The 135,558-nt window shown below is 33.2% G+C and overlaps 1 pseudogene; it reads right to left on the minus strand.

Moving 5' to 3' along the window:
* Window positions 1-58,225: 58,225 nt before the first annotated feature.
* LOC126004318 (inhibitor of nuclear factor kappa-B kinase subunit alpha-like) lies at window positions 58,226-119,513 on the minus strand (annotated as a pseudogene).
* Window positions 119,514-135,558: the final 16,045 nt, after the last annotated feature.

Here is a 135,558-nt window from a genome sequence, read left to right on the forward strand (position 1 = left end):
TAGTAATTTTGATAAAAATCAATGAGTAAAGTTAAAATTAAAATATACAATTGCTTAAAGTTGTGAGATTCAGAAGCAACACCTACAAGAAGGTGTAAGACTCCAAGAAATCTTCTAATGAAATGAAAGTTACTTTCCCAGAAGACATTTGTCAATTTTATGAACAGGAAGAAAAAAGAATTTGAGTGCTATTAAGTTACCTTCATGTAATCAATGTTTTCAATTAGTTTACTAAGATTTTGAATTGGTAAATAATTTCTATGGGTATTGTTCTGATTCATTTAGTTGCATCTCTATTATAAAATAAAAATAATGGATACTAAGTAAGGCTAAAAAGATATAAAAATGTTAAGTTGAAAATAAAGCACATTTTTAATTAATGGGCTTCAAGTCACAGCAATAATTTAGTGCTGTTGCACTTGCAGAAAATGAACAATTACATTTTCTCTGACTAGGAACAAAAACTAAAGATGTAGAGCATAATTAACTGGAATGAGCATTAAACATCATGTTTTTTACTCAAAAGAAGAAGCAAAATGATGATTATTTTTCTTGCTAGATGAGCAAGTAAGAGAGATTTGAATACCAATTAACTCCTGACCATTGGGTCAGAACAGTTTATTAAGAGTTTCCCTATCATGTAATTCACAGTACTTCAGGTTTGATGAGAGCCTTCCCTTAGAAAATTTGGGTCCTTAAGATATGGTTTAAATAAGTTATTAAAAAGGAGGACTAGTTTAACTTTGAATAATATTTAATACTATAAAATGTGTGTAATTTTAGGTGAATGGATTTCCAATACTGTTTACCCATTTATTGTTCAACAATATGAAACCATTGACCAAAAAGGACAGAATTATCTGCTATTGATATGTTGGTTTAGACAAAAAAAATTATAACTCTTTCACTCTGCTTTATAGGAATTGCCTTGCAGAAAATGTCAATGTTAAAAAAGCATAGAATATAATCATCCTGTTTATCCTGAGACCTTCTTATCATTCACATTGCTTCAATTCTCTGTGTTCTAAAATATACCTCTTGTTTATTTTTTTAATAGAGAGAGTGAGAGAGAAAAGTTAGCACTGCCAAAACCTTATTCTAAATGCATAAATACTCCCTAAAGCACAAGGGAAGGGAGATAGATTTTAGTATGACTGTGGCCTCTCTTGCTCACTTGTATACAATAAAGCCTTTCCTTTTGGGGAAAGCCAGTATGACTGCATCTAGCTTTTTAATGTAGTGGACCACAGGTGTTCATTTGATTTTATTTATATTTGTGTTTTAGTAATCCAAATAAATATTGTTTTTCTTTACAGTTAAGTATATAACTAAATATGCCAGGATAGTATATAATTTGCATATTCTCTAAGAAATTTTATAATTTATCTAAGAAATTAGTGAATGGATAAAATAACAGAAGTTTGTTCAGAGAATAAATCACTCACCAGTAATTTACTGCATTTCTTTAATGTCTGTAGCAGATGGTGGTCATTTTAAATGATGAAAAATTAACTTCTGTCAGTGTGTTTAAAATTCATTTTTCATATCAGAAAAATATAACATTAAAGCTATAAACTACCAAGGCTGCTTTCAAGTTTAAAAATATGTTTTATAACTTAAAAGAGCTAAGGAAAATAGGAAGATGGATGAATAAAAATGACACAATCAGGAAATGATTTATTTTACTTTTACCTTTTTTGGTTTCAGGGACACATCTGACATTGCTTAGTGATAACTCCTATAGGGTTCTCTCACCCTCTCTGGCTGTTTGAAAGGACAACTACCTCTCTACTGTAATATCTCTCAAGATTCCAATTAGGGAGTACTGTTTATAAAGTCCATTCAAAGAAATAGAAGTGCAGAGAAGGATAACATTTGAAGAGGAAAATAAGAAGTTGAGAATAGAGAAAAACATTGAAGGTAAATTTGAACACAATGACTTGTTGGGATAGTGAAAACATTGAGAGAACAAGAGACAAAGTTTTGGCAATGAAGTAAGTTGACCAGGGGAAAGAAAAGGAGCAATGAGATGTTTGATAGTACAGTTAATGAAGATGTTTGATGGTACAGTGAATGAAGTGAGGTGAATTGATATGAATATGAATGATTCATACAATGTGAATCATTTTACAAGTACATTGGACCAGTGTACATTGACCTGCAGTGTGCAGGTCAAATATGCTATGTTTACTAGAATCAGATTAAAGATTCAATTGTAAAGCCACAACTTTTAGTTACATAATCTTGTAATGCTGCTATATATCTAGCAATTAAACATATCAACAATGTTTTATTTGCCATATTTTTAATGTCAGAGATTCAAGTACAATGTGACTCAAGTGGTTTCTATTCTAGATTTTATTTTACTCACAATCCTATTTGGGCAGTTTATATGGAGCACTGAGGTTGGTAGTTCTTTTGTATCTATTTTTTTTCTCTGTTTCTAGAGGTTTATTCCTAGGTTAGAATCCCAATTTCTCAAACTTTATTTATAATCAAGTTAATGCTTCTAATCCCTTGATGTAATTCTGGTTTAACATATATCTTCTTTCCTCTTCAACTGAAACTCTATTTCAGTTTATCTGAAAAATTAGTCTTCCTTCTGATTTTAAAAGATCATGTGATTATCTTAGGCTCAACTGGAAAATCCTATGGAATTTCTACTTTAAGGATACATCTTTAAAGTTTCTGTAAATAAAATTCCCTTGATCCACACTTGATACAATCCAGAGACCGTTTTTTTCCTGGTGTTTATACTTAAAATGCTACCTACAATGTTGAACAAGAGGAAATAATCTAAAAGTTAGCACTAATATTTAATTTATTCATTAAATATGTAAATTCTGAGCTAAAATTACAATGCCTTGTAACTTAAATCTCATGAAATCAAAGAACTGTGTGAGTAGAAGTGATCTTTTTTTTTTGGGAGGGGTGGGGTCACACCCGGCAGTGCTCAGGGGTTACTCCTGATTCTATGCTCAGAAATCGCTCCTGGGAAGCTCGGGGATGCCGGGATTCGAATCACCGTCCTTATGCATGCAAGGCAAACGCCCCACCCACCTCCATGCCATCTCTCCGGCCCCATCTTTTAATTCTTTATTTATTTATTTATTTAATTCTTAATTCATGAGTTAAAACTTCATGTTCTAAGAATCAAGATAGGTCAATTTAAACTATTACCCAAATAAATGTTGCAACTTTAGTAGAAATCATTTTAGATTTAAAGCAGGAAGCTGGCTAAATGTGGGGAGAGGGTTCTGGCAATGAATTCCAGATGAATTTTATAAAGTAGAACCTGCTACGGACCACCAAAGATCCATCAAGGACTCTTTGAAAGAAGTTCAGTAGTGTTTCCTTAAAACCACTCTCGCAAACACCCTCCCAGGCTGGAAAGACCTTAACAGCTTTGATTAGAAAGGTGCACACTGCTCACTCACCTATGATGACCCACACCTCTCTCTCTCTGGGTGTGTACTGTTCTCCTTTATGAAAGGGGTCGCTGCTCCATCTTGCGAATGGTCCACAACCTACTTCTGGCTGTTTGTTTTTCTCTAACTTTGGCTACACTCCATTTCAAGAGTCAACTGCATCCTAAACAGGATGTATAATCCCTCTATCTGCTCGAATGCTCTTCAGGCTGAAAGTGCAGGATTTCAATGTCTACTGTCCCGCATGCTCCACCCTGCTTCCTGTGACTCAAGTCCCCACCAGCAACAGAACATGTATGTTCTTCTATATCTATAGTTGGAAAGGGGTCCTTAAAAATCTATTGAGATTTATCAGAATATTCATTTCATGGGCTATGGTAAATATTTTGAGAATAACTATCATGAAAGAAAAAAAACAATTTTAGGCGTGTGATTATATATTAACACAGTAATATATTCAACATAATAAATGGTATGTCTCTCCCATTGTCAAGTGTTCTATATAGATTAAAAAAGTGGATTCTGGGTCCTTGGGTAAAATCCATATATAAATCGTGTCCAGATGAATTACTGTGGACACTGACTATAAGTAGCATAGAAGCAAATTAAGTTCTCTTGAATTTCTGATGTAATCAAAATTAAAACAATACTAAAATGGAACATTTCTTTCTTATGTAAATAGAAACAAAAATTTTAATGCTGAAAATGCTAAAAGGTGGTGGGAATATATAAAAAAGTCCTATATGCTTTTATAAATTTTATAAAAATCTATTGAGTACTACATAGGCAAAAGTAAGTTTTCACATACTTAAAGTCTAAATTATTCTTTTAAGAGATATTAAATAAATATATTACAGAAGCTCCAGAGTAGGTCAAGTATGCACGTAATTTGAAAAAACTGTATAGTTTTTTTTGTGTCAGAATGCTTTAGAAAATGAAAATCATAAACATAAAGTAACAAGATTCAGACTTTATAACAAATCTAAAGTAAAAACTTTTGTTGCATAAAGAATTAAATGACAGGTCTTTAAAAATATTGCTTAGGTAAAGGATTATGTGATCTGAATAAAATCATTTGTATATCTAAAATAATGCATCTATGCAAAGGACATCAACCAGACACAGTATCTAATAAATTTTAAAGTCTACAATGAATTGGGCATGTTAAGGTTACTGTCATAATTTATGAGTAACATAATAATGTGTTAGAAAAAAAGAGAACAATAAATATAAGACAAGAAAGTACAGGTGTTAATTTGCTAGCCATGTATGTAACCAGCCTGAGGACAGTCCCAAATATCACATATAGTTCCTGGAATACTTCCAGGAGTGGTTCCTGGTCATAGAGGCAGTAGAAAGTCTTAAAATTGTTGAGTGTACCAAAACAAAATAAATAATCAAACAAAAAAATTAAACAAAAAAGCTTCCAGTGGTCCTCAAATTATGGCCCACAGGCCATATATTGTATTTGTTCCCATTTTGTTTCCTTAATTCAAAATAAGATATATGCAGTGTACATAGGAATTTGTTCAAAGTTTTTGTTTTTACTATAGTCCATCCCTCCAATTGTCTGAGAGAGAGTGAACTGGCCCCAGTTTAAAAAGATTGAGGACCACTGCAACTATTAAAATATCTAATAATCAAGATTAAGATTGATTCAAAATTTGTATCATATTATAAAAATATGAGTAACTAATTTAATTATACAGGGTTAGTAACTTTTTATATGCTATCATACAAATATAAATTTAATTAAATCATTCAGTAATAACTATATATGCACAGATAATTTTCTTATTTTAGCATTTATAATTGCCTTTAGATCATATTAGTTGCAGCATTATGCTTTACAGTTGTCTTTACAGTATTTTTATTGGAGTAAACTTGCTTGGTGCTGTTTTCAGCAAACTATTTGTCTTATTGCATACATATAGGATGTTAATTTATGAATTTTAAAATATTAAGTCTAACACTATTATTAAAATATAAAAATAAAACAAGGCATATGAATCACTTTTTTAATAGTTCCTGGGCATACTACATAGTATGAGAAGGGGGATCAACATAAATATTCCAACAGAAATGGGGATCAGGGAGACCACATGGCCTGCAATAAATTTAACTCAGGGCCTTTCACATAATGGCCTGTTTACCACTGAAGTTTTGTTGTCCGCTCCTTGATGACTGATATTGTAAACTGCCAGTATTGTAGTAAATTTGAGTTCTGAGTACTATACTAAGAATTTATTAATAATGATAAAAAATTACTGAAATGTGATCTGGTTAGTACTTAAGAATCATTAGAAGAATCCCCTGAATAATAAATGGGAGAGGCTTCCCTTAAAAAAACGACTAGCTTTTATGGTGTGGGATGCTTCACCTGGCTATTTCAGGGCTTACTCCTGACTCTGTGCTCAGGAATAAATTCTGTAAATTCAGGGAATAATATGGTTGACCACCTACAAAAAAAGTGTCCTTCCCCCCCAAACAATTGTTTATTTTCCAAAAAACCTCTAGTGGTTTTGCTGATAGAAAAAATACTATTTTCTACTACAAAATTACCCTGACAACTGCTAAAAATGGTTGAACATAGCTACATGCATTTATTCCTGAACTATGGCTTCACTCATTTACCCTCTTCTATTATACAAGTGCTTTATTACTGGAATTTTAAAATAAAGCTGTAGTCAAAAATAAAATCTAAGTTTTCATACTTAATCTTGATTAAAGTTGTTTTACATTTTTCCTCCCCCCTTTTTGTTTGTTTGTTTGTTTTTGGCCACACCTGGTGGTGCTCAGGGGTTACTCCTGGCTATGCCCTAGAAGTCACTCCTGGGTTTCCTGATTTCTGCAGGAGACTGCTGAGAAAGACCACAGAGAACTTAATCAATGTAATCCCATCAAGGTTTACCAACCAGCAAGAAGAGGAGCACTTCACGACATGGGCACACACATCTCCCAGCCCATGAACACCACCACAGCATGTAGTAAAAGTCACGCTACAAGCGTGTCAATGGGAAACAATACCAGACAACAGCATGCATAGAGAATGAAGATGATAGCTATGATATCCCAGAGAGTATCAACAACATAGTTAACCTCTCAGACAAGGAGACTAGATACTAATATGGAGAATGCTCATAGAACTCAAAGAAAGAATAGATCAAGCTGTAGAGAACACTAAGATAAAGTTAGAAAACTCGAGATTGAAATGACAGTACTGAAAACTCAATAGATAAAATTTAAAAATTCAATGGAAAGACTTTCCCACAGAGTAACAGCAGTCAAGGACAGAATTGCGAGCTGAAAGATGAGATGCAGAACAACTCCATACAGCAAAAGAGGCTGGAAAAGAATCTTAAAGCAAAGGATCAGACAATGGAAAAAATACTCGAAGAATGTGAACAGATGAAAATAAAAGTCCTTCCACAGAGAATAATTCAGGGGTTGTACAACTTAGCATGCCTGGAGCCCAGAGTTGGTCTTATGCCAGAAAATTTCAGGCTAAGGTCTCCTTGTATTTAGGCCAAGGCCTTTCCTTTCCATTTCCCCCATATTTTGCTGGGCCTATGCAAATAACAATTGCTAATCACATCATTTTTACAGTATTTTTAGAACTCTTATTCTTTTTTTTTTTTTGGTTTTTGGGCCACACCTGGTGTTGCTCAGGGGTTACTCCTGACTGTCTGCTCAGAAATAGCTCCTGGCAGGCACGGGGGACCATATGGGACACCGGGATTCGAACCAACCACCTTTGGTCCTGGATCGGCTGCTTGCAAGGCAAACGCCCTCTGTGCTATCTCACCGGGCCCAGAACTCTATTCTTTAAAAAAAAAAGAAGAGCTTACTAAACTTTCTGCTAGAGCTTTATTGAGTTCATTGGTGATTCCATAATTTTCAAAAATATACATCCTACTGAACTTTTTCTTTCCTTTCTCTTTCATCTCTTTAGCTTTTCTTTCAGCTTTTTTATTGTAATCAGTTGCTTTTGGTCTTCTGGAAACAAATGTATTATGATCAGTTATGTTAACTATGTGAGGCATTATCTTTAAATAAGTAAAATATATAATAAAATAAAAAAGAAATCCTTGACAAATACAACAGTAACAACTTAAAAATCATTGAAGTCTCAGAGACCCAGGAAGAAAATCCCAAGGAAAAAATCAATAGTCAAGGACATCATTACAGTAAAACTCAAAGAGATAAAAATAGCATGCAACCAAATTCAGTATACCCAAAGAGTACCAGCTAAAAGAGACCCCAAAAAAAGCACCCCAAGACACATCCTAGTCACAATGACAAATCCCACAGATAGGGATTGAATACTGAAAGTTGCAAGAACAAAAAGGGAAATTGTATTCAAAGGAGCATCCTTAAGATTTACAGCAGACCTGTCACAAGAAATCCTCAAGGTCAGAAGGCAGTGGTAGGATTTAGTGTCAAAACTCAATGAAATGAAAGCTTCACCTAGAATACTGCACCCAGGCAGGCTCACTTTCAGGTTTGAAAGGAGGATACATAGCTTCATAGATAAACAGAAGCTAAGAAACTTTACAGACTCAAACCCAGCCTTAAAAGAAAAACTGAAAGGCCTATTTTAAGACAAGACAAAACAACAGACACAACAAACTTATAAACAAAGATGACACTAGATTTCATGACAATTCTCTCTCTCAATATCAATAGGCTAAATGTACTAGTTAAGAGACACAGAATGGCAAAATGGATCAAAATGCTGAAGCCAACATCTGAATAGTTAGAACAAACATAGACTCAAAATAAAAGGCTGGAGGAAAATCATCCAAGCAAATAACTCTCTTAAAAAAGCTGAAGTGACCATATTAATATCAGATGACATAAACTTTAGACTCAGAAAAATTGTAAGGGACAAAGTTGGTCATTTCTTACTAATCAAAGGATATGTACAGAAAAAAAATCACTCTCCTAAACATATGCACACCCAATAAGGGACCAGCAAAATATTCAATACAATTGTTGACTAAAAACCTGAAAGAAGACATCAATAGCAACACAATAATAGTGGAAGACCCCAACGCTGCCTTGTCACCCCTTGATAGGTCAATCAGGCTGAAACTCAACAAGAATATACTAGGTCTGAAAAGAGAAATGGATGAAAGTGGACTAGTAGATATATAGGGAACTCCATCCCCATAAAACTGGATACACATTCTACTTCAATTCTCCTGGGTTATTTTCCAGAATAGACTACATGCTGGCCCATAAAAAATATCTCCATAAAATCAAGAGAATAGAAGTTGTACAGAATACCTTCACAGATCAAAAGGCACTAAAATTAGGAGTGAACTACAAAGGGTCACAGAAGAAAAACTTTGTTACTTGAAAATTAAACAGCACACTGCTGAACAACTTGTGGGTCAGAGATGAAATAAAAACATTTCTGAAAACATATGACAATGGAGACACAAACTATCAGAATTTATAGGACACAGTAAAAGCTGTAATAAGAGGAAAATTCATAGTTTTGCAAGCACACATCAGAAAGGAATAAGGGGACTACATAAATAGTTTAATAACACAGCTTTTTTATTATAATATAATTTTTATTTTGATCATAGTGGCTTACATATTGTTGACAATAATATTTTAGGTACATATTTACATAAAATCAGGGGGGATTCCCATCCATCACCGAATTGTCCTCCCTACCCGTCCGTTTTTGTCTTCCCTCCCATTTCTTCTTACCTCACCCCCAGGGTGGCTAGAATATGTGGTCCCCTCTGTATCTAACCTACTACTTAGTAGTCTTGCACCTGTTTGGTCTTGAGGCCTCCCTTATTTCCCCCTCTAACTGGAGGCAAGACCAGCTATTTCAAGTTACGTGGTTTTTCCTGAAAAAGAAAAAAGCAATAAATTGGGGTAAGAGTCTAATACCCCGAAAATGGGCAGAATCCTTCTAGTGGCTCTCATCATCGATTTGGGAGGTGAAGGAGAAAGAGAAGGTGAAACACTCCACTAGTACCTAAAGAAGTGTCAAATATCCAGTGAGGACTCCAGCTATATCGATAAGCACCACAAAAAACAAACAAAAAACAAAACAAAACAAACAAAAAACCAACAAAAACAAGCACACAAACAAAAAACACGCCATTGTCTTGAAATAAGAAACATGGCATAGCACATAACGAAAGAAAAGAGAGGAAGAGAAAAAATAAGTATAACTGGGGACAACAATTTCAATAATCACACCCAAAGAGAGAAATCGACCAAAATAGATAGGTAAATAAAAATAATAATAATAATAAATGAAGGTAAAAAAAATATATATATATATATAAATAACCAAGGTTTTGTGCTTTTTGTATTTTTGTTTTTTCCCTCCTGCCCTGGCACAGTAAATATTGGGGTCATTCGAAAAGGAATTCACTTGGCCTAAGAAATATGGGGTTTCTCTGTCCTTGGAGTATACTGTCATGGGATCAACTCTAGACTTTTCTCAGGATCATTTACTCTCCCAGTGGCGTTTTTGTGGTATTTGGTAGACTTCTGCTCTGCCCAGGAATACCACAGCTTTTAAAATTAGAAAATTATCAACAGAAGAAGCCAAAAATAGGTAGGCAGAAGGAAATAATAAAACTTAGAGCAGAAATCAAATGGAAATCAAAAAACAATTCAAAAGATAAATGAAAGCAAACAGAAACAGAGAAACAATAAACCAGATGAGATTTGAAAAGGGTTCAAATAAGAGATTATTACAGATACTGTAGAGATTCAAAAGGTAATCTAAGAGTACTTTGAGAAACTCTATGCCACAAAACATGAGAATCTGTAAGAAATGGATAAATTTCTGGACTCTTACAATCTTCCAAGGTTAAACCAGGATGATCTAGCATATCTAAATAGACCCATCATTACTGAGGAAATTAAAAGAGTAATCTTCCTAAAAACAAAAAGCCCAGGCCTAGATGGATTCAAGAATGAATTCTATCACACCTTTCCAGAGAAACTACTCCCAATTCTTTTCAAGCTCTTTCATGAAATTGAAAACTCAGAAAACTCCCAAATAGTTTTTATGAAGCTAATATCACCCTGATACCAAAACCAGAGAGATGTTGCAAGAAAAGAAAACTACAGACCAATATCCCTGATGAACACAGATTCAAAGATCCTCAACAAAATTCCGGCAAATAGGATGCAATGCCTCATCAAGAAGGTCATATAACACGACCAAGTAAGATTCATTCCAGGAATGCAAGGATGGTTTAACATATATAAATCAATCAAAATAATACACCATATTAACAAAAAGAAAAATAAAAAACATATGGTCATATCAATAGATGCAGAGAAAGCATTTGATAAGATTCAACACCCATTCTTGATAAAAGCTTTCATCAAGATGGGAATGGAAGGAACTTTTCTTAATATAGTCAAGGTCATTTACCACAAGCCAGTGACATATATTATTCTCAATGGTGATAGATTAAAGCCTTTTCTCTAAAATCTGGCACAAGATAAGAATGCGCTCTCTCACCACTCCTATTCAATATAATGCTGGAAGTCCTTGCCATAGCAATTTGGCAAGAATAAGATATCAAGGGCTTCCAGATAAGAAAGGAAGAAGTCAAGCTCTCACTGTTTGCAGATGACATGATATTATATTTAGAAAACCCTTAAGACTCTATCAAATAGTTTCTAGTAACAATAGATTCATCTAGCAAAGTGACAGGCGAAAATATTAACACGCAAAAATCAATGGCTTTTTTATACACTAATAAAGATAGAGAGAAGAAATGAAAATAAAAAACAATCACATTCACATTAGTGTCACAAAATATCAAATATCTCAGGGTCAATTTAACTAAAGAGGTGAAATATCTATACAAAGAAAATTACAAAACCATGCTTTAAGAAATAAGAAAGGACAAAAGGAAATGAAAACACATAACCTGCTCATGCATTGGCAGGATTAACATCATTAAAATGGCAATACTCACCAAAGCATTGTACAGATTTAATGCAATCTTTATGCAATCTTTAATGCAAGGATACCCATGACATTCTTCAAAGAAGTAGTTCAAACAATCCTGAATTTCATTAGGAATAATAGACACCTAATTATAGCTAGAGCAACCCTTGGGAAAAGGAGTATGGGAGGCATCACTTTCCCGAACTTTAAATTGTATTACAAAGCTATAGTCATTAAAAAAGCTTGGTTCTGGATAATGACAGATCCTCAGATCAGTTGAATAGACTTGAGTATTCAGAGAATGTGCCTAAGATATACAATCAATCAATCTTTGATTAAAAAAAAAACAATAAGTGCAAAATGCATTAAGGAAAGCCTCTTTAACAAGTGGTATTGGAGCAACTGGTCAGCCATTTGCTAAAAAGCTAACTCAGACCTCCATCTAACACCATGCACAAAGGTCAAATCCAAGTGGATTAAAGACCTGGCTATCAGACCCAAAACCATAAAGTATATTGAACAACACATAGGTAAAACACTCCATGACATTGAGACTAAATGCATCTTCAAGGCAGGAACAGCACTCTCCATACAAGTGGAAACAGAGATAAATAGATGGGACTATAATAAGCTATGAAGCTTTTGAATCTGAAAGGAAATAGTGTCTAGGATACAAAAGCCACCTACAGATTGGTAGAAACTATTTACCCAATACTCGTCAAACAAGAGGCTTATATCTAAGTTATACAAGTTACTGACAGAACTTACCAAGAAAAAAAATATCTAACACGATAAAAAAATATGGGAGAAGAAATGAACAATTTCTCAAAGAAGAAATACAAATGGCCAAAAGGCACATGAAAAAATGCTCCACACCACTAATTATCAAGGAGTTACAAACCAAAACAACTATGAGGTGCCATCTCATGCCACAGAGACCGGCACACATCACAAAGATCAAGAACAATAAGTGTTGGCGGGGAAGTAGAGAGAAAGGAACTCACATTTAACTGCTGCTGCGAATGTCATCTAGTTCAGTCCTTATGGAAAACAATATGGAGATTCCTCAAAAAAATTGGAAATTGAGCTCCCATATGATCTAGCTGTTTCACTCTTAGGGATATATCCTAGGAACACAAAATTTAATACAGAATTCCCTTCCTCACACCTATATTCATCACAGCACTATTTACAATAGCAGAATCTGGAAATAACTAAGATGCCCTTCAACAGATGAATGGCAAAAGAAATCGTGATACATATGTACAATGGAATATTATGCAGCCATCAGGAGAGATGAAGTCATGAAATTTTCCTATACAAGGATGGATATGGAAGCTATTATGCTGAGTGAAATAATTCAGAGGTAGAGAGAGACACATAATAGTTTCACTTATCTATGGGTTTTAAGAAAAATAAAAGACATTATTGTAATAATGCTCAGAAATGAGGACCGGAAGGACTGGCTCACAATATCAAGCTCACCTCAAAGAGGGCTGAGTGCATTTAGAACTCTAACAAGTATCATGACAATGTTAATGAGTGAGAGATGTAAAATACCTTTCTTAAATATAGGCAGGGGTTATGGGTGGAGGGATATGGGGTGCATTGATGGTGGGAATGTTGTACTGATGAAGGGCGCTGTTCTTGTGACTAAAACCCAACTAAAGTCATGTTTATAATCATGACGTTAAAATAAAGATAAAAATAGAAAAAGTTTAAAATAAAAATAAAAATGTCAAAAAAAAAAAAAAAAAGAAATCACTCCTGTCTTGGATTACTATATGGAACCCTGTGGCATCAAACCGTGATCCATCTTAGGTGCAAGGTCAAGGCAGATGCCTTATCACTTGCATCGTTGCTCCAGCCCTTATTTTACATTTAATATAAAATTTAACCACCTACTTCTCAAATCAGCTTAGTTTTTTATATTGATAATTTTTAAAACTGCAAGTGTGCTCCTGAAAATTCTATTTTCTTTAACTGAGTATCTTTAAAAGTTGTGTTCTTTAAAGTTATTTCACCTTTGAATTTAAATGTCAGTTTTCATTAGTGTAACTTAATTAGTGTACACGGATTAAATAGACATATATCACAATGAATGCTAAGTAAAATCTGGGACCAGAGCAATAGCCACAGCAAGAGGGTCTTTGCCTTGCACGTGGCTAACCCAGGATGGACCTGGATTTAATCTCTGACATCCCATATGGTCCCCCAAACCAAAAGCAATTTTTGAATGCATATCCAGGAGTAACCCCAGAACGTCACCAGGTGTGGCCCAACAACCCCACCAAAAAAGTAAAATTTTTATCTGTGCCATAATAAAACTTTGACAATTTTTAATTAACAAACTAAATATTGTAAAAATCACTTCAGAATTCATGAAGAAATTATTATTTAAATAATAATTTGTATGGGGCCGGAGCTGTGGTACAGTGGTAAGGCATTTGCCTTTCATGCTGAAGACCTAGGACAGATTGTGGTTAGATTCCCTGGCATCCCATAGGGGGCTCCAAACCAGGAGCGATTTCTGAGCCAGAGCTAGAAATAACCCCTGCACATCACCGGGTGTAGGTCCCCCATAAAAAAAAAAAAACATCGCAATTTATAAGCCAAGATGAACATAAACACTATATCTACTCTAAAAATCATAAATATAATAATATTTTGTAATGCAAATGGAATATCATCCATTTTATTTATTTCAAATTAAAATCTTCAAACTTATATAATATGCTTAAACATCAACAATAACGTAAGATTTATCGAATGATTATTCTGCATACTTAGCAGAGGTTAACATATTCATTCTTTCATTTTTAAAAATAATATCTTTATTTAAGCACTATGATTACAAATATGTTTGTACTTGGGTTTCAGTCATAAAATAACTCTCTCTTCACCAGTGCAATTTTCCCACTACCAATGCCTCCATCTCCATCTTTCCCTACCCCTGCCTGTATTCAAGACAGGCATTCTACTTCTCTCACTCATTTATTCTAACTCTCATTCTTGGGTCTGATACATTTAGTTATTTGAGATTATATAAATTATCAAATGTTATATTACTGTGGTCTGCATTTTTTTATTTTATGGTACTTTTCTGGACATTATGAAATGCAGATTACTTGATTATGTACATTTAGTAAATATAAAACAATACTTGAAATTAATAATCTTTGAAAATATTGCTAAATGATGACAGTTTTACATAATTCATATTTAGTTTTTCTCACTGAATATTATATTGACATATAACATTTAAATTATTAAAGTATCCATCATGAATTTTTACAATATATAGTTTCATCTAGGAGTCAAATATAAATTTCAATAGATTTAAAAATATAAAATTATTAAAATTGTAAATGAGATATAGTGAAGTAAATAAATGTCCTCTAATTCATTACCTAGAAATATGTAGGCTTGTATATTTATCTTCTGCATTCTCAAGAGTGCACTTATAATATACTTTGGCTGTATTTTTATAATTTATTAATCTTTTCCTTTTATAAAAGTCAGATATACCTTCAAAGTATTAGGAAATAACGTCTATTAAACATAGTTGTATATTAAGTACTGCTGTAGAATGTTATTCGTGATGATAAATGAAGTTAGGATTCTTGATCCCAAAATATCATCACATTTTATCAAATGATCTCAAAGCTAAAGAAGATCTTGAAAAGAACCAATGAAATACCAGATTTTGTTAGAAAGATTTTTAAAGCCAAAGCATATGAATGTAAATCATATATAGGTCACTTTGAAAATTGGACTCTTAGAAAGCTGCTTCATTTCTTGCTTAAATTTATTCTATCTAACACAGAATAAATGATTGATATAATATTACTTTCTTGAAACAACTTTTACCAAAAATAAATTTGTGAAATATGACTGAAACATACATTGCTTATTTTATTGAACCACTATGGCAGTTAAACTATTTAAAAATGTGTCTGATATGAACGTAGAAATCTAAAAGAAATATGCTGTGGTCAGAGAAAAGGGTTGATCAGCCTGGAACATCTATTTCGTAAACATCAGGTCACAAATTCAATCTCAGGGCTGCCAAAATAGCAGAGCATAATTCTGGGAGCTTTACAGTTTGAGCCTAGCTGCTCTGCTGTGATCCTCAGCACTGCAAGCAATTTCCAAATTGCAGCCCTTTTTGGGTGATTCAGAAAAGTAAAGTTTTGTTGTACTGATGAGAGAGTATAGAGGCTAAGAAACTTGCCGTGCACATATATAACACTGATTTGATTTTGCATCATGTAAGGCCCATTGAGTGATCTCAGAATGCATAGTCAGGAATATGTCCTGAGCAATGCTAGGATGACCCAAAACAACAGAGACAACAAATATCTAAAACTATGTAATACTTTTGGATAGTGTGTATCTCAATAAAGAATTGCAAGCCCAGCTAGGGACCTCTGTGGAAGATCATGGAATCCCATGGCTTATTTTGAAATACATATGAGCCCCCAAACTGAAAACTACACAACCAGGTAAGAAAGTGAAAGCATTTTTTTGTTTTTTGTTTTTCAGGCCACACCCGTTTGAAGCTCAGGGGTTACTCCTGGCTAAGTTCTCAGAAATTGCCCCTGGCTTGGGGGGACCATGTGGGACGCTGGGGGATTGAACCACTGTCCTTCCTTGACTAGCGCTTGCAAGGCAGACACCTTACCTCTAGCGCCACCTCGCTGGCCCCAGAAAGTGAAAGCATCTTAATTTAAAGAGCTGTGACCTCTAAGTCTCACAATAAAAACTTTTGAGCAAGGAGTGCCAAGTATGACCTTATCCCAGTAAAGAAATGATGATAAAGGAAGGGAAGAGAGAAAATAAAAGAAACCTGCTTATATTATTTAATTTTCCCCATCACAGCAAAAGGTTTTGACTCTAAGAATGAATCTTTCCATTAAACTTTTCTTTTTCACTTCAGCTGCAGACATGGAAAACCACAGCATCACACATGCAAGACAAGTGCTCTCCTACTCAGCTAACCTTTGGCCCTTCTTGATGAAGCATTGAAGTGAAATTCTAGTAAAGAGCAGAAGGCGTCTGTTCCTAGATTTTTTCAGAAACACCATAAGTATCACTATCAGATACAGTCAAGATGCAGCTTTGAGAAAACGCACACAAAATATTTGACACCCTGAAATTGACATCACAGTCCAAATGGCCCCAAACAATAAAAAGTACATATAAAGGTGATAACTAAAAAAATAATAAGAGGAGGGATGAGAAATAGATAAAATGTGATAAGTATCAGAAATTTGGCCTAATTATGATTTCCATGGGAGATGCTATATAGAGAGCCATTTCTAAGTATCCAACTTGTTAAAAATTACCAGCAAAGAGAAGGAAAAATTAATTTACTGAAGGAGGATCACATGTGAAGGAAGATATACTGTGACACCAGATGATATAATTGCATAGAAGAAAAAGTGTTCCATGGCTGTAGAAAACAGAATATGGGAACTCAATATGTTCTTTCCTTCATAAGCTAATTTTTGCTTTTTTTCATTTTGAGGGTCATACAGGGGTCCCTCCTGGTGCTCCTTGGAGGCCTTATTTGGTAGAGGGGATAGAATTGGAAGTTCCTGCATGCAAATCAGGCATCTAGGTCCATGGAGCTATCACTGCTTAACAGGAAAGTGAGCTTTAAAGGTGAAACTTTGAACTGTCCTGTTGATTCCTGTGCTATATCCAGGTGTATATTAGACCTTATTTATAATTGTTTTAGTTATGTTCTGAAACTACCATTAAAAACAAATTTAATGACCAGGATAAATAGTAGAGCACTTGCCTAGCATATGTCAGACTGGAGTCTAATCATCTCTGAGGCCAAGTGAGACAAAACAAAATGAAGATGATGATTTGATCTTCATGAATATCTGCAAGTTTAACTTTTCTTGGAAGGAGAAGCTTCTACTTGGTCAAAACGACCAATCTCTCTAGCAAGATTGGATGTGATATCTCTATGTGACATTTATTAGTCATATGACAGGCAATGTGTGAATGTTTCAGTGCCTCATTTGCTCTTCCATCAAAAGAGGGTAATCATGGTAGTGTTGTGATGCAATATAATCTTGTGCAACCTGATGCATTTGCATAATGTTAAGCCCATAATGAAGCATTCAGAAACTTTTAATGAAAATAATAATAAAAATTCTTTACTGTAAGAGAATACGTGTGATAGATGGACACCAATTGTCCATATAGAAAATTATATATGGTATCTATAAATAAAAGTTAAATAAATCACTAGATTTATTTAACTTTTATAGAGAACTTGTATCCTCTGTCCTTCTCTTAATTATAGAGAGGAATTTGGTAGATTTTATTTACTTCTGTAGTAAATCTTGCAGAAAGATGAAGGCTTGGAATATCATCTTTTCATTTGTGGTTGTTACTTGATTATAAAATGTCTCTATTTTTTCCCAGACTAAAAATGTGTAACTGATGAAAATCTCTCTCATTTTACTGTGCCTATTTTAACGCTGCTTTGTGAATTCTTGGTAGTTAAGTAGAGGCTTATTTTTATTCTAATTATCTTTATGGCTTATTCTTTATGTTCTTAATAATAAATACTCATGCATAAATAAAATTCTTAGAAACAAGGTGTTACATAAGTAAAATCAAAATAATATTAAAAGTATTTATGAGTGCTATATAGGTTTCATTAAAGGTATTAAAAAGATGTTAAAATATTAGCAGCTATTTTTAGAGGGAGAAAAACCCCAAAATCTTCTTGTCACTATTATGGCAAGAATTTTTACTATCAAATTTTAATGTGCTAATCACCTAATTTAACTAATACATATAAATGAGTTCTTGGTAAGTGCCCCATTATTTCATGAGAAATTAATAAAGCAATATTATGCATTATCATATCATTCCCTCAAAAACAGTATTTTTAAACTTCCTATGCCATTCAGTTTTAACATTATACATACACTGAGTTCACATATTTTTACCATGAAAAATGAGGTTTTCATTTCAAATGGGCTGGGTATAAATTTAAGATCAAGCTACTGCCAAATTGATTTGAAGGACACCAGATATTTGAAAGTGGTGCTTGATAGTCCCTATTTAAGTGATGAAAATGGCTTTATTTAGTAGCTGAGAAATATCTATCTAGTTACTATAATGCCTCTAATTCACTGATTTTGTTTCAGAGATGAATTAGGAATAAAATGCACATAATAGGATTTAAACGATTGAAACTATTTTTCCTTATCTGAGAAAATAACAATCATTAGCAAATAACATCTTTTCTTGAAACTTGTGGCCAAAAATTGAACAAAACATTAATGTTACTTTCAATTACTTAGAAAATGTTGATTATAAATGGCTTTAAAAATCTAACATTTACTTATATATCGATCTATACTATATATACTTATATATTTCCTTAGAATAGTTCATAAAATATTATATTATTTTTTTACAATATGTCACTGTATATAAACTAAACATTGAATATATTTTTACTGTCCCATTATTGAATACCATTATATCCAAGAGCTAAAATTTGGAATTTTGTTGAGGGAGGTGTGTGATAAAAACATTCAGCCTTAAAGTTAACACATTCAAGTTCCTGTTTTATAGATGTTGATAAAATAATTTGGAAGATAAAATTAATAAAGAGAATTAAGGTGCTCAAAAGACTTGTTTATAGTTATTTTTATTTGTGACTACAAGCAGAATTCTGGAACTCACATCAGGAAGGCAAGTTCTCTACCAGTGAGTAGCTTTCACTCCATAGCACTATTTTCTTGTTTGCTTTGAACCACAGCCAGGTATATTCAGAGATTACTCATGGCTCTGCATTCAGGGATCATTCCTGGCAGGACTCGTGGGATTATATGATGCCAGGAATTGAACTTAGGTTCAGCAATTTGCAAGGTAAGGCAACCTAGAGCATGATATCTCTGACCTCTCTATTGTACTATCTTAAAATAATTTGTTCCTGGTCACAGCTGACAGTGCTCAGGGTTTACTCCTGATAGTGCACTCAGGGATCACTCCTAGAGGTTCTTGGGGTATCATATGGGGTTTTGGGGGTCAAACCCATGTTGACCATATTTAAGGCTAATATCCTACTGACTGTACTATTGATCTAGTGCCCATATTATTATATTAAAATAAAAATAACTTATTGTAAAGCAGAAAGAATATTCCTGTAGGACATAATTATATTAAGAGAAAGTTTATTAAGATGAAAGTGTCTTTTTATTTCAATTCTTTATAATTCTGAATCAACTTGATATGATTGCTTAACAAAAACATGTATAAATTCTATTTGCATTTATCCTATGAGCATAACCAAATTTTAATCAAATATACATATACTGAGATGAAAGATTAGCAATATTTAAGATTTTGAGATAATAAATTGAGCATATGTTGAAATTCTCTTTCTGTTTACTAAACTCTCCTGTTTATACCAAAACTATCATCCATTTAAAAATACAAAAGAGCAATTGACAGGATCCAAAAGAGAGATCTTACTAAAACAACAAAGAAAAACAGTTCCGTGGCTGGTGTCATACTTCTATGGTCAGGACGTTTGCCTCGAAAATGGATAACTGGAATTCAATCCCCTGTTCCCTATATGGTCTCCCAGGCCTTCCAGAAGTGACACCTGAGCACTACTAGGCCTGGCAAAAACAAAACAAAACAACAACAACAAAGGAAATCCATTATTCAAAATTTAACCCCCAAACACCGAATGTTATAAATATACATAAATTAATAAAAATTTTATTTTCAGGGGCCGGAAAGGTAATGCAAACCATTAGGTGTCTGTTTTGCGAGCACTAGCCTAGGATAGACCATGATTCAATCACCGGCATGCTATATAGTTCCCCAAGCCAGGAGCAATTTCTGAGCGCACAGCCAGGAGTAATCCCTGAGCATCACTGGTGTAGCCGAAAAACAAAACAAAACAAATTTATTTTGAAAGCTATACATAGCTTTGCAAGTTTAGAGGACAAAACATATATGTAAAATCTGTAGGACATTGATTGGTATCTTTATTCATAATTATGAAACTGGCTACTTCAAAAAGTAGAATCTAGAGGCCAAGAGCGATAGCAAATAACAGGGTATTTGCCTTACAGGAGGTCAACCCAGGATGAACCCAAGTTTGATTCCCGGCATCCCATATGGTCCTCCAAGCCTCCAAGTCACGATTTCTGAGTGTAGAGCCAGAAGTATCTGCTGAGCGCCACTGAGTGTGGCCCAGAAAACAAAAACACAAAAGCAAAAACAAAACTAGAATCAATTGAAAGAGTAAATATATGAAATTCTATTAGAATAAATTAAATATAAAATAGGTTAAAATTTAAAAATAAATAAAATATATAAGAATATATGAAATAGAATAAAAATAAATAAATAGATAACAAATAGAATAAATTAAAATGTAGAATCTAGGGCCGGAGAGATAGCATGGAGGTAAGGCATTTACCTTTCATGCAGAAGGTCATCGGTTCGACTCCCGGCGTCCCATATGGTCCCCCGTGCATGCCAGGAGCAATTTCTGAGCACGGAGCCAGGAAAAACCCCTGAGCATTGCCGGGTGTGACCCAAAAACCACAAAAAAAAAATGTAGAATCTATTAAAATATACTAGAAAAGATTTTCTAGCTAAAGTTAAATTGTAAAGAATTAAAAAGTTAAGGTTAAATTATAAACAAGCAAACAAAAATAATAGAACTAAATGTAGACTTTGAAATATAATATAAAACTGAATTCTCAACACTAACATTTAATTCATATATCATAATTATAATAGATAACTAGATATACTGTGGGGATAAATGGGATTAGGTGTACACTGTTAAACTTACAATATTGAAAATATGAGATCTTCCTAGCTTTGTGCTTCAGGAGGATCACTCCTGATGGCGTTTAGGTGACCATATGCAGAGCAAATCCAGATCAGGTATGTGCAAGCCAAGTGCCATACATGATGTATTATCTATCCCATCCTAACAACTATTTTCTGGTAAATGTGCAATCCTATTGTACTACATACCATTTTAAGAATAAAGCATATTATCACAGAAAACTATATATATATATATATATATATATATATATATATATATATATATATATATATATATATATATATCAATGTTTCTCAGTAGCCCAGACTAGAAAAATATGTACCAAATGCTCAGAACTAGTAACTCAAATAGTAGATCAAATGGAAAAATTGCATTATTGTATTAAAAATGTATGTGTGACTCAGGGAAAACAAAAAAAGATAGTCATATTCATAAACATGGCAGAGTCAATTTTATAATATTGTTAGAGAAGAATACCAGAGAATATTTTATATTATATTTTTATCTCTATAAATTTTCAAAAAAGCCAAAGGAAAATTTTGTTTAGGGTTACTATATTTACTTACTGATTTACTATGTAAGTAAATATAGTAAAACACATATAGTCAAATCATAGAAGAAAAAGATGGAAATTAGTACAGATAGTACACTTTCTGATTAGTTCTTTGCTAAAGTTGTTCTGGGATTGTTAGTAATCTCAAAGACAACATTAAGGAATAAATAAGAGATATGGGGTTAACACTAAACAAAACTCTTAAATATAAATTTAAGATCCTACTACATACTTGTGAAATACATAAAATTGTAGTTAATGCTTTTAATAATTAATACATATTTTAAAGCATGCATCTATTATTATTAAGCTAAAACCTAATTGCTAGTTTATATTAACGTATTTCTAGAAAATGAATAATTTCTATTTGTTTGCTTTTAATAAGACAGTCTACTGGGGATCATTTGTAGAAATCTACTGGAAGAAGTCATTCTAAGCATTTGTAGAAACATTAAACCAATGTTTACAGCATATATAAATAGGCCCATGGGGATTTTTACATGCATATTAATATTGCTTGGATCTCTTAAGTCTGTAATTAAGAATGAACTATATAAAGGTTTGCTTCATGTTCTCTACATAAAATAGAGCTATATGAACTGTTGCTTAACAAGTATCAAATAGTACTTGTATTCATTAATCAGCATTGTGATGGATGAATAGACAGAAGAATTCAGAATATGATTCTTTTGTCTCTAATAAAAGAACAACTAATCTTAATTTCATTTCTATAAGATTAAATGAAAACATTTTATTTGACCTATGTTACTTTTAATTTTAAAATTATCACAATAAAATTCCTGCATCAATTTTTTTCATGAATCCTTCTAATTTACACAAACTCTAACCAAATTTTCATCATAACCTGATAATCTTCCAGTGCTACTCTAACACTGGTATATATATTAGATCATACAATGAGAGACTTCAGTGTGTAGATTTATGACATAGCCATCATATAGACTTATTAAGAAGTAAGGTATATAAAATAAATATAATTCTTCTTAGAAAACAATTTTAGTAAATTGTTAAGCCAAAATACTTTCACAACACTTTAAACACTGTAAATCATAATGTAGCTAATTCTTGATTAAAGGATATGCATAGATTTTTTCTAATAATTAAACTTATGTGTATTTAATTATTCCCCTATGTAACTAGGGCTATCTTTTTAATATTGAAGAAAAAATGAATATAAAAATGGTAAAGTATCTTTTCCTGAGTGAATGATCAAAATACAATTTCTAAACATGTAATAAAAAAATATCTGAACAAATTTCATGCTCTTTTAAAATGTCCACAAGCTTTATTTTGTTAATTACACAATGTGATGTCCAACTTTTTGTTTGTTTGTTTGTTTGTTTTTGGGTCACACCCAGAGTCGGTCATTGATTAATCCTGGCTCTGTGCTCAGAAATAGCCCTGGCAGGCTCGGTGGACCATATGGGATTCTGGGATTCAAACCGATGTCTGACCTGGGTTGGCTGTGTGCAAGGCAAACACTCTAACCTGTGCTATCTTTCATGCAATGACGTCTAACTTTTTATCAACATTTTTTAAGTGCACAACAGGATGTTCTTAATCATAGGTACAATCAATGTCAGGAGCTATTTCTTTTACAATATTAAATCGTTATACTAAACAATTGAAAATTCATATTTCCCTGCTATTTTTAGCACATGCTGTCTAACATTTTTATTCCCTATATAACTGAATTTCCTTTTTGTTTTATCTCATCACAGAAGTATAACCATTCAGCATCTCTCTACAGTTACTGCTTTATTTTATGCAGATCATGTCCTGAAGTCTTTTCAAGTTTTCACATGTGACAAGACTCCCTTCTTTTAGAAAGATTATGAACATTTTATTGCAGGGATGGTATTTGTTTTCAATACATATGTCTGTTAATAGTCTTTTAAGTAGCCAAAACTTATCACTTTGATAATTTATTTCATAGAAAATATTGCATGAAAATAATATTTTATAGAATCAATAAACTACACATTGAAAACCTAAACTTTTGTGATATAACTACAAAGCAATTATACTTTATTTTAAAAAGTATGAAATAAGGAAGGGAGAAGCTTAAAAACTTAGCAAATCTGGAGAATTGGTCCTGAAATTGAGATAAAGTCAGTGCAGTGAAAAGAGAATGCTTAAGGAGGAAGGTATAGATAGACAAAATGAATACAAATATAGCAAAGAAAGTTTGTACCTAATACATCTACATCTATTTAAAATATAAGAAACTAAATTTTAATTCTCTTTTTTTAATTTTTATTTTACCATAATGGCTTACATATCTTTCACAGTAGTATTTTAGGTACATATTAAAATTGAATCAGGGGAATACCCATCACCAAATTTGTCGTCCCCCCATCTCAGTTCCCAACATCACCCCCCGGGCTGCTAGAGTAAGTGGTCCCCTCTGTGTGTAGCTTACTATTAGTGATCATATATCTATTTGGTCCTGGTACCCTCTCTTGTTTCCCCCTCTATTTGAGAGGCAGAGCTAGATAGTTCAAGTTATGTGGTTTTGTTTGAAGGAAAGAAAAGCAATAGAATAGGGTAAAAAAAAATCAAATAAGCTGAAAATGGGTGGAGTCCTTCTAGAGGTTTTCAACCTCAGTTTGAGAGAGGACAGGATAAAGGTAATGGAAACGCCGCAACAATACAGAAAGAAATATCAAATAAAATATCCAGTAAGCACTACAGCAATAAAGACAAGCACCACACAATAGTCTTGGTCCTGAAATCAAACCATGCCGGAGTGCAAAAAGAAAGATAAAATAAAATAAAATAAAATAAAATAAAATAAAATAAAATAAAATAAAATTGGAGACATCAACTTCAATATCTACACCAAAATAAAGTAAAAAAAAATCAATCAATCAATGTAGATAAAAGAATATTTTGTGCTTTTTTATTTATTCCCCCCCCCCACCTGCATAGGCACAGTATCTGTCGGGGACATTATAGAAGGAATTCCTTTGGCCTAGGAGATACAGGGTTTCTCCACCCCTGAAGTATACTATAGACTCCTTGCATGATCATTTACTCTCTCCTTGGTGCTTTTGTGGTGTAAGGAAGACTTCTGCTTCGTCGTGGATGGTAAAAATCAGACCCCTGTATCTAGAGATCTTGGTGTCTGTACAGCTCAAGGAATGGAGCTTATGATGAAGTCTTTCTTTGTGGTTTTAATTCTCTTTAATTCTTAACTTTTAGGTAATTTTTCTTGATTACTTTTCCTTCTTTGTCTGTAATTGATCATGATAACTGCATGCATTCATAGAGATAAAAATCATATAATTTGTTCAGAAAGGAAGAAAAAAGATACATTGAGAACAAAAGCAAGAGTGTGTCAAATAATATATTAACAGGAACCTAAGAAAATCTAACTGGCCTGTTGTTTGAAGGATTAAATATATAAGTAATTTTTCATTTTCAAGTATGAATTTATATGATAATATAAAAATATCTATTTAAGTAAACTGAACCTTATTAATGAACCATAATTATGACTGGGAAAATTTGTGGATTTATCAAAGTCTATCAAGATTAAAACAAATTATTGTTCACTAAGGCAAGATATGAACAATTGATGTTCAAAATTTTTTACAATTGAGATCGGAGAGATGGCATAAGTGTTAAGAGACTTGCTTTATTCAATCCCCAGCAAAGTCTATGATGCCCTGAGCAAGGCCGAAGTGATCTCTGAACACAGAGCCTGGAGGAACCCCAGAGTACCAAAACTCATCTTTATTTAGGCCAAAACTAAGTAAGTTAATAAATAAATCACTTGTATGTATTAGAAGGAGGCCTTAATTTCCATGTGTGAAATTATTTTAACATAGTTTCTATTACCAGTATTTACAGTGTCTCTTTGCTATTAAAATGCCACTAAGACTTCCAAAAACAATGAAAACCTCCAAACCAGAAGATAAATTCTACCTGATACTCTCTTGCACCTTCTATTCAGTTTTCAAGAGAAGTTTTACAATAGTGTATCTAAATCCTGGAAAATTGTCACAATCTGTATTCTAATTTGTTTTTGTTTTGGGGTCTACAGCTGATGGTTCACGGGCCTTCCTCCTTATTCTTTTTTCATGGATCACTCCTGTCAGAACTCAAGGTCATATGAGGAACCAGAAATCAAACCAGGTTTGGTCTCATGCACAATAAGAACAATTACTGTTGTACTATTGCTTTGTCTCATTGCATTCCATTGTCAAAAGAGGAAGGAAAACAAATTTCTACTCTGCCCAAGAAAATCAGGATTTAATAATTTAAAATTTTCCTCAAGTAAGATTATCCCCAAGATCTACAGAAAATAAAGATATGTATGAATTATCACTATGATCTATATCTTGAAAATTTAAACACCACACTTTATTATATTGAAACTTCCCCCAAACTTCAAAAATAAAACCAACAGCAATGAATTTCTCTACCCTTCCAAAGAGAATGATTATGAAAAGTAGGTTTTCATAGTGCTAAACAGATTAGGTTTAGAGTCAGATTGCCTTTAAATCAATAAACGTATATTGAATAATTATTTTAAACACCCTATAACTTATCTTCATGTGTAAATAAATTTTAACAAAAATACTCCCTGTGGTACTCAGGAAAGTTAAATGACCCTGGTAGGTAACATTAGAAACCTTAACACTAAATGCTCAATATATGACAACTCTTATTATCACTTTCCATCTCAATTATAAGATACATCTTAAAATCATGGCTGGAGGGAGAAAAATTTTACAGGTATCATTTTAGATATACATATATAATGATTATGACTCCCAATTTTATTGCCCGAGATAATGGTAACTTGAAATCTAGAAATTACATGGACCCCAGAACAATATTCTTATAATAGGTGAAAAGGCATTTTTTATTTATAGGTTACAATACGTTACTCTTTCAGCCTTACCTCTTAAGTCATATGTTAACATTGTTTAATAAACCAGTTGATGATTCTCTAAGAATATTTTTGAATAACAAGTAATTGGTAAGATCAGCTTAGTTCATGTGTCTCTTAAAGGCATATTACATCTAGGTAAATAATGAATGCAATAATTAAAAACAAAATGCCATGATTGTGAAAATACATAAATTAATAACTTAAAATATATTGATAGCAGAAATGTGTCAGAAAAGAAAGTAAAACAAGAGTAAGTGAGCTGTGTTCATTTTTTGAAAAGGAAAAAATGATACCTTTTAATAAAGTAAACTGCAACCTAGAGTCTTAGCAAACCTATTGCTAGATTAGTCAATGCCTCACTGAGCATAGCTATCAGATTCTCTTCAAGCAATAAAAAGTATATTTGATGTAATTTCAATCCTGTCATTTTATAATAATGTCTTTATTTGTTTTTGTTTTGGAGCCATACCCATTGAAACTTAGGGGTGACTCCTTGTTCTTTACTCAGAGATCACTCAGGGGTGATCAGAAGACCATATTGGATGGTGGAACCAAGGTTGAATTCATGAAAGGTAAGTATGTACGTCTGTACTATCAGTCTGACTTCAATTCTGCCAGTCTGTTCAGCAGAACAGCATAAGGAAGAGCACAGCAGCACAAAGATGGGCTATTTCCACAACTTCATGGCAGATTCTATTATTTTTCTTTGCCTTTCTGCCTCTTCCCTAGTCCATTTGTTTGTACTGAAATAATCTGCTATAATAACTAGATTTCTCTATATTTATAATATAAAAAGTGATCAGAAATATATAGAGAGGTATCAAGACCATAGAACTATATTATTTGTCATCTTTGTTAAGGAAGAGTGACTGCTACTCACTAGTCTCTGTGTCTTAGAAGGAATTATCATTGTAATGGAACCCCAAGTTCTATGAACTTCTCACAACATAGAAATAGGGACATCAAGGGGCCGGAGAGATAGCATGGAGGTAAGGCGTTTGCCTTTCATGCAGAAGGTCGGTGGTTCAAATCCCGGCATCCCATATGGTCCCTCGAGTCTGCCAGAAGCGATTTCTGAGCATAGAGCCAGAAGTAACTCCTAAGAGCTGCCGGGTGTGACCCCCTCCCCCCGCCAAAAAAAGAAATAGGGACATCTAGTGAAAGGCATCAGATGGAGAAGCAACAGATAGAATTCTCCAAGACAAATGATTAAATGAAAAGGAATTATTTTGTTACTGGGCATTACCAAATTATTTCAAGGAAGTCATTTTTTTTCTGAGTATGTTAGAAAATGAGGTGTTAAAATATATCAATTGCTTCCTACCAGAATAAAATAACTTCTATAAATTAGAATAGACTTATGACTCATATAAGTTACTAGTAATTACATTCTTACTGTGGTTTCCAAAGTTATTTCATTCACCATGGATGCTATCTTGGATTCATTCATCGAGCTAATGGTATGTTATTGAATCTCATAATAAAAAATAAATAAATTTGGGCTGGAGCTGTTGTGTAAGCCTTAAAGCGCCCTAGCCTAGGACCAACTGCGCTTCGATTCCCTGGTTTCTCATATGGACATCCCAAGCCATGAGGAGTAACCTCTGAGCGTCACTGAATAAGGTCGAAAATAAATAAATAAATAAATAAATAAATAAGTAAATAAATAAATAAATTTAAGACAATGGTTATAGTCTATTTCTGTTGTTTAAATATGCTATATTTAAATTTATTGCCAAATAATTGAGTATTTTTAATTCATCTTTTTTTACTTTGAAAATTCTAGTATACTGATATGTTAGTAATTGCTTAAGGAAATCCTGAGAAAATAAAGCTTTCAACTGCCAGAACTGTAATTCTAATGCAGTACAAATGGAAACTCGCTTAGGCTATTAACAGCCATTAAATAATTCCTATTATCTTCTATGTAAAAAGTTATGAAAATAATTTTGAGAAGTTACTCTTAAATATAAGGGAAAATGACTATCAGTAAAACTGTGCAAATGCAATTTATATTTACAAAAAATATTACTTTTAGCATTACCTTTCATTCTAGTTATTTTTAAAGCTGAGAATAGAAATACCATTTTATTTAGATTTATAAAATTTTCTATTATATATTTTCTTCCCTTCAAGTAATATAATATGCCTAGCATATTAAAGTTAAATTAGTATTTATAACTTTATAACAGTGAATATTTAACACACTTTGATATTTCTTTCTTTGCCAAGTGTATTATTTTCTCCAGAGACCTATAATCTAAAATTTAATAAATTTTAAATATAGGGGCTTTGCCATATTTTTAATATTTTATATAGCAATATTCTGGAAAAATAGTACTGTTTTATTCTTTGTTACAATTTAACACTTGCACACTAGAAGAAATATAATATTGAAAAAGTCTTTAAATTCATCATATAGTAGTCATTTGTATATAATATAAATGATGAGTACAACATAATGTCTTATACACATACTTATATGTGCACATATGCATTTATGTTGGTAGGATGAACACATTGATGTTCAAATAATTTTTAAAAATATATTTATGTAACATAATACAATTTTGCATACATAAAAAACCCACAGGGGCCTGAGCAGTAACGCAAGTGGTAGGGTGTCTGTCTGGCATGCGCTAACCTAGGGCGGATGGCGGTTTGATATCCTGATTTCCCATATGATCCTCCAAGCCAGGAGCGATTTCTGAGCCCATAGCCAATAGTAACACCTAAGCATCACTGCGTGTGGTTCAAAAACCAAAATAAATAAATAATAAATAAACAATAAATAAAAATAAAACACACACACAAATATATAGAGTCTATTTATTGTATACTTTTATATAATTATGTTCTTGGTAATAGAAAACCCTAAGCTTTTTAAAAAATATATGTCATATTCCTCTGCTGTGATTACAAAACTGTTAAAGATACATTTTGTATCTTTTTTTAAAAATATAATTTAATCATAGGAATTTTGAACATATTGCTATAACACTCTTAAATAAGGGAGAAACTCGAAAGGGAAGCAGCAATTACTTACATTAAAAGGATTTTTTTTTTTTTGGTTTTTGGGCCACACCCATTTGATGCTCAGGGGTTACTCCTGGCTATGTGCTCAGAAGTCGCTCCTGGCTTGGGGGACCATATGGGACGCCGGGGGATCGAACCGCGGTCCGTCCTAGGCTAGCGCAGGCAAGGCAGGCACCTTACCTCTAGCGCCACCGCCGGGCCCCAACATTAAAAGGATTTAAATAGTAAAATTTTATATCAAAACATATACACCGTGCTGCATCAGAAAGCACACGGGTTAAAGACCAACTCTGGTTAAATCCCAGACACCACATATGGCCCTCTGAGTCCTGCCAGTAGTCATTCTTGAGAGCAGAAGCAGAAAGAAACCCTAATCACATCATGATGCAGCCCCCACAATCAAAAAACAAAACTTAAAAACAAAAAATAGAGCAATCAAATATATAAGGAAATTATTTTAATAAGCTATGACCCAAATGAACAATAAAAAAAAATCAGAGGCATAAGCAAAACTTTGAAGATTGGCATGTAGAAGATAGAATTAATGAGCATATCATAAAAGGAATAATAAAATGTATATTAAGAACAGTTTAATTTTGGGCAGCAAATATAGAAAATATAGTTAATTTCTATCAAAATACAGATGGGCAGAAATAAGATTAGTTTCAGAATGTAAACTAGTTACCGATAGCCAGATAAAATGGGTAAATATAAATGTAACTATAATTTTATTAGAATTGCAGTAAGTGGTTTTTCTTACATACAATAGACAATATGAATTAATTTTAACTTTGTTTTTAAGTTAATATAAAACTAAGATTTTTTTCAGTATTTCTAAGATTCTATTCTTGCTCTTGTACCATCAAAATATAATTAAATTATCTGTAAATTAAATAAATTAAAAAAACTGAATCCATTAGTGGCTATTTAATAAAAAGTATGAGTTCAGACTCCTTTCTACTGAGAAGATAAATCCACACATCATTTTGATAGCACTGAATTCAGGAATTGGTAAACTTCAAAAATGTAAGTGGATTGAAACCACCTATAGAAAAATGGTAACTCCAATAAGATGATCATTGATTAATTGTCATTTAGAAATATGTTTTCTGCAGTGGGTCTGTCTTTTTCCAAAGTGAGGGGCTGACATTAAAGGGTTGCTGCAAAATTTTGTTTACTCAAGCGAGTCTAGCAATTGAACAAGTTGAAATCTGGCCTGTGACTACTTGTTTCTCTGTCCACAGATCAATGAGCCTTAAAAAAAATCTCAGACCACTATTTTGTGTTCATAGGTCAAATAATATCAAACAAAAAGAAAAACTAGCCATTGAAAAGTATATCACATTAAATTAAAAGAAAAAAAAAAGACAAATGTGGGGCCATGAACCCAAGTCATTCAGTCACTCCGTCATTCCAATGAAACAAATTCCCATGGCTTCCTGAGTTCAATTTTCAAAGACTAATATTACATTTGCTGATTAAATGCTGCATTAACATGAATTGATAACAGTAGTAGTTATTTTTCCTAGCCTACTCAATGTAAAATCTAAGACTTTTCTGTTTTCTAAAATTTGAGGCAGTTGTGCAAATTTATCTATGAATTGAACCAAATTGTAACTACATCAAGTTGTACAATTTGAAAGGATCACTTCACTGAGAGCTTGATATAAAAAATTGTTTGTACACTTAGAAATCATGAAGAAAAAGATTTAATGAGTTTTCATTTGAGGGTAGATTCCTAGTGTAATTAAACAGGATTAAGTTAAAGTACCTAAACCCCACATAGAAAAAAATCCCCCAAATAGAGTACTGTTGATGAACTCTAGCAGTTATAGTTAAACTGTTAAAATCATATCACTTTCTATAAAAAGAACTCTGTGCAATAATCTTAAAATGTACATATGTAAAATTAATTTTGTTAACATGAAAACAAATGGGACAAAGCCTTGAAAATTCCCTCCAAAGACCAACCAGTTTGTCATACAAATAAAGCTTAATTTAGCTTGTAGTGTAAAACTAACTTGAGCTGGTCCAGTTTTCATTTATCCTCTTGGAAATTTAACAAAACTTAATCTATTTCCCAATGCTCATATGAGACAACCACCAACCCACAAACTACTTGTAATCTCAAAAATAATTACTGTAAAGAAAAATTGACTTTATTTCACCATTTCTGAATTTTCTTTGCATTTACATTTTTAAATAAACTAATGCCATGGGAGTATTTTAGAATGCAGATGTAAAATTTATACAATCTGGGAAAAGTGCATATAGTATGCCTACTATATTAATGTTTCTTTTAAAATATTGTGCATAGGATCAATAGGTGATTTTAGTTTTATATCACAGAAAAACAATAAAACCTCTTCATTGCTTAAATGGTTGCTAGTCAATGGTTCTTTATACATTTTATATTGTTCTTATTTGTAATTAAAGAATACAAATTTAAAACAAAAGCAATGATAGAAGAATCAATGGTGCATGCTACGTAAATACATGGAAGCTAAGGCAAGAAATAATACAGGGGTTAAGGAGTTTGTCCTGCTTGCAGTTGACCCAGTGTCGAACACCAACTTCTCTAGGAGTATCTCCTAATTACAGAGACAGGGGCAAGCCCTGAACACCAGAGTATGGATCCAAACCAAAATATATAATGCATAATTATGTATAGACATAATTATATATATAAATAAAAATATAATACAAAGCATATAATCCCAAGTGGAAGTAAATTGAAGCTTTACTTTTACCAACATATTCAGGAAAATTGTTTTCATTGCCTACACTATTTAACGAGCACTTTTCTACTTTTTTAAGTGGTATTTTTATTTATTTTTATATATTTTTTTAAATTTTTATTGTGACTGAAGTTCATTACACAGAATTATTTACAGTACATAGTAACAATGAATGAAGGGCATTCCCACCACCAATGTTATCCTCCCTCCACTCCTGTTCCCAGCATGTCTCCCATATCTTCCTCCGTTACCCCCTCCCCCCCCCAGAATACTAGTGTAACTGGTATCCACTTTACAGCTTGTTGTAGATTGGTTATCTATTCTGTTGTCATTGCCTTTGGGTTTGGTGTTCCAGTCTGGTCATTTTTTTATTTTCACTACATGTTCATATGACTGGTCCCAGTATCCTCATTTTCTCCCCTCAATTTATGAGGCTGAATGATTCAAGTTATGCGATTCTGTTGGAGATAAAAAGGTTAAGAAAAATTTGGTATCAACTACTAAAAATAAAAATCACCAAATAATATCCACAGAGTGAAAAAGAAAGAAAAAGTGGAAGAAAAAAGAGAAGAAAAATAATATAACAAAAAACAAACAAACAAACAAAAAAACAAAACCAGAAAAAAGTGCTGGAGTGGCAGGGTTTGGTTAAGTGGTATTTTTATTTTTTATTTTTTTTCCTTTGCTCTTTTCTCTTTTTTTTATTTAAACATCTTGATTACAAATATTATTGTGATTAGGTTTCAGTCATGTAAAGAACACCCCCCTTCACCAGTGCAACATTCCCACCACCAATGTCCCAAATCTCTCTCCATCCCACCCCACCCCCACCAGTACTCTAGACAGGCTTTCCAGTTCCCTCATTCATTCACATGATTATGGTAGTTCTCAGTGTAGTTATTTCTATACATGGATGTACATGGAATCTATCATGCTGAGTGAAATAAGTCAGAGGGAGAGAGAGAGATGCAGAATAGTCTCACTCATCTATGAGTTTTAAGAAAAATAAAAGTCATTTTTGCAACAATCCTCAGAGACACTTCACTTCATGAAGCTCACTACAAAGAGTGGTGAGTGCAGTTATAGAAATAACTGCATTTTTCTACTTTTGTATTTAAAATCAATTATGGTCTGATCTTAGGCACAGATACCCATGTCACCATGAGATTTTAAATGCAGAAAGTTACTCAATAACCATATAATTGCATATAATATATAAATTACTTTTAAAAATGGAGTTGGTACAGAATACAGAGCAGAAATAAAAAACTCTGATAGTTATAGTATATTTCAAAACAAAAAATCTGAAAAAAGTCAGCATGTTTAATTCACATAAAAAAGGTAAGAATCAGCAAGCAGTACAGATCAAGAGAAGACAGAGAAATTTGGAATTAGTAACGCCATTTTAAAGTCCAGATATCACACTAATGTATGTGCTACGTTTTTAGTTATGATGAAGGGTACAATAAATATTTCAACCTAATGTTCACAAAGTTCTTCAATAACTATATAAGTTTATACTACTAAAGAATATGTATAAATAAGTTATACTTATTCATAAAATATAACAAAATATTCTTGTGTAAAAAGTTAATCCTTAGTATAAACTATCACTCATAATTCTCTATAAATAATGGCTCAAAAACTCATATCTAGTTACATTTACTATGAATTTGTTGTTGCTAATGTGTGTTAATTAAATCACAATTTGACTTTCTAAAAACTAATCTTTTGATGAAAATGTCATTAGCAAAGGCTAATGATGAATTCATATATGAAGTGAACCATTGCATAGCTCATTAAAAGTAAATTCTATGGAGTTAAATATACCAGTGGAGAAAAAATAATGAGCCCAAAGTATGTTGAGTGTTAACTTCATCATTTTCAAATAATAACACTATTTAACATTTAGTAGGTTTTAAAATATTTGACAAATATGCCTTTCTTTGTCTTAAAAGTATATACCCTTTAGAAACAAATCATTCTAAGCATTTCTTAAAAACCAAAATTTCCTCTATTGTGTATTTTACTTTTTATGGTTACTTGGTGGTTTGCAATAGTACGTCAATGATAAAATGTCTTTCGAGACTTCTCTATAACTCCTTTTAATTAAGCTGAGTCATCTGCAGAAATTAAACTATGGTTAATATGGTTGAAGGATCAAGGTCCTTCAAATATATATATGGAAGGTCAAATATTTGAGCTGAAAACACCAGTTTTCTCCACAGAATTTTCATTAACTGTGCCATGTTACACTCAAAAGTATCACATGAAGTACATTTAAATGTCTCTATCAAAATTTAAGAAAACAGAAAGGATATGATCATTTTTAGTGCATGTTGCTCATGTCCTTCGGAGACTGTTATCAGAAATTACCATAGGTTGGATATCTGATTCATTAAAAGTATCATGAGCAGCTAATTAATTAGAGCAGCTAATCCCAAATATCCAAGGAAAACTATTTTTTATACTACAATATTTGAGATGAACCAAATTTAGATAGATTTTTATCAGTTAATAATTATTAATTTTAGGACAGTATAACTTTATAAATATAAGTATTTTATATAAATATTTTATTAAAAATTTATTTTGCTAATACATTTAATGACTGAACATTAATTTAATATATTTAATTATAATTCAATAAATTATTTAGTAAATTTATTTATTAAACCATTTATAATAATTATTTTATTAATATTTGTAATGTTCATATATTTGTATTTGAAATAATGCCTTGTCTGTTTTTGTTTTTGTTTTTTGTTTTTAGTTTGTTTGTTTTTGACCACACACGGTGACACTCAAGGTTTACTCCTGGCTATGCACTCAGAAATCGCTCCTGGCTGGGGGGACCATATGGGACGCCAAGGGATCAAACCAAGGTCTGTCCTAGGATAGTGCACACAAGGCTTATGCCTTACTCCACCGCTCCATGCCCTGCCCTGTCTGTTGTAAGGATATTATGTTTGTTTCCAGAACAAAAATACAATAAAGCAAATGCAGGATAAATATCAAAATGCAATTCTTTAAAAAAAATTATAAATTATGGATGAAATAATTCCAAAGTTTTTGTATCATTTAGATACAATAGAAAATGATTTTATCATATCTCTTATCGAAAAATGTTGAAGTTCTAAAGTTGCTAAAAAACAAACAAACAAACATAAAACTGAAGAGATAATATACTGAGTAGTGTTTTTGCCCTGCATATGGTGAACTGGGCTTCGATCCCGAAACCACATATGGTCCCCCGACCAGGAGTGAATGTTGCAGAGTCAGAAGTAAACCCTAAACACTGCTGGGTGTGGCCCCCAAACCAAAAATAATTCAGTATGGCATTTATGATAAACTATAGGAACTTTTATGTGTTCATTGCTTTACTTTTAAATTTTGTGAAATAAGATAATAATGTATCAATCAGAAGTCTTTTAAACTTTACTTTTTTACTTTTACTACTTGAAGTAAGAACTATTCGACATATCCTGAGAAACATGTTGCCATTTTCTTATTTAGGGGGGGAACAAACTTGGAGGTGCACAAAATTTTTCCCCCATTTCTTTGTTCTGGGATCACTGCTGAAAAAAAAAAACATATGGTGTGCTGCAGGTTTAATCCAGATTGTCAATGAATAGAAAGCTCTATCCACACTATTATGGTTCTGGACACTTTAGCACTTTCTTAAAATACTGGAAAGCCTCCTTCTATAAAATGTGGATATATATATATGTATATATATATATACATATATACATATATATATATATGTATATATAAACAAAAATTACCAGTAAATGATGTATCTTTGACTTAATTTATCAGTTCTTTTATTTTAAAATAGTATTATTATTTTTAGAGCTTAGATTTTTGTTCCCAAAAATCTATTCAGATATAAAACACAGTTAGTATGTATAAGGTATATATTTTTTTAATTTTTATTTTGATCATAATGGCTTGCATATCTTTCACAGTAGTATTTTAGGTACATATTAACATTGAATCAGGGGAATACCCATCACCAAATTTGTCCTCCCCCCATCCCAGTTCCCTTTCTGCAACCCATATACCCCACCATCACCCCCCGGACTACTAGAGTAGGTGGTCCCCTCTTTGTCTAGCTTACTATGAGTGATCATATATCTGTTTGGTCCTGGTACCCTCCCTTGTTTACTCCTCTATTTGAGAGGCAGAGCTAGATAAATTGAGTTATGTGGTTTTGTTTGAAGAAAAGAAAAGCAATAGGTTGGGGTACAAAATAAGAAAAAATAAAAAAGAATAATAAAAAAAGAAGTCAAATATGCTGAAAATGGGCGGAGTCCTTCTAGAGGCTTTCAACCTCAGTTTGAGAGAGGATGTGAAAAAGGTATCTGAAACACCACAACAATACAGAAAGAAATATCAAATTAAATATCCAGTGAGCACTACAGCAATAAAGACAAGCACAACACAAGTCTCGGTTCTGAGAGCAAGTCATGCTGGAGTGCAAAAAGAAAGAGAAAGAGAAAGAGAAGATAAAATAAAGTAAAATAAAATAATATTGGAGACATTAACTTCAATCTCTACAACAAAATAAAGATGTCAAAAAATCTATCAATCGATAAATAAAATGCGGAAAAATGATTGTTTTGTGCTTTTTTTTTCCTTTTCTTTTTCCCCCTGCATGGGCATAGTAACTATTGGAGATATTATAGAGGGAATTCCCTTGGACAAGGAGATACAGGGTTTCTCCACCCCTGAAGTATACTGTCATGGGATTAACTATAGACTCCTTGCATGATTGTTTACTCTCCCCTCGGTGCTTTCATGGTGTATGGAAGACTTCTGCTTCATCTTGGATGGTAAAGTCAGACCTCTGTATCTAGAGATCTTGGTGACTGTGCAGGTCAAGGAATGGAGCTTCTGGTGAAGTCTTTCTCTGTGCTTCTAGCAGTTTTGCTTCTTCAGGTATATTTTTAAATAATGTTTGCCATAGGGTCTTTAGTGACAGATTATACATGCTTATTACCTTTAAGTTAATGATTCCAAAATTTTAAGTGAGAAACATTCTTTAAATATGTTTCCTGACAATTTTTGCTTCCAGGGTATTTAAAAAACTATTCATTTATGAAACTTCATTGATAATAACAGTAAAATTACTCCTGGCCAAAAACAATTAAAAAGAGATAATATGCTCTAAAAATTTTAAATAAACTTCAAAAATAATAAATAAAATAGTCTATTGAAAAAAATAGTTACAAAACTAATGTAACAAAATAGAAATTCCAGAATAAACAACTACTTTAAGACAAGAAAACCCCAAACCTTTCATATGCATTATGATAAGCTAAGAAAATGTAAAAAATTAAAATTATTAAATATTTTAACATGATGTTAAGAATATCCATTTAACACTATCTAACACAACACACATTTAATAAAAAAGCAGCTTAAACACTTGGATGTAAGAGATGTAACTTCTAAAATCATAAAATACACAAAATAGCCATAAGTGATATGATCCTTCTCATTGGCATTACGAGATGTGTTTAAGATCTCAACTCTAATATCAAGGAAAGCAAAATCAAAATTATACAATTACTATATCAATTTGAAAGGTTTGTTCAAAATAAGATATTTTAACAAAGGTCAGAGTGATTGTACAGGAGTAATGGCACATAACTTGCTTGTCCCCAATTCTAATACTCTGATACAAATTGGTTTCCTAAACACTGTCAGATACAGCCTGATGATCCCTGAACACCACTATCATGGCTCAGATATTCCTGCACACAGCAAGACTGAGCAGCAAGTCCATGACTCTTCTTATTTAACTACCAGCCCAATTGGCAGAGACTTATTGGAAAGACCCCTCAAGTTCTCTGAGCACTTAAGAGGAGACGTAAACAGCTGTAAATAAAAAGAAAAGACTTCCTAAGGAATGGGAGACCAATTTTGGTGCCGTATAAATGGCATATGTCCCTACTCACAAAGGCAGCACAGTGAGTTGAGTCCTCACCGTTTTCTAAACTACAAATAGTTTATTCTTTTGCCACTTCTAATTGTAGATCTGTGATTTACCTTTCTATTAATTATAAAGTCATTATACAATATTTCAAACCATTAGTACATTTTTTCCTCCATTAGGGCTCGAAAGCTCCTCTCTCCTACCAACCCGTCTTCACCCTTATAAGTTCCTATGTGCATAAATTATTTCGTATTAGAAAATTATTGATATAATTCTCAGTCTTATATTCTGTAAGCTTTGAGACTTGGAATGATTAATATGGAATATCCCATTACTCCAAAATTTTATCATAATCCCATTTAGATATTTCTGCTTAGAATACTGGTAACTAAAGTCCTTATCATAAAAATAAAAACCAATTGTTTCACATAGTCCACATTCAAGTATCAGAGGAGTCACACTGAATTTTTTACAAGAATTATTTTGACATGTCCATTATGCTGCATAGATAAAATGAACTTGCAGAGTCTGCAGTTCAGAAAGCATTCAAGGAAATAATTAGTCTCCTGGGACCTAAGATATAGTATAGCAGGTAGGGTGCTTGCCTTGCATGAAGCTGACTAAAATGCAATCACAGTTATTACATTCTGTCCCTTGAGCCCTGCCAGGAGTGATCCCTGAATAGATTTGGAATTAATCCCTGGGCATCACCATATTTGGTCCACTAAAATAAAAAAAAATCACTCTATTCTACGAACACTCTCAAACTCTCTTTAATAGTTTAATATTTTAAATTACTAAATTATTAACTATTTTGAATCATTGTATTTTGCATTAAGATTATTAAGAGATAGTACACTGAATACTGAGTAAGGTGTTTGATTTACACTTTTACCCAGTTTGATACATGGAACCACATATGGTTACCTGTGCATTACCAATAATGATCTTTGATCAAAATAAAAAGTAAGATCATAATATGTCTGTGTTTAAATAAAAGTTGTATTAGCTTTATGAAGATGTTAGCATACATTTCGTACAATTTCCCATGTCCATGAAATATGTTAGCACAACACAATCACTACAAAAAGATAATATTTCAACACCAGCGTTCATGAAATCCCTTATATTCATATCACTCTCAAATCCTGTCACTATTCACAGTTTTTGAGTCACAAGGGCTTTCTTTTCTTTGATGTTGTTTTCTTATTTGGGCTATTATTTTTTTGTTTTGGATTCAACCCAGGATTTCAAACATGCAAAGTTTGCACTAAATCAATGAACTTCATATTGGCCCCTCATTAGATTTTCCTTTTTTTTTCCTCCCCCCCCCACCCGCATTAGATTTTCTATGTTACCTGCTTTGCTTCTATATCCTAAGCATAAATATGAGTCTTTGGGAATTACAAAAGGCAACATTTCATTTCCTTTAGAGACTAGAATTATTCCATTGTGCATATATACCAAAGTTTCTTAATCACATTGTGAGAAAAGATCATTTTAATCTTCAATGTTATGTTAAAAGTAAACATAACTTTCAAAATCAAAGTGTTTTAGATATATAACATATGTTATCGACATATAAACATGTTTGAATGCAATATATGAGTAATAGAGCATTTGAAAAAAGACAAAAATAATAAGTAATTTTGAAAGTAGTCCTTTTAAAACTATGAAGGTTACTCATAATTGACCATCATTAATAATGACAGTAAATGTTATTGAAACTTTAAATAATATTTTAATTATATTGTTTATAATAATTGGTAAAATTTAGTTTCAGTAATTTATTGAGATCTTAAAAACATGGAAACTATTATAAGTATTTCCACATTAAAAATAAAGAATTTATTAATCTGAAGTCCTTGAAACACGAATAATCAATATATATAATAAATAAATCATAAATCATAATCATAATTAAATCATAAATACATCATTAAAATCAATGATATATATAACATTAAAATAAATATATAATAAGCTTTATGAAAAGCAAAAGTTGGTAACATCCTTACAATATTTTTTCCTTAGATAAGATTACTATCTAAGTGCATTTTCGTGGGATAATATTTTTTTTGTTATTGGGCCACACACGGTGATTTTCAGGGATTACTCCTGGCTATATACACTTAGAAATTGCTCCTGGCTTGAAAGCTGGGAATTGAACCAAGATCTGTCCTGGGTCAGCAGCATGCAAGGCAAACGCCAGACTGCTGCATTATAGTTCTGGCCCCTACGTGTATTTTTATTTTTTACAATGTCAGTCTTTAAAATTTTAGTCCCTTTTTTAAAACTTCTATATTCCATCATAAATAATAAATAATAATATGCTTTTCATTTTATTTCAGCTATGAATAACACAAAAATGTAATGTCACAAGGATGCTACTAAATAAACAAAGCATATTATTTAGAACTATCATCTGTTATTTTTAAATATTGTAATAATTGTAATTGGAATACTTTTGAAAATTAAAATGTATTCAACAATTAATTTCTCTATTTGGTGGGGAATCATAATTCTTATTTTTGTGAAACACATTTATACAAATAGATGCATTTTTATTCAGGAAAGTGAAAGCATTGTCCTGGTGTTTAAAAATATGGAAGTTTTTTAAAGATTTAATATTTTATGTTAAATTATTATCAAAATATTATAGATTATATAAAATTATTATACTAAATATAAATGTAAGTTGAAATGTAGAAGATAGTTTCCCGTAATATAGGTTATTGTGGGGAAAGCATTAATGAAGCATCTTTACCCCTTCACTAAATATTTATTTATTTTGTTTGTTTATTTGTTTTTTGGGTCACACCCGGCAGCGCTCAGGGGTTACTCCTGGCTCTACACTCAAAAATAGCTCCTGGCTGGCACAGGGGACCATATGGGTTGCCAGGATTCGAACCACCATCCTTCAGCGTCTAAGGCTTCACTATCTCTCCGGCCCCCTTTCACTGAATATTTAACAGAGTAAATATGCCTAGTGTTCATAAAAATGAGAAAAAAGTGACCATCTCAAAGTAGAAAAACAATTTTAAATTGGGAAACAAAGTAGGAGGGAATTTAATATTTCCAATAACAGACAATAATTGATATATGTAACAAACTCTGGTTATTTATTCTTTACTGAATGGTTTTCAATTTTTTTTTTTGGTTTTTGGGCCACACCCGGCGTTGCTCAGGGGTTACTCCTGGCTGTCTGCTCAGAAATAGCTCCTGGCAGGCACGGGGGACCATATGGGACACCGGGATTCGAACCAACCACCTTTGGTTCTGCATTGGCTGCTTGCAAGGCAAACGCCGCTGTGCTATCTCTCCGGGCCCGAATGGTTTTCAATTTACATCATGCAAGCCATGTTTCTTTGAGAAGTAAAGGAGAAAGCAAATGGTGTGAAATCAGAACATATACTCCCCCCCCAATAATGGCTATCATGTTACAATGGTTCAATTGTAAAACATTATTCAGAATTAGTGAACACAAATCATACTCTATATAACCAATTGAAAACCATTGTCTATCTCATATACAGGCAGCATTCAGATCATTATACTGAAAAGATTACATGTGCATAGTTTCTAAAGAACAGAAATCATCAAAATGGAATATGATCACATTAAAATATATGTAGAGTTTTCAATCTTCCCTTTTTTAAATTCTTGAGAGGCCATAGTTTTCAAAATTCAAAGTCAAATATGCATTTTTTTTTTCAGAAAACATTAGGGCCTGTAAAGATAATATAGCAGGTAACTGCTTGCTTTGCACACAGCTGACCTAGTACTATCTCCAGCATTGTATGTGATTTCAGCATACATCCAGGCATGATTGTGAGCCCAGAGTCTTAAACCCTGAAAACCACTGGGAGTGGCCACAAGTAAATAACCAACTACTTAATTGTATACTGTCTATGAGTCTGTGTTTATTAGCATAACATAAGAAGTTTTCTATTTACCTCTTCTATACAATTTTTTCTCATATTTTAAACAGATAAGTTTATTTATCATCACCCCAAATTCCACAATTATGGATTTCTTCATTTTAAATGTTTTCCACAGAGCAGATTAAGATTTTGAGATTAAAGTTTATAAAACATAAGTTTTCTTTAAGGAAAATAATAAAATATTCAAAATCAAAATTAGGTAGGAAAGTAAATAATTATTTAGAATAAATAAAGAAGACCATAAATAATTACTGGAGCATTGAAATTCAAGGTCCAGTTCTTATGAAATTGCTTTGGGCAGTTTACCAGAATTGCTTACAAAGAAATGGTTCTTGTTTGCAATCTGTCTTCATTTCCTCTAAGAACAGTTTACAACCAACAGTAACTCCAAGCAATCCAGGGAGTCTGTTCAAGGGAGGGACTCTGAAGCTTGAGGCTCATTAGCTTCAAGACCATCTGCTTCAGCTTCCAGAACATCAAATGATAATTGAACATAGAGGGCAGCTAAGTTTCCCTTAACCAATTAAGTCACCATAAACCCAAGATAGACATGGTTCTTTTCTGACCTCCGTCATATTTCTGATGAAAGTAAATTTAGAGAAAGAAATATGCATTTAGTTCATGTTTTAAGTTAAATTATACCATATAGGACAGAGATGAAGAGAGCATTTTTTATTTAAATGGTATTTATGTTTTGGGAAATTCATCTCCATTAGAGGAATGAGTCCTCTAACTCTAAAAAAGTAGAAATCTGAAAGACAAATGAAATACTATTTCTGGAGAAAAAATGAAGCACAAGATTCTGATCATAAATACTTAAAAAAAATTAAATGTAATTTACTATAGAATTAGAGTAACATTAAAATCCAAAATACTACTCATTTAATAAAAAATATTTATAAATGACCTGACCAAAATATTATCCATTCAATCTAAATAAATAAAATTCAAAATAAAATAACTGAATAAAATTGGAAACTATAATGCAAAATTGTTTCTCAAAAGAAGATATATATATGGCTGAGAAGCAAATCAAAAGATAAAGAGCTCATTAATAGTTAAGGAAATGCAAATCAAGACCATACTCATTAGAATGGGTACTATCAAAGAAAAATAACTATGAATTAATTTTCAGAGATTGAAATCTCATGTAATGCTGGGATGTATACTGGTACTGCTGCTGTGAAAAATATGACAACAATCCCATGAAGTATATATGGTATTAGCATATGAAACAAAAACGTAAATTTTAATTAAAAATCAAAAAGAAGTAAAAGCAGAGGCAATTTGCATGTTTTACACAGGTTTTTATATAATTTTTTTTGTTTTTTCAGGCCACACCCATTTGATGCTCAGAGGTTACTCCTGCTAAGCACTCAGAAATTGTCCCTGGCTTGGGGGGACCAAATGGGACACCGGGGGATCAAAACACGGTCCTTCCTTGGCTAGTGCTTGCAAGGCAGACACCTTACTGCTAGCGCCACCTCACCGGCCCCATATAATTTCAACAATAAAGAAATAAATGTAAAAAATTTGTTGATAGATGAAAGAATAAAAATGCAGCTATCTGACAGAACATTATGTAGCCTTGAAAAAGGAACATATATTCAAAATGTAACATGAAAGAATCCGGTCACATTTTGATAACTGAAATCATACAGATAGAAAAATATTGAAATATTTTTTTCTTTATAGGTTGCAGTTACTAGGAACTGAAAAGAGGAGGAAATATGTCTATTCATAATCACAGGTTTCAGTTTGAGTTGATGGAAATAATTTGGAGTTAGCTGTGATAATAATTAAACAAGGATATAAAGAAATTTAAAAACACTACAGTGGAGACTGAAGAGATAGTGGTAGGGCATTGCCTTCCACATGGCATTCCTAATGCTCGACACTTCATATGGTTATTTTTATAATGTCAGGCGTTTGTTTTTGAGTGCAAAGCCAGAAGTGATTTTAGTGCTGCCAGATGTGGCCCCAGAACTCCCCAAATAAAATAACACTACTACATTTTATCATTGAAGATGGTTGAAATGTTAAATCGTGTTATATACGCTCCACCACAATGAAAAAAGCAAAAAAAAATCTGGGGAAATAAACTTTTAAAATAAGTAAACAAAGTATTTCCAAGACCTACTATAAATTCTCAAAAATAACCCCTGGGATAAATATATATTTCATAATGCATGCCCATTTATGAGAAGAATTAAATTAATACAACATATTTTGTATCTGAACTAATTTATAGATAATGCATTAGTAGTAAATTCCAAGTAGGTTATTTTACTTTGTTTCCTATAGCTTTTATAAAATGATAAATATTTATAGTTTACTATGATATGAGTGGAGGGACATGGCAAATCATTTCATATATCAATCCTATGAATTTTAACACCAGTATAACTACCTATATTTAAGAAAAAAATGGGCCTGGAAAGAATACAGGAATACTGCTGCATTCTGAGACCATAAATGACCTCAGTTCAATCCATGTTACTGCCTCCAGAATTGTCAGAATATCCCTGAGCAGACAGGAATATACTCTAAGATGGCAATGTGTGCCCTACCTTTCATTACTACAATTAACAGAAACTGGAACTAAAATTAATTAAAATAATGTAGATATAAATTAAAGGATTAGCTAGAATGAATTAAAAACTGTTCACAAAAATATATGCGACTTGACTATATAAAAATATAAAACCATAACAATATGGTCTGGTTTACCTAGTCTATGTGTCTGTGTAGTGAATCAATATTGACAAGATTTATCTATTTAAGAGAATCATCAATCACTGCCTTCTTATCCAGCATAGAGAGTTGGGGAGATTTACTCATGATTCAGATCCTCATGCATGAGTCAATCTCAATTAAGACATTCTTAGCTTGCTGAAGAATAGATTATAAGTATCTTGGTTTCTTCTTGTGCATGATTGTCAGGTGTTCTATATCTAACACTAGCTCTCATTTGACATTTAGGAATTAGACAACCATTTTAGATAAATCATTTTGACCTAAGACCATCTAACTCCTATCACATTAAGCATCTCTTAGAAATTGCCACACCCCCGATCTATTGTAGGTTGGTAGTTGTGCAATAAGTTTCTTGGTTCATTTCCATAAAGTTGAAATTGATCAGCCTCTGTTATTGTTATGATGAAAGCAATGTTCTTCTAGCTTTCAATATCTTATCTTTATAGTGTAAGTCTGTGCAATGCCAATGAAACATGTTATAAAAATCTAAATATTAAATAGTTCTTTAGATGTTATTTCTTTCACTACCCCACATGCTACGCCTGAGATGATAAATATCACAATTGTGAGATTATAAATAACACAATTGTGAGATTATAAATAACACAATTGTGGAGTGAGACTTTTGTTCTAACTGCAATTAAATTTACCTCATTTAAGTGAAATGAATACAACTTAGTTATAGTTAAATATTTTTAAATTGTTTCTTAAGAGATAACTTCTTTTCTTTTTTTTTTTGTTTGTTTGTTTGGTTTTGGTTTTGGTTTTGGGGCCACACCGGTGATGCTCAGGGGTTACTCCTGGCTATACTCTCAGAAATTGCTCCTGGCTTGGGGACCATATGAGACTCTGGGGAATCAAACTGCTCTCTGTCCTAAACTAGTGAGGGCAAGGCAGACACCTTACTGCTTGCACCACCGCTCCGGCCCCAAGAGATAACTTCTTATTATTAAAACTGAATGTAAAAAGTAATTATCGATTATAAAACTTAATCTTTATTTTGAAACAATATTTGATCTTGACATGTAATGAGAAAATATCGAATTTTAAAGTTAAAAACTAGAGTAAAACTTGATTTATTTCCAGATGATTTACAGTTGTCTCAATATAAATTCTCTAACTAATTAAAACTATAGCATCTATATTATTACTAATTTCTAATAAGCATTATTGAATAATTGTGTACTAATGTTACTTGTAGAGCATATTAAACTAGAATAATAAAATTGAATTTTTACAGAAAAATTTAAAATATAAAAAATATGTATGTTGCTTGCTCCAAGAAGTATGATAAAATATAAAATATTTAAATCATGCAAAAATATTTTATAAAGGTAAACTGCTATAACTTGAAATATAAAATATAAATTTAATAAAAAATTATATACTATAAAGTTTTGATGTTCAAAGAGCCAAAATGAGTGCTACACAGTTTCTTTGACTCTATTGAAAATGATGCCATAACTTTGTTTTAAAATGTCTAATATTTAATTATCTAAGGAATCATATACTTTGTGAATGGTTAATCTAACTTTACCAACTACAAATGCCAAATAAAATGTGCTAAAGGAACATAAATTACAAATTTATTGTAGAATAGATGACTAAAATATTAAAGTCTTTATAAGATAGTAAATCATGTCTACTATAAATTATTTTCCTACATCGGATAAGAAAATTAAGGTATTAATTTATAAGGTTGTATTGAAAGGCATGTTATTGGTTCTAGCCCAAAGCTGCCAATAAATAAAAATGAAAATAGAAGCAGTGCTTAAATTATAAACACATTTGCCTTTCCAGAAGACAGTATGAATTTCATATACTTTATTTCAATCAAGTACTATTGCCATTTGAATTTGCTTAATTAGTAAAATAATATTATAAGCCTTTGTTTCATTGATTCTCTTCCAAAGACTAGCTCCAGGCCTTGAGACCATGGAATTCATCTTTTTCATAGTTATAACTTAATGCATCCTCTGTATTACATTTTTTAGTAATTCATTGTCCAAATGTATCATGCTTTTTTTTCTGATAAGGTCAATGTACTATATTGAGCATGAAATAAAGAAGTTTTCAATAACTTTACAAGAACTAGTAAGTTACTTTTTATAAAGCATTAAGGCTTTAAATATTTAAATATTACATATTTAAGTACCAATATTTTGTAATCATGAAAGAAAAAAATTCTTAACATTTAGAAAATTTCAGAAGATATGTAGAATTGAATAATTTTTATCTACTAAGTGGATCTCTAATCAGAGTACTCTATTGAATTTCCAAAAAATATATTATCAAGCTCTCAGTATATGAATTCATGTGCTTTTCATATGCTATTCCACAAAAAAAAAAAGCTGAGTTGACTATGTCATTATTTTTACTTCTCACTAGGTAGCAATATGATTTGTTATTTTGTATCACTTCTGCTTGTGAACATTTTCTGTAAGCTTTCCTCATAACTTCCTTCCACAGAGAGGGAAAACAAAATTAAATCTCTCTCCATCAAAACACTTATTACCAGCATGCAAATAAGTGACCTAAAATTGTTCAAACTGTTGATCAAGCTAAGATATTATCACTTGAGCATATGATGCAAGAAGCACTAACTGTTGGTTATTAAAATAGAAAGATGGCCATGGTCTTTCTAATAGAATTGCATGGTCTAGGCTAGGCCTTTCCTGATACTCTAGTTAGCTCTTTGACATCAAGATGGTCCTAATAATGAGAACTTTGGAGCACCCCTGAGCTGTGATTTATACCCACTGTGTGTAAACCACTGTGATTTACAAAGTGCTTCATAATTAATTTTCATATATACAATGAATTAGGGCCAACTTCACCCTGGTGTTCACCTCCCTCCACCAATGCAATTGGTGAACATTACTCCTGGCTATGCGCTCAGAAATCACTCCTGGCTTGGGAGACCATCTGGGACTCCGGGATCCAACCGTGGTCTGTGTTTTGACCCTGAGTTTCTTGATTCCATTGTTGTTGCCTTTGACTTGGATATGTAGTTCTTTCCTTTTTTTAACACTACCAGTGTATCTGAGACCACTTGGTCCCTGGGCCCATCCTATCATATTTGTTTCAACTCTTCCACTCAGATTCTTTCCTTCTCCTCTATAAACTCTGGGACCAAGATTAATTTCTGTCTAAGAAGGATTGTGTAGTATATAATTGATCCAGAGACAGGACTGTAATAAGGAGCTTTTCTCACTTGCAGTCAACCTTCTTTTATACTGGAAACATATGTAGTCCATGGACCCTGTTCAGAAGTGACTCTTAGAGTATTTATTCTTGAACTACAGAAAATTAGCATTTCAATCAACCAAAAAAACCAAGAAATTATATTGAAATAATGTATTGAAACACCATATTTACACTTCAAAATTAAATACCTTTACTTAGTTTTGTGTATATTTACACATATATACATATATTTATACATTTTACATATATTTACATAGGTATAGATGTAGGTATATAACTAATATATATGGATTGATCAATATATATAAATATCTATATCTATTTAGTTTGTTTATTACTCACTATTTCAAAATTATCATTTGAATTTTTTCTTTATGTCAGAAATACATATGTCATAGATGAAAATAACTGTTTTCTGACCATCATTACAATACTGGTTCATTTTGTATTGAATAATTAATGTCTTGTAAACCTTCCTTTCATTCAATTTTTTATTTTTATATTGTAGTCCAAAATCTACAAGAAATTATTAATAGTTGAAGTTTACCTACTAATCATAGTCACCCTAGGTTGTATTTACTGCAAAATGTGTCTTCACATTTATTTTATGGATAGATTTATAGGATTCAAGTCTTAATTTTCACTTTTTGTTGGATCTTTGGCAAATTTACTAATCACTCTAGTTCTCCTTCTTTATTAAATTACATAACAATCAAAAATACCCCTGCTGTATTTATTTATTTACATTGAAGATTATGCAATTATTCCTTGCACACATAATACATGAGATCAAAGATATAGTACATAAGTAGGACACTTTTCTTGCACATGATCTACCTGAGTTCAATGCATCCCATGTGATCTGATCTTTGCCAGGAATATTCCTGAACACAAAGATAGAAGTAAGCCAGAAATACTACCAGGTGTGGCCCAATTACTAAAAAGAAAAAAGAAAAAAATAATACATTAATAACTGTTCCACTATTAGCTCTCACATAGTTTAATTAATATTTACTATTATATATGAGTGCATTATAATCTAATACAATGGCATTGTATTATAATCTATACAATTCATATCATTCTTGTGCAAAATTTTGTCATAAAATTTTCTAAACATATATGGCAGTACTCAGACATATACAATTTGGATTTATGTATTTGTATTATACAGATGCTATAAAAATTTACTGCAAACTTGCTAGTTTAAAATAGGAAAATAGTGTATTGTCTCATAGCTTTGGTAACCAAAATTTTAAAATGTTTCAGGTCATATTTCTCTTTCCTCCTTGATTCATCCTTTTTCTGAAGGCTGTCAGAATTCTCTAAATGTTAACATAAATACTATCACAGCTTCTATGACACTATAGTTTTCTCCTGTTTTGTTAAATATCTTTCTGTTTAGCTCGCATGAGGATACATTATTTTGATTTTTTGGAAACAAACAAACAAAAAAGTGAACAAAAATTTATTTCATAAAATAAAATTTGATCACATTTTTTATCATGCGATAGTACATTGACTCTTTAGCCATAAAAGGAAACAATATTTAGAAGATTAGAAATGGACATATCATTTGGAGGTTATTCAGTGGACTATGTACAATACTCTAATCAGTATTCAAATCACAGATGAGCAAGAATATTTACCAGTGAGGTCTAAGAAAGACTGCTGAAATTTACAATTTGGAAAATGTTGCCAATAGTCATATTGTTGTAGTACAAAGCAAATATCACTACTTGGTATCTGGAACATTGTTGAACTTGCTCAGGACTTTAATTAGCTTTGTGATGTTGGGTGGTGACCCCATGAATACTTCTGTTTTAGCTATAAAGTTCAAAATAGCTTTATTACTCTAAAAATCAAGTTGTAATAAACTAGATCTTAAGGCTTATTGAATAGTTTTTGATATATATGGTAATGCAATCATAACATATTTGGCAGAACAATTATTTGTTTTTTTATTAAATAATTTTCTCAAGAAATATAGTTTATATTTATGTGTATAAATTTAACATAGTAAACCAAGAATAGAAATATTAGTAAAATTACTTTCTTTTCTAAATCTGCATTGCTATATATCAGACATTATTAGACTATTTCTCAAGGTAATTGTTTTATTTATAGAGCTACAATAACAGATATTGTAGAAAATAAAAGTTCTTCCAGTTTATTTTTATATAGAGGACAATTTCTTTAATAATTTTGTTGTTGTTTTTTGGGTCACACCCAGCAGCGCTCAGGGGTTACTCTTTGCTCTACGCTCAGAAATCACTCCTGGCAGGCTCAGGGGACCATACAGAATGCCAGGATTTGAACCATCATCCTTCTGCATGAAAGGCAAACGCCTTACCTCCATGCTATCTCTCCGGCTCTTCTTTAATAATTTTTAACTAGAAAATACTTTAAAAATAACAGGACATATATTTTTTACAATTTTTAATCAGAGTATTGAAAATGGGTAAAAGATAAAATATTTCTATGTATATATGCACAAAAGAAAAAATTATGTTGAATAGGCTGAGTTCCATATAGATTTTTAGTTGCATGCAATAATTTTTTTTAATTTTGGGTTGGAGGCATTATTTATAGTTTTATGGGCTTGTCTCTGATTATACTCAGGAATTACTCCTAGCAAGGAGCAGGTGGACTACAAGCAAGGCAAAAACCTTAGTTCTATAGTATCTCTCTGGTCCAAGCAATGTTTTTATTTTAACTTAAGCACAGTAAATATAAAATTATTCGTTGTTGAGTTTTAGTCATAGAATATACATGATCCTTCACCAGTGTACATTTCCTGCCTCTGATGTCTCACCTTTCCCATACACCCCATCCTCATCCTTGCTAGTCTTTAAGGCAGGCAATTTGATTCTCTGTGTCTCATTCTCTTTTCTTTCTGTCACTGTGGTTTGCACTATTTTTAGTGAGAAAATGCCTTAAATGTATTTTTCTTTTCTCATCTCAGAATCCTTGTTCATAGTGTTCAGTTCCAACTATCATTATCCTAGATATCCTAGATATATCCTAGATAATATCCTTCTCTTCTCTAACTCTACTCACCTTTTTTTGTGGCAAGCTTTCTACCCTGGGCTGGACTCCTAACATTTATTTCTATTATTTCTGGATATTATTTCGATAATATATCTTGTTTTTCTTATATCCCCACATGAGGGAGATCAGTCTTTCTTTTTTTTTCCTTCTGGCTCATTTTACTTATATAATTTTGCTCCCCATGTCCGTCTCTGTATAAGCAAATTTTATGACATTTTTTCTAGCAACTGCATAGTATTTCATTGTGTAGATGTGCCAGAATTTCTTTAGCTCTTATCTGTTGTTGGACACCTTTGATGTTACCAAATTCTGGCTATTATAAATAGTACTTTGCTGAACAGAGAAGTGCAGGGGGCATTTTTGCTATCATATTTCAGCAAATCATTTGTTGTCTGGCACCTGGGTTGTGGGACACAATAAAAAGATTTTTAAGAGGAAAATTTATTGCTTTACAAGCATTCATTAGAAAAAAAAAGGCATACATGAATAACTTAAGGCAGTCTTAAAAAATTGAATAAGGCAACAAAAATGAGCTGAATGTAGGCAGGTAGAAAGAAATAATGAAACTCAGAGTAGAATTTAGCGATGGTGCAACGGTAGGGCATTTGACTTTCAGGCGAATGACCCAGGACAAACCTGGTTCAATCCCGTGTTCCATATGGACCATATGGACCACTGAGCAAGACTTCAAAAAAAAAAAGGGAAAGAGAAAATTAAGAAGCAGAATCAAAAAAGTAACAAGAGATATCACTACAGATACTACAGAAATTTAAAGGATAACCAGAGATTATTTTGAGAATATCTATGCCACAAAATAAGAGAACGTGTAAGAAATGGATACAGTTTTGGATTCCTACCACCTTCCAAGTTTGAACCAAGATGATCTGGAATACCTGAACAGATCTATCAAGATTGACAAAATTTAAAAGATAATTAAAGCTTTCCCAAAAGCAAGCAAAGTATTTTAAAAGTAATATGAAAGAGAAACAGTTATAAATAGATCATATATATTACCTGTGACCACTACACTATTATATTTTATCTATAAAATGAAGAACTGCTAGATTATAAAAATATTTTAATGAATAATTTCACATTTGCATCATTTTAATATTGTTATATTTTGTGTAATTTGAAAGTACATGGGCATAATTTCTAAAACCTCAGGAAGATAGGATATAGGATAAATAGCAGATTATGTATCATGTAGAACAAGGAAAATAGAGAACTGTGGCTTTAGAGAAAATAATATCAATGGCTTGATTCTGCTTATGCATTTTTGCAGAAACTAGTCACTTTTTAGATCAAGATGTATTTTCTGCTGCCATACTTTATATTATTTCCTGTTGTTCTAATTATTTTAATTTATTAACATTGTTATTAATAATAAATGCTTAGTGTAAATTTTAGAAAATATGCCAAATCTTCGACAGGGCATTATCATGTTGAGTCAAATTTGGGAACTATTCACATAGACTTCAATAATAAATTTTCAAAACAAATTTCTTACAGGAAAAGAATATAAAGGAACATAGTTAATTTTTAAAAAGAAAAATTGATACTTATTTACACTTAATAGGATTACAGTTGATTTTTAGAGGCCTGCCATAAATTTTGCCTTACTTCATTCATATTTGGAGTGCTTTGGAGACCAAACAACCTCAAAACTGAACAGTAAATTAAGGAATAGAGGAGAAATACCTCCAAGTAAAAGGATTTCTCTTAATACAGGAGGGTAAATACTGCTGAAGATTTTTTACTTTCTATCATTCCACTTAATAGTCCATATAAATAATATAAAATTTTGCACAATTGTTGTAATACATTAAAAAGCTCCAGATATCACTCTTTGGTTAAATTTCATAATATGTAATTTAGTAAGCAGAAAATATTAAATACAAACAAATGTTTTGTAAAAGGCAATATTAATACACTAAAGTGAAGAATAGAGAGATGGAACTAGTTCTTGCATCTTAATATTTTTCCATATATGCAATATCAATAAGGAAAGGCAAAGATACCATGAAAAAATTCAAGAAAGTAGTGGAGAGAATAATCTGCAACACTAGAAGGCACATATAAAGCATATTCTAGAAGATTCACAAGCTATAATGAACAATTAGAAAGAAAGCATTTATTTAAATTTTTATGGTAATAACAACAGAGGAAGAGTTTTTGAACTGTTTCCATAACAATGAACAACTTGAGGAAATCTACTTGAAAGTCCATTAGGGGGGTTATACATTTTGTCTCATAATGCTTGCATCCTTTCAGGGGCATTGAAAGAGCAAGGACTTTTTATGGTGTTTCAAATAGAATAGCAACATTATTACTACATATATTATATTGTGAGAATGAATAGAAATGTAGTAACTATAGATAGACAGTAACTAGTAAAGTGTATCCCATTTATAGTAAGTCCCATATAAACCTAAAAGTATACTATAGACTATATTTATCCTAACCCATTCATGCTTTGAATATATATGTGTGTAATTTTATATTTGGAATGAGTTCTACTGTATTTGTTCATCTTTCTTTGGTTTGTTTGTTTTGATTTTGGGTCACACCCGGTGACACTCAGGAGTTACTCCTGCCTATGCTCTCAGAAATCACTCCTGGCTTGGGAGACCACTTGAGAAGTCGGGAGACCAAACCAAGATCTGTCCTGGTCAGCCTTACAGCTGCACCACCGCTCCGACCCAATGTATCTCTTCATTTTTAGAAATATTATTTTCAGTCACAGAATTTACATAGATTTATTTATATTGGGAATGAGCAATTCTGTTTTCAGCATTTATTAAGCTTAACTCAAATTAAAGTATACATTAGAAATACCCATTTTTAACAAATTATGAGATGTGTTGTGCTTATATTTAAATGACTTCAGAGCATGTAGAAAATTATTGTTATTGACTAAGGATTAAGAACTGTTTAATATTTGTAGCATAATATTATTAATATATTATATCATAGAATATATATTAATATATATTAATTACATAAAAAGCTATCTAATATTTTCAAGACAAGAGGGAAAATATAAGTATACTAAACAAAGGGTTTCTTTGGATTATTTGCATTCAATTCTTGCATGTAAGAATTATTTTCAGCAAATCAGGGTTATAGAAGTTTAGTATAAATAGCTATTCAGTTCCCAGTAAAATTAAATGGAAAATATAGATTTCAATGACAGGTATTTATTTATAGTATTTTTAAGTTTCAGGTAAAATGATAAATTTAATAAATTTAAGTGTATGTCAATGGTTTTAAAATGATTGCTATAGTTCAAAGTACATAAATAAAATTCACATCTAATATCTTTTTAATATTTAAATTTCATGGCATATCATTAAGATTATTGGTTAAGTCATTTAAGCTTTGTGACCACTAATTATTCTTACCAGGTACTTAAAAACACAATTATATTAAAATATAATTAATAATTATATACAGTACAATAAATAATTAAATACAATTAATAGCACATATATAATCTAGAAAATTGGGGACTTATTTCACATTCAAAGCTGTGTAGTTAGGCAATATATATAGACCCAGAGCCAATGGAAACAGTTTATACTACAATTTCAGTTTATTGGTCCTGTCACTAATTTCTTAATATTGGTGAGAATCTCCTGCTCCCCATGTTTGTGTGACAAATCTTCACACACTGAAATGACAACATGTCCATTGAAATCTCTCCTTTTATATAGCTCAAGTGACCTGGGCAATATTTTAACCCACAGTAAAGTGCAAAATAGTGAACAGGCATGGGGAGTTCAATGATCTAGCTAAAAATATGTTCATGAATAAAAATAAAGGAACAGGCCTGCTTTATGTCTTCTCATTGAAAAATCTGAGAAATATTCTGATAACATCTGACGAATAATCAGCTAAGGAATGCATTATTAAATATTAAGGAACAGAAACAGGAGTGATAGAAAAGCAGGTAGGGTGTTTGTCTTACACAGTGGACGTAGGTTTGATCCTGGGCATACCATATGGTCCTCCAAGCCTGCCAGTACTAATTTTTGAGAACAGAGTAAGAAATAATCTTTGAACACTAGTAAATGTGGCCCCAAACCAAAATAAATAAATAAATAAGTATGAAGGAATGAAGTTATCATCAGTTTGACTCTAAAATTGTTGTCAGATGATCACTATTATTAACTGCCACCATGTTATTAAGGCCCTTTTCACAAGAATTTGTAGCAGGTTGTAAGTGCTCTTTGTATATTTGAATATTGTGAAACAGAAAATTCATCATTTGCCTCACTTTTTTCTCCTGTTTCAAGTGGGTGGCAAATCTTAAATGACAACAATTTTAATAGAAAAATAAAGAATATAATTATTGCTTTCCCAAATTGTAAATATAAACCCCAGATAATATTAAAATCTAGAGTCTGGTTAATTGAGCCTGGTTTGAATACAATTCTTTATTTTTAACCATGCTATAATAATAGAAATGTTGCTGTTTAATCCTGATTAAATTTTTATAGTATGGTTACAATTTTTCATGCAAATGTATAAAAGAAAACTACACTTTAAGGAGGGTATACATAGATTCACCCTAGGTATTAAGAGGATAAGTTTCCATTTGCATGTGTACAAAAAGATATTTGGAGTCAGATTAGATGGGAGAGTCAATATGTTATATTCATTTTAGAAGCTGACTGAAATTATTATTTTCTAATTTAAAAATCATTATCATTTTATGTACAAAGTGCAAAACTCTAAAATACAAAAGCATTTCACATTAAAAATAATATCTTCTAAATTATAAAGGACATCTACACAATTGTGGTGTAGATGTTTCTCTTTTACAACTTTTATACAGTTCAGTGCATATCCTATGATGCAACTTGCAGCAAGGTCTGTCACATAAGTTCCTATAATCAAAACATTCATAGTTCTTCAGCAAAATAAATGAGTATTCACAAATTGGGATAAACAGATTCCATGTCAGCTCAAATCAGATTTGCGAGGAACTGTTTTGTTACCAATCTTGAGAAAATCTTGCTTCCAGGGCTTTTTGGATTTTAGAATGAGAGATAAGAGAGAGCAAACCTTTATAAATTTGTGTAACAAGTCCTAGAGATTCTTTTTTACAAGTGAAAAAACCATAACCGTTCAAAATACATTATAAATTAATTTGATTATTATTAAATGTACATCTTAAATACATACACACATAGCACACTCATCTAGATTAACATGGGTCAACTGGCATTTAAGGCACAGATGCACAATCCCTTGTATAAGAAAGGGATACCATGTGTACAAAACTAAAAACTAAGATTGAAACAATTCTTTATGATGCCAATAAGAGCACTGTGCAACACAAGGAGGTAGCATTTATTGTTCAATAAGTACAAATTTTACTCGTGAGCAGTCTCTTCTGGAATAACACAGACAAAATTTTTTTTGGCCACACCCGGTGGGTTCAGGGGCTACTCCAGGCCAGTGGTGAGCAATATTTTTATCAACTGAGCCAAATCTCGCCAAAACCATGATGAAATTTATTTTGAGAGCCACATTTTTAAAACCGAAGATACATAGGATGGTACACTGTTTAGTTTCAATAAGTTTTTATTGAGAATATTCTGCATGCAAGTATCCACATAGGTCAGGAGGATACAGATAGCACAGCTAATAAAACAAAAACTTTAGAACAATATTATTTATTGATAACGTTAAATTCTGTAAAATTTGCCTTACAATGTAGAGAAAATTACATCCTGACAATGACTGAAACTTTGATTCACTTTTCAAGCCTGATGAAACATCGCCAAGAAAATAATTCTGATATTGACATTACCTATTTTAAAACAGCACTTTTAAATATGAGGGAAGCTTTTCTCAAGAGGTTTCAGGATTTCAGAAACAGCAACGAGACGTAGCATTTTGATCCCATCAACCACGTAGAGGTGGCCGCATCCATACTCAGGGAATTAGCATGGTTCCCTGGTGGGGTTTCTCCCTGGCCCTCTCCACATCTCTCAATTCCAAGTTCCAGAGGCATGTAGTTCATCTTCATCCACTCCATCTCCCCACCCCAACTCTTTCTTTTTCTGTGACAGAAATTGAGTACCCAGAGGTAGGGTAGCCAAGCCATTGCTACACCTACTGGATGACACGCCTCTGATTTAGGAGGTACAGTCTTCATCTGAGGCCAGCAGACAGAGAGAGGATACTGCTTCAACGCTCTGGAGCCCGCCGCCAGGGTTGCACACAGGGTGCACACTGACAGAGGCTAGGAGTAGAGTCCTGACTCCTGGAGTGGCCGCCTGGCACACAGAAGAGCAGCATTAAAAAGTAGAAAGAACCGAATGTGGCTCGAGAGTTGCTGCTTGCCGCAGCCGACCACTGCTCCAGGCTATGCGCTCAGAAATCGCTCCTGGCTTGGGAGACCATATGGGACGCCAGGAGATCAAACCAAGGTCCATCCTAGGCTAGCGCGTGCAAGGCAGACGCCTTACAGCTTGCATCACTGCTCTGACCCCAACACAGACAACTTTTATTTAACATACATGTTAGTTTAAGTTTTCTTCTCCAAATGTATCGCCTATTGCCTTATGCCCAAAAGCTAAATATTAAACACTATTTTTAGTCAGTTTGTTTTTCCAAATTCAAAGATATTGTAATGGTCCTCTTAACTAACTGTATGTAGTATTAAAACTAATCACTTTGTCTTCCTATAAGGTCTTATCTAAGTTTAAAAATATCCAAATTAAAATATCCTGTTTGTAAATCATTCTAAATATGTCAGAGCTATTTCTTCCGTTGACGAGTCTAAAGGATGTTTCAAAGAAAAAAAACTTCCAACATGTGTAGCAATTACTTTTAGTTATGAAAGCAGTAAGAAGATGGAAAATCATTCTGCTAACCAACTCCAATCAAGATTCATAATTCTGCCCTGTCCTTCCTTTGCTTCCTAAATACACTGCTTAAATGGCCAAGATAACTCAAGTTTTCTTCTATCATTTGTGCCAAAGACTCTCCATCTTGAGGAGTTTCCAAACATGTCAGAGGATGTTCCCGTTCTTCTGAATTTGGGGGCTGCCATGCTGATGCCTGAGGGGTGACAGCACTTTTTAGTCTTGATCCTACATGGGATCGAGCAGAACTCTGTGTACAGGCAATTTTAAGGAGGTGCCATATTTCTTTCTGCCTCTTTCCCTGCATAAACATGACAGCATTGCCAGCTTCTTGGATGTTACTTAGAGTCATTTACAGCTTGGGTAGTAGATTAATAATCTCCTGTTTACAGCTCAACAACTTTCTCAAGTGACCAAACAGCTCCTTGAGAACATGGTCCTGACTGCACAGTATTCACAATGATCTTCACCATATCCGTGCTGTCACTGTAGGATTGATCAGGAGGTCTGTGCTCTAACTGCTTATATAGATTAATGGCACACTGTTCCAGAGCTTCCATTAAGTCTCCCTGACGACTTCCATACGGGCTCTTCTGTAGCTCCATGATTTCGGTGTGCAGAGACATTATCTGATCCTCCAGGTATCCAATAACACCTACCTCAGAGTAGAGGATAGTTTTTTCTTCCATTTTCTTTCATGCTTATAACATTTTTTTCCGAGGAGATTCCATATGTCATCTGTTCACTATATCTTTCCAAGACCAGCTGAATACTGTTGTGAAAGAAACTCTAATTTAGCTTTCAGTTGCTGAGATCAAAGTATTCTTCATTTTTGTCAAGTTAGCATTATATCTAAGAAGACTTAACATGGATATTCTTTGTCCCTGGTAGAGCCTGATATAGTCTTCTTTTATCCCAGACATATAGTGCACTGCTTCAGCCCATATTTTACATAGCTGCGTAATTGGAAGCTGAATTTTACTGTCCTGTACAACATAATTTACAATGTCAGATAAATTTCTGGAAGCAAATGGTCCTTCATATACAGTCTTACTTTTATCAAAAAAAATAAGCCACATAGCTATCACAGCCTCTTACTTCGTCTAGAATACATTGAGAGGCAGGTTTCCGAGGATCTAAAGAAATTCCTGTCTTAACAGAGAGGAGGGCAAGCGACCTCAGGTTCTTTCCGACATGGCTCCCAGGCCGGTGCTAGGATGCCGAGACTCCCGCAACTCCACTGACTAAAATGCTTATAAAAAAAAAATTCGGAGGTGGGGTGATAGTACAGAAATGGATGTATTTTCATTGTGTGAGGTCATTCATGATTTGATCTTTGGCCTCCCAAACACAACAAAATGAAGCTATGGAAAACCCTGAGCACAACCACACTTAATCCTGGTGGTCCCTAATCGCTGTGTCACGGACTTAATCCTCATAAACAGAGTCTTCCCAAAAGCACTACTTCCTCAGGCCTTGCTTTGATCTATAGGAGTGGCTGACTGAGAATCACAAGAGAAGTCCCAGGCTTTCTGAACACTGCTTAATAGTCGGTCCTCAAACTTAAATAAAATATTGTATTCTTAAATATACTATCAGTGCCATTTTGGGGTATCTTAAATAAAGGGAAGATTAAAAAAGGTACAATGTTTTGTTCTGCAATTCTTCAAGGAATTCTCAGCCTTCAAAAAAAACATATTTTTCTTACTTAAGTATCACTAATTAAAATATTCTGAATTTAGAGACTGGAGTTATAGTACACCAGGAAGAGTGCTTGCCTTGTACAAGACTGTCCAGATTAATCCCTGGCATCCTATATTGTCCACTAGGCATTACCTAGTGTGATCCCTGAGTTCACAGCAATCATAAGCCCTGAACAGTGCTTGGTTTGGCCAAAACAGACAAACAAAACACTTTTAAATTCTTTATGTCCTCCTTTAGAAAATCATTTAGCATCTCATTTTTCCTATTACTAATAGTGTATAGGAAAAAAAAGACATTTTTTCAGACATAACTAGTTCCTTACTGATATACAGATATATATATACACATATATTACATTGTGTAGAATCACAGAATTTGTATAATCGAATGAGCAAAATCCAAAATTGATCTTCCTCCAGGTGACAAAGAGATGGGCCACAGATGCATTGATGTTAAACATGTTTTGCTTGTACTTAGGCCATACTGGACAGTTCTTAGGGTATACTCCTGGCTCTGCATTCAGGGATCACTCCTTATAGGTAAGGGGGACCATGTGCAATGCCTGAAATCAAACCCTTGTCATACATATGCAAGCAAGTGCCCTACTAGCTGTACAATCTTCCAGCTTCTCAACATCACTTATTTTTAAGGAGATACAAATCAAAATCTAAAAAAGACATCACTCCACACAAATGACAAGGGCATTTATCAAAAAGACTGGACATAGAAGTAAGCATTCACAAGAATATGGTAAATAGAGAATTCTCTTATTAGGATTGTGCAGTTGGAATATGCACAAAAAAGCAACTTACCTAAGTAAAAAAAAAACACTACAGTTTTTAACATGTTTAACATCAATGCATCTGTGGTCCAACTCTTTGTCCCCTGGAGGAAGATCAATTATGGTTTTTTGCTCATTGAATTCTACAAATTCTGTGATTCTTCACAATGTTATATATGTGTGTATATCTATATCTATATATGTATATCAGTAAGGAATTAGTTAGACCTATAAAATTACTTATTTTCAGAGAGAAAAAGGAATGGAGATGAAAAGGACTAGCAAAATGTTTTTAGAATGATGTTTTATGTTAGAAATGTGGTAATAGGGCCGGAGAGATAGCACAGCGGTAAGGCTTTTGCCTTGCATGTGAAAGGTCACTGGTTCAAATCCCCACATACCATATGGTCCTCCGAGCCTGTCGGGGGCGATTTCTGAGCGTAGAGTCAGGAATAACCTCTGAGCATTGCCAGGTGTGACCCAACAAAACAAAACAAAACAAAACAAAACAAAACAAAAAAAGAAATGTGGTAATAAGAGGGTTGAAAAATACACACATATAGATATGTAGAAATAAACTCTTAAAGTCCGATAATATTTGAACTAACAAGGCTAAGAGGAAAATTGACCTCATCATTAGTTTTATTATAATTTAGGTAACAATGGTAGTGTGCTTGATCATAAAATAATTAACCTGGATTTGATCCCTGCCATCCACTATGGGCCTTCAGGCAGCACAAGTAATTCCTGGATGAACAGCTAGGAGTAATCCTAGGGCATCCCCAGGTTATGTTGCATACCCAAAATCAACCAAACAAGCAATAATATTTATGATTTGAAATATATTACTGTATCCTTGCCAAATTATTTCTTGAATTATCAAAATTAAAGATTCATAAAAGTTCTAGACAACAGGAGGAAAAAATGGTCTATAATATATCTGACACAAAACTCATTTTCTATTCAGCTCTTTACTGATCCATAACAATGAGAATCTAGAGGTTAAGGTAAGTACATTTGATTTTAATAAAATGTTTCTTTAAAGAGTGACCCTAATGAATCATTGTACATTTATTTTCATGAGCCTGATTTTCCTATAGAATTAACTATCAAAGAAAAACTATTATAAAACAAATGGTGTATTGCAGTTCACATATATTAAAATTACTTTTAAAATACTTAAATTATATATCTGTATACACTCAATAGACTTAAACTATCACTGTACTTATTCATTCTATCACTCTATAAGAACATAATTTATGGAAATTATTAGAGTTGCTTTTTAAAAATATATGTTTATATGTAATATAATATATAGATCAAAATGAAAATAATATTGCATATGACCAAAATTCAATATAAATCAAAAAATATATTACAATTCATTTAATCACTTTTTAAATTGAAATTCAACAGAACCTTTGAGAGAAAATATATAGAAAGGGATGATTACCAGCTTTGTATAACTTCAGAAAATACAGAAACTTGTTAATATATTTCCTTGTCAAATTAGTAATATACATTATTTAACATTTCTACTTGTTTCTAAAATAAATAAGATACTTAGAACTGTTTAGGAAGAGTAAAATATATAAATCTTCAAATGATTCATATAAGTAATTTCATAATATGGCATTTTATTTTTAACATTGTTTTGACATATTAATGTATTCAATTATTGTACAGATATTCTGAGAAAGCATTGTTTGCCAGGCAGTTCACTATCTCTATTCACAAAGGAACAAACTATATATGATTTATGTTTCTGAATTAAGTAAACAAAGCAAAAATATGTAATAAATCATGCCAAGTTCAATAATGAAAAAATACTTGAGATGAAGCAACTAGGAAGAATATAATTTTGTTTGTTTGATGGATGAGGAAAAATCTTTCCAAACAGGTGATATTACCATGAGATCTAAAAGGTGAAAAGGATCTCTCAAAGCAGAATGTATTAAACAAAAAATAACTCAAGAACAGTATAGGTGATATACACAATATATTAAAATAATAGTCCAAGAACAAGCCACACAGAATCATTTGTCTCTATAAAAATCTGATTTCCATTATAGTTAAATCTAAATACTACTAGTATAGGAACACAATGCCCTGTAATGTATATTTTAAAGCATAATTTGAATAAAAATTTTTGTGTGTAAAGTGTTCTGAATTACAGATGTGAAAAACAGAGCTTAGGGAGAGGCAACCCAATGCAGAATTATTTTGATTCCTAGAGATGACCAAAGAAATGTTTAGATGTAAAAAATTGTTTGCATAATCCATTTTAATTTTGTTATTTTTATTATATAGTTTAAAAACATTACTACTGTTTCAGTCCATTTGACATATCCATTCCCAGGATAATCCTTGCAATTAAGGTCAGCCTTAGTGAACATCTGGCTTCCCTCTCCTTGCAGTAGGCAACACCCATGGTTTTGTTCCCATTCTTTCATGATCCTCTTCCTCCTTTAATATTTCTTAAAAATACACGTATATTAGCCTATATAATTCAATGCCCATATAAACAGTCCCAATTTTCATTATAGTTGCTATTCACCATCAGAAGTCCAGAGTACTCAATAGTCTATCTGTCTCATTGCTTTTAGCTTCACATATTAGGTACCCCCTACCACTAGACAGTACACTTACTTTCACAACAGGAAGATATTTCTAGAAAGGGTACAATTGGGGAAATGTATTTCAATATATTTTTGGCAATAGAGGAACCAAGATTTTCTAACATGCTATATTCTGCAAAATATAGCTAGGTATTATTAAAACATGTTTGAGATAATAAAGTCTTCAAAGAAGAAATGATATTAATGAGAATTATCCTATATGTATTGATAGGAATCTGTACACTACAATTAACCCTTATTGTAATATTTTGGTAATTATTCTTAAAATATATATTAATCTAATATTATTAATAATACCAAAATATAAGAATGAAGAGAGAAAACAGGATTAAGGAGTTTGCTTTGCACATGGCTGAACTGATTTTATCCACAGCAACAGATAACCATCTCCTGAGCAATACTATGAGCGATTCTGAGGCAGAGACAGAAGTAAGCCCTATTGAGAAAGACTCTGAGTAAGGTCTAAAATAAGCAAAACCTATTTATTTAACAGTTGTGTAAATTATCTTTGATAGTCATCCAAATTTAGCTTCCTAGATCTCCTCTCCAGGACTTAGCAGTGAAGCCTTCAGGAAACTATATAATAATTTTAATAAAATTAGAATAAAATTTAGATTATTTTGATTTAAGTAATTTTGAGGAAATAAATTCTCAAACATTTTTTTCATGAAACATACAACAAATTTAGTTACCTTATGATGATAATTTACCACTTGTCAAATGATGTCTTATATAGTGTGAAATTGCATTAGGCAACACTTAATATAATCATACACTACCACCTTGAATTCTCACAATAACTTGAAGTCTATGTGTTGAACAAATACTTGCTAGTATGTTCATATTAAGGTTTTTTTTCACTTTAAAACATATTATTGTAATTTATTGCAGGTTTTTAGTTTTTGAATACCAATAAATATGTCCTCTTTGAATAATTATAGGCCTAATAAACAAGTATAAAGAGTATAGTCCAGACTGATAATCCAAATGAAAGACAAATTGAATTTGAATATTATGTCTGAGTTATATTTAAGTCATATTTCCTACTACACTCAGACAACAGGTATAAAAAGTAACAACATGTGATACAAAGGATTTATGAAGCCACTGAAACTTACAGCTATAGACAACAATAATATAAACACTCATTTTTAAACAACAGAAAAGATAATAAATGATGAGACACTAGAATGAATGACCATTCAAAGGAAAAATAATAAAATAGAAACAGGAAATGTCTCAAAAAAGTATCAGATGTTGGATTTAATAGAAAAAATACTTAATAGTTTCTTAAATTTTCAAATAACTAAAGTAAGACATGGTAAAGTCAATAAAATGACGTGTAAATCAACAGAAATATCAATAAAGAGCTAGAAACCATAAAAAATTTCAAACTGATGAGATCAGAAACTGAGATAAAAATCAACAAGATTTTTATAAGTCATAATTTGTCATGCTAAAGAACACATTAGTAAATGTGAATAGAGAAAAATAAAATTGTTGGTTTAATAGAAGGAAAAGAAGATAATTAGTAAATGTCAATGGAGTCAAATGGAAATATTATACAACACTAAGTGGACCTATATATATTGTGCTGCCACGAGGACATGAGAGAGGTCACAAAGTATATTTCAATAAGTAAGTAAAAAACCTAAACAGCTTCATTAAATATATAGCTATAAATTTAAAGGAGCTCAATAAATAACTAGTATAAGAAGTCTAAATCAGATTCATACCAAGAAATGGATGTAATAATATGGTTAAAATCTAAAGACAAAATGAATATTGAAAGCAACTAAAGAAAAATAATCTAGCACATATAAGTAAACATTAATGAAATTGTCATATTTCTCATAAAATCTTGGAGGCCAGTGGTATGGTCAATTATTTTCCATTTTAATGGGGTCAGGTAAAGTGAAATAATAAAATGTGTAAAGAAAAAAGCATTTTAATGGGGGGTGAATTAGTTTATATTATATTACTATAGTGCATATCTAATTCTATGGTATCTGAAATCTCACATGATTTTATACCACTATTATGAAATCTTAATATATACAATTTAAAAAATTGTTTGGGAGGTAAGAGGACCCAAGAGAAAAATAAAGAGTTTCTGAAGAAAATCTAACTGTATTATGAATAAAGCAGCTTTGTTGAAGGAGATGCTGACTTAGTAACTTTAAAAAGATGAGAAATCTATGAAACTACAGAAAAAGAAAATTAGAATTTCCTCTCTCAACATCATGAATTAGTAATTCTGGTTCTGCTTTATATGTGCATTGAAACTAAAAAATTTAGTAAATTGATATAAAGTTGTTATTGCTTGTGTACCACATTCCTTTAATTTGGAGTAGAAATTTAGAGGTAAGCAGGAGATAAAGTTAGATTAAAGCTATTTTTTGTGATGTGTGCCTGTCTCTATGGTGTGAGATAGTACCACACTGTAATTTTATTTGTATCTGCCTGGTGATTAGTGATGTGAAGCAATTTTTCATGTGTCTTTTGGCCATTTGTATTTCTTCTTTGAGGAAATGTCTGTTCATTTCTTCTCATTTTTTGATGGGGTTATATGTTTTATTTCTTTTTTTTTTTTTTTTTTTTTGGTTTTTGGGCCACACCCTGTGACGCTCATGGGTTACTTCTGGCTATGCGCTCAGGAGTTGCTCCTGGCTTCTTGGGGGACCATATGGGACGCCGGGGGATCGAACTGCTGTCCGTCCTAGGCTAGCGCAGGCAAGGCAGGCACCTTACCTCCAGCGCCACCGCCCGGCCCCTATATGTTTTATTTCTTATTAATTTCTGTCAGCACCATGTGTATTTTTGATATTAGTCCCTTGTCTGATGGGTATTGGGTGAAATAAGTCAGAGGGAAAGAGATAGACATAGAATAGATTCACTCATCTATGGGTTTTAAGAAAAATTAAAGACATTACTGTAGTAAGGCCCAGAGACAATAGAGTTAAGTGCTTGGAGGTCTGGAAGGGCTGGCTCACAATTTGAAACTCAGCACAAAGAATGGTGAATGCTGTTGGGAAAATAACTACACTAACAGCTAGCATGACAATGTTAATGAATGAGAGAGGTAGAATGCCTGTAGCGATACAGGCAGGGGTGAGGGAGGGGGCATTGGTGGTGGGAATGTTGCACTGGTGAAGGAAGTATTCTGTTTATGACTGAAACCCAACTATGAACATGCTTGTAATCATGGTGTTTAAATAAAGATTTATATTTAAAAAAGCTATTTTTAATATAACAAAATTTACAGATAGCAACTTTAATACATGTGCTTATGTATCTAAATTTTTATAGATACTGGCTAGTTTTAATATAAATATGCTCATATCTAGAAGAGTAAATAAAGATAAACTTACTGATCCAAGGACAGCCAAATTTTCTTCTGAATACGCAGCATTCACAGAGTGCGTGTTTCACCCACAATTACAAAAATCAAAAGGAAAAGTTACAGATGCCATTCTCTTAAAACTATTACACTGAAGGAAGTACAGTGATTAAATATGTGGCTATGGTAGCCATGACACTGGTTTAAAGTCCCAGCAACCTATATAATCCACTGAACATCACTAATATCACAGAGACAAGAGCAGTCAAGGAGCATTGCCAGTTGATGCCCAACTACCTCTGTATCCTCCAAGAAGTTTATAATGAGATAATGCTCAAATGAGAGTAAAATGTCTGAGATAAGCAAAAGCAAATCAGAAGTAAATCACTATAATCAGAGAAACTACGGCAAGCAGTTGTATTTAATTATTTATTTCACTTTCTTTCCATAAAGAAATTGTCTCTAAATTTACTTTGCTGGGTGTTTCTGGTTGTTATTTGTTTGTTTGCAAACACACCCAGCAGTGATCAGGGTTTACCCAGGGTCTGTGTTGAAGGTTTAGTCTTGGCAGTGCTCAGGAAAGGGTTATATAATAGAAGGCTTTGAATCCAGGCCTTCTATATGTAAATAATGTATTCATTCTCTTAAACTAACATTCTGGTTTTAATTGCTATTAATTTAAAAGAATTTCTATAATTATAGCATTCATTTTAATCAATAATCATTAATACAACATTAATATGTATACATATACATTTGATAATCACTGAAATGACTTTTGGCTCCATATAGGTAAACAACAATGAATATTTGACTCAAATTGCATAAATACTGTCCCATTTAGATTATTCAGTGTTCTAAAATCATGTTATCACCTTAGTGAATTGTCCAAAGTAGTCAGAAACTGTCCTTCCAACAATAGAACTTGTCTTATTTTCTAGATCTGTTTTGCCAAGAAGAAAGTAAAAATAACTGTCTCTCTTACTTAGTCTTATTTGCTACTTTGGAAACAGCTCTGGGAAGCAAGTTCTGCTTGTCTGTCACGTCTGAGTCCACATTACTTGCCAGATTTATGGAAACGTTCTGTAGTCAATTAAGCTGAAGGTGTTATTCAGTGACATCCAATTGAACTTCAATTTCAACTATAGAATTAACACTATGAAGATTCAGGCTTATCAGAAAAGGGTAAGAGAAAATATACCTTATTCTCCTGACCATTTATGTCTTATTGAGAAACCTGGAGGAACTGATGATAACTAACTCATGGTCTGACACTATTTTTTATTGACAGACAACTTTTTACTGCAAATATCTGTTTTATATTCATGATATAATTGCCTTCATATTTTTAATAATTTTTATTGTTAACAAAGTGAATTATGAATCTTTCAAAGTAATATTTAAGGTACATAGTGACAATGAATCAGGGCCATTCCCACCACTAGTGTTGTCTTCCCTCTATCCCTTTTTCCAGCATTCATCGCATATATCCTTCATTTGCCCCCAGACTACTAGTGTAACTGCTCTGCTCTGTGTATAGCTTGTTGTAGATTGGTATTGATTCTGTTGTTATTAACTTTGGGTTTGGTGTTTGAGTCTGATCATTTTATATTTTCATTCAATATTCATATGACTGTTTGGCCTGGTACCCTTCCTTTGCCCCCCTCAACTCATGAGGCAACAAAATGATTCAAGTTATGTGGTTCTGTTGGAAAAAGAAGCCTTAGAGGATTATGTCTAGAGGTTATAAATAACAATTTAAAATAACAAATGGAAAAAAGAAGAAAAATAAACAAAAAAATCCAGCAACTACAAATAAAAGCCCAGTGCTACTAAAAACAATCACCATCGTATAATAACCACAAGATTGAAAGAAAATAAAATAAATTAATATAATAAAAAGGAAGATAAAAGAAAAAGAATAAAAAGAATAAATAAATAAAAAGAAAAAATAAAGGAAAGAGGGCTGGTGTGGCAAAGTTTTGTGTTTGTGTGTGTGTGTGTGTGTGTGTGTGTGTGTGTGTGTGTGTGTGTGTATGTGCATAGGCACAGTAATATTGGGGAATCTAGAAAGGGAATTCTCTTAAACTAAGAGATACAGGTTTTCTCCGCCCTTGAAACATACTGCCATGGGAACAACTACAGGTTCCATACAAGCTCATTTTCACACCCCAACATCTTTTTATGGTTCACGAAACTTTCCGCTCAGTTGTGGATGATAAAATCAGGCATCTGTAGCTAGAGATCTTAGTATTTTCACAGGTCATAGGATGAAGGCTAGGATAAAGTATTTCTTTACAGTTCTAGAAGTTCTGTTCCATCACTGTTGTTGTAATAAGTCTTCTGTAATTAGTGGTCTTGGTTTTTGCTCAAATTTTAGGTCAAAGTCTAGCATGAAGTCTTTCATTATGGTTCCTGAAGTTCTGCTCAGTTGCAGTTGATGAAAATTGCAGGCAATTTTTGACAGATTCTTGCAGCTACCTTAAATTCAAGTAATACTGGAATACAAAACAAAACATGAAATTTCAACACATCAGTGAAAAAATGGGTGATTTGTCTTCAGATGTGAACAGTGAAAATGAGTCATTGAGGGTAACTGTTGCAAGGAAAATCTGAAGTTAACATAATAAATATTCTGCATCTAAAAAGTTCAATAACTAGACTTAAAATATACCAGGCACAAAATAATTCAAACAGATTTTGTTGAGGTTAATGGATGATATCAGATCATAATATTTTCAAGTACTTAGGTTATGACAAAGTATTTTCTTTCTTGTATTTCCCCAATGAAAACAATTGAGATTAAAAGGGTCGCTGAATTATGTTCTTTTCAATAAGAAAAGAACTTTCTTTTCAAATTGATTTTTGAACATCAGTGATTCCGGAATAAGAATAAAAAAATAGACACTAAAATTCCCTGACCATTTTAGTTGTCCTTTCTAAGTCTGACTTTTGATGTATAAAGTAGAAAAACATATATAAGATAGAAGTTATGGGGAGATTACGTCTATAAACTTAATTTTAAAGGCCTAAAATTTAAATTGGTGGATGCAGTTAAAAAATGGGTGTTGTGACAGAAATATAGTACCATATCATTTTCTCATATGCAATAAAAATTTCAACCTACTTGAAGTGTCTTTCTGTCATTTAGCTTCTTACAGATTAAATTATTCTTCAAAGTTCATATTTGAAATGCTAGCTCCCTGTACCTCAGAAAGTCACTGGAAATAGCATTGCATGTAGTTAAAAATTTTGTAATTCTTGTGTGGGGATGATTTCCAATAACATAATTAAACAGAGAATCTTTGCACATACATACACACACACACATAGAGAGAAGGTAGAGGCAGGAATATTGTGATGCTTCTTATAAGACACTATATAGGCAGTAAAAAAAGGACATTTAGGAGAGAGGCATTAGGAGATGATCTCACACGTTACTAAAAATTAACAAATGATGCTTATACAAGTTTTTCTTTTCAATTTTAGCTCCAGAACTGAAAGACAACACATATCTCTTTTAAGTGGATGTTAGTTTGTTTTGAAAATAATACAGAGGCTATTGTGAGTACACAGTCTTCTACAGAGTTGCTAGACACTCATTTATAGTCTGCATACCTTGCTAAAATTTATCTAATCTAGCCCCAGCTAATCTAGTTTACCTTTTTATCATGATGCATTTATCATTTTGAACATTATCTCTATAAAGATTGGTTAGAAATAGCTCTTTATAAACTCTACTACAATGTTATCTTTCGTAGAAAGTATCAGATCAAAATTAAACTTTAGCACATTATACTAATAATAAAGAAGTTTTATTTTTGCTGAAATATTTTGATATTTATTTCTTCAGGACATATATTTTTCCTACAAAAGTACTCGAATTTTACCATTTCAAGTAATCACTTAAAATTATTTTCACATTCCCATAATGATTCTTTTTAAAACTGTAATCTAATTATGCTTCTTTCTAAAGAAAAAAAATTCTGTAGAATGACTATCGAATAGAAGCAGGGTGTGTGGGAGGAGTAGATGGGGAGGCATTTGTGTTGAAAATGTTTCACTGGTGAAGGGAAGTGTTCTATTTTATAACTGAAACCCAAATACAAATATTTTTGTAATCATGGTGCTTATATAAAGGTATTAATTTTAAAAAAGAAAAATTTATAATTTTTCCTCTCTAGAATAATACTGAAATGCATTGAAATTTTTTCACAACCCAAATGGATCTGAACACTAACTTTCTTCATTGGGGGAAGGGGGCACACCCAATGTCTCTCAGGAGCAACTCCTGGCTATGTGCTTACAATTTGTTCCTGGCTCAGAGGACCATATGGGAAGCAGGGGATCGAACCCAGGTCCGTTCTGGGTTGGCCATGTGCAAGGCAAACGCCCTACCACTATGCTATCACTCTAGCCCCACTTCTTCAGTTTTGAATCTTCCACTCACCTATTTTGTCTTAGTTCCACTATGCTAAAGTGGAAAAAAAAATCAATTTCACTGTGTTAACATAGAGCAACCAAATTATACAATTCAAGAATAAAATGCTCTATACATTTAAATTCTTTTTTTTTTTTTGTGTGTGTGTGGTTTTTGGGTCACACCCGGCAGTGCTCAGGGATTATTCCTGGCTCCAGGCTCAGAAATTGTTCCTGGCAGGCACAGGGGACCATATGGGACGCCGGGATTCGAACCGATGACCTCCTGCATGAAAGGCAAACGCCCTACCTCCCATGCTATCTCTCCGGCCCCTACATTTAAATTCTTAATTAAAAATAAAACTTCCTTGTTAGTAAGAAAGTCACATGTAATACCTGAGAAAGACCTCTACTAAAATGTATTTTAATGTCAAATATAATTTAATTTACTTGACAATTTTCACATCAAATTTCTGTACTTTTTGGGGTGTTGAAGGTTCAGAATGGGTAAAGAGGGGGACAGTCTGGGACACATAGGGAAGTGCAGAGTACAGGGATTAAAGCTGGATAAGATGCATGCAAGGCAATAAATGACCCTCTGTACTATCTCCATAGGCCTGTGTAATTTTGAATCTGTTCAACTAATTTAATCATTAATTCTCATGTGACTTTCTAAAAGTCTTTTACAGATCTCTTGTTAAAGTCACCTTTTTCCAGGATGTTAGGTCACTCAATATCCTACCTGGCTTTATAGTTTCCTTATAGAACCAATTTTAATATTTATGTATTTTTCTTTATATTCTCTCACTAGATAGTTTTTCAGAGGAGAAAATTTTTGTATTTACTGTTTTCAAAGGACCTGGACAAAAAAAAGTATATCTTTTAACACTAAACCCTTAATTTATGTCATCCATAGCTTCAGAATCATTTAAATTATTTAACAATTTGAAAATAATAAATCATCATTGCATAAATGATTTAAAATGTACATTAAATTTTTATAGATTTGGTTAAAATACATAATTATTGCAATATAATGAAAAAGAAAATATAAATTAAAGATCAATTTTGTTTATAATTAGATAAATACAACTCGGGAATCTTAAATATTTCATAGGGATTTACATGGGTTATGTGAACTCATCATAGGAGTTACAAATGGGTTTTCTGAAGAAAATAATTCTGAGTTCAAAATACTTCTAAACAATATACATGCGGATACATAATTGTGTTTAAGATGAAGAGAAATCTTATGTAATCCATTAAAAATAATGAATGAGGGCCTGGAGAGATAGCACAGCAGCGTTTGCCTTGCAAGCAGCTGATCCAGAACCAAAGGTGGTTGGTTCAAATCCCGGTGTCCCATATGGTCCCCCGTGCCTGCCAGGAGCTATTTCTGAGCAGAAAGTCAGGAGTAACCCCTGAACAACGCCGGGTGTGGCCCAAAAACCAAAAAAATAAAATAAAATAAAATAAAATAAAATAATAATAATGAATGAAATTGAAAAAATTTTAAAGGCAAATTATTAAAATATTATAATGTAAAGTAACATTTATATGGACTGGAGAATATAAAATATTTTATTTTTTCTAAGAATAATTGAAATCAGTTGAAAAGAGTAAGTTTTTGGAAAGCAGTTTATGTGATCAAATACAGTTTTTGGTAGAATAAAGTAAGACCATTATGTTGGCAGTGGATAAAGCATATGAATGTGTTACTGTAGGTGACATACTTTGAAGGAAATAGAAAATTATCAAAAGAAATATGTAGTTAGAACTGCTGACAGAGGAAGGCACATATAATCTTCGAAGTATTAAGGGGTAAAATGCAAAGAATGTATTAATTAACTATTATGAATAGAGAAACTGGATAGTTTATACTAGTTCTTTGACTTTCAACAAAATGGACTAAACCTTGCTACTGTTGAAGTTAATAAAACAAATAGGAAAAGGACCAGTGAATGCATCAGCAGGATGACTCAAATTCTTTTGATACATGTAAATATTCAGTAAAGGTAGTAATTGCATAAATCAGAGTAAAGTGATTAAAGTTAAAGATTTGAATATGTGATAAATAAGTGATAATTTCATTATTGTAAATAAAAATTAGCTTACAGTATAAGGACATATAGCTTATGATGAACAACTACAATAAAAAAGATGGAAAAGAGTGAATCCACATGAAAAGGATTAAAAAATGATTTTTTTGTTGATAGCAAATTTTATTTTCCATCCATTTTTCTAGCTCTATTCGTTTTAAACACAATAAAGGTAGAGTGTCAAAAATTTTATGAGGAAATATTTCTTAGATTAAAAAAAAAGTCTAGGATATAGTCTTTTTTATGGTTCTAGAAATTCTCTGTTGTTGTAGTCAGTCTTCTGTAATTAGTAATGTTTTGTTTGTTTGTTTGTTTGTTTGTTGCATAAATCCTAGGACAAAGTCTAGGATAGAGTCTTTTCTTTTGGTTCTAGAAGTTCTGCTTAGTCACGGTTGTCAAAGTCCAGATGAACCTGGAGAAAAACATGGGAGTCAAAATAATTTTTTTTCAATGTCCAGAAAATTCTTAGAAAACTTGAAGATAGGACAAGTTTAAATACATGTAAAACTACAACATTTTAACTCCAAGAAGGAGAGTGGTGATTTTAATGAGGTTCATATATGTGTTTTAGGAAAGCTCTGTCAATCAAAAGTAATTGCAGAACTTAGATAAACTCAAACACTTTGAACTCCATACGGTAGCACTGAGTCTCTCATTTTCTATTTACTTGTTTTTCAAATTCTTAGAAAATATAAAAAAAATTAGACACATTGTATAAAAAAGAGTAATGTGTTTTGGAATCCAATTGTATTTATATAATGAATTCTAAGGGAAAATTATATAATTTATTTTAAGTGTTAAATACAGAATTTCTCTCTTAAGAACATTGTATACATTTCTATATTTCACATTTTAAATAATAGTCTTTAAAGTATGATTTTTGAGTAGAAGCATCTCTGAATAGTAGCTATGTTTAATCATAAATACATATTCTCAGTGACATGACTTCCTTAGTTATAAAGTTAACTTTCAAAATTATTCTCACTATAATATTAGAAAATGCGATATAAGATTAATATTTATCTCTCAAATAAATCAATTATTTCTAAATTTATTTTAAAGCAGTTTCAATAAAATATTTTAAGAAAACAAAGTGTTTCAATGTTGGGATGCTGTTTCAGAACTCTGCTTTCAAAAAAATGTTTTTTTGTTTTAGGGCCACACCTAGTGATACTCAGGGGTTACTCCTGGCTATGCACTCAGAAATACTGGCTTGGGGGACCAAATGGGATGCAGGGGGATCAAACAGCTAGTGCTAGTGCTGGCAAGGCAGAAACCCTACAGTTCTGCACCACCGCTTCAGCCCCTACTTTCAAAATTTTTCCTGAAAAAAAATTTACTACAGTTCTTCTGAAAATTGTGACTTCATATAATGATAGATGTAATGTAATAATTATGACTTTAGTAATGCATTTTATAGAAATATTTAATAAATAATTTTTGGTTGTGAAAATCTTACAAAATATAATAAGTTCAGTGGTTTAAAATAGCATAAAAATTATTTTCTTAGTGCTTTGGGCTACAACTCTCCCCATTCTGTTTGACTTGTTTCAAAACTTTAGCAGAATCCTTCCTCATCACTTGATGAATTCCAAGTGAAAAGAATCTTTAGTACTCCTGGATGAGCAACTGAGTTATTTCAATCTCTGAATGCCTCATTGCACCACATTTTCTGTGTGTGTGTGTGTGTGTGTGTGTGTGTGTGTGTGTGTGTGTGTGTGTGTTCACATGGCCGTTTCATATAAAAGACATCTATTGTATTGGGTTATGGGGTATACCCAATCCTACATCCCTCTTTTTGTTTTTTAGGCCACACCCGGGGACACTCAGGGGTTACTCCTGGCTATATTCTCAGAAATCGCTCCTGGCTTGGGGGACCATCTGGGATGCTGGGGGGGTCAAACTGCAGTCAATCATAGGCTAGCATGCGCAAAGAAGACACCTTATGTCCTGTGCCACCACTCTAGCCCCTACATATCCATACCTCATTTTAATTGATTACATTAATGATGACTTTATTCCAAATCCTATCACTTTTTGTTGGACTAAAAATTAGATTTTGACAGATACCTTGCGTGTGTCACAAAATTCAATGTCTGATAAACATGCACTATGAAAAACCAGAAATATACCCGGTGTCCCATATGGTCCCCCGTTCCTGCCAGGAGCTATTTCTGAGCAGACAGCCAGGAGTAACCCCTGAGCACCGCCGGGTGTGGCCCCCAAAAAAAAAACTTAAAAAAAAAAAAAGAAAAACCAGAAATATGATTGGCCTTGTACTTGCTTATGTTCAGAAGAGATTTTCTTGCGTGATTTTTATCTATACTAAGTATGGTTGTCATTAATCTATAAATTTTTATATGTTACATAATTACATAGTGGAGAATGAATGTAGTGACTAAAGATTGCTGGTCTAGCCTTCTCACAAGTTCAATTCCAGCCTTCCTGAGCATAAGATCTGAGTCATTGAACAATTACCTCAACTGTATTTATAATTAAATGTTTATAATTACTTTTAGTCACTAAAAATAAATCCATCCTTAAAAAGTTTTAGAAGAGATGGGTACCTAATACAAACTCTACAATGACGAGCTTCTTACTACCATTAAAAGCAAAGTCTAAGCATATGAGAAGAGGCACCATCAGTTACTAGACTCCCAGTGCTGCCATGATAGTAATTGCTTTAGCAGATAAAGAATGCCAGTATAAAAACTTGAAACTTTACTAAAATTCTTATTTCTATATAATGGGGAAGCAGAGTAATTATTTCATTCAATTTGTATTTTTAGTATTATTTCTAATACCCACAATCAGAAAATCACTATTAAAGAAAATTACAGCTCTCAAGATAGGGCTCAAGGCTGGAAATGTAGAAATTACAAAAAAGAAAACATAAGTTTCATCATAAAAATTCTTTCTCAGGTCATTGGTCTAATATGAAATTGCCTTACCTCATCCAAAACCTCAAAAGAATAGAGAAGTTTTGTGTTCCTGACAAATATTTCACCAGTTCTTTCAGAGAGTATAAATTTTAAGTTCAGAATTCATCTGAGCTGAGAGAAATTTTAATCCTCATATTTGAGAATGTTATAATAAAAAGTAAATATTAAGCTATTATAACATAAAATATGAGGAAGAAAAAGTTGCTTAGGATAATTTAAAAATACAGTATTTAAGAATCTAGAAAATATTAAACTGTCTATATACTGCTACTCAAGAAGGATTTTTTTTTGAAATGAGGTTCATTTGTCCATTTATAGAAGCATGATTGCTTGGTTTTCTGCCCTGATTTGTAATCAGAAATGATATTCCAATATACTCTGCAAAATCCAAAGGTTTAAAATATAGTAAAGGAAAAAAAAATTGCCAAGCAAATGTTTTTATGTTAAATAGAAACTCAGAGAAGCATGGGTTGATAACATTCACTAGATCTTACATGGGGAGTCACTGAGAAGCCCAGTAAGTTGAAAACCCTTCCAGAAAATCAGAACTTCAAAAGAAACTTCATTGCTGCTGGATAAACCTGAACTATTTCTCCTAGCTCCTATCCCAAGAGAAAGGATATTAAAGTTATCCAGTCAGCAAAACTTGAGGCTAAAGCGAGTATTGGAGAAGATAAAACAAAACCCAAACTCATTTCACTTGCATTTGCACACCAACTTTAGGTAATCTAGGCATTAAAAATACAAAATTTGAATTAAATAGAAAATGCATGACAGGTAATACTCCCTTGTGCCTGGTGTAGCAAATGGTAATTCTTTATGGAAGAAATTATCTTAAAACTAGAACTTTTGATTCCCAAAATAATTTCCCAAGAGAGAACACAAGTCGAAGTTAAAAAAATAAAGCAAAACAATGTAGTACATGCATCATCTAAACCAATTTAAAGCTTTTATGAACTTTTATTCAGCTGTGGCTTCTTTTAGTCTTGTTTCATTACTACAACAATCTAGCCATCTTAGTAGGTCTCTAGTCTGGAGCCATAGCCTCCAATGTAAACATTTTTTTTTTCCTCTGGTCTCCTTCTAAGGTCCTGGGAGCTTTCAGGATCCAGTAGACCTCACTGAAAATAGTGATTTAAAAGATATAGACTCATCCCTCTGAGTATATATATATATATATATATATATATATATATATATATATATATATATATATATATGCTGCAATAACATATATAGAAAATTAATTAAATTTAGGCTTTAGTACTTAATCACAGAGACCAAAACAAAAAGTCTTTAAAATACTTTCAGGGCAGTTTCTGGTTTGTAAGGATCTTGAAGTCATTGTACCTTCTTAAAAATAAGTCTGGAGTTGGTTTGATAGTACAGTGAGTAGGATGCTAGCCTTTAATATGACCAACATAGATTTGATTACCATTTTCCAAATATCCCTGAGTCTTGCCAATAATGGCCAATGCGTGCAGAGCCAGGAGTAAATTCTGCAAAACCAGATGTGGTCCCAAAACAAAGCAGTAAACAAAGACAAATTTGAACATTCTACTAATGGCCTAACTCTTTTACCTGAAAAATAAATGAGGATCCTAGGTACATCACAATCTTCAAGTGAGTGAGAGGAGAATACAGGAAAACAAGTTTTCTGAGTACAACTGTTGTGAAAACCAGTGTTGAGCAAGAAAAATTGAGCTAGAACTGTGGATTTGCTGAAGATTCAGGTAGGAAACATCTACTGTCAAACTTTAACTAGGTTCTTACAGTAAATAGTAAAGAAAAAATTTTTGTGCTCCCAGATGAAGAAATGAAGAGGAATTATTAAATAATCAACACTTTTGTTCTCAATAACCTATAAGCAAGGTTATTTTATCAGGGTTTAAACTGCTAGGACTTTATCAGTTTAATTGATTTGGGAGATGTTCAACTTTCTGTTAGGTAAAAAATAAATACCTCAGTCTAAATCATTCACTTATTTTGTCTGATTAAATTAAGTGTGGGGAAAGGGGTAACTAGAAAGTATTTTGAATTCAGAAGAGGGAAAGCCTCACAAAGTTCTAGCACCTTTTCATAGACTGCAAAGTACATAGTACAATGACCCAATTCACCACAATGATTTCCCCAGGACTATTAACCTCTTTCCAGTTACATCAGGTATAGGAATGAAGAAAAAATTACAAGATCTATCAAAAGGTAAAGGCAAAGTTTAACACAAAAGAAGAGACAAACATGAATTACAAATGAATGCAGCTATGTTAACTCATTTTACATAAAATGCATAATAATAAATGGTGTCACTTAAAAAAGGAAAAATAGTGTATCACACTTTAAATTATGTGAGCCTGCCTGCTCTAGCCAAGAAAAACAATATTTTCCAGACCCTGGTCAATGTGACCATAAATTTATTGGACATTATTTCTTACAACAAAGCTTTCCGCTCTTCCTTTTTATTAGTAATAAACTCATGAGACAATAAAGAAATAATTTTTTGTATTTTTATAGTATTCTGCATACATTATGTTAGCAGTTTCCAAAGTGACCTCATGTTTACAAATAAGTATATTTATCTTGTTTCTAGATGGACAGCATTATTGATTCATTATTGGACTAACATTCAACATGAAACCCCATACACTTCCTTAAGTTCAACACTAATCTTTAATAAACTCCGGTACATAAGACAAATGCTTTGCACATAGGACAGTGTTTTCATATTGAATTTTCATGGCATAAGTCTTTACAAGATGAGAGCTCTAATAAGCAAGAAATGTGCCTCATTCAATTTCAGCTGTGAATCATGTGACTCAGTATTTTATCATTTAACGATACCCACAGATTCTGCCACCTTTGTTTCCACTGCACAGACCAACAGTTTCATGTGATTCGCTTGACTTCAAAGAACTCTAGAGGTACAATTTTCTCTCTGCATTTGGTCAAGGGGCCTCTATGAGAGCCCCAGAGCTATGGGAGCTTGACCAGGACTTTCTGCAATGGGCTTTGCTGCTACTCTTTGGTAATAATCCAGGATGGAGAATATGAGGCCTCACTGTATGACACACTGTCCCCAGAAAAATGAGAGAGGATTTTCTGATTTCCTGCATGAGGCAGTCAAGAAGACAACGAACATAATCTCATCAGGGCCCAGCACATAAGGGTGGAGGCAGATCCTTGCCATGTATTTGGGCACACGAGAAACATTATAAAAGGCTGCTGCCTCACTCCCTGCCTGCTTTCCTGAGTGAGGCAGCCAAGAAGACGACAGCAAACATAATCTCTTCAAGCTCAGCATAGGGTAAGTTGTCTCTGCCCAATAAGTGTAGAGCCAGAGGATCGTGGCACTCAGCTTTGCTCCAAGGCTGCAGACATCTTCTAGCTTATGAATCCCAGCATAGGACGTAGTAAAAAGCACACTATAAGCTGGCAATGGGGAAACAACACAGGACAACACCATGCATAAAGAATGAAGATGGCAGCTCTGATGACCTGAAAATACTAACCATGTAGTTAGCCTCTCATATAAGGAGGTTATAGTAGAAATATGGAGGATATCCAGAGAACTCAAAGAAAGCATAGATCAAGTTCAACAGACATAAAGATATAAATCAGAAAACTCCAAACTGAAATAACAAGACAAAAATCTCAGTAGATGATATGTAAATCTCAATGAAAATCCTCTCCATCAAAGAAACAGCAACTGAGGACAGATTCAGTGAGCTGGAGGATGAGTTGCAGAACAACTCTATACAACAGAAGAGATTGAAAAAGAACCTTAAAGCATATGATAAAACAATGGAAAAATATTCAAAGAATATAACAGATGAAAATAGGAGTTTTTGATAAACTCAACAGAAACAATATAAGAATCATTGGAGTCCCAGAAACCCAGGTAGAAAATTCCAATGAAGAATCAACAGTCAAGGACATCATTACAGAGAAACTCCCAGAGCTAAAGACTGCATGCAACCAAATCCTGCATGCCTGAAGAATACTAGCTAAAAGAGACCCAAAGAAAAACACCTCATGATACATCCTGGTCATAATGATGAATCCCACAGATAGGGATAGAATACTGAAAGCAGGAAGATCAAAAAGGAAAATTAGATTCAAAGGAGTATCCTTAAGTTTTACAGAAGATATATCACAAGAAATCCTCAAGGCCAGAAAGAGTGGTGGAATATAGTGACAAAACTCAACAAAATGAATGTTTTGCCTAGAATACTACACTCAGCCAGATTCACTTTCAGGTTTGAAGGAAGTATGCATAGCTTCACAGAAAAACAGAAACTTTACAGACTCAAAACCAGCCTTAAAGGAAAAACTTAAAGGTATACATTAAAACAAGATAGGTCTAAAGATACACCAAAATTCTAATCAAAGATAGCTCTAAATCCTATGATAATTATCTCTCTCAATAGCAATATGCCAAATAATAATAGACAGAGAGTGGCCATATGAATAAAAACGATGAATACAGAATTCTGCTGCCTACTGAAACATATTTGAATAGTCAGGATAAACACAGATTCAAAATCAAAGTGCAAGCACACATCAAGAAGGAAGAAAAGGTTTACATAAATAGCTTAATGACACAGCTTATAAAATTAGATCAACAAAATAAACTCAAAATAAGTAGGAAGAAGGAAATAAAAAAGAATAGATCAGAAATTAAATAAGTGAAAACTCAAAAACAATCCAAAAGATCAACAAAAGTAAAAGTTGATTATTTGAAAAAATAAACAAGATTGATAAACCTCTAGTAAAACTCACAAAGAGAGGGAGAAACAATAAATCAAATTAGAAATGAAACTGGAAGATCACTACAGATAATACAGGTATCCAAAAGGTAATCAGAGACTATTTTGAGAAGCAATGCCACAAAACATAAAATCCTGGGAGAAATGGGGAAAATAAAGAGAAAAAAAAAGACATTGTTGTAATAATGCCCAGAACGATAGAGATGAAGGCTTAAAGGACTGGCTCACAATATGAAACTCACCACAGAGTGATAAATGCAGTTAGAAAAATGACTACACTAAGAATTAGCATATCAATGTTGATGAGTGAGAGAAGTAGAATGCCTGTCTAAAATACAGGCAGGGCTTGGGAGAACAAGAAAATGGGGGTCATTGGTGGAGGAAATTTTAACTGGTGAAGGAGTGTTCTTTCTATGACTAAGTCCCAACTACAAACAGGTTTATAATCATGGTGCTTAAATATATATATAAATATTATATAATACAATACATAATATATAATTATATAATATATAATATTTGAAATATTAATAAAATATAATAGTCAATACTATTATATAAAATTATTATAATATATTGTAGCAGGACAGCCCCTGAAGAGGTTGACTGATGGAGGGATGGAGAATGAGGCCCTTTTCTTCCAGCTCGGAGCACGTGTCTGCCACCCTGTCTAGCCCACGGTTCTGAGGTGAAACGGCGGGTAAACAGCTCGCAGACAGTCAGGCTCGTGGAAATATTTGCTTTATTCGGATGGACAAAACTGAAGTCCAAAGACTCAGCTTCAGTTCCAGCCAGCAAAAAAGCCCCCGCCTTCCACAGACCCTTGCTCTTATAGTCCAGAGTCAGGTCCCACCCAATGGTGGGATCAGATACCAACCAATGGTGGAAGCAGAATCAGGTCCTACCCTAGGGTGGGGGCAGAATGCCAGGTCACACCCTAGGGTAGGGCACAGATTAGGGTGAGCAACATAGTAATCCCCCAAAATATTTACATACACAACAATATATAATATGTAAATGTTATATAAATATATATAAATAAAGATATCCACAATCACATGCAACCTTTTTATGGGGGGAAAGTACTAATAAATTTTAGCACAGCATTTATTATCTGAATACTGAGAATTTTCCCTACTTTGATTACACTAGAAAACGAATATAACATTGCCAAAATGATTTGTTCTCTATAGTCAGTGTTATAAATTCTTTTTTATTGTTTGTTGATGCACAAATATATATTTTGTTCAGTTCAAAGGGGATTTACTCATGAAATTCTGGAATCAACCTCAGAATCTAGAATGCAATGCATGGGCCCCAGCTATCTTTCTACCATCTATAAAATAATCTTTTAATATTTCAATTTTTTTCTTCTTAGGCCAGAGCCGGTGATGCTCAGGGGTTACTCTGGCTATGCACTCAAAAATTGCTTCCAGCTCGGGGAATCATATGGGACTATGAGGGATAAAACCAAGGTCTGTCCTGGGTCAATCTTGTGCAATATTTCAAATTTTAAAAAGCCACATTTATTATGTTTTTTGAAATTTATGTCCATGTTTAATGAGTCAGGATAAAAAAAGGAAATTTCATTTTTTACATTTTAATTATAAAAACGTGTTAGCTGTGAAATATACTTTCTTTTTTGCTTCTCAGTGTATTTTTCTTTTGCCTCTTTTCATTAATTATCCAGCAATGCTTAGGACTTATTGCTGGCTCTATAAATAGTGAACATTCCTACCTATACTCAGTGGACCATAAGTGGTGTCAGATATGGAACTCAACTGATAAAATCCAAGGCAAGCATCTTACCAGCTGTACTATATTTCTGCACCATTTATAAGGGTATCAACAAAATTTTACACTCAAACGAGCATAATCATCATAAAGATATGAAAGAATTCCAGCAGCAAAATAAAAATTCCTCTGCCACCTTTAGTTAATTGTTTTATGAATAGCTTCATTATAGACCCAATTTCTGTCTATAAATTTGTCTTTTATAGAATCCCAATCAAATAGTAGCATAATAAACATGATTTTAACTATCCATCTAGCATGTGGATTTATATATGTTGCTGCTTATCAGTAGTCTTTGTTTTTTTTTGCATTGGTGGGTGTATTGTTTTGTGTGTACCTCAGTTTATTTATCCATTACTAGCTTGAAAATATTGTAAATATTTTCAGTTTGGGTGATCACAACTCAAGTTTCTTCAACATTTACGTGTTATTATATATATATATATATATATATATATATATATATATATATATATATATAAACATTTGAGTTTTAGAGATAAGTCATTTGGAAATATCTAATAATATTTGATTTTTTGGTTTTGGTTTTGGGTCACACATGGCAGAGCTCAGAGGTTACTCCTGGCTTTGTTCCCAGTCCCTCCTGGCAGTCTCGGGGAACCATCTGGAATTCAAACCTGAATCAGTCCTGTGTTACAAGGCAAACACCTTACTGCTATTCTATTGCTCCGGCCCCTAATAATACCGGTATTTGTAATTTTTGTTTGTTTGGGAGTCACACCTCGTGATGCTCAAGGATTACTCCTGGCGCTCAGATATTGTTCTTGGCTTGGAGGACTATATGGGATGCTGGGGGGACTGAACCATAGTCTGTCTTAGGTCAGCTGTGTGCAAAGCACTCCCTACCCCTGAGCCACTGCTATGACCCCTATTTGTAATCATTTTTAACTTTGCAATTAATATATATTATAACCACACAATTCCCCATACATATTATATCTATGAAGAAAAAAAGCACTATCATCTAAACTCATCTTCTAAGATTTTATTTCATAAATACAATTAAAATCCCCTTTTAAAACTTTTAAAGAAAGCTTAATTCATCATTGGGGTAATAATGTAAAAATTATCTCAACAAAGCATCTTCTTTCTAGGTAAAGTGTCATTATAGTTGTACAAAATTCATTCATTATAATTCTACAAAATATAAAAGCTCTGTGATAACTCTTAAATAACCTGTACAGAGTTGGCTTCAGCTTTTTTTTTTTATAAATTCTTTGACTATATATTTTTACATCAGTAATGCTCTATCTGCTTTCTTAAATACCTTTCATTAACTCATTAATGTGTTTGGTTATATTCCAAATTAATTTCTTGGATATAACCTCGCACAAGATTAGTTAGGAATCTATAATGTTTAGCTCTTTCTTCCTGCTCCTGCATGAATTATTTTCTTTTTAATAAATAGCAGTTTCAAAATATTTTTTACACTGGTGGTTTTCATGTACATAACACTTCTAATGCAGAAAGGGTTTTTGTTTTAATTATCTATGACAAACAAGATTATGTCAAAGACCGGGTTACAGAGTAGTTTTCAGACTTCATACTCATTAATAAGAAAGAGAGATATTCCAGAGATCAAAAGTCACACACATGTCACACATATTCAAACACCTGAGATGAAACACTTAAATCACAATCATGATAATTAATTTTAAGTATAAAATGCAAATTATAAATCATCAAAATCCTAAATAATGGTGAACTTTCCTGACTATCTATTTTGAAAATATAAGTTCAACTGTCATTTGCTACTTCCAATTTTAGAAGAGAAGCAAAAATAAACATTTCAAAATTATATTTTATGTACGGGTTAGACCAATTAATATTTAAACTCATTCTTCTCTCATTAGTTCCAGAAGGGCAGGGCAGCCTGGAGGTTATAAGGTGCTCATTAAGAAGAGCTTTGATGGGATAGAACAAGGGCAGAAAATAATAGTACGCAAATCTCATGACACAACATTTAATGATCTCTGTCTAGAAGCTGATGTAAAGCTTGAGTTTGAAAGGTATCAAGCTTTATCAGGGTTTTAAAAAGTAATTAAATGGCAGTTAATGTGCTGCCATTTTTTTTATTTCTCAAGAGGTATACAGAAAAATTACAGAACAAAGATAAAGAATACTTCTGTCTTATTGAACTTTAACCTACATAAATTTAAGACTAAGTTCTCAATCTATGTTTCTCAACAGTACTTGATAATTTATCTTTAAAATTGCTATCCTATCATCTATTTAAAACTTGATATCAAGTATACTGGAAAAAGGTAGTATTAGTAAATATTCTAATATGCCATGTGCAAAACAATAATAAATAGTAAATTATTCCTCAGTCTTTACCCACTACTACTAAAACTGAAAGGTAAAAAATATTGCTTATGGAAAAAAAAACTATACTCCAGATAGGATTAAAAAGTCTCAGTTTTTGAGGAATGACTTGAAAAAGATGAAAAAGTAAAGTAGACCTTAATTTGAAATTATTTGGGGTTATCTCCAGGGAATATGCACAGAAAAGGCTTTATATATCGTTAGATAAAGAACACAACTCTATTACTTATCCTTGAGTTCATATTCATGCAAACATACCATTGGCCCCAAATAGGTAATGATCTGTCCTTATTAAATTCATTATTTATAAAAGACATAGGCACTGTTGCTTTTATTTTATTTTCTGTTTGAATATTTGAACATACTTTAGAAACTGTGATAATTACATATTGCTGAACAAATCTTTTGAAGTACCTTTGTTATTGTAATTATTAAAATTACTTCTGAATTTAAATGAACAACAGTGAAAAAATTCCCAGACATTTCAGATGCATAATACATAAAGATTCTACCAGTTGTAATATTCTAGAGATTGCAATTATTTAATGGTCTAGAAAGTTTTGATAACAATATTAAGGATAAAAATCGTATATTATTCACCAGTATACTAAACATGTCATATAAAATAAGAATTAAAATGAAAATTAATATTTCTTCCCTTAAGATAAAGCAAAGATAATTTTAGGTGCTTTTAATGTATGCTTTTAAAGTACCAGATTAGTAGGTGAAGGATAAATTTGTCATTCATTTAAAGAAACTTTTTTCTGTAAATTTTCTTATCTCTCTATGAGTGAAATTCAGTTATATTACATTATAGTTTTCAGAATCAATAAGCTAAAATTAGACTAGCTGGGCAGAAAGAAAATGAAAACTCTGGCAACAGACTAGAGATATATTCCTTACAAAGACTGTTAATGAAAAATAAAGATATTGGCTTTTTAAGTGTGTTTAATGGCTTACCTTTAAGTAAACGTACCAGAGAAGTGTTTTTATTTATTTCTAATAAAGTAATATGTGGTATTAATGTAATCACGTATTGAAAGTAAACAACTGAATAAAACTCAATCATGTTAGAGCTGCAAAATTCTACTTCATTAAAAATGAGTTGACAAGATGCATATTTCATTGAATTAATGCTTAATGCTCATTATGTGAGAAGACCAAGGGTGCCTCCAGTAAGATGTAAAGCACAGAATAGCTTTTTTTGTCAGTAATGGTTCCAAAATATATACCAAAATTGATTCACTGCAGAAAGTGTAGAACAAAACCTTATTTGGAAGGAGACATTTACTGTTGTAATTAAGAAATGAATAAAACAGTAGTGGATTATGACTTATCCTAAATAATGTGTCATTCCAAAAGACAGCAAAAGACACACAAAATGACACAGTAAAGAAAGAAGCAGAGATTGGTATATTGATATCACCATGAGCTGAGACAATTCTTGAGTCACCCTTAGATGGGTAAGCCAGTTATCATGTTCCCAAAGGATTTTCTGAGTGATAGTGGCGCTACAGAGACCTTGACTTTCAACCACAAGTCTTCAGAATGGTGAGAGAAAACTTCTTTGTTATTTCACGTTCCCAGGTTTGTAATAATTTACTCAAGCATTCCAAGATTAATATTGTAATCTATTACTTAAATACTATTCCAGAAAAAATAAAATCAATTAGACCTGCAACAACAACAACAATTGAGGAAAAATTAGACCTTCATAAGGCATAAAAAGATATTATGGAATATAAAGATAAAACAAGGTTTAAGAAATGCAGTCTCTGAGAAAAGGAGAAATGAAAATATTCACAAAGTTTATATACAACAGTAAATGTGTTTGTTTTTATAAATTAATAAAAGTTGTTGATCACATTGGGAAGAAATCTTAAAAGTTTGTTTAGTTTTCTATTTTATTATCTCATTAAGGCATTTGATCTCTTTTTTAGAATAATTTCTCAATATCCTCTTGTAAATTTTAGTGACAAATTATAAAATTTTTGACACTTTTTCAATATTTTCTATTATCATAAACTCAAACCACTATTTGCAATGTAAGACAGACTTCCAAAAACTTACTTTACTTTAAAAAATTTCATAATTATTCCTAAATTTCTTCATGCTATAGTTTATTATCTAGCTTTCTCTTCATTTAAATTAAATGCTTATGAGAACAATAGCTTATTTATTAATTTTTTAAAATTCTAATTTAAATTAAAAATATTCCCTATAATGCTTTTATTTTATAATTTTTAAATTTTTATTTGAATTTTATTTATTTATTTAAAAATTTAATAAAATAGAATTAAACTGACTTCTTTATCACCAACTATTATTTCCATTTGATAACATTAGCATTGTTGAAAGTCAAGTTACTACTTTATTATAAAATGTCTCTAGTTTTTTTACTTCATATCGCTGCATTAATAATATTTCTTCCCTGATACTTTCTGTGCTAAATGTCAGCATAATTTATCTCTCATGGTTTTTTATCATGTTAGATTCTAGTGATCACCTATAGCAAGTCTCAATATTTATCTGAAAAGTTCCAAGCTTTTCAGTGCAAACTTACAGTTGCCATTTCTTTTAATGTAATTAGTGAAAAATTTACACATGTGTCTTAGACCTTAAAATAGGATTGCAGTTATAATGTGATTAATTAATATTAATTAATTAATATTAATGAAATAACAGCATCCTTTTTCTGTTATTTCATTTGCCCTGATTATATATGTAGACAAATTCCTTTTCCAAATAATTAATATTATTTGAATTGCATAAAGTGTGTCATCTATACTACTCAAAGGGTTTTACTAACAGTAATTTGAGTGAAGGTATATGTAATTAAAATAAAACTTTTATAGATATTAAAACGATATTTATAAATATCTATTTTACTTGTATATAACTAAAAGCTGGGAAATAAATTGATTTAAATTACATTGAAATATAGAGTATATACTAGAGTATGACAAAAACTTGCTAATAAGTCTATGCTGACTCAGAACATTAAAATAAAAAACCAAAGACCTAAATATTAATGCCATATTTATATATTAAAATATCCTGATGCTATAAATGCTAATTTTTAAGAGATTAGCTAATGCAACATAATATAATTTAAAATTATTCATAGCATTGTCACATACTGAATAGAGGACTAAATTATGCATGAATATTAAGAAAATCAGGATAATCAAAATAATCAGAAACAAATTCTGAAATTATACTTATTTTGATTCATAAAAGGCAGTTGATAGTTTTGAAAATCATCCATGACATTGAGACTAAAGACATCTTCAAGGCAGAAAAAGCACTCTCCATACAAGTGGAAGCAGAGATCAACAGATGGAACTATATTAAGCTAAGAAGCTTCTGCACCTCAAAGGAATAACTGCCTAGGATACAAAAGCCACCTACAGAATGGGAGAAACTATTTGTCCAATACCTGTCAGACTAGGGGCTAATATCTAAGATATACAAGTTACTAACAGAACTTAACAAGAAAAAAAATCTAACCCGATCAAAAAATGGGGAAAAGAAATAAACAGACAATTTCTCAAAGAAGAAATACAAATGGCCAAAAGGCACATAGAAAAATGTTCCACATCACTAATTATCAGGGAGATGTGAATCAAAACAACAGTGAGGTACCATCTCACACTATAGAGAACACACACGCACACATCACAAAGAACAAGAACAATAAGTATTGGTGAAGATGTGGGAGAAAGAAACTCTCTCATTCACTGTTGATGGGAATACCGTCTAGTCCAGCCTTTATGGAAAACAATATGGCGATTCCTCAAAAAACTGGAAATTGAGCTCCCATATGATCCAACTATACCACTGCTAGGGATATACTGTAGGAACACAAAAATGTAATACAAAAATTCCTTCCTCACACCTATATTTATCACAGTACTATTAACAATAGGCAGATTCTGGAAACAACAAAGATTCCCTTCAGCAGTTGAAAGGCTAAAGAAGCTGTGGTACATAGATACATTGGAATATTATGCATCCATCAAAAGAGATGAAGTCATGATATTTTCCTATACACAGATGAACATGGAAACTATTATGCTGAGTGAAATAAGTCAGAGGGAGATAGAGACGCAGAAAAGTCTCACTTATTTATGGGTTTTAAGAAAAATAAAATACATTATTGTAATAATGCCCAGAGATGAGGGCCGGAAGGGCCAGCTCATGATATGAAGCTCATCTCAAAGAGGGGTGAGTGCAGTTAGAACACTAACAACTACCATGACAACATTAATGAGTGAGAGAAGTAGAATGTCTGTCTTGAATCCAAGCAGAGGGTGTGGGTGGAGGTAGATGGGGTGCATTGGTGGTGGGAATGCTTCACTAGTGAAGGGGGTGTTCTTTTTTGTGATTGAAAACCAACTACAGTCATGTTTGTAATCATGGTGTTTAAATAAAGATATATAAAAATTAACAATAACAACCAAAAAAAAAAGTCTGTTTAGAGGGGCAGGAGCAATAATTGCACAGCCATAGGGTGTTTGCCTTGCAAGCAGCTGACTCTGGATGAACCCAGTTTGATGGCCTTTATCCCATGTGGTCCCCAAGCCTGCCATGAGCACTTTCTGAGTACAGCACCAGAAATAACCCCCTAGCACTGCAGGGTTTGCCCACCCCAAAATAAACCTATTCAGACATGTGCACCTGAGAAGAGGTATGTCTTCCTTATGAACGCCTCAACTCTTCCTAACCACAAATTTATAAGCCACCATATATGATTGTTGATTTAATGTACTCAGATACACTGTTTAGAAAAAATGAGGCTGTGACTTAAAAAGATTGCTTCATTACATGACGAATAAGTCCATATTTCTAAATATATTATTGTAGCAAATTTTTAGTAACTGTTAGTTAGTGGTTACCTAAATAAAAATGTACCTTGCTTAATCTCATAGAAAAATTGTGAGAACATTAAGTATTTTTCTATGTTCTATATATGGCAGATAACCCAAATGTTATTATCTATTGTTAACCTTTCAAATCCCCCATACACACAAACAGTCAAGGTAAATTCTATTCAATTTCACATTCATAACAAAAAAATTTAAGCATTCAAGAGTTGTATTTCTAGCCCACAGTCAGTGATTTATAAGAGTTAAAGCCAAGCTTTAAAGTCAGTACAGTTTATCTCTTAAAGGTTAGATTATATGACTGCAAAGAAAGCAAGTATAAAGATTGTTTTTTTATGGAATACGAGCTTAGAATTCTACACCTGGAACTTAAATTGCTTAAAAGTAGACATTTTTCCCCAAAGCCTTTTTTTTTCTTGTCTAAAATATAGATATGTTCTAACCTCCAGGCGGGGCTGTGCCCATTAACTGAACAACCTTGGTGATGCTCTTCCTGAAAGTTGCACCTCTATCTACCCCAGGATTTCTCTGAGGGAAATGGGTGTATCACGTTCTCACCATGAACAAACTACTGCATTCCTCATTTTCTCTAAGAGCAGAGATCAGGTCTATCGTTACTCTCACCTAGAATTTTCATCTGTGAACTATCAGGTAAGTTATATTATCTGACAGTTTGTATCTGCCAGCCATTGAAGACCTAACCTCTTAACCTGAGACCTTTGGGAGCATTTCCATACATTCTTATACTACAAGAATACCTATATACAATACTTAATGCAACCAACAATATGAATATCATTATTATTGCTGTTGAAGTATAGTGCTTAAAGGGAACAGGAGATAACACAGGGGTTAGGCACTCACTTGCCTTGCATGCTGTAGACCCCAGTCTGATTCCTGTCACAAAATCTGATCTCCTGAACACAGAGCCAGGAGTAAGTCTGGGCCACTGCTAATGTATAGTTTCCAAACAAACAAAACCACTGTGTGTGTGTGACTGAGAGTTAAAGATTTCATGTCCTAGCCTGGGTTAATTACCATATTTGGGAATTAAAAAGGGAAAAAACTAAAAACAACTCAATAGCTTTTCTTGGAGAATTGATCATTCCATGAAATTTAAATGAAGCCTAGCTGAGAGGAGATGCTAAACATGCAAAGTATATATGGCAAGTTTCAGTACCATCCAGAAAATGATCAAGTAATAATGTGGAAACTACAATGAAGGAGGAAGTGAAGCAGTGAACCACTGAGAAACTGTCAAGGCTGAAAGCTACAAGTATCACAGACAGAACATGAGACAAAAAGAGAGAGACTGGTATTCAGTGCACAGGACTAAGAAAGAAAAAGGTCCAGCTTCTTTTTGAGCATTTGTTATACTTTGAGAACCATTTATTTGTTTTTTTTATGGGCACATTTGTATTTTCCCCCAAAACCCCAGGCTCTAGTTAGCTACTACCCTACTAAGAATTATTGGAGTGAATGAAGAAATGGAACCAGTCACAGAAAGTTAGGTAACAAGGCATTTGTTTTTCATGTATGAGGTCCAGGGGTTATTCCCAGGCACCAAAACAAACAAACAAACAAACAAACAAAAAACCCAGACATAATGATGATGATGATGATGATAAAAACAACCAGGGAACAAAAAAAACTAACCAAAAACCATAAAATAGGTTTGTGGGTACCATGTCTAATTCCCAAATCTAGGCTGAAGATAAAGAAAAGAAATATCCAATTATCTACAAAGAGCCCTAAACGAATCAGCTTTCATAAAGACTAGCACCCTCAACTCTGCCCATTATAAATCACTTTTCTTTTCCCCCTCTCTTTTGGAGAAGCTTTTGTGTTCTTTTAGGTGAAATTTCTCCCTCACGTTTTAAATTAGAACATCTTCCCTTCACCATTTCTTTTTCTCCTAATATTTTTTTCTCTCAGAATAAAATATGTATCTAGGAAATCAGTGGTGGAGATCAGGAGTGACATTTATTTTTATGCAAAGAGCTTGCACTTGCCTCAGTCCAAAAAACTCAGCTCCCTGAAGAACCAGGTTGCCTGCAATGTAGATTGTATGGGTCTCAGGCACAGTCAGAGAGCAGTTTAGCAATACATATAGGACTTGAAATATCTTTGCAGGGCAGAATCTCCTGCAGACTTTATCGCTCTACCCTCCAGGATCACTCACTGTCCTGGCAAAGTGTTTGTTGATGTAGCTAGGAAAAAGCAATCATCTCACAGAAAATATACCATAATTTTGGTCTTTTAATTCCTATCATTGAGAGAGAATAGCAGTATCTCCTAGACAGTCTCAAAATTAGGTAGCTGAACCCCCTCCCACCCCTTTCTAAAGTCCAATTGTACTGTTATTTTTCTCTAGACAATAAAGTCTGGATTTTATTGATACATAAACAAAGCCCCATACAGAAAACTTTCCTCCTTTGTTACGATACAATTACTGAGACTATAAACTTTGTCAGGAGTTATGTTTTCTAGCTCAGAGAAGATGTTTGTCGAATATGAGTTGAACAAATGATTTTTTAAAAAAATGTATAAACACACCTGCATTTATACCTTACAACTTTATACTGAAAATATTCATGCACAAATGCATCAATAAATTATGTTAATATATATCTGGGTACATAGAATCCTTTATATATGTATCCTTTCTTCTTTTCCTTTTACTCATATATGTACAAAATAAGAAAAGAACATGAAACAATTAGCTAGATACATGTATTTCTACTTTGTCATTTAAGAAACATTTTGTTCAGAATATATAAAGGGGATAGCAACAGAACTTGTTACTGATTTTCAGCAAAACATATTCAGAATCATATATTATTATTAGAATTTATAGAGACACACTAGCATTCTGTTTTAGCTCATTTGCGACTAGCGTGAGGCTTTTCTATACTGCAAGAGTAGAAATTGCCAGAAGATTGACAGAGTAATATGTGAGTCTCAGAACACCTCCAGTTCAGAAGCAAACAATACAATAGTATATAATCCACATGTTGGAAACTATGGTCACTCTTCTTAACATTACATTAATATCAAAATGAATGTCTCCCACTGCATTTTATCTGCCCACCCTCCTTTTATACTGCACTGAGTAACCTAAAGTTGAAACTGCTAATTATGATAATATTCCAATTTTCAAGTGCCTTTGTGAAGAAAGACTTGTGACACTTCTCCATAATCAACATAATTGGTCACAGTTCTTTAAACAAAAACAGCAATATTGGCTAATTAAAAAATAGAAATATGTACATGCATTGATATCATTACTTAAATGCTCATTTTTCCTAAGATAATTAAAAATATGTCATTATAATGTGAGCCATTATTACAACATCCTTGAACTCATATTTGATATAGAATTTGAGAAACTAATTAGGGAAAAATAAATTTTAAAAATACAGCACTTGATGAAATTATTAATTTGATTAATTTTCTTCTGAATATATGTTTCATATTATTTTTACACCAACAAAAAATGGCATTTAGGTTTGTGTTCTATAAATGACTAATTAGTGGCTTCCACTAGTATTAATTACATTTTTTTTGTTTTTTTGGCCACACCCAGCAGCACTCAGGGTTTACTCCTGGCTTTGTGCTCAGAAATCACTTTTAGCAGACTCAGAGGACCATATGGGATGCCTGGAATCAAACTGGGTCCATCCCATGTTGGTCGTGTGCAAGGCAAACGCCCTACCACTACACTATTGCTCCGGTCCCTAGTATTAATTACAATTTAAAAATACAAAAGTGTATTTTTCAAAGCATATACTATATTTTAGCTGTCAAAAGACTCTACAGGTGCTTAGAGTCATTAGTTCATTTCTAAATTCTGTGAAGCAGAGAATGGCCATTTGGTAACAGTCTGTCTTTGTCATGGACACAGAAGATGTGTATCCCTTTAACTGAATCTGTGGGATGTGAAGAAAGATGTAAAGTAGGCTCACAGGTGTGCTCTGTGGTATAGTAACTGTTTTGCAGGCATGGGGTACCCCCAAGTTTAGTCTAAGACATTATACCTCCCTCACACACTGAGGTGTAATCTCCAAAGCCAAAACAGTGTGCATGCTCTGATGCCACACAACCTCGGGGTGTTAATAACACTCAAGTGCCTCATTCTAATACATATTCACATCTGGCATCATCCTGAACTGAGCACCGTAGCTCAACTCACATAAATCCACACTTCCCTTCCCAGTTGTGAGTCTAGCAGGTAGGTGTGTAATGCTAATCTTAGGAGAATCCATCATGGACCTATCCTTGAGTTTTCTCCCAACGAAGCAAGAACTATAGTCTTTGCTGGAGCTGCTTGTTTCTTTCTCCTCCAAAATATAAGAAAAATGTTATCCTGACTCAGGTTCTGTGGTGGGGCTGCATTTTCAGCTGCAGCATGGAGGTATGCAAAGGGTTTAAGCAGACAAGTCTCAATAATTTTGAGCTTGTCGTTGAACACAGAACACAATGGTCTCTAGAAATTAAAGGAATCATATTAAGATTTGAAGTATCTTAGGATTAATAACACATTAAAATACAATGCAATACAATACAATGTAGAGAAAGTGCTAAAAATAATTAAAAGCTCAGCTAAGCAAGCACTTATAAGGCTTACGTATGCACACAATTGTATACAATTCTTTGCCATAAATGAAATGGGAACTTGGGATTGAGAAGAAAAAGAAAGCATATAAACACATAAAAGTTAAAAGTCTTCTTACATGTATATTTATATGAAATAAAATCACATGCAAAATGCAGATAGCATTTCAATTCATTGAATTAATTTTAAAGGTGTTATCAGAACAATTAATAAATCATATACAATACATATTATTTAGCTCTCTGTATAGTTTAAATATACATTTTACATTTAAATATGAAACATAATTTTTAGGGAAGTTAAACAAATTTAAAGATAAATTTGGATCGATTATATTATATAACCACTATGATAACAGATTAATTTATGTAATTAATGAGTGAGATGTATCCAAAAGTTTAATTAATAATAAATAGATTTCTACTATTTCCTGGGATAATATAAAATTTCAGTAATAAAATCTGAAAACTATTAGAAACTAAGAAAATAATTATTCATTAAAGTAGAGATAGATTCAGGATGGGCTAAAGAGTTGTTGGTCGCTGTATATCTAGGGAGATGAAGACTCATCAACTCTGCCAAACTCCTGCACAGTGTGGACACTAACTTCCTGCCAGCCCTGAAGGCAGCTGTCAAATGGCACCTGAGACCTACTTGATCTTCACAGCAGGGCAGCTGGTCATTACCACCCACACTGGAGCAAAATAGTGGTTCGCAGGCTGCAGTGAGAGTATGATCTTTCCAGGAAAACAAATCAGTCCTAGATCCACATGGTTCAGATTCTTAGTCTTTATGTCAAAGAAAAACATTTCCAGAGAAAGCAGATAATTGAAGGAAAGTTTGAAAGGGAGAGGGGAGGGAGAAAAGGGAAGATAGGTGTTCTGGGGAGAGTATAAAAGGGGAGTGTAGAGGAGAGAGGGGGATAGGGGAGAACAGAGCTAGGAGAGAAGAAAAATGGAGGGTAGAAGGTAGAGGAAGAGAAGAGAGGAGAGAGAGGAAGAGAGAAGGGAGAGAAGGGGAAAGGAAAGGAGAGGAGAGAGAACAGTTTTAAGAATAAGGGATTCTCAGGAGAAGGATTTATATATAGCCTGATAGGTTCTTTGGCTCCTTTAGCCCTATAGCAGATGCTTTGAACAGGGTCTAGTTTGCATCCTGAGCTGGCAGCATGTTACTCCTTTGTAGAATATATTTTGTCTCTACAAAATTTTGTTTTTTTAATTTGTATGACTCCTTAAAATTTGCTGCCAAGAAGGCCTCTCCCTTGGACCGTCAATTTCAAAATCTGAGTATACATTTTCATACAAGGTGTTAAAATGCCAGGTCTTTGAACATTGGAAAGATGAATTTTTAACTTTAAAGTTTTTATTTTACTTGTTGCAAAGGTAAGATGCCATTTTTTTTTCTTGTCATGGTGATTGGCAGAATAAGGTTTTTAAAATACTAATCTTAGCAAGAACTATTTAAAGAATTTGGCTTCTTTTCCAAACAGAGCAGAGATAAATACAGTGGTTTCTGTTGTGTTCTGTATGGAGCTAATCAGAACTACACATCTTAGCAACAGGTGCTGGAGGCAACGAGCTATTTTCATATTTATATTTTATGACGTGGCAAAAGAAATTATTTTAAAATTATTTATGTATGCTTTGTTAATGTTCTCTAAAAATAATGTTCTAAGTAATTAATTTAAATGTGCATGTGAGGGATCTGTTCTGTAGCACAGCAGGTAGGGCTTTTATCTTGCACGTGGTTCACCCAGATTCGATTTCCAGCATTCCATATATTCCCCTGAGCCTTCTAAAAATAATTCCTGTGGGCCAGAGCAATAGTACAGTGGTAGGGCATTTGCCATACACACAAATGACCCAGGACAGACCTCGGTTCGATTTTCAGCATCTTATATGGTCCCTTGACCTACGAGGAGCGACTTTTGAGCATAGAGGCAAAAGTAAACCCTGAGCACAGCCAGATGTGGCCCAAAACAAACAATAACAAAAAGTGATTCTTGAGCTCAGAGCCAGAAGTAACCAGAGTGCTGTCTGTTATGACGCCAAACAAACATAAATGAAATGCATGTGAAATCATGAATACTATATAATGGTATTTTCCTAGGAAAGATACATTGGATATAGTAGCTTTATATTCATTGGAAGTACATTTTATTTAATAGCATCACTTAATTTACTAAAGTCAGTCTAAATTATTACTAAATTTAGCCTCCATGTAGATTAGACAATTTAGATTTTACTTGATTTTCTAGTATATTTTTTTCTTTTATTTAACCTATTTTTTAGATCTTTGTTGGAGATCAATCAGTCCCTCTTCTGAGTCGTAGTTGATTAAGCACTGAGTCAATCAATTTCCTTGGAGAATCCTCACCTGTGCAATCATACATTACAAACATTAGTAGACACAGAACCCTGTGTCTTTGAGTCACTGAATTACCTAGGAGTCTATTCATAGAGAACAGAGCCAACTCAAACTCTCCCTTCTTAGCATAAATTAACTGTCTCACATCTACTCTTTCCTTATAGTTCTTTTTCTTTTTTGTAAACCTTCTGACAATGATTTAAAATGATTTAAACAATTCATTAAAAATATCTTAATTTTCACAAATATTCTTATTGTTGTATTTTTCTTTTTCTCTACTCTACAGTTCTAACTTCTCTTTACATGTCTAGGTTAATTCTGTCCTAGGGTTTTTTTCTCAGACTTTGCTCAGAACTGTTAACCAATAATTTATCTACTATTTACCAAAGACAGTCCTTTGTATTCAACAATTTTAAATAAAGTTAAATCTTAATCAACAGTATTCAGAAAATGTTGATTAATGTAGATTATTCTCAAAGAGGATATATAAATGATTATAGTATTAAATATGTTAGATAACAAAATTGCTTTTTTCTCTTCATAACTGATGTTCATCCTCTTATGCTTCATTATCTAATATATTTACTATTATACTTATATTTATATATCTGTTTTTATAATATATAGAATCCTTAAGATATTCTTTATTTAAATTGGACAGTATGGTGCCACAGTGGTAGTGCAAGTGGTAGGACATTTGCCTTGTACACGCTAACCTAGGCTGGACTGTGGTTTGACCCCCTGGTGTCCCATATGGTCCCCCAAACCAAGAGCAATTTCTGAGTGCAGAGCCAGGAGTAACCTCTAAATGTGACTGGGTGTGGCCCAAAAAGCAATAAATAAATAAATAAATAAATAAATAAATAAATAAATAAACTGGACAGAATGATTGGTTAGTTTAACTAGTAAAAGTATAATCAATAGGGGTATTTAATAAACTTTATTATCAAGTAATACATCACATAGGGAACTGCTTAATATATGCACTCACCTTCTCCCCATTTTTGATGAAGTTGCTATGAGTTTTGTGTGTGCAAATAATTTTTCACATTTTGGGTTATACTCAGGAATGCTCAGGGGTTACTCTTGTCTCTACACTCAGGAATTCCATCTGGTGGTTTTTCTGGGGACCACATATTATGTCAGGGATCAAACCCAGTTTGATTGTATGCAAGGCAAGTACCCTCCTGTTCCACTATTTCTAGGCTCTAATATTTTTTGATAGGTACAAAGAAGATATTAGGCCACACCTGTGTGCTAAAGCATACTCTGAGATTTGTAAGAACAAATGTAAACAACTACCTCCTTTCCCTTTTACTTAAGTATCTTCTATTTAGTGGATATATGTTGAATGAAATATTTGCGGTGTATAGGACATTCTACTACTGTCAGAAATATAAATAAATCATGGTCTTATTTTTGAAGTGTATATAGTCCATAAGAAAATCATGTAACACAATTATAAACAAGACTAGAGAGCCAAAATTAACAAAATTAATAGTCTAGTTATCAATAAAATTTTGTTTATATTTTAAGAAATGTGAGTAGTATCCTAGATGAATATTGGTAAATATCCCTGCAAAATCATATTATACATATATACTCATAGATACATTTATGGATTGGTCAGTTAAGGAATACATAAATTATAATATTAATTTGATGAGTTACTTTATTTGACTATACATACCTATTTTAAATATCTGAAATTATGCAAAAGTGACAATTTCTTGAAGTAACATCTATTTATCAAAAATTAGTAAATAATAGCCTGTGTATCTTAAAGATTAGTGTATGTGTTTTTGCTTGTTTTTCTACTATATAAAGAATGGCTCTAGATGTGACAGAATCTGACAGTATTTACTCCACCATTTAGCTACCTGGTTAAGGAGTTGTATTTTTAGGAGGTGGCTTTATCTTATTGCTTACTCCTAAATTTTGCATTTGAAAATCACTCCTGGAAGTGCTCTGAAGAATATAAAGGGGTGCTATGTATCAACCCTAGTCTGACACATACAAGGCAAGTACCTTACCACTGTACAATCTCTCAGGTTTAGAGAGATGTTTTTGCTTGTATATCAGTTATGATGATAAAAATATAGCTTTAAGCAATTAAAATAAGTATAAAATGATATATATTTTGCTTTTGCTTCTCATATTTAATTAAAGTTCTTACATATATTAAAGACTGAATGGGGGCCTAAAATACAGTAAAGATTAATAATATGGATACAAGGAAACACAAATTTGTTTGAGACTAGTAGAGTTTCTTAGTATACACAGTTTATGACTATATAGATTTTTATAGTAATGCTATCCAGGCATCTTTAGGAATATCAGAAAGAGCACATGGATCTGTGATTTTTGTCTTACCATTCTTTTAAAGGACTCTTTATTAATATCTAAACAATGAAGTGGTTATTGATCTTTAAAACTTATTCAGACATTACATAAATAGTGAATTATAAGTTAAAGATGTCTCTACCAATACATAATATAGTACACTTTTTTCCAAAATATTCTTGTGCTCTCAAAAATGCAATATCATATATTCAAATAAAATTTATTGAAAAACATCAAAATGCTAATTAAATTAGCTATAATTATCTGAAAATCTACAATTCAACTAAAAACTAGTTGAATTATAATAATACTTCTTAAAGTCAGTTTGTAGGTGTTGAAGTTAAATATTATCAGATCTGAAAACATTAGAGGTCTAGATTTGTTTTAAAACTAATTGGAAGGATCATCTATATGCCATAGATATTTCTGTATTCTCATGAAGCAAACCTCTGAGATACTGTTACTGATCCATAGTTATAGTAAAACATAAAATGCAAAAATAAAAAGCATATTGAAAAAAATTCATCAATATGAAATTTTGTTGCTTTGGCAAACAAAATGGTTATTTGCCAGGCATCCTTTTGATCATTCTAAAAATAATCAACTCCAGAGGGAAGAGGAACCATGTAAATGGAAGATTGTTCAGAAGGCCATATTCCCAAAAGAATAAGTAGGAAAATAAAATAAATGGAAAAGGAAGTAATCAAGTGTCTACTAGCTGGGGGAACTAATAACCCAGGATGCCCTTGTGACTCATTAGAGTAAACAAGAGGAAATGAAAACCTGTATATAGATAGTCCAGTCACCATTTTAATCCATGGAACTAAAGCTGGAGAGAATATTGAAAGATAAATTCACAGGAAATCCTGACATACCAGTTTAGATTTTAATGTCTCCATTCTATTTTTATTATACCTTTTTGCCCTGTTAAGAAAGTAAAAAAGAATCTTGAAAACAACATTAAATAGAGTTCATGAACCCAATTCCAGTAATAAAATGGGCTTCTCTAATTCTTGAATACCGATTGTGTGTCTGAGGACTCAGATAGATTCTAACACTATAAACTCAAGACAACATCAGAATCACAGGATATGGTCATGAAGATCTACTTCCACTTCAAGATGCCAATATCCTCCATAAAGCACAGGAAGAACACAATAGAAAAGGGGAACCTTACCTACAGGAAATCAACTTAAGTTGAAAAATGTCTAGTATGTGCTAAGGAATCTTTTGATTGAGAAGAGACCACATGTGGTTTCCTGAACAGCTCAGAGCCAAGAGTAAACTCTGAGCACTGCAGACTTTGTGTCCCTGAAAGACAAAAAGGGAGGGGGAATAATTGTTTGTCTTTTGACATCTATACTCACACCAAACACTGGCCAAATAATCTCCAAATACATAGTGCAAGAGAAGTTCTGTACTTTTTTTCACTTCTAAAAACTTTTATATCGATTTCATACACCATTTGTATATTTTGTCTCATTATCTTCACACCATTTAAATTTTATGTGCTTCTGAAAAAATTCTTCAGTGAAACTGTACTAATTTTAAACAAATGTTTTCCCTCTCATATCTTTCAGTAATAAAGTAAATTATATAGACATTTCTATGATATTTCAAAATGCATAATCTGCGAATCATCCCTTCTGCTTTTCCCCTTGTATACTAATTCTCATCATTACAATAAGGGTATTATTTTTTATAAAGTACACTTTTTTTTATTGTTTAGTTGGGACTCCTATCTACTTTGCTCAAGTCATACTCCTGGCTTTGTGCTCAGGAATCTATACTGTAACTCCCGCCAAAATCTCAATGTATCTTGGCATAAAAAGAAAAATCTAACTATGTTTAATTGGTTTTATACATCGAATTATGAACCACCTAATTTTATATACTGCAAACTTTTAATTTACTCTTGTTTTATGTTGTTTGTTTTCCAAACAATTAAACTCACTAAAAGCTTGGGAAGTGATATCACTCAGGTCCAGTCAAACTGAGGCATCTGCAAGCTGCACTCTGATCCACTGTACCTTATGAATTTAAAACCGGTGAGATTATCAATTCATCCCAATTTCCATTTTATTTCCTTATCTTTTGATGCAGATAAGATTTCAAGAAAAATAAGAAAGTGAAGCAAAGTGCTTTGTTAATCAAAAAATATTAATTCTAGAGGATGCAAAGTCAAGAATAGAGTGCTGTTTGTAAAGGGGAGAACTAACATACACAAAGTAGAAATGGGAATGCCTCTAGAATGGAAAACACTGAGATGTTTGGGGAAGCTGCTTATATTGTGCTTTTTCTAAGCTGCCTCAGAAACATGGGCTGAGTGTCATTTTTAGAAAGTTGTCAAAGAGAAGAGCTTTCTACTCTGGTATTCACTGTTGTTCTTAGCCTTACAGAGGCCTTTGAAATTCGCTTCACACAAGGTCTAGCCTTCTCCCGCAGCTACCAAGAAAGAGGGTAACTCCATTCAAAATATTGTATCTCTTCAAGTCTTTTTTGGATTTGTGACTTTTTATCTTTACAAACATGTGTTATTACTATTTTGGACATAATTAAAATTGGATTCTTCATATGTATTTTCTTAATAATTTTAATTAACCCTTATAAATGAGAAATTCATTTTCAGAATACAAATGTTCCCTGTTGTCATGGTTCTTCAATATGAATATATTTTAAATGACAGGTTGTCACTTAATAATTCAAAATTTTTATATAAAATATAACATACTTTGTCAGTTTCCTTGAATCTTTAACAGGCATTTAGTTACAACTTGATCTTTATTTATTACCAGAAGAGTTATTGACAATAACTGACAACACTACTATGTGTATTTACTAATATTTCCATATACATCATTAAAGAGTTAATATAGATAAATTTAGATCTACTTAGAATAAAAATTAAAGAATAAATTCTATTTCAAGTTAACAAATTGGCATATTAAAAGGCAGAATACTGTGCATATTTATATAAAAGTTACATAATGTAAAATGTGAAACAGATGATTGAACAGATTTGATGAATATTGAAACAGGTAATACAATTCACCCATATTAGTGACAGGTCTTCATTCAAGACAAACCTTCTGTTCATTTTAAGATAATTATAGGTGTCATGTCCTCACATATGATATCCAGAGACTGTGGCAGCAAATTTGAAATTTCATAAGATTTTTTTAAGATAAAACATTTCCTTCATTTATCTGTCAGACTTCTTTCTTAAATTTCACCATACAAACTTGATCTATATATTCCTTAAGCAATATGAATAACTAAACACAAGAACCTGGCTTTTACTTTGCTTCCTCTACTTCTCAATCCAGCAAGTCCATGGATATTAGTATATGACTACACAGGATATTGCTTCTATTCATAAAGGGTTAATGTATAAAGACAACTTCACAACTAATTTTGTGAAAGCACTGTGTCAACCAGAAATATATTGAACTTTTGGGTATCTTCTATTTTTGACAATTCAGAAAGCCACAACCTACTGGAAGTAAACATCAGAAATATATTCTCTAAACTACCTAACAAAAAAACTTCTTAGACACTCTTTTGTTCATTATTATTTATAAATAAAAAGCAAGATGATTTAAAATAAAAAATGTCAGGAAACAATCTGATAGTGTTTGTCCTCTAACTTTAATTTTAAACCATAAGTGAATGCCAATCAGAGTTTATTAAACTTGTTCAAATTTATTAATAAATACATTTATCATTTATTTATATAATGCATATATTTTTCATATAATCTATAATTAATTTATCTAATGTATTTATAATTTATTAATAATTTAATATAAATAAACTATCTTGTTTTAACATAATATAACATTTTCAAAACTTCCTGATCAAGAGCTCATTTTTGTTCTGGAAGGTTAAGGGAAATTTAAACTTTTGGAATTTTAAAAATAAAAATAGCAACGTATCTTCTCAGAAAATATACATCATTCTCAGCTAAGAAAAAAAGATCATTCTCACAGCTCACAGGGCTTTGCAAGGATAAAGAAAGAAGGTCAAAATGGTATTAATATTGTCATTTGAAATATAGTTTATAGGAAACTTTATTTCCTAGTGTCCTTCACACTGTCCTAATTTACATAATTTTCAGAGACTAACTGATCACACTTTCAGCAAAGTGTAACTGATAGAAAAATGGGTGATTGTTATATAGAGATCTCTTTGAATACAGTGAAAATAAACATTTTGTAAGAAAAATAGGTATTGGGTTTCTCAAATCACTTGGCAGGGGAGAGCTTCTTCAAACTATAGATATCATACTAATGAAATGCATAAACAATATTTTTATGTTATTGTTGTGACCCACACAGTACTGAATCTGGGTAACTTGCAGCATTTAAGTTAAAATGTATTATTTTACTGGGTTTTTAATAAAATTTGTAATAAGTAAAATTAACAGTGGCTTCCTGAGTTCAATATCATGTCATCAGAATAAATTTTACAGAGATTTAAAGTATATAAAAGAAACATTGATAAAATATCTGGCATGTGTTTCTCTACTGTTCTCCTGAACCTCTCCTGAGTGGGCCAAGAAGGGCCCAGCAAAAACACTCTCCTAGATTTGCTTAGGCCAAAAAAACAAGAAAGACTGAGTCAGTGAGTGAAAACCAGCTATCAGTGGTAACTTGCAGAAAGGCAGGGTCTTTGTCTGTAAAGTCAGGCCAGAGGAATCTGCCCCTGCTGTGAGATTAACAATTGGGAGAGACTGTGCATGTCGCTTTTGTGTGTTTCTCTACTCTTCTGTGTTCAGAACCTCTCCTGAGTGGGCAAAGAAGGACCTAGCAAAATTGCTCTCCTAGAGGCTCTTAGACTCTCTTAAAGGCTCCACCATAACAGGAAGAAAAAAAAAAAAACACACTACAATCGGGACAATGGTGAAACCTCGCAGATAAACACCAGCAACAGAGAATGAAAATGATAGCTCTGATGTCCCCCAAAATACCAACCATCTGATTAATCTCTCAGATAAGAAGTTTAGAATAGAAATATGAGAATACTCATAGAAAGCAAAGAAAACATAGCTCTAGGTGAACAGGACAAAAAGACAAAAATCAGAAAACTTCAAACTGAAATAACAAAACTGAAAAACACGATAGCTGAACTGAAAAACTCAATGGAAAGCCTCTCCAATAGGGTAATAGAAGCCGAGGACAGAATCAGTGAACTGGAAGATCAAATGCAAAACAACTCCATACAGTAGAAGAGATTGGAAAAGAACCTTAAGATAAAATATCTAAGGTCAGAGGGTGCTCTCTTCTTTGCAGAGTTATATCAAACATTTCAAAATATTTAACAAATCAAAAGATAGAAAATGAATTATATAAGGTTTCACTGAAGCCACTAATTTTTAATATAATTTTTACTTTGATCATAGTGGCTTACATATTGTTGACGATAATACTTTAGGTACATATTTACATAAAATCAGGGGGATTCGCATCACCGATTTGTCCTCCCTACACCTCCTATATCGTCCTACTTCCCATATCCCTCCCTCACCCCCAGGGCTGCGAGAATATGTGGTCCCCTCTGTACCTAGCTTACTACTTAGTAGTCTTGGTCTTGGTACCTCCCTTATTTCCACCTCTAACTGGGAGGCAGGACTAGATAGTTCAAGTTATGTGGTTTTGTTTGAAGAAGAGAAAAGTAATAAACTGAGATAAAAGTCTAATATGCCGAAAATGGACGGAATCCTTCTAGAGGCTCTCATCATCGGTTTGAGAGATGAAGGAGAAAAAGAAGGTGAAACACCACAACAGTACAAAAAGAAGTGTCAAATATCCAGTGAGCACTTCAACAATAACGATAAACACCACAAAAAAAGCCATGGTCTTGAGATAAAAAACATGGCAGAGCACATAAAGAAAGAAAAGAAAAGAAGAAAAATAAATAAATATAAATGGGGACAACAACTTCAATAACCATACCAAAACAAAGAAATCAACAAAAAGTAGATAGGTAAATAAAAATAATAATAAGAAGAAGAAAAAAGAAGATAAAAAATAATAAATAAAAAATGTTTTGTGCTTTTTGCCTTCGGCCCCCCCCCTGCACTGGCACAGTAAATATTGGAGTCATTCTTGAAGGAATTTACTTGGCCTAAAGATATGAGTTTTCTCACCGTTGGAGTATATTGTCATGAGATTAACTATAGACTCCGCTCAGGTTCATTTACTCTCCCAGTGGTGCTTTCGTGGTGTTTGGAAGACTTCTGCTCTGTCCTGGGTGATAAAATCAGACCTCTGTATCTAGAGATGTCAGTATCTGCACAGGTCCAGGAGTGGGACTTACGATGAAGTCTTTCTTTGTGGTTCTAGAAGTTCTGTTCCCTCAGTGTCATTTTAAATCCATCTTCTGTGGTTGGTGGTCTTGGTCTTTGCACTGATCCTAGGATGGAACCTAGGATAGCGTCTTTCATTGTGTTTCCAGAGCCCCATTCCATTGCAATTGTCTCTGTCAGTCCTTTGGAACTGGGGACCATGGTTGTTGTGCAGGTTGTAGTTCAAACCCTAGACTAGGGCTTTTTTATTGGTCCCAAGATATATACAGTCTGGTCATGTTTCTAGCAGCCAGTCATCTGTAAATTGCGATCTTGGCTTTTGGACCAACCAAAGGGTGACAAATCTGATTTTGTCTTATCGTTAGCTGGTGAGGTAGGATAACCTGCTCTTAGGTCAAATTGCTCCCATTTTCCTCATTGTTAGGATATCATATTAGAGCTGGCACTTGTCGGTGGCCCAGCAGTATTAAGGATGTCCCAGATGGTATTTGTTTCCTGTAGCTGTTGTGAAGAATTGTGTCAATTCTATGTCTGGGATCCAGGGTTCCAGGCTGGACAGATGGTGTCTAATCATCTGAGGTCTAAGTTGGGTCCGTGTGACATATTTTCAAGGTGGGAGATATCCCTGTATTCTAAACAAGTATGAGTTCTTATCCCTAGCAGATAAGAGCTCTTTTTTATATGTAAGATTTCCCCTTTTTTTAGTGTGCCTTTACAGGGAGAAATGGTGCTACATTATATTGTAGGTGCATTTGAGGGTGGACAGAGAAGAAAACAGAAACAGGTCACACACCCAAAAAAGATAAAAATAGGAATAAAAATATATGTGCTCACATATGTATATGTAGAACAAACATTTAAGAAAATGAATTAACAAAGTAATTAAAGGAACAAAGTGATGCAAGAGATTACCTTACTTTTGGGGAAAAGCAGGTAAAGAGGTGGTGTAATACAGGTCTTATACTTATGTTGGAAGTATAGGTTTCCCCATTGTCTTTTGGGATTTTCTTATGGTGTGTGGGTTCCCAGGCACCTTTCCATCACACACCCTGACCTTCTTGAGATTGGCAAAATATTTGCGGTAAGGAGGTCTTGGAAGAGTTCTTGCATTGGGGATACTTTTAGAGCTAAGTCCGGTTTCAAGTAACAGTCCATGTTAGGGGGGAGTTGGTAGGGAGGGCCGTGCAGCATGAATCTGCAGGGGAATTGGTTGCCTTTTCTTGCAGGGTGAAGCCACTAATTTTAAGAAAAGTAAGTGACAGTTAAGTAAGGTAGCACATATTAATTTTAAAATATATAAAAATGTATCATACAATTTTACTGTTAAATGTAACATACATGTATTATATAAAAAATTTCAATTTTTATAATAATTGTGAAAACCTCCCCTAAATCATAAAGTAGTATTTTTCCTGTTGATAGCACTTTTTATTAATGTTGCTATGAAGAGATTGACTGATATCCAGGGGTATGAGCCACTTGTCTGTTGAAAACCAATTTATTTTTGATTCACATGGCACCCCCAAGAACCACTATGGAATAATCCCTTAGCAAAGACTCAGGAATAGGTCTTAAGCATTGTCCAGTGTTGCCCACAAAACTTCCCCAATAACAGAAATTCTGCTATCAGTATACATATATATGTTTTCTGATAGATATGTGCACAGGTCTCAGTTGGATATCACTCTAAGTATAGTGGAGTCATGGAAGTATATTCAGCATTGGTGATGCTAGTTGTTTCTACAATGCTTTTATGTGTATGTTCACAAGATGCAAAATTTCTATAATTTTAGACACTTATATGTTATTTTATCAGTATTAATGTTTTAATCTTGTATTACATATATGTTCAATTTATTTATTACAAATGATTTAAAACTCTTCTAACATGTCAACTTTACTATTAGAATGAAATAGCTATCTGGAAATTAATTTTTTCCTTCCTCTTCTAGTCATTATTCTCTAAGTTTTTTTACATAGTAGCTTATTATAAATACTTCACATACAAAAGTTGGGTTATGTTTTTCTAATATAACTTCCATGTGAGTCATATTTATTTATTATTAAAGAGAACTTATTAACTTCTTTATTATGTTATGTCTGCTATTTATTCATGATTAGTGATATTTCTCCTATTGAAGACAGGCTGTACTAATTCTCAATCAAGAAATAATAATAATATAATTTTATTGTTTCTAAGTAATTTATCTTTCCTAATCATACTAGACCCAAAATAACTATGATAATTATTTTGATGTATACTCATGATTATAATATTGATGACATATAATGCAAAGTCACACTATACTTTTAATAAAACACCTATTATATGTCAATTTAGTTATATCTCTCTGTTTTCATATGTTGACTATTTACATTTTAGTATAAGAAAACTATGAGGTGCCACTTGCCAAAATCCATCCCTGGGTAAAAGGGTTTAAAGCAAGTGCACAATAGGTGGCTTAAAATACAAGACAGACATAAGAGAGAAAGTATGGGGCCTACTGCTTTTAGCATTAGGGATTGAACAACAACTGTCCTGTCTGATGATCTTTATTGTTCAGTTCAAGTCACATGGGAGGAGGGCTAGACATTGTGGACAGAAAAAGTATCTATCAAATGCTAATCTATAAAAGGTGTTGGGGATTGTATTCGGGTCAATTTTATGCAAGGCAAACACCCTGCCTCTGTACTATCTTTCTAGTTTTCTTATCAACATATTCATATTCAAATTAATATTCAGTATTCAATTGAGCATCCCTAGTTACAATCCAATGAAAATAAACTGCAACACATCTTATATTGATTTCTCATGATTGATTTATTCAATATTCTGGATTCCTAACTGTTCAAAATTTGACTACAACTAGCCCATTTGGAATCCTAGTAGATAAATGCACTCTATGCTTTAGTTTTACAAATTCATTTTACTGTATAATAAATAAAGAAAAAATAAATAAATAAATTTGCATAATAAAATTTTATGATTGCATTAAGAAGTAATGAATGTCATGATTTTCAATATATCACTTTGGTGAGATTACTGTTCTCAGCTATTTTGTTACTGGCTTTATGTGGGCTACCCCAATTGTGCTTAGAACTGACTCCAGTGTTCAGGGATCACTCCTGACAAATCTCAGGGGATAATGATCAATACCAGGGACAGCGCCTACATTCACTGCATGAAAAGCAAACAATTGACCTACTGATCTATCTCTCTGGACCCTGTTCTCAACGAACACATATAGCACTAACATATGAGGGATACCTATATAATAATTTGATATAATTAGTATTTTTATAATTTATTATAAGGAAATAGTTTAGTAGTGTTATCAATGGGAAGCTTTTAAAATAAGAGTTGAAGAAATGTGATCAGCTTCGACATTATTAATGGAATTACAGCCTGTTTGAAATAGTCACTTATTAGTACCTTCTTCATGTGCCAGTTTGTCAATAATATTTCCTGCCTGGTGAACTTTTTTGTTTATAAACTATGGACATTTTAACTCATCTGCTTCACTATGCAATTCTACTTTCTGAAATTCATCTTTAATACATTCTCCAGCTATTTCAGTTTTCCTGTTTTGAACTGGTTGAACTCATTAGAAAATAAAGACAATGTAATTTCAAAGTAAGAAGCTGTCTCAAACCTAATTTTCATTGTTTTTTGGTTCTTGAATAGGTTTTGATTTTTTAATTGCTACTTTTCTATAACTCATGCAGATGAATAAGAATGCTAAAATTAAATGTCATTGTATTTTAAACTTTTAGTTAACTCTTCTAGTCTTATTCTGCTATCAGTATGAAATGGTATATTATTTATATGTATTTCCTAGTAAATTCTAATTGCTTTTTTATAATAATAATTTTTATTTTGACCAAAGTGGATTACATATCTTTCACAGTAATATTTTAGGTACATAGTGACATTGAATCAAGGACATTCCCACCACCAATGTTGTCATCCCTCCACCTTTTTTCCCAGTATGCATCCCATATCCCCCTCCTGGGTTGCTAGTATAAGTGGTCCCCTCTGTGTCTAGCTTGTTGTAGATTGGTTATCTAATGTGTTGTTGTTTGTCTTTGGTATTTAAGTCTGATCATTTTTTTATTTCTACTCAATGTTCATATGACTGTTTGGTTTTGGTACCCTTCATTATTTCCTCTTCATTTGTGAGGAGGAACAAGATATTCAAGTTATGTGGTTCTATTTGAAGGAAAGAAAAAATAAAATAGGGTAAAAATCAAACAAGCAAAAAATGGCAGAATCCTTCTAGAGGCTATAAATATCAATTTGAGAGAAGAAAGGGAAAAAGAAAGAAAACATAACAATACAAAAAAAATCAAACAAATAATTCAAAAATCACCATAGCAATAAAGACAATCACCACACAATAACCAAGGTCCTAAAATAAAAACAAAACAAAGCACAAAAAATGGAAATAACGTCGACAACAACAATAAAAAAATTATTTTGTGTTGCCTTTTTTTTTTTGCATAGGCACAGTAAATATTGAGGAGATTAGAAAGGCAATTCCCTTGGTCCAAGAGATACAGGGTTGCACTGCCCTTAAAGTATACTGTAATGGGAATAACTACAGGCTTCATACATGTTCTTTTACTCTCCCCTAGGACCTTTTGTGGTGTCTGGAAACTGTTCACTCTGTCATGTATGATAAAATCAGACCTCTGTTTCTAGAAATCTTAGTATCTGCACAGGTCAAAGAATGGATCCTAGGATGGAGTCTTTATTTATGGTTCTAGAAGTTCTGTTTCATCACTGTTGTTTTAATCAGTCTTCTGTAGTTGATGGTCTTGGTTTTCGCACTGATCCTAGGATAGAATAGAGACTAGGATAGAATAGAGTCTTTCATTATGTTTCCAGAAGACCTGCTCAGTTGCAGTTGTCTCAATCAGACCTCTGGAATTAGAGACTTTGGTTGTTGTACAGAACTTAGACCTAAGCCTAGACTAAGGTCTTTTTTATTGATCCCAGGATAAGTTCTTCCCAGTCATGGTTGCCACAGTCAGTCTTCTGTAGATAGCAATCTTGGCTTTTGCACAGATCAAAAGATTACATGTCTTCTGATTTCATCTTGTCCTTAGGTGGTGAGGTAAGGCAACCTGCTCTTAGATCAGTTTGTTGCCATTTCCTCATTGTTGGAATGTCATTTCAAAACTGGCTCCGGGTGGTGTCAGAGTAATGTTAAGAATGTCCCAGAGAAAGTTTGTTGTGGAGAACTGTGTCAGTTCTATGTTTGGGATCTAGGGTTTGGGGTTGAATGGTCGCTGTCTATTCCCCTGGAGTCTAAGTATATTATATATTTTGATAAGAAATTACTTATTATAATAATTGTGATAAATTTACTGTTACAAAAATATATTAATTATAATATTTATTTATAATATAGTAAATTATTGTCATTGTTAATTTTTTTATTTTCTATACTATTGAACTTTACATATAAACCTGTCACTGATACCTCTATTTAAACTAATCAAATAGACAAATCTTGTTATATAGGCTTTAAACATAAGGGCCTACATTATGGCTAGTATGATGTTTAAATATTTCTGTTATTCCCTTTTTAATAATTTTATATATGATAAAACATGTTTAAATAACTCAACATTTTATAACTCCAATAATAAGCATTCAAACCTAAGGGTACTAACTAATATGTCATATAATTAATGTTTTTACATGTGTTCAAATGTAACTTTCTATAATTTTGAGATTGTTTTATTTAAGCAAAACTTACTGAACAAGCTTGATTCTCTAGAAATAAAAGAGAAATTACTACTATTCATAGCCAAATATAACCTTAGCAAAATTTTATTTGTACTAAAAAGTTTGTCATATTTATGAAGGGTTCATCAAAACATGAAATTAAAAAGAAAACCTACTTGGTCTATCTTGAAATATTGCCAAAAGCTTTCATAGATTTTTGTGCACTCTAAAATGTTATGTTATTACATTTGAAAAGTTAACCACAATATATTATAAATATATTATTTGTATTTTTCTAATTCTTCTGTGCAATATATCAATCATGATATTTGAAATTATTGCAATGGTTAGAATATGTTTCTTTTAATCTTATTAAACATTTAGATTATATCAAAAGGTCCTAAGTAAGTGGCCTTATCAAAACCATTCACACTTGGAAAGACATCACTATGTTCAAACAGACCTTTATTAATGATTTAAATAATGTCATTGATACATAAAAACACTATACTGTTTTACAGATCCTAAAATTCTGTTAAGACTTATTGCCAATAACAAATCTGTTCTTGGTAGCCTATTTAATCATGGCAAATGTAATTTAAGAAGATGGACTGGGAATCAGATTTACAGAAGAGGATTTTTATTATTTATGCTAATGGGGGAAAATCTAGCCATTTGAAATAAAATACCTGAATGAAGCCATACTGCAGTTAGTGTCTCTTACTGCTTAGTGTATTGATTGGTCAATTGGCCTTAGTTTGGATGTGCTTAGGTCTTTTGATAAGGTCAGAATTTAATAGGGGGAGCTAGCAAGAATAAAATGATTATATGCCTTGAAGCAAACAATTTACAGAGCATCTTCTTTGTTATGGAGAAGAGGTGTGGTTGATCTACTACTTGAAAGTAAAGGATTTAGAGTTGCTAAGAGGAATCTAATACAGCTAATTGATGGTACTGGGTGTTATATCCTTTGACCTGATCTCTAGAGGCCAGATCAAGTGGTATAAACAAAGGACAGTAAGAAAATATATATTCTGCTACTATCTGTAAGGTTTTACTAAATAGACCTCTCATTATTTCCATGCCAATGAGTGTTGATCTTCTTGTCCTTGGCTTCTTCAGGATGACCCTGTGCTACTGAACATGTGTTGAACCCATAAGATTTTTAGCAAGTTTTCCTCTAATAATAAATTTGCAACCTTTGGCCATATGGCTAAAGCAGGAAAAAAAATAAGAAAAACCTCTGTTGCCTAGCAATCTGTCATCTTTATGTAGAAAATAACATTCTGTGACACAGATTGCATGCTCACAAAAGAAAAAAAAAAAACAATGCTACATTATAATGGGTTTGTTTTCCTTAACAGAAACAGAAAAAGTGTCCATGCACTTTGCAGAGAAAATTTGAAATACCCAATTCTTAGTGCCTTCTGTGGACTTGAATTCTTATCATAATTCACTGGGTCATTTAAATTTCTTCATGATTTCACCTTTATGTGTCAAAATTGGTGTCATTCGAGGACACAAATAAAATGCCAGAAGTTGGAAAACATTGTAATCATTCAAGAAAGGCAGGCAATATTAGTACAACATTATTGTGGAAGGTAAGTAGGAAAACCCCAAAAAAATAACAAACCAAAAAAAAAACAAGGACAATGATTGAATATAGCAAAATAACAGGTATTTTGAAGAAATCTGTGGTACTCACAATAAAGAGGACTTGTTAATGTAATTGTAACAGAATAAAAAAGATCATTGAAGAATGTAATAAACAGAACTCAAAGCAGAAATCAAAGTCCCAATAAATTTTTATTCTGTATAATTAAAATTTTCAGAGATGAATGATTGAATCAGATGCGTGAGATATTTCTTAAACACAGTTCTGGGGCTCAAAATGGAGATATTTCCATAAGTTAGGATAACTCATTGACCAGAGTTACATTATGCAGAGGTGGTACCTTCAAGGTGGTAGTGACATATTTCACTCAGTTATTTACACTGCAGGGTTCAGAATGAGGTTACATTATACACTGATTTATGCTCTAGTGATGAGAACACAATAAATACCTACAGATGCATGATAAATTACTTTTATTTTCATGGGAAAGAAATATCAACATTTATCCTTCATTGCACATGATGAGTTTCAATATGCAATAAATGAATGAGATTCAACTGCTACTACCAAATATAGAAGTAAAAGGATTCTTGATTCATTTGTCATAAAAACAAACATGGCTAAAAAGATCACTTTATATCTACTTTGTTAGTAAATAGGAGAAAGTCTCTTTTTGATTGTGCATCTCTATCATATATATACTTATATATTATGAGTGAAGTCCAAAATTATAAAACAAAACTTTGGGGCAATTATTTTAAATATAAATATAATGCATAAATCTAAAATCAAATTTAAAAAGGTTTATATGATAATAGTCTAGAAATGAGAAACAAAGAGATGGCAGAGAAATAACAGATTGGTATTTTAAATCCTCTGTAGAAAATTCTGACAAAATCATGTTATATATGTCTAAAAATCATGTCATATATGTGTAATAAAAATAAATTTCCATTAGCTGACTATTTCCTAAAGAATCTTTTAATAATAGAGTATGAATTTAATAAAGTTACTGATGAACTGACATCATACAAAAATAATTGTTACAGGGAGAGTGCTTACTTTAGACACGCGTGTATCTGGAAATTATACTAATTACTAGTTCTGTGAACTTGGGCAAATTAGCTTATTTATGTGACTATTGAAAACTCTGGTGCATGGCTCAATATATATATATAATATATATAATATATATATTAGTTATTATTTTTATCACCCACATCCTTTGCCATCCCATTAATGTAAAAAGCAAAAAAAATTACATGCACTTAAATAATTTTACCACAATAAGATGATAAAAAAGCAATCTAATTTATAAATTAATTCCAAATGGCAGTCAAATTTTGCATATTTCACTTCTTAAAATTTGAGTCTTTTATCATATATCTAAAAAGTCTAATTTCTAGAGAAAATGTTTTAAATTATTTAATAATGTCCAAAAACAATTAAAAGCTGATTGAAAATATTAAGATTATCTTCATTTGCAAAATTTAGTTTAAAGCTATTTCTAAGTTTTACATAGATATGTCTCGTAAATTGTAATGAGTACACGCTATTGTATGCTAGATCTACAATATATATTGAAATGTTTGAATATGAATATACAATACTCTGTATATCACCACATATAATTGAATTTACTGTATAGATTTAGCCATAGAAAAGTCATAAAACATTGCATTTTTATCTAAAAGTATATGCATACTTTGAAACTTAATCTTATAAAACTTTTAAGGAGTTGCATTTTACTATTGATGCATCCTAGTTATTATTTAAGTGCATTTATATTTTTATATTCTTATGTTCATTATGAACAGCCTAATATCCTTTTATGTTGGAGAAACAGTAATATAAAATGAACAAAAGTAAATAAATTGTTCAATAGTCAATGAAAATATTAATTTTAGGCACATTTTATATGCCAGATACAGAATGGTGAAGAAAATGGGACGTGGATGTTTATATTTTAGGGGTTGTCTTGGCCAAGATAATTCTCTCTCTCACTTACTTAAAAATAAGTAAAAATTTGTTTAGGTCACAAAAATCACTCCTTGGGAAACATTATCATAGTTAACTCAAAGATTCCCCATTTTACATTCTAAATTTCAGCTACCTCTACAAAAATTAGATACATTCAATGCAATTTGAAGGAAAGTAAGAAAGTTACTTTTGATAAAATCTTTATTTGCTAACAAAGAATCCTCTATCTTCCTCTTTTGCTATTGGTGATCTTACTGTGAACATATGGAGCTTAAAATCTATTTTAAACCAAAGAGGAGAGCCAAAATAAATCCATCAAGCCACTTAATACCATCACATACTGAGTTACTGAACTACCCTAGAACCCAGATGCTTATTTACACAGGATGGATAATTATCTAACAAAGTATTACATATTCCATTATATTCACATTATTTTTCTAGTACAGACTAAAATAATTAGCTTAAGTCTTTAGGTTATTTGTTTAAGATTTAGGACAAAATATGTATAGTATATGTTATATAACATAGATAGGTTATATGTATATGTTACAGATCATTCATATATCATAAACATTGTATAAAATACCATATATGTTGTATAACATGTTATATGCATATGTATACAAATACCATATAAAGGCCAGAGAGATAATAGTGAGTAAGGCTATTCTAGGATTAAAGTAATCTCATTAAAAATCAAAGTGATTTGGTAATTTTGTATGGATTTCAAAATATTGATATCTTGGCTTAGTTCTGTTTATCAAGAGTTTCTCTGTGGAGTCTAGATTCAAATTTTAGAAGGTTTTCCAAGTATCTACACATCTAAGTGACTGTAAATATTTCTTTACCACTGGTGTGTAGTTCAGGTGACCTACGTGATGACAAAACTCAAACTAAGGTCTGCTATATATATATATATATATATATATATATATATATATATATATATATATATATATATATATATATATATAAGGCAAGCACTTAACACCTGTGTTATTTCTCCAGAAAACTTGCATTTTATTTCCCCCACTCCATTCTCTATTGAGCTGTTCTCCACATCTCTTCCATGTTCTAGAAAAATCATTAAATCCATAGTAGAAAATATAATCCAAAAGATAAACTCACTTTCTTTCTTTGCCTGCTTCAGTTTACTATGCTTTTATTAACTTGGCAATTGTTAGTTTTATCCAGAAATATATTATTTTAACAATTGTCTATGTTTCTTAGTCATCAACTAGAAGAGGATTGTTACAAAATAAAGGCATTTTATATATTGTAACTTTACAATAAATATTGTAGTGTGAATCTAAATACATAGACATTTGACAAATCAGAGATATGAATTAAAAAGAAAAATTGAGAAGGAATCCCATGGCATACTGAATTAAACCAAAGTTACCCTAATTATGTGATATCACAACATTTTTATTATTATTTCAGCACCTTAATATTTAAAAATGGATTTTTTTATTTCAGATAACAACATAATATATGGAGAAATTACAAAAATTCTACATTTTGGTGTCAGTTCCATTCTATAGATTACTCAATTTGTGAAAAATATGATTCTGTAATTTTATTTAAAGTTATTTTTAAATACTCTGTAAGTAACCCTGACTCTGTGCTCAAAGATCATTTCTGGCAAAAGTTGGTGGACCACATGGATGCAGGAGATGAAACTAGGTCAGTCATGTATAAGGCAAGTAACCTAACTGTTGCACTACTTCTCTGTCTCATGATTTTGTAATTTAAAATTTTGATACCTTTACTACTAATCATTATGATGAAGCACTTTAATATATAGAACAAATAGTAAATAGTAAAGTTTAAAATAAGGGCATTGTTACTATTAATAATGCTTAAAATTTTTAATTTTAAAAATGGAGATTCTACCTATAGTATAAAATTATAACTTTCCCTCTTTCCTGCTGATCCAGCCTAGATACACCAAGAACCATAATCCCTCCAGGACCCACACCCAGTAAGATGTTCTCACCCCACGAATGTGGGGCTGATTCCTGCCATGTGATTGGGCACCCAGAGATTTAAAAAAGATGGCGGCCATGCTCTCTGCCTTTGTCCTGCTGAGCCAGCCTAAAAACAAGGACCATAATCTCTCCAGAACCCACACCCGAGAAGCGCAGCCTCTCTGCTCCGTGGCTGCACTTATCTTTTAACCCCTGAATTCCATTTCTCCACATTGTAAGAAGCAATCTACAGCCTTACCAATGGAGAAATTTTGCAGAACACCCCTTGTTTAAAGAAATCAAGATGGCTGCTCTGATAATCTAAAAAGTAGGAAACAGCTAGTTATCCTCTCAAATAAGAAGTTTAGAGTTAAATTATGGAAGATGGAAGATGTTCAGGGAGCTCAAAAAAAGCATCGATGGACATGACTGAAGCACAATTAAGAATCAAGAAAATTTGACGACTGAAATTAGAATTTTCACACTGAAATAACAGATCTGAAAAACTGAGCTTATGCAACTCTTGCCAGGCATGGGGTATGGGGAGACCCCATGCTGGAGGCCTTCTCCCTAGCCTGGGAAGTGCTGGGAGGCTTGGCAGGCCCCCAGCTATTCCCCTCTTTTTCCCCTGGACTCCAAGCCCTCTTTGGGTACCGGCTCAGATGGCCAGAAGTGGGTTCAGGTGGATTCTTAGGGGTCCTCAGGCTTCCCCATCCCTCGCATGGGGAGTAGGTTGGGCAGACATCTGGCTTCCGATTTCCTCTTTGATTCTGGAGGCCAGCTCTTACCAGATATGGGGTTTGGGGAGGCCCCATGCCGGAGGCCCTCTCCCTAACCTAGAGAGTGCTGGGAGGTTTGGCAGGCCCCCAGCCAGCTCAGAAGGCCAGAAGTGTGTTCAGGTGGACTCTTAAGGGTTCTCAGGCTTCCCACCTTCCTTCGTACTCCAGGGGGGAGGTGCATGGAGAGGAGGGTGGGCAGATATCTGTCTTCCAGTTTCCTCTTTGTTTCTGGAGGCCAGCTTTTGCCAGGTATGGGGTTTGGAGAGGCCCCACGCCGGAGAACTTCTCCCTAGCCTGGGGAGTGCTGGGAGGCTTGGCAGGCCCTCAGCCATCCTTGTCTTTTTTCCCTGACTCCATGCCTCCCTGGGTGCCAGCTCCGATGGCCAGAAGTGGGTTCCAGTAGACCCTTAGGGGTCCTCAGGCTTCCCCTTCCCTCCATACTCCATGAGGAAGATGCATAGGGAGGAAGTTGTGCAGATATCTGACTTCCAATTTCCTCTTTGATTCTGGAGGCCAGCTCTTACCAGGCACGGGGTTTGGGGAGGCCCCATGCCAGAGGCCTTCTCCCTAGCTTGAGAAGTGCTGGGAGGCTTGGCAGATCCCCAGCAGTACCCTGTTTTTTTTTTCCCCTGGACTCCAGGTCCTCCCTGGGTACCAGCTCAGATGGCCAGAAGTGGGTTCAGGTGGATTCTTAGTGGTCCTCAGGTTTCCCTCCTCCTTCTGTACTTCAGGGGGGGAATTGCATGGGGAGAACTCTTTGGGGTTCTCAGGCTTCCCCCCTCCCTCCATACTCCAGGGGGGAGGTGCATGGGGAGGAGGGCAGCCAGATATCTGGCTTCCGGTTTCCTCTTTGAATCTGGATGCCAGGTATGGGGTTTGGGGAGACCCTATGCCTAAGGCCTTCTCCTTGGCCTGGGGAGTGCTGGGAGGCTTGAGAAGCCTCCAGACATACCCCTCTTTTTCCCCTGGACACCAGGCCATCCCTAGGTGCCAGCTCAAATGGCCAGAAGTAGGTTCAGGTAGATCCTTAGGGGTCCTCAGGCTTCCCTCCCTCCCACTGTACTCCAGGGGGGAGGTGCATGGGGAGGAGGGTGGGCAGATATCTGGCTTCTGGTTTCCTCTTTGATTCTGGAGACCAGCTCTTGCCAGGTATGGGGTTTGGGGAGGCCCCAGGCCAGAGTCCCTCTCCCTAGGCTGGGGAGTGCTGGGAGGCTTAGCAGGCCTCCAGCCATCCTTGTCTTTTTCCCTGACTCCAGGCCTACCGTGGGTGCCAGCTCAGATGACCAAAAGTGGGTGCAGGTGGATTCTTAAGGGTCCTCAGGCTTCCCCCCCTCCCTCCGTACTCCAGGGGAGAGGTGCATGGGGAGGAGGTCGGGCAGATATCTGGCTTCCAGTTTCCTCTTTGATTCTAGAGGCCAGTTCTTGCCAGGTATGTGGTTTGGGAAGGCCCCATACCAGAGGCCTTCTCCCTAGCCTGGGGAGTGCTGTGAGGCTTGGCAGGCCCCCAGCCATACCCCTCTTTATCCCTGACTCCAGGCCTTCCCTGGGTGCCATCTCAGATGGCCAGAAGTGGATTCTGGTGGACTCTAAGGGGTCCTCAGGCTTCCCCCCTCCTTCTGTACCCCAGGGGGGGAGGTGCATGGGGAGGAGGGTGGGCAGATTTCTGGCTTCAGGTTTCCTCTTTGATTCTGGAGGCTAGCTCTTGCCAGGTATGGGGTTTGGGGAGGCCCCACGCCGGAGGACTTCTCCCTTACCTGGGGAGTGCTGAGAGGCTTCTCAGGCCCCCAGCCATCTTTGTCTTTTATTCCTGACATCAGGCCTCCCTAGGTGCCAGCTCAGATGACCAGAGGTGGGTTCAGGTGGACCCTTAGGGGTCCTCAGGCTTTCCCCTTCTCTCCAGACTCCACGGGGGAGGTGCATGGAGAGGAGGTTGGGCAGATATCTGGCTTCCGATTTCCTCTTTGATTCTAGAGGCCAGCTCTTACCAGGTATGGGGTTTCGGGAGGCCCCATGCTGGAGGCCTTCTCCCTAGCCTGGGGAGTTCTGGGATGCTTGGCAGCCCCCCATCCATCCTCTCTTTTTCCCCTGAACTCCAGGCCTTCCCTGGGCACCAGTCCAGGTGAGCTCTATAGGGGTCATCAGGCTTTCCCCCCTACCTCTTCCTACAGTAATGGGAATGCACTTTGGGAGGAGTGCAGGTCGTTCTAGCACTGGTTTATGTTTGGACAGTCACTGGAAATTTTTTCTCCTTGGTCTCCTATTGATAGTATTGTATGCATATATTTTATAAATGCATAGTATCCATCTTGTATTGTGACCTTGATACTGCCCTACAAAGCTCATTTCTAATCTTTTACTGCCTCAGTCCCAACCCTTATTTCCGACCATTTTCCCATGTAGGTGCAGCTCATGACATGAAGCTCACCACATAGAGTGATGAATGCAGTTAGAAAAATAACTACACTGAAAACTATCACTGGTGGTGGGAATCTTACACTGGTGAAGGGGGGTTTTCTTTAAATGACTGTTATCATACAACTACAATCATATTTTTAATCACGGTGTTTAAATAAAGATAATTAAAAATATATATAAAAATTATAACTTTACTTATGAGTTGTCTAATATGAGAATTCCAGCTCTATTATTTTGAGAAAAAGGTTTTTTTGGATTTTGGGCCACACCCTGTGACGTTTAGGGGTTACTCCTGGCTACAGGCTCAGAAATCACTCCTGGCTTGGAGGACCATATGGGAGACCAGGGGAACAAATTTCTATCAGTCCCGGAACAGCCATGTGCAAGGCAAGCACCCTACTGCTGTGCCATTGCTCCAGCCCCTGAAAAAAATTTTTAATTAATTATTTATTTGGTGGGTTTATATCCTTCTTAGGATTCTCAAGGCTTACTCCTAGTTCTGTACCTAGGATGCTGGGGATCAAATTAGATTTTGGCTGCACTTTAACTCTTGTCCAAAGATCATTTTTAAAAATTTTTTTTTTAAATTTTGCTCACTTGGGGCCACACTCATCATGGTCCATAATTAAACCAAGTGGCATCTTATATGGGATGCTGGGAATATTAGACCTGTGTTTTCTACATGTACAGCAAGTGAAAGTGACCTATTTAAGCTGCACCATCACTCTGAACCCTACTTTGTTTGTTTTTTTTTTTAATATATATTTTTTATTTAAACACCTTGATTACATACATGATTGTGTTGTTTGGGTTTCAGTCATGTAAAGAATACCATCCATCACCAGTGCAACATTCCCATCACCAATGTCCCAAGTCTCCCTGCTCTTTGTTTGTTTTTTAATGTATTTCATTGCAGAGATCATAGTTTAGGGACTTAGAGAAGGAAGTTTTTTGCAAAAGGTTGGACAGAAGGCTATGAGTAGAACCTGTCAATCTTCTCTTACAGGAAAAAGGAATTATACAGATCTTTTAAAATCATCAGAAGAGATTATTCTAGATACATATACAGATATTAAACTTACCAATAATTTTTGAAAAGATGATCTCTCAAACAGTATTTAGGAAGCCCAGGAGTCCATTGATCAAATGAGGTACAGATTCAATGAAAGAGGGCAGAGAGCATTATGTTGCCTAGACCCTGCAGTGCCCAGGTTACCCTGACACACAATGGTGCTTGGAGGTCTTTGGAGCTACAACCAAAATTTTTTTTTGCTTTTTTGGGCCACACCCGGTGGTGCTCAGGGGTTACTCCTGGCTGTCTGCTTAGAAGTAGCTCCTGGCAGGCACTGGAACCATATGGGACACCGATTTTTGAACCAACCACCTTTGGTCCTGGATCAGCTGCTTGCAAGGCAAACGCCGCTGTGCTATCTCTCCAGGCCAACCAAATATTTTTAAAAGATCATGTAGTGGAAGGAATCAACTATATTGAACAACAACTAAAGCCCTTGTAAAGCACACTTAAAGGGGAATGAGGAATCTAGAGGGTAACTGCAGTAGGGTGTCTGTCTTACATACAGACAATCCATGTTCTCTATTCCTGACACTTCAAGCCTTTATTCCTGACACCCTAAATCTCATCAGTCTTAATCCCTAAACATCAATAGCGGCCTCTGAATGAGATTAAAAATAAAATAAGAGAAAACAGGGAAAATGTGGAGATAGGGATAAGAACAAGAAAAATGGAAAACACAGTGAAGACAAAGAGGTAGGAGAAATACAAAAAGGATTCTTTCTTGAAGTTTAAAAGCAAACATTGGTGGGTCTGTCTATTAATATGGCATTGTCTCCTTAACACTCCTTAACTCTGGCTTCTACAACTTTATGAAAATTCTGTCTAAAATGAGAATAGCCACAATATAGTTTTAGAGAAAAACCTGCAAGATTAAAACAGTTGCTATCTTGAGTCAAAACAAAACTGACTTTGAGCTAGATAGTAAAGAGGTTAGTCATTTGAGTTAAGACAAGTGACATCTAACTTCAGGTAGAATGAAATGTAGATAGGAAAGTCATACAATGTATGTGTTAGTCAAGATTTTTTGTAGAAAAAGAACTCACAGAATGCATTAAACAGAAATTTATATTAAGGAATTGTCTCAAACATTTATGAAGTCTGACAAATGCAAAGGCTGTAGAATGGGCTGGCAGGAAGAAGAAATACAGAGGTGAAAACATTCCAATTCATATCCGAGACAAAATTCTTTTTTACTTTAGTGGATCAGATTTTTGTTGCTGGGAAGACTTTAATTGGAGGAAAAGAATATTTTAAAGGACAATCTATATATTTCCTAAATAGAAGAAAAATAAAAAATATATCTAGAATTAGATAGAGATTATCTGGTTAGGTATTTGTCTTGCACACAGTCAACCCTGCTTCAATCAATACACAAAATCAAGTATGGTCCCCTGATCACCACTAGATATGTTTCCTGAGTACAGAGCCATGAACAAGTTTTGAGCATAACCTTACTAAAAAACAACAAAAAATAATACATTAAAAATAAATGAATAGTTATGGCCAGAGAAACAATAGAGCAAAAAGGATCTCATCTTGCATGTAACTGTAACCAGCCCAGGTTCAATTTCTGGGCATTATGTATGTTACCATCAGCATCAATAGGAACCCTAAGTACTGCTGAATACAGCCAAAATCAAAAAGAAGCAATTAAAATTATCAAAGAGGCCATAGGTATGTGCTTTATATGTGAAAAGCATGGGTTAGATTACTGTCATGTGCCCCTTCGGTACCACCAGTGTGTTCCTGAGCACAGAGCTAAGAATAGCTGCTGAAAATTAGCACAATGTTTTCCCTTCCATCAAAATAAAAATTATTAAAAAAGAAATTTAGTGTAAAATGAAACATCTAAAATTAAAAAAGGAATTCCAAAACAAAGAAAATATATATGGTAAAAGCACATACATATATATAATAAAAATCACATGTATATATATATATATATATATATATATACACACACATATACACACATAGTAAAAATACATCTCAATGTCCGAAATTCTAGGAACCTGAGCCAGTAAAAAGTCAATCACATTCTCTTCATAGCACAAACATGGACTTGGAATTGTTTGACATGTAACTACTGTTCTAGAACATATTTAAACTACTCTTCTGAGTTTGAATTTTAGTATCAAAACTTTTAATAGCTCTATATTAATATCCTCTGTGAAATTTTCCTAGCAGGTCAAATTACATATATGTATTTAAATAAGTCTTAATTCAGAGGCTCCACTTCATAACTAACCAGGTGTGTAACCTTTGATAAGTCAGGTAAAAAAAATTACTTGAAATGTAGTAATGTCGTCCAGCATTAAGATAAGAGTAATACTACCTGACTGCATTAAAATGATTTAGCTTATAAGTGACAGAAAGAATCTGGTTTATGGAGGATAGCAAAGTTTTAGGAGAGGTGATGGACAATTCCATGCTTCAGGTTTGAAGGAATATATTGATCTAGTGAGCTTCAATTGCTTCTGGAAAGCATTTCAACAGAAAAAGACCAAAGTAATTGCATAGAAAACATATATTAAAATGCTTGAACCATCTTTATTGTAGGAGTACAGGATATTTTTTCCTCAAGAAGATGCAACTGCTATCAACTGTGTCTTGTTTCAAATGTTGCCTAAAATAATGTTGTTGTAATCCAATTGGACTCTTTCCTTTGTCACTAATTCTTATATTCTTTACTGCATGACTTCAACATAAAATAAATTGATTAATTTTAAATAGCATTCAGTGAATCTTAAAGTATAATTTTAACATAATTCTATGATTTAGAAGGATGAAGATGATGGGGAAAGAATAAAATATGCAAAGGAGAAAAATGAGATCAGTTTTTAAGGGAAAAAAAGCCTGAAAAGACAAATGTTTTGAATTCTCCTGGGTAAAACTGATGCCACATACAATGCCCCTGCTACAAATCACATTACTAATATATTGTAGTCTAGCCATCAAGATCTCTAAAAATTTCATTGGTATCATAAAGTATCTGGTATGTCCCATATCTTCAAATAAACAAAGACACTATTGATAAACAGGATATACCAAAAAAAGTGATTATATTCTAGGAGTGGGACAAAGAATAAAATTTTCTTTGTTGAATGCACTTGGGACAAGTCAAACATTTGAGTAAATTGTGGAATTAATCATTTAGTGTACAACAGAGAACTCAAAATTGTATAAACTAGAATTCTTGGAGTCTAATTGAGTCGCACGATAATTAAAAGTATGTTTAAAAGCTAAAATTTTATCACTGGTACTCCATTTCTTTCTCCTTTTCTGGAAAACAAGCATATCTGTAAATTGCAAAGTTTTGTTGATACAAACAATGGCAAACTTGACCTTGGTTTCTCTACTAATTGCCATGCAATATTTTGAGGCTCATTAGCATTATCTTACCTTTCCAGACCATCTGGTATTTGATAGAACTAAACACAAGAGTACAAACAAAACGATCTTTTATATTTCTAGGTCAGTCTGTGATTATATTAGTCTATCCTATTCTTGGATTTTTACACATGCACTAAAAGCTGGCATTCAGTAAAATACATTCTCTTAAACAAATGAGAAATAAAAAATTTACAGACTGGAACCAGGAGATGCAAGATGAAATTTTATTCTGGTATATTTTTTTAACTCTAATTCAACATCATTGCTATAACTTTTCAATTAATTTCTTTGACTCAACAAATAACAAACATAACTAATTTGTCCAAAGAAAGCATTTTTGTATAATTTAATTCTTTTAAAATTAGGTGCAATATAGTATTTCTCCAATTTTATATATAAGGATATAAAATATGAATCAAAATATAGTGAATTGTTATTTATATAATTTTAAATTATAAAATCATGTTTCTCATATGAAAAATAAGCTTGCTGTGAAAATTGTTTGCAGGATAATGTTACTTTGAAGAATGCTTGGTCTATTCATCATTCTTCACTATCCTAAAAATTTTAATATAATTTTTATTTTGATCATAGTGGCTTACATATTGTTGACAATAATATTTTAGGTACATGTTAACTTAATTTTAGGGGGATTTTTATCACCGAATGTTCTCCCTACACCTCCATTCCCATCCTACCTCCCATATCTTCCTCACTCATCCCTGGGGCTGCAATAATGCATGGTCTCCTCCGGGCCTAACTTGCTACTTAGTGGTCTTACACCTGTTTGGTCTTGGTAGCTCCCTTATTTCCTCCTGTAACTGGGAGGTGGGACTAGATAGATAAAGTTATGTGATTTTGTTTGAAGAAGAGAAAAGTAATAACCTGGGGTAAAAATCAAATACGCCAAAAATGGGCAGAGTTCTTCTAGAGGCTCTCATCATCGGTTTGAGAGACGAAGGGGAAAAAGGTGAATCACCCCAACAGTACAAAAAGAAGTGTCAAATAAAATATCCAGTGAGCACTTCGACAATAAAGGTAATCACCACATAAAAGCCATGATCTTGAAATAAAAACATGGCAGAGCACATAAAGAAAGAAAAGAAAGGATGAAAATAAATATATAAATATAAATGGAGACAACTTCAATAACCACATCAAAACAATGAAAACGACAAAAACTAGATAGATAAATAAAAAAGGAGAAAAATTGTTTTGTGCTTTTTTTTCCCTCCTGCACAGGCACAGTAAATATTGGGGTCATTCGAAAAGGAATTCCCTTGGCCTAAGAGCTACAGGGTTTCTCTACCCTTGGAGTATATTGTCATGGGATTAACTATAGACTCCATACAGGTTCATTTACTCTCCCCTTGGTGCTTTCGTGCTTTTTGGAAGACCTCTGCTCCATCCTGGGTGATAAAGTCAGACCTCTGTATCTAAAGGTCTCGGTATCTACACAAGTCAAGGGGTGGAACTTATGATGAAGTCTTTCTTTGTGATTCTAAAGTTCTGCTCCCTCAGTGTCATTTTAATCCATCTTCTGTGGTTGGTTGTCTTGGTCTTTGCGTTGATCCTAGGTTGTTTCCAGAAGACCCATACCATTGTAATTTTCTTAGACAGACCTTTGGAACTGGAGATCATGGTTGTTGTGCAGGCCATAGCTCACACTCTAGACTAGGGGTTTTTTTATTGGTCCCAGGATACATACAGTCTGGTCATGATTCTATCAGCCACTCATCTGTAGATCGTAATCTTGGCTTTTGGACAGACAAAAGGGTGACAAGTTTTCTGATTTTGTCTTATTGTTAGCTGGAGGGGCAGGATAACCTGCTCTTAGGTCAAGTTGTTCGCATTTTCCTCGTTGTCAGGATATTATTTAATTTCAACATCACAGATCTTATTCTCCAAAAAAATGGGAGTACCAATTTATACTAGTTACAATATTTTAGTATTCCTACTAACAGTCTTTTCCTTTATGATATATTGCCTAACTTACAATTTTGTGAAACAATGCATTGTTTACATGAAGAGAAAGTTTGTTTAAGATCTGGATTACTCATTCTAATCAGGGGTCATTTATGACAAACACTTATAATGTGAGATGCATATTGGTCTGTCCTGATATATTTGCCTCAAAATTTCTTGTTCTACTTTTCAAAATAGTTTGCATTTAAAACACCTGACAACTATCCAAGGTATTTTCTAAGAGTCAAAAGTTAATGCTCAAAATTTCTTATACCACCATACCTCAGATTACTTCCAATATGTTCAAGTTAGTTAATAATTATAATGCTTACAGTTATGTCCACAGTAGTATTTACTCATAATTATCTTTAGAACCATATGAAAATAGGAGTATAATCTGCCAGCAGTCTATATCCAACTATCTATCAATGGATCTAATTATTTAGTACCATTTTAGATGCAATAGTGATATTATAATATAATCTGAAGGAGAGTCATTATTCTGAAGGGAAATACAAGAAATGGTTTATCAAACCACATAATCTACTTGTTTCTTCTCAAAATGTATGAATGTAAGTCAGCCTGCCATAATTATATTTATTACAACTGTAAATTTAACAACTCTAAATTTAATTAAAAGACACCCACTGATTTTTAAATTCATGTTTCTCTAACCGAGTTTTTAGAATAAAATATATAATTTGTAAGTGAATATGCATGGACTTTAGCTTTGATATCAAACTTTAGATTGGGTCTATGTGTCTTTGTCTGTTCTTGCTATTTGAGTTCTAATCATAATGAGTTTGGTGAATAAAGTATAGCACTAATACTGCAATGATTGTATCAGAGTAGTATTAAAAATAGATTGGTAGAAGCCAAAGTGATAGCACAGCAGTAGGGCATTTGCCTTGCATGTGGCTGACCCAGGATGGACATGGGCTTGATCCCTAGAGTCCCATATGGTTCTCCTACTCAGTAGCAATTTCTGAATGCATAGTCAAGAATAACCCCTGACTGTCAAAGGGTGTGGTCCAAAAACCAAAAATAAAATAAAATAAAAGATTAATAGACTCCACCGGGGTCTCTAATAACTCTGAACTAATTATTTGTAATAGAATGATCTATTTTACTTGAGAAACTTTATAAGTATAAATATATATATAATCAAGAAAGAAAAGAGAATAGGTTAGTAAAAATCACTAGTCATTTGCACAACAGAGTTACACACCTGTGAGTGAAGACTTCTTCTAAAACAAGATCCATGTAACACTGACACATGAAAATATCAGGATGACCCTTGTGATGACATTTTAAATGAAAGAATCCTCCAATGAAGATTTGCTCAAATTTCACAGTTACCAAAAAAATGAGGTACAATCAGTACATATTGAATAAAAATATTTTCAGAGGTAGAGAACCAGAGATAGTTGTAGGTTATCTAATGCAAGATTTATAAATCAAGAATTGATACCAGTTGCTATATTTACTTTTTGGGGGGGTCACACCTGGCAATTCTCAGGGGCTACTCCTGGCTCTACATTCAGAAATCACTCCTGGTAGGCTTGGGGGATCATACGAGATGCTGGGATTCGAACCACAGTACTGCTGCATGCAAGGCAAACAGTTTACCTCCATGCTATCTCTCCAGTCCCTATTTACTTTATTAATTAAGATTTTCTTATCCAATTTTCTAATTCCATAAATGAGAAATTATATTAGGCTGGGTTGAACATCACTGATATAGAAGATCAGAGACTAGATTGAAAGACTATGATTATTAGATAATATAGGTATGTACCGTATATATTCGAGTATAACGCACACCCATGTACAATGCACACCCCTAATTTTTTATTAAAATCGGTATAAATTTTGTTTCACACCAAGCATTGTAATTGACAAAAAAAAGATGTTGAACACGTGCGACCATAATAAAAATAATTTATTGACAACATAAACTGGTATAAACACAATATCAAAATAAAATTACGGGTAACAATATTTATTTAAAATGCTTCAAAGTCAGATTCATCATCAGATACACTAAAGAGTTGTTCCCATTCTTCTCTAGTTAATTTTTCATCAGTATCTCAGTTGGCAGAAACATCTGTTTCTCCAGTTTCTTGGCTTTTTTCTGAGTCTGAATTCCACAGCAGGTCCTCTTCTGTGCCAATTTCTGATGCCTATCTTAAAAAAACTCTTGATTATCATTTTTTTTGGTATGTCTTCCCATGATGTTTGAACCCAGGATGTCACGAAAGATAGACCAGGTTTCTTGTGGTGCCTGGCTGCAGCCTGAAAAAGTGCGAACTCACAATTCACTTGCGCCCTCTTTGGACTCACCGCCACTGCCACCCCACTCAGCCCTCGTTTATAATGCACACCCAAACTCTGATTTTGTTTTTTGGTAAAAAACTCACAAAAAAACTCACAAAGAGAGAGAGAAATCTGATAACCCGTATTAGAAATGAAAAGGGGGAGATCACGACAGATATTGCAGAGATCCAAAGGGTAATCAGAGACTACTTTGAGAAACTTTATGCTACTAAACATGAGAACATAGAAGAAATGGAAAAATTCTTGGACACATAACTTTCCACATTTAAGTAAGGAGGATGTAGCATATCTAAACACCCCCATCACTACTGAGGAAATTGAAACTGTAATCAAACATTTGCCCAAAAAGAAAAGCCCAGGCCCAAATGGATTTCCTAATGAATTTTTTCAAATCTTTCAAGAGGAGCTACTACCAATCCTAGTCAGGCTCTTCCATGAAATTGAAATAACAGGAACACTTCCAAACAGCTTTTATGAAGCCAAAATCACCTTGATACCAAAACCAGACAGAGATGCTGCCAAAGAAGAAATATACAGACCAATATTCCTGATGCATGCTGATGCAAAGATTTTCAACAAAATCCTGGCAAATAGGATCCAATGCATCATGAAGAAGATCCTACACTATGACCAAGTCGGTTTCATCCCAGGAATGCAAGGATGGTTTAACATCCGTAAATCTATCAACATCATACACAACATCAACAAGAAGAAAAATAAAAATCAGATGATCATATCAATAGACGCAGAGAAAGCATTTGATAAGGTCCAACACCCATTCTTGATCAAAACTCTCAGCAAGATGGGAATCGAAGGAACCTTTCTCAATCTAGTTGAAGTCATCTACCACAAGCCAATGGCAAATATTATACTCAATGAAGAAAAACTAAAAGCCTTCCCTCTAAATTCTGGTACAAGACAAGGGTGTCTGCTCTCATCACTCCTCTTCAACATATTACTGGAAGTTCTTGCTATAGCAATCAGGAAAGAAAAAGATATCAAGAGAATACAGATAGAAAAGGAAGAAGTCAAGCTCTCATTGTTTGCAGACAACATGATACTCTACTTAGAAAACCCCAAAGACTCTACCAAAAAGCTTCTAGAAACAATAGACTCATATAGCAAGGTGGCAGGCTACAAAATTAACACATAGAAATCAATGGTCTTTTTATACACCAATTATGATAAGGAAGAGAAGGAAGTCAAGAAGGCAATCCCATTCACAATATTGCCACACAAACTCAAATACCTTGGAGTCAATTTGACCAAAGACGTGAAGGACCTGTACAAAGAAAACTATAAAGCCCTGCTCCAAGAAATAAGAGAGGATACACGGAAATGGAAAAACATACACTGTTCATGGATTGGCAGGATTAACATCATTAATACTCCCCAAAGCATTATACATATTTAATGTGATCCCCTAAAAATACCCATGACATTCTTCAAAGAAGTGGTTCAAACACTTATGAAGTTCATCTGGAACAATAAACACCCTCAAATAGCTAAAGCACTCCTAGGGAAAAGGAAAATGGGAGGCATTAATTTCCCCAACTTTAAACTGTACTTCAAAGCAACAGTTATCAAAACAACATGGTATTGGTATAAAGACAGACCCTCTGATTAGTGGAATAGGCTTGAGTTCTCAGACTTTGTCCCCCAGACATACAATTACCTAATTTTTGACAAAGGAGCAAGAAATCCTAAATGGAGCAAAGAAAGCCTCTTCAACAAGTGGTGCTGGCAGAACTGGTTAGCCACTTGCAAAAAAGCGAACATAGACCCCCAGTTAACATTATGTACAAAGGTAAAATCCAAATGGATTAAAGACCTTGATATCAGGCCTGATACCATAAGGTATATAGAACACTACGTCAGTAAAACACTCCATGACATTGAGACTAAAGGCATCTTTAAGGAGGAAACTGCACTTTCCAAACAAGTGAGAGCAGAGATCAACAGATGGTAACACATTAAACTGAGAAGCTTCTGCACCTCGAAAGAAATAGTGCCCAGGATACAAGAGTCACCCACTGAGTGCGAGAAACTATTCACCCAACACCCATCAGATAAGGGGCTAATCTCCAAAATATACAGGGCACTGACAGAACTTTACAAGAAAAAACATCTAATCCCATCAAAAACTGGGGAGAAGAAATGAACAGACACTTTGATAAAAAAGAAATACAATTGGCCAAGAGGTCCATGAAAAAATGCTCCTCGTCACTAATCATCAGGGAGATGCAAATCAAAACAACAATGAGATACCACCTCACACCACAGAGATTGACGCACATCACAAAGAATGAGAACAATCAGTGCTGGCGGGGATGTGGAGAGAAAGGAACTCTTATCTACTGCTGGTGGGAATGCCATCTAGTCCAACCTCTATGGAAAGCGATATGTAGATTCCTCCAAAATCTGGAAATTGAGCTTCCATTCGACCCAGCTATTCTACTCCTAGGGATATACCCTAAGAACACAAGAATACAATACAAAAACCCCTTCCTCAGGCCTATATTTGTTGCAGCATTTTTCACAATAACCAGGCTCTAGAAACAACCAAGATGCCCTTCAACAGACGAATGGCTAAAGAAAATGTGGTACATATACACAATGGAATATGATGCAGCTGTCAGGAGAGATGTAGTCATGAAATTTTCCTATACATGGATGTACATGGAATCTATCATGCTGAGTGAAATAAGTCAGAGGGAGAGAGAGATGCAGAATAGTTTCATTCATCTGTGGGTTTTAAGAAAAATAAAAGTCATTTTTGTTACAATCCTCAGAGACAATGAGAGGAGGGCTGGAACTTCCAGCTCACTTCATGAAGCTCACCACAAAGAGTGGTGAGTGCAGTTATAGAAATAATTACACAGAGAACTACCATAATCATGTGAATGAATGAGGGATCTGGCAAGCCTGTCTGGATTACAGATGGGGGTGGGTGGGATGGAGGGAGATTTGGGACATTGGTGGTGGGAATGTTGCACTGGTGATGGGGGTGTTCTTTACATGACCAAAACCTAATCACAATCATATATGTAATCAAGATGTTTAAATAAAGAAAAAAATATTCTGTGTGTTACACTCGAATAAATACGGCAATATTTTGTATTATATAATAAATATATATATATATATGTTACATTAGTCTCAGAAACTAGCTTTATCTCACACTATAATCTTCATCTTACTAGCAGTTTATACTACTTTCTTAATTATAAGGAAACGAAATTCATGTGTACTTAAATTTCTTTTCAGTTAAGAGAGCATGTAACAATTTTTTAATTAGATACATGTAAATGCTCATGCCGTAGTGTTGCCTTCAAGAAAATAATCCAAAAGCTCACAAAGAGCATTTTTTTTTTCAGTTTTCAAATATTTTGATATAAAGGTCAAGATGCTGAAGACATTTGATGGGAAGATAATAAGAAAAGTGACCAACTGAACATGAAGAAACCTGTTCTGATAAATCTGAAACAGGACAGTGGGACTCCATGGATGTTGCTTATACTAATTGTGCAATTATTGTGTAGGTTAACGTTATTTTAACAGTTTTTCTGCATGAATAATATGACCCTACAAGACCAACTATTAAAAATAATACACACATATACAGAAAATATAATATATATACTGCAAGTGTGCCTATTGTGTGCTTGTGTGTGAATAAGAAATGTATGAAAATAAGGACAATACAATTAAGTTTATAGATGACTGAAATATTATAGACTAAAAATAAATCATTTACATTTGAAAACAGAAGCAAGGAAATTTTAGTAGTAATAAAATTACATAATATATAGTTCTGAAGGTATTATCTCTTTAAAAGTGGGTAAAATTAATTTATTAAAAATAAAGAATCCATGGGGCCAGAGTGATAGTGCAGTGATAGGGCATTTGCCTTGCATGCAACTGACCAGGATGGACCTCAGTTCAATCCCTGGCATCCCATATGCCCACCCCTCCAAGCCAGGAGCGATTCTGAGCACATAGCCAGGAGTAACCCCTAAATGTGGCCCAAAAACTAAAATAAATAAATAAATAAAATAAAATAAAATAAAAATAAATATCCCAAAAATGATAATGGAAACAAAAGACAAACAAGCAAAAAAAAAAAATCACAGCAGCAAATGAAGGACAGCAGTAGAGCAATCTGAGATGCTTATAGTAAATCATCAAGTGACCGGAGCATGAAGTTCCCCAAACACCTAAGCCCATCAATGATACTAGAGAAGAAGCAAAGGCAGATCACTAGGTTCAATATCAAGTACTGAGTGAGGTTGCCAAAAAATTGACGGTGAAGCTACCCTAGAAAACAGAGGTTGAGCTGGAAGCAGCAACTGTGACTGGGGTGTTCCAAGAGATAGTTGGTATTGCTCTGAAAGTACAGAAGCAGGGCTGTACATTGTGGAAAACAGGAGCAGAGTTGGGAATTGTTGAATGTGGCACTGACCAGCAGTGGGCCCTGCAGCATGGTTGGATTCATATTGGGACAATAGCAGAAATGGGAGGGAACAGAAGTCAATCTTCAATATTAACACACTAATTAAGCCGTACCAGTAGTGGCTAGACTAGACTGCTAATATTGGAGTGTGGTCAAAATACTGAGATGTTTGTTGATAGACTGTCTGAGAATGCTGCTTTACTCACTCCTAAGACCTGACTCAGAGCAGTGAGACACTGAGCTATCCAAGGAACATAGATATTAGCATTGAGGGAGCAGGCTAAGGCTAAGCTGGACAAGAAGGCTCTTTGGCAGCATTGTTGAAAGACAGCCAACCAGGACAATGAGGCAGTAGTGAAGTTGCTCACTGTTAAGGAACCCCACTAACGCACTGAAAACCACCACACATGGTATAGGTAGCAATGTAAGACATACCAGAACCTCACCACATTCAATGAATAAATATGGTAGTCCAATAACTCAAACAATGTCTAACACCTATATAACCTCTCTGATAAGGACTTTAGAGAGGAAATGTGGAGGATGTTTAAAGAACTCAGAGAAACTGAATGAATATCAAACAAGACTCAAGAGAATATGAGGGTTGAAATGAGAAAACTTCAAACTGAAATAGGTCTGACAAACCTTTTAGGCAAAATGAAAAACAGAAAGTCCCACGTACATAACTTAATGGCACAGCCCCCAAATTGGAAAATGTTTAGCAAAAGGAACCAAAGGTAGGCAAATGGTAGGAAATAATAAAAAATAATGTAATAATTAATTAACTGGACACCCAGAAAAAGTAAGATCAATGAAGTTTTTTAAGTAAACAAAATCAATAAACCATTAGCAAGACTCACAAAAAAGGAAGATAGAAAATAAACAGAATCAGATATGAAAAGAGGATGTTACTACAGATACTACAGAAAAACAATAGTAAGTACTTATTACTTTCAGAATATTTATGCCACAAAATAAGAAAACTTGGGAAAATGTGTTAATGTTGGACTTCTACATCCTCCCAAGGCTAACCCAGTATGAACTGGAATACTGGAATAGACCTACCATGGTTGAAGAAATTAAAATGGTAATCAAAATTATTTGCCAAAAGCAAAATACCAGGCCTAGATAGATTTACTAGAGATCTTTCAAAGCTTTAAGGATAACCTATTTCTAGTCCTTTTCAGGCTCTTCCAGGAAGTTAAAGAAATGACACATGCTCAAATAGTTTCTATGAAGCTAACATCATTTTTATATCAAGAGTGGAGAGGGACACCACATAAAAAGGAATTTAGGTAGACATCTTTGATGGATAGAGATGCAACAAAATACTAGCAAATAGAATACAACAACTCATCAAAAAGTTTACACACCATGGCCATGTAGGATTCCTAGGATGCCAAGATGGTTTAACATATGCAAGCCAATCAATATAATACACCACACAATTAAAATAAAAAACAAAAGGCATATGATCATATTAATATATTCATAGAAAGCATTTGACAAGTTCCAGCACCTATTCATGATTAAAATTCTTAACAAGATGGAAATTGAAAGAACTTTCCTCAATATAGTCAAAGCCATTTATAAAAAAGCCACTGACAACTATTGTACTCAATGGTGAAAAAACTATAAGCCTTTCATCTAAATTATGGCATAAGAAAAAATTGATCCCTCTTACCACTCCATTGAACATATTAATAAAAGTACTTGTTAGACCAAATAAACAAGAAAAAGATATCAAGGGCATCTAGCTAGGAAAGAAAGAAGTCAAGCTCTTGCTCTTTGCAGATAACATGATACTACATCTAAAAAAACCTCAAGACTCTACAATAAAGATTCTTCAAACAATAGACTTGTATAGTTAAGTGGTAGTCAACAAAATTAATATGCAAATATCCCTGGCATTTCTCTGCACAAATAATTAAAGAGAAGAGATATTAAAATAACGATCCAATTCATAATTGTGCCTCAAAAACCCAAGTACTTTGGTACTTGATAGTGTGCAAAAGCCAAGATCGCTAAATTCAGAAGACTGACTCTGACAACCATGCCTGGGCACAACCTATCGCAGGACCAATAAAAAAGACCCTAGTCTAGGCTTTGGCCTACGACCTGTAAGACAACCAAGTTCTCTAATTTCAGAAGTCTGACTGAGACAACTGCAACTGAGCAGAACTTCTAGAAATATAATGAAAGACTCTATCCTAGGCTTTGC

This window comes from Suncus etruscus, chromosome 3 (assembly GCF_024139225.1).
Source record: "Suncus etruscus isolate mSunEtr1 chromosome 3, mSunEtr1.pri.cur, whole genome shotgun sequence".
Taxonomy (NCBI): Eukaryota; Metazoa; Chordata; class Mammalia; order Eulipotyphla; family Soricidae; genus Suncus; species Suncus etruscus.